At 40.3% G+C, this 144,179-nt stretch overlaps 5 protein-coding genes across 9 annotated transcripts; 3 read left to right on the top strand and 2 right to left on the bottom strand.

Moving 5' to 3' along the window:
* Positions 1 to 24,841: 24,841 nt before the first annotated feature.
* Positions 24,842 to 29,507, bottom strand: LOC131686717 (bifunctional methylenetetrahydrofolate dehydrogenase/cyclohydrolase, mitochondrial). Of its 4 annotated transcripts, none has more exons than XM_058970645.1 (6): positions 29,298 to 29,506; positions 27,988 to 28,117; positions 27,480 to 27,932; positions 25,863 to 26,037; positions 25,181 to 25,799; positions 24,842 to 25,125 (listed from the first exon to the last, which is right to left on the bottom strand). In XM_058970645.1, the coding sequence occupies exons 3-6, from the start codon at positions 27,866 to 27,868 to the stop codon at positions 25,010 to 25,012; spliced, it is 1,299 nt and encodes a 432-aa protein (XP_058826628.1). In that variant the 5' UTR covers positions 27,869 to 27,932; positions 27,988 to 28,117; positions 29,298 to 29,506; the 3' UTR covers positions 24,842 to 25,009. The 4 variants fall into 4 exon arrangements, with proteins under 4 accessions (XP_058826628.1, XP_058826627.1, XP_058826630.1 ...); XM_058970644.1 differs by having other exon boundaries at positions 27,999 to 28,117; XM_058970647.1 differs by lacking the exon at positions 29,298 to 29,506 and adding an exon at positions 29,038 to 29,228 and having other exon boundaries at positions 27,999 to 28,117.
* A 9,143-nt stretch (positions 29,508 to 38,650) lies between these two features.
* LOC131686718 (uncharacterized) lies at positions 38,651 to 47,182 on the top strand. Its single transcript, XM_058970649.1, has 3 exons — positions 38,651 to 39,098; positions 46,378 to 46,565; positions 46,774 to 47,182. The coding sequence occupies exons 1-3, from the start codon at positions 38,771 to 38,773 to the stop codon at positions 46,978 to 46,980; spliced, it is 723 nt and encodes a 240-aa protein (XP_058826632.1). The 5' UTR covers positions 38,651 to 38,770; the 3' UTR covers positions 46,981 to 47,182.
* Positions 47,183 to 49,639: 2,457 nt separating this feature from the next.
* On the top strand, positions 49,640 to 86,193 carry LOC131686715 (WW domain-containing adapter protein with coiled-coil homolog). Its single transcript, XM_058970642.1, has 11 exons — positions 49,640 to 50,231; positions 50,510 to 50,534; positions 72,387 to 72,495; positions 72,561 to 72,740; positions 72,804 to 73,260; positions 73,324 to 73,529; positions 73,587 to 74,304; positions 74,371 to 74,609; positions 74,848 to 75,023; positions 75,091 to 75,218; positions 84,940 to 86,193. The coding sequence occupies exons 1-11, from the start codon at positions 50,188 to 50,190 to the stop codon at positions 85,019 to 85,021; spliced, it is 2,364 nt and encodes a 787-aa protein (XP_058826625.1). The 5' UTR covers positions 49,640 to 50,187; the 3' UTR covers positions 85,022 to 86,193.
* Positions 86,194 to 87,388: 1,195 nt separating this feature from the next.
* Positions 87,389 to 88,009, bottom strand: LOC131686724 (putative ATP synthase subunit f, mitochondrial). Its single transcript, XM_058970655.1, has one exon. It carries the CDS (start codon positions 87,912 to 87,914, stop codon positions 87,591 to 87,593), a length of 324 nt encoding a protein of 107 aa, XP_058826638.1. The 5' UTR covers positions 87,915 to 88,009; the 3' UTR covers positions 87,389 to 87,590.
* A 6,375-nt stretch (positions 88,010 to 94,384) lies between these two features.
* On the top strand, positions 94,385 to 143,489 carry LOC131686714 (uncharacterized). Of its 2 annotated transcripts, XM_058970641.1 has the most exons (4): positions 94,385 to 94,558; positions 99,370 to 99,798; positions 99,884 to 102,884; positions 124,993 to 143,489. In XM_058970641.1, the coding sequence occupies exons 2-4, from the start codon at positions 99,796 to 99,798 to the stop codon at positions 133,983 to 133,985; spliced, it is 11,997 nt and encodes a 3,998-aa protein (XP_058826624.1). In that variant the 5' UTR covers positions 94,385 to 94,558; positions 99,370 to 99,795; the 3' UTR covers positions 133,986 to 143,489. The 2 variants fall into 2 exon arrangements, with proteins under 2 accessions (XP_058826624.1, XP_058826623.1); XM_058970640.1 differs by lacking the exon at positions 94,385 to 94,558 and having other exon boundaries at positions 99,283 to 99,798.
* The last annotated feature ends 690 nt before the right edge of the window (positions 143,490 to 144,179 follow it).

The raw sequence follows: 144,179 nt of genomic DNA, 5'->3' as shown, positions 1-144,179 counted from the left end.
CACATAGCAAATTGTGATTCAAACCGATACTCCGATGAAAGCAAAAAAGGTAAAAATTTCGCTAAAATGTCTCTCAAACAACTTAAATTTGCTGTTCTAGGTCACCGACGGCCAACCAAACTTTCGTTGACTACATTAACCACCATAGACGGTTCCGGAAGTGCCCGGGAAAAGCGGCCATCTTTCAAAATTTACGAACTCACATCAGTTTCCCGGAAATGGTTGGGCCAATTTTCACAAACTTAGTCCCAAATGATAGCTATAATATCCCCATAGATGTCTATAAAATTTCGTACGGATCGCTTATATGGTTCCGGAAATATAGACTAAACCGTCCGGTCACATATGAAATTCCCATATAAGCCGGAACTCAAATTTTTTTCAAAGGGGGGACCTCATGAAATTTCAGAAATCGAATTCGTATTTTTGATGCCAAACATCTTTAAAATGCATGAAACGTCGAGATTTTATGTTATCTCGAAAAATTTTTTTTTATAAAAATCGACTTTTTGGGACTTTGCCGATTTCGCACCTTTTTGCCTTTCTCAATAGAAAGGTATTGCAATTGCTCTGAAAACCGACTTTTTAACGGAGGCCCGGAGGGCCGAGTGACATATACCATTCGATTCAGTTCGTCGAGTTCGGCAAATGTCTGTGTGTGTGTGTGTATGTATGTGTGTATGTATGTATGTGTGTGTGTATGTGTGTGTGTATGTGACCAAAAATGTCACTCATTTTTCTCAGAGATGGCTGAACCGATTTTGACAAACTTATTCTCAAATGAAAGGTGCAACGTTCCCATAGGCTGCTATTGAATTTCTAATGGATCCGACTTCCGGTTCCGGAATTACAGGGAGATAAGTACGAACACGCAGAAAATGTCGATTTTAATAAATTCTGCAATGAATGTATAAAGGTGAAAAATTTTCCAAAATATGACCACAACTGCTTCGATTTGTAGTATTAGGTCACTAACATCCATTCAAAGTCTATTTGGCCACATTGGCCACCATCCTCGGTTCCGGAAGCCCCGGCGGAAGTATCTAAATTCAGAATAACAGTCACATCGGTTTCTCGGAGATGGCTAGACCGATTCGACTAAACTTGGCTTCAAATGAAAGGTATTGCGTCCCCGTAAATGGCTATTTAATTTCATCCCGATCCGACTTCCGGTTCCGGAGTTACAGGTTGTGGCGTGCGATCACATAGCAAATTGTGATTCAAACCGATACTCCGATGAAAGCAAAAAAGGTAAAAATTTCGCTAAAATGTCTCTCAAACAACTTAAATTTGCTGTTCTAGGTCACCGACGGCCAACCAAACTTTCGTTGACTACATTAACCACCATAGACGGTTCCGGAAGTGCCCGGGAAAAGCGGCCATCTTTCAAAATTTACGAACTCACATCAGTTTCCCTGAAATGGTTGGGCCGATTTTCACAAACTTAGTTCCAAATGATAGCTATAATATCCCCACAGATGTCTATAAAATTTCGTACGGATCGCTTATATGGGTCCGGAAATATAGACTAAATCGTCCGGTCACATATGAAATTCCCATATAAGCCAGAACTCAAAATTTTTTTTCAAAGGGGGGACCCCATGAAATTTCAGAAATCGAATTCGTATTTTTGATGCCAAACCTCTTTAAAATGCATGAAACGTCGAGATTTTATGTTATCTCGAAAAAAAAATTTTTTTTGTAAAAATCGACTTTTTGGGACTTTGCCGATTTCGCACCTTTTTGCCTTTCTCAATAGAAAGGTATTGCAATTGCTCTGAAAACCGACTTTTTAACGGAGGCCCGGAGGGCCGAGTGACATATACCATTCGATTCAGTTCGTCGAGTTCGGCAAATGTCTGTGTGTGTGTATGTATGTGTGTATGTATGTATGTGTGTGTGTATGTGTGTGTGTATGTGACCAAAAATGTCACTCATTTTTCTCAGAGATGGCTGAACCGATTTTGACAAACTTAGTCTCAAATGAAAGGTGCAACGTTCTCATAGGCTGCTATTGAATTTCTAATGGATCCGACTTCCGGTTCCGGAATTACAGGGTGATAAGTACGAACACGCAGAAAATGTCGATTTTAATAAATTCTGCAATGAATGTATAAAGGTGAAAAATTTTCCAAAATATGACCACAACTGCTTCGATTTGTAGTATTAGGTCACTAACATCCATTCAAAGTCTATTTGGCCACATTGGCCACCATCCTCGGTTCCGGAAGCCCCGGCGGAAGTATCTAAATTCAGAATAACAGTCACATCGGTTTCTCGGAGATGGCTAGACCGATTCGACTAAACTTGGCCTCAAATGAAAGGTATTGCGTTCCCGTAAATGGCTATTTAATTTCATCTCGATCCGACTTCCGGTTCCGGAGTTACAGGTTGTGGCGTGCGATCACATAGCAAATTGTGATTCAAACCGATACTCCGATGAAAGCAAAAAAGGTAAAAATTTCGCTAAAATGTCTCTCAAACAACTTAAATTTGCTGTTCTAGGTCACCGACGGCCAACCAAACTTTCGTTGACTACATTAACCACCATAGACGGTTCCGGAAGTGCCCGGGAAAAGCGGCCATCTTTCAAAATTTACGAACTCACATCAGTTTCCCGGAAATGGTTGGGCCAATTTTCACAAACTTAGTCCCAAATGATAGCTATAATATCCCCATAGATGTCTATAAAATTTCGTACGGATCGCTTATATGGTTCCGGAAATATAGACTAAACCGTCCGGTCACATATGAAATTCCCATATAAGCCGGAACTCAATTTTTTTTTCAAAGGGGGGACCTCATGAAATTTCAGAAATCGAATTCGTATTTTTGATGCCAAACATCTTTAAAATGCATGAAACGTCGAGATTTTATGTTATCTCGAAAAAAATTTTTTTTATAAAAATCGACTTTTTGGGACTGCCGATTTCGCACCTTTTTGCCTTTCTCAATAGAAAGGTATTGCAATTGCTCTGAAAACCGACTTTTTAACGGAGGCCCGGAGGGCCGAGTGACATATACCATTCGATTCACTTCGTCGAGTTCGACAAATGTCTGTGTGTGTGTATTTATGTGTGTGTGTATGTATGTGTGTGTGTATGTGCGTCTGTGTGTGTGTACGCGAACACAATCTCACTCACTTTTCTCAGAGATGGATGAACCGATTTTTACAAACTTAGTCCCAAATGAAAGGTGCAACGTTCCCATAGGCTGCTATTGAATTTCTAATGGATCCGACTTCCGGTTCCGGAATTACAGGGTGATGAGTACGATCACGCAGAAAACGTCGATTTTAAGAAATTCTGCAATGAATGTATAATGGTGAAAATTTTTCCAAAATGTGACCACAACTGCTTCGATTTGTAGTACTAGGTCATTAACAGCCATTCAAAGTCTCTTTGGTCACATTGGCCACCATCATCGGTTCCGGAAGCCCCGGCGGAAGTATCCAAATTCAGAGTAACAGTCACATCGGTTTCTCGGAGGTGGCTAGACCGAATCAACCAAACTTAGTCTCAAATGAAAGATGTTGCGTCCCCGTAAATGGCTATTAAATTTTATCCCCAACCGACTTCCGGTTCCGGAGTTACGGGTTGTGGCGTGCGATCACATAGCAAATTGTGATTCAAACCGATACCCCGATGGAAGCAAAAAAGGTAAAAATTTCGCTAAAATGTCTCTCAAATAACTTAACTTTGCAGTACTAGGTCACCGACGGCCAAACAAACTTTCGTTGACTACATTGACCACCATAGACGGTTCCGGAAGTGCCCGGGAAAAGCGGCCATCTTTCATAACTAGCAAACTCATATCAGTTTCTCGGAAATGGTTGGGCCGATTTTCACAAACTTAGTCCCAAATGATAGCTATATTATCCCCACAGATGTCTGTAAAATTTCGCACGGATCGCTTGTATGGTTCCGGAAATATAGACTGAACGGTCCGGTCACACATGAAATTCCCATATAAGCCGGAACTCAAAATTTTTTTTTTCAAAGGGGGGACCCCATGAAATTTCAGAAATCGAATTCGTATTTTTGATGCCAAACATCTTTAAAATGCATGAAACGTCGAGATTTTATGTTATCTCGAAAAATTTTTTTTATAAAAATCGACTTTTTGGGACTTTGCCGATTTCGCACCTTTTTTCAGTTCAATATTACCATGGCTGTTTTTTCTTTTTCAAAATTTTAGAACTCGAATAATGATTTATTGTCCTGTATATAGTTGTCATGTGATGTATATTAATAAAATGTAATATATGCATTTAAAAGTTTTTAATGAATATAAACAACGCACACATTCTCGTGATTCATGATTGAGAAAGGCACAATTGCACCGCTAGGTGGATTAAAATAGGTTTTTTTTTTTGGAAATCGACTTTTTGGGACTGCCGATTTTGCACCTTTTTGCCTTTCTCAATAGAAAGGTATTGCAATTGCTCTGAAAACCGACTTTTTAACGGAGGCCCGGAGGGCCGAGTGACATATACCATTCGATTCAGTTCGTCGAGTTCGGCAAATGTCTGTGTGTGTGTATGTATGTGTGTGTATGTATGTGTGTGTGTATGTGCGTCTGTGTGTGTGTACGCGAACACAATCTCACTCACTTTTCTCAGAGATGGATGAACCGATTTTTACAAACTTAGTCCCAAATGAAAGGTGCAACGTTCCCATAGGCTGCTATTGAATTTCTAATGGATCCGACTTCCGGTTCCGGAATTACAGGGTGATGAGTACGATCACGCAGAAAATGTCGATTTTAAGAAATTCTGCAATGAATGTATAATGGTGAAAATTTTTCCAAAATGTGACCACAACTGCTTCGATTTGTAGTACTAGGTCATTAACAGCCATTCAAAGTCTCTTTGGTCACATTGGCCACCATCATCGGTTCCGGAAGCCCCGGCGGAAGTATCCAAATTCAGACTAACAGTCACATCGGTTTCTCGGAGATGGCTAGACCGAATCAACCAAACTTAGTCTCAAATGAAAGATGTTGCGTCCCCGTAAATGGCTATTAAATTTTATCCCCAACCGACTTCCGGTTCCGGAGTTACGGGTTGTGGCGTGCGATCACATAGCAAATTGTGATTCAAACCGATACTCCGATGGAAGCAAAAAAGGTAAAAATTTCGCTAAAATGTCTCTCAAATAACTAAACTTTGCAGTTCTAGGTCACCGACGGCCAAACAAACTTTCGTTGACTACATTGACCACCATAGACGGTTCCGGAAGTGCCCGGGAAAAGCGGCCATCTTTCATAACTAGCAAACTCATATTAGTTTCACGAAAATGGTTGGGCCGATTTTCGCAAACTTAGTCCCAAATGATAGCTATATTATCCCACAGATGTCTGTAAAATTTCGCACGGATCGCTTGTATGGTTCCGGAATTATAGACTGAACGGTCCGGTCACACATGAAATTCCCATATAAGCCGGAACTCAAAAATTTTTTCAAAGGGGGGACCCCATGAAATTTCAGAAATCGAATTCGTATTTTTGATGCCAAACATCTTTAAAATGCATGAAACGTCGAGATTTTATGTTATCTCGATAAAATTTTTTTTATAAAAATCGACTTTTTGGGACTTTGTCGATTTCGCACCTTTTTTCAGTTCAATATTACCGTGGCTGTTTTTTCTTTTTCAAAATTTTAGAACTCGAATAATGATTTATTTTCCTGTATATAGTTGTCATGTGATGTATGATAATAAAATGTAATATATGCATTTAAAAGTTTTTAATGAGTATAAACAACGCACACATTCTCGTGATTCATGATTGAGAAAGGCACAATTGCACCGCTAGGTGGATTAAAATAGGTTTTTTTTTGTTACTTTTGGTACGCCGCATTTATGTTTTATACTCAAAAGAGTTAATTTCCATCTCATAAGGTGATTCAAAATGATTGTTGTATTAACGATTCAAATAAGATGATTTTGAATAACTTTGGAATGTTTAATTTATTTTTGACGTAAATTAATAAGTAATAACTTCACTAATCAGTAGTTTGGTTCATGCATAATTTTGTTTTCGTCATGGTTCGAATTTTTTGCCCATGTGGCTGCTTCAAACAGATTTTTTGGCTACAGGAATCGAATTACTGTTTTATGAAAAAGTATTTCGGAACTATAGATTTACTCGCATCCACTAGAAAAGTATTGAAATGATTATGGCTTAATATCACATCACATGTGATTTATTTAAACAGATTTTATTTTACTTGGGTTATTTTCGGATACTCAATCGAATTTATCTACAAAAGGTTGAGCAAACAATAATTTAAACAGAAACAGTTTGATCACAGATTATGTGTGTTATTATACAGATCTGTGGTTTGATTTAATGTTGATATAAATTCTTATGTTTATTCTTATATTTAAACATTTAAGCATAATTTATTTCAATCACCGTCCAATTCTGATGATGATTCGTTCGATATTGTCAGCTTCATGGAATAGATACTATCAACATCTAATGGCGTTTTTGCATAACCCCGAGACTGAGTCAGGCTCTTACCCTAAACGCTTTCAGTTCATATATTTTAACAGCAGTTGGGGTTAGAACCTGACTCAGTTTCGCTTTGAGCAAAAACGACATAAGTAACTACTCTTTCCACTCGGCTCCCCTCATTTGTGAACTGGTATAAGCTTCATGGATCATCCTCATAATTACTGAAATTAGATATCAACAATTATCACGCGTCGCCATTTGCGATTGTATACTATTCCCCCGAAAATCATTCCCCAGAAAGCCATTCCCCAGAATTCCACTCCCCAGAATATCATTCCCCAGAATGTACTATTCCCCAGAAAGTCATTTCCCAGAATGTACCATTCCCCAGAATTCCATACCCCAGAATGCACCATCTCCCAGAAAGTCATTCCCCAGAAAAGTAACTTTTTTTATAGATTTGATGTTTTCAAACGTACTACTCGTTCTCATTTCCATCGAACGACATTCTTCGATTCGGTCACATTTGAAATGATTTGCATTGTGTTGAAAACGGAAGTTAGGATGACATTATTTATTCCGAATTCAAATAAAGAATAGCTAACTTTCCCGAAAAATCATTCCACAGAAGCTAAAATACCGGAGTGTTTTCCCCAGAAAGAACTATTCTCCAGAAAACTATATCCAGAATGAACCAATGCTCATAAGCAAGGATAGGAAGAATCGCATCCTTTTACGCTCACTCAAGGCTCATGCGCACTCACCTACCTCCGATGCTTTATTCTGTTTTTCTTGTTTATGAGTGTGCATCTGTTGAGCGCCCGATCGGCCAAAGCCAAGTGAATATGGTATCTCACATGTTCGTATTTTTTCTCTCTTACGCTCAGCTTGGATCACTGCTATTTAGGTTCTTTCTGATACATGTTCGGAATTGTATCCGAACAATGATGATCGGATCCGTTCGGCAATGCGATTCTTCCTCAAAAATTTGGATCGCGATCTATGTTCGCCTAAATCGAAAATCGATTCAATTCCCACCGCATGCGAGCGGGAGCGGTGCTTGCGATTGTTTGCATTGACGCTGCCGCGGTGTTTTGTATCGATGGCGTGGTGTTGTGTCAGTCGAGTGCATGTGCGTGTTTGTAATTTGCTAAGCGAGCAGATTGTACCTTTGTATATCGTTCATATTCCACATAGGTATAAATGAATAGCGGACTTTACGCGTTCAATATTTTTGATGCACATCGTCAATCCAACTTTGTTATACCACAATGGATTATTAAACGCTTAAGAGCCGCTAATCATTAACAGACTTTGAAGTTTTGTTTTCAAGACAGTTTGATGTTTTGCATAATTTGTAGTATGATAGTACAGTAAGTTGACTTTGTGGCCAAGCCGGGGTGCGTGGAATCGGTTTCTTTCACTAGGCTGTTCACAGTGATGTCATGTGGATCTAATTCGGAATGATGAGCGGTCAAGAATGGATTTGGAACGTGATGTTCCGGGTACGACGATTTATCCGTCTGTTCTAAATATTGTTTTCCCGATGTTTTGATTGCTTATGCTTTTTTGTTATTTCTTCTATCAATCATCATATATACTAGTAAAGAATGTTTGATCTTGTTTGTGTTCCATATTAGCGGTCCTTACACGTTCAATTGTTTTGTCAATACTGAAGCGTATTGACAAGGTTTTTCAACGTGTAATGGAATGGAGGAAGTATTGACGATGTGTGTTTTTTATGTTTCTTGTAGGTTCAATGATAGTACAGTAAGATTCCGTTTTTGGCACTTTCCAATTTTTGCATGCTCCCTTTTCGGTACACTCAGATTTTGGCAACAAATAGGTTCCGTTTTTGGCAACATTATTGTTGTACATAATAGGTACAGTAAGATTCCGTTTTTGGCACGTTCCGTTTTTGGCGTGCTCCATTTTCGGCAACAAAAAAGTTCCGTTTTTGGCAACAAATGGGTTCTACTTTTGCCAACATTGTTTTTGTTCATAGTAAATCTTTAAAAAAATGATCAATACACACTTTGTTGTAATAATGGATATCACTTTTGACTTTATTTCCAAACATTGGAGTCATATTTACAAAATTATATGGAGGCGGGCATAGCGAATAAAATTAAATTTGCTGATTTTTTTGTATTATTTCATTCCATTTCACATATTATTATATAATTAATGTTCTTGTAATATTTATGAAGTCACAAATTGAAAATAAAAGCTTTTAAGGTATGGTTCCATTTTTGGCACGGTTCCAGTTTTGGCAACTGAAAAAAAATATTGTTGCCAAAAACGGTATCCTACTGTACTTTAAAAATGTGCAATAGATATTTTTTGTATCAATTGATATCACATTTTACTTTATTTCCAAACATGGGAGTCATATTACCCTCAAAGGTGCAAATAATTTTTTTTTTAATTTTGTGAAAATTGTTTCCTAGTTTCAATACATTACTGTGACAGTTTTGAGATGTTTTGCGTAATATTGTTTTAAAACAGCGTTATGCATTTAAGGGTTAACTATATTTTATGCTATACGTGTTATATTTATTGATTACAATGCATAGAAATGTATTATTTATGTATAATATAACTGGTAACAGTGAAACTAGTGTCTGACGGAATCAATTTTTATAGTAAGACCCAGAGTCTGTGCACTTTAGGAGTCAAATACAGAGGAATGCGCTACACTGAATAATAAGACTATTTCTGGATAAAATTTTCAAACGAACCTTTTGTTTGGACAGTTGAAAGTGATTTCTTCAACAAAAATGGTTTTCTTCAAACCTAAATATCTTCAGGCATTAGAATTCAATTTTCAATCTATCGAACTCGGTCACTAAAAACATGACGACAGTAACGCACCGGGTGGAGATATCCCAATTAGCTTCGACAACGTTAGTGATTTTTACACAAGTGGAACGCTAAAGATGGACGTCTGTTCTCTGTGGTATGTACTTCTCTTTCAGTAATAAGCTACTACTCAATGTTTACTTTCCGAAGCACAATAGAATTCCCCTAGAATCTTTGCAAAAATCCAGTTGCTTGGAAAAGATAGCCGAAGACTGTCCAAATTGATAGTATTTATAAGTTCTTCAGTTCTACGCAGTTCTGTGTCGTAAGTGCCCCAGTTATCGCAATGAACACCATTCTCAGCAGATAGCTAAGCTTTTACAGGATTGTCATCACTTCTTCCATCTGACACCACACAAGAACATTATTAAACATACAATTTTTTATATAAACTCAAAGATGTAATTCGGTTTGAGACTCCAAGTTTTCCTAACAGCTTTTCTGTGCTGTCTGAAGGCTTTTCACATTTTTTTGGGTCTGACCTCAATGAGAACAGTTTAGTTTAAATTCTTATATAATTCACACAATACTCACAATCATAGAATTGCGACCTGGATTAAAATTCGCATGTTCGTAAAATTAACCATGTAACATTTTTCAAATTTGAATCTTAGGAAAGTATCTTGATACCGTGAGATTTAACCAATTTTCTCTGAAAGTATTATATAACTGAATTATATAACTGAAAGTATTATATAGGGTATACTATTAATATGAGATTCAAACTCAACTGATCTTGTCCGATTCAGAAACTCCAATCGATTTGAAAATACTGTGATTTTAAACAATTTGAGGCGGATCGAAATGTTGTTGGCCAGTTATCAGGATTGGAAAAATCTATGGCTACGAAAGTTGCACACGTTTTCCATCCCCGGTTTTTGAATGATGTCTATAAACAAATTCATTCACACCGATCACTCGAAACCTTTTATGCAAAACTTTTTTTTGATTTGTTTGTATCAAGAAACAATAAAACCTCTGATTATCAAGAGTGATGCTTCTATCAGAGTGCTATGACCTGTCCAATTGTTCAATAGCCCATAGCACAGGAAAGATAGACACAGATTATTTACATTTATGTGTTTTTATCAGTTTTCAATAATGCAATATAACTAAAACATCTACAAATATCATTTTCACTGTTAACTGAAAATGTCCCTGGCAGTACTGCTCCAGCGGAATCCTTTCAGGCTAATATCAATAACTGCAATGCTATAGATAATACAACTGTAAGCGCATACATGAATGGTTATAGTCCTAGTTACTAGCTTTATCTATTTTTGTGAACAAATCTTTCCTGAAACAAACACCAATAGTTACTCCGCCAGAGCGGTGATCTTTGTTACTAAATATCACGCAATCCACATTCCAATTATTAGTTCCAAGAAACTTAATAAACTTAACAGCATTTCAGTGAAAATTTCGCTTGGTAAACTGTTTTTAAAATTTCGATTTAACTATTATATTTTATTATATTGTTATTAGTTGATTCATATGATTCCTTTTCCATCTGTTTATTCACACCTAATTTCATGCACACAAAAAGGTATGAATTTTATGCGCCGGACTCGTATGCCCTAGCACGAATGTGTTTTTGTTTGATCTCGAAACTGAGTCAGGTTTCAACCGAAACTGTTATCACTTAATTTATTTTGACATCAATTTGAGTTATAACCTGGGCCAGCTTCGTCTCAAGCCAAAACCACCTAAACGTAGATAATCATATGATTGAAGCAAAAGATATTATCATTATAGTTAAAAATAATAAAATTGATCAGCGACAATCGATATTTTGTCAATTTTATGCAAATGCATATCACCGGAAGTAGTGAGCTATATTCGCGCAATGATACGCTATAAAACGCACAACTTTCGAGATTATTTATTGGCATAGAAAAGAAGACAAATCCAAGTTTTCTCTCGAATGTAGCGCATGGAAGGAGCCGAACGCGCCTGAACATTGAAAATTAAACTAAATCCAAACAAATCTTAACCAATGTACATTACCACACATCTTGTCTACATCGCAAGTACGGCATTTGTACATACAATGGTAGAGTTCAACTCGAGCGATAACATGCGCATGATAAAATTAACACGCAGCAAGGAAATGACTGCGAGTTGAACCTACACAGCAGAAATTGCCACTCCGCACGGTGTCCAGGCGGACACTGACTCCTACCGATATTTTCAGGCCAGCCATATATTTCAATCGTTTAGTTTCAGGATTGCGCACGAAGATTTGGATCATTTTTCCGAACGAACATGTTCGCTGCCGAATATGTTCGATGGCACTCATTACCTCACTGCATCGGCAATGCGGAACGCGTTAAAAAATTTTGCGATTTCCGATTCTCTCTCTCTTCGTAATCGCATACGGTGTGATGCGGAACGATTTGTGTGGGTATGTATCTTTTTAACGAGAGTGTAAACCCCCGACGATGTATAAGGAAACAAATTCATTTACGCTCATGGCGGTGAGCGAGTTTTCCGCACCTTGCTCATAAGTTCATTCCACAGATATAACAATTTCCCATACATTTTTTTTGAAGTGAGAAATTTTGTTGATGAAAATCAAAACATTTTTTCATTATGTTGGCCATATTGCTCCCCTCGAAAAGTGTACTGGTAGCAGCATTAGACAATAGCAATATTTTTACTTTTCTTTTAATAATATAAACATACATATAGTACAAATCGCAAAATTCAGTACAGGTGTGTTTTTCAGTGCCATTTAACAACAACCATAGAAAGCGGTAGCCCCTGGGGGCAGATCACTCTAAGAATGTATAAGAAATTTGCTTCAAATTGAAAAAAATGCATTTAATTTCCATTTTTGCACTGCCTTGCAGAAAAGTTTGTTTAACAAACGTCCTACGCTGATCCACTTTGTTCGACGTTTTGTTAAATGTAGGGCTAGTTTTTCTGTATGGTTTTGACGTCTTACACGCAACACAAACAACATTGCACGCAACGCAAAAACATTGCACGCAACGCAAACTACATTATGAATTTCTATTTTGATGGAAATAAATGCATTTAATTTCGCTGATTTTTAAAAATGCATCACAAATGATCTGCCCCTAGGGTAGCCCCCTTCCTAGGATCCAAAAGAATGTAACAGTGTTATGTAAGTAAGGTTGTGAGGCGAAACGAAAACTTTGTACATTACCTAAGTCAAGGAACTGATGCATGATGCACGATGTTAAGCTGGTACGGATAAGCCGTCGAAAGCGGTGGCTCCTCGCAAAAATATCGTTGCGCCAATTCGGCCAAAACACTAGCTACACCTTTTATACACGGTTCTAACCAATCATTTACAAATTAGTCAACCCTCAGGCCCAGGAGCAATTGGTATATCCCCCGTATACTTGCGCATATGTCAGTGACGCCATAATCGCAGATGCGATAACAGTCCCAACTAATAATATATTCAATTCAAATGATCGCTAACATTGATGAATAATTGTTGTCGAGTATTATGTCTGTAACTCTGTGCTATAGGTACCATTTGGCGTAAGGTATGAAAATACTTTCGAATGTATTTAGTGCAACCTATTTGAGTAAACCGAGCAATCGGGTGAATTGTACATTTGCGTACGAAACATTCCCAATACAAAAGAAAGATAAATGCTCTAAAAACCCACGAAACCATTTGTCAAAATATGCATTCATTTCGATTTTAATATGGATTCAACCAACGCTCCAAAGAAGAAATCAACATCTATGTTTGAATAAACCGGGCAGACGAAAAGATCACAAGTTTGCGTGCAAGAGTTGCTTGGCGTACTAAATTCAAAGAACTGCTCATGTTTGAAAGAAGGAACCAAGTCCTATGTTCGAGTAAACCGGCTATACGAGAGGATAACAGGTTTGCTTGCGAGAGGCCGCCGCTTTCGACGGTACATTCTCAGCAGCTTAACACCGCATAAGTTTCTTTAATTAGCTATGCGTAAACCTTTGGCTTAACCACAAATAATAAATAAAAACCATAACTTTTCTGGGGAATGGGGCATTCTGGGGAATGACTTTCTGGGGAATGGGGCATTCTGGATAATGGTTTTCTAGGGATTGGTACATTCTGGGAAATGTCTTTCTGGGGAATGGTACATTCTGGGGAAAGGAATTCTGGGGAATGGCTTTCTGGGAAATGGCTTTCGGGGGAATGGTATACAACCATTTGCAGTTTTTCAAATTTTGATTGTTTATCGTAAGTTTCCGCAAAATTACCATAGGCTCATGTGAAAGAAAAAATTAAAATTAATTATCACGACAAACAGCTATTTACACAATTAATAAACAAACTAGTAACTCATTTATGGTAATTTTACGATGTAATTTAATCAAACGAATAATTTTGCTGAAGCAACCTATGCCATAAGAACAACTGTTTCTTCGAAAAACTAAAATAACCGGATGAAGTTCTTGTGAGAACTGGAATAACGCCCTTTTAAAAGTGTTTTGTCCTTAAAAGACAAAAGGATGATCCCGAATAGGAGTTCCTGTCTTACCTTTAAAACCTCTCCTGATTTCCCCCAGCTATGGCGGACCTGGCCTATGACGGCAGAAGACACCAGGAACTCGGCGGAATACTGGTTTTCGGAAGAAGAAACACTACTTAAATATTTTACTTCAAGTCGACTCAGCTACTCAGACTAGACTGACTGCTAGCTGCTGATATTTATTTCAGATCGCTATCGAGTATTGATAGCGTTATGTATCGTTATGCTTCTTCTCTAGACAAGTAATTCTTACACTGAAAGAAAAGCTTTCTACTGAAACTGTTATACATTACAGCTCTTCCCTTTTTAATAGGAGTTAGTACTCTAACTAATCTATCAATTCAAAATTTAAAGACAACTTCAGATCGGCATTTGCCGGAAAAAGTAATAATTCATTGGTCTATTCTACTGACCTTTCCTATTCAAAACTTAAATTCAAATTCTATTTATAAATGAAATCTTGATCGGCCTTCGCCCTCCTCTTACGTTTTGATCGCCTTGGATCGACAATCGCCATCCTCCTACGTTTCGATTGCCTTGGACTGACAATCGCCGACTCCCCTGCATCTCCTTTTCGCTTTCTACTTTTCAAGTCGATTTCCGGGAATCCCAAAAATGGCTCATCGTCGTTTTCTTGGTCCATATTTACAGTCGGGATGCCAATCGAAACCTTAACATTTGGTCGCACGAACCTATCCGTGTCGACCGTCCTGAGTTGCGTTCGATGTGCCATAAAGGTTGCGCTTCCAACTGCAACCTGAAATGTATTAAGAGAGTACTTTTTAATAAAATTTGCTTTCAACCAACGGAACTGATTTTGGGGGTTGTGGTTCTTATACCAAACCACATCTCCCGCTATCAGTTTATCCAAAGGATCGTTTTTAGTATCATTCCACATTGGATTGTTAGCTTTAGCATCATTCGGGACTGTTTGTGTTAGTAAGTTTTGCTTATAATGCTTCCTTGGATGTAAAAGGTCCAATAAAGTCTTTGGTAAGTATGAGAAAATCTTCTCCGATGGAAATTTACCATCCTCCGTCATGCAGTTATTCCTATAATTAATTAAAAATATATTTATGAGGTCTTCTAATTCCAATTTCGCAAACTCTGGCTCTAATAAAAACTTCTTTAAAACCTCCTTCACTGTCCTAACTAGTCTTTCCGCCTGCCCATTACTAGGGGGATTATAAGGTGGACTTTTCAAAACTTTTATTCCTTGTTTCTCAAGAAAATCAACAAAACTATATGAATTAAAAGGCGGACCACCATCCGATACCAGCACGTCTGGTAACCCAAAACGAGCAAAGAAGGTGGTCAACTTTCTTAATACCTTAGCACAATCCGTGCCCCTTTTCATCCATTCTACTTCCACCCACTTTGAGAAGCTATCCACAATCAATAAAAGGTATGAGATGAAAAATGAAAAAATCTATGTGTATTCTGCTGAAAGGCTTTATAGTAGGTGTCCATTTAGACTCGATCTTAGGTTTATGTACAATTGCCATACTGTTGCAAATGTCACAACTCGCCACATATTTTTCTATGTCTGAATTTATCCCGAACCAATACACCAGTCTTCTAGCTAGTTGCTTCATTTTTACCATACCTGCATGGTTGGTATGTAAGAGTTTCAAAGTTCCGCCTTGCAATTGCTGTGGTATTACTACCCTGTCTTGGTATAATAAACACTCGTCAACTATTTCCAAATCATGCTGATTAGAAAATACGTTTACAAATCGTTTACCTAGTTTTTCTGGCCAACCATTCCGCATGTACTTGATTATTTCCTGTAGGAACTCGTCATTTTTTGTCATATTAGCAATTGTTACCGCATCAATCGGAATTTCTTTCCCAAAATTTATGCTTCTTATCAAATTTTCATCCAATTCTGCAGGGACTGCTTCTTCCAATGGGAAACGCGAACAGAAATCCGCATTGCCCATTTTGGAAGAAGGCCTGTATTGAATTTCAAAATCATAAATTGACAATTCCAAAATAAATCTTTGTAACCTTGTGACATAAATCGAGTTTTTACCCGCCTTTCCAAAAATTCCCACTAATGGTTTGTGATCCGTAAAAACCGTAAACTTTTTCCCATACAGGAACTTATGAAATTTCTTTATTGTGCACACTAAAGCAAGGGCTTCTAAATGGAGAATAGGATAGTTTTTCTGTGCTGAATTCAAAGAAAAGGAAGTAAAACATATAGGCTTTTCTTCACCATCGATGTTGTGGGCCATAACTCCCCCCAGTCCATATCCTGATGCGTCTGTTACAATTATAATGGGCTTGAAAGGGTCAAAAAATTCTAAAATTCTTGCATTTATTAGCAAATTTTTGCTCTCCTGGAACGCTCTCTCACAGTTTTCATTCCAATCAAATTTAATATTAGTTTTCAACAAATTGTATAAATGGTATAAACTAGAAGACAATCTGGGTAAAAATTTATTATAGTAGTTGATCAAACCTAAAAATGATTTGAGTTCTGTCACATTTCGCGGTACATTTGCTTTCTGTATTGTCAATATTTTATCTGGGCAAGGCGATAACCCTTTGTCGCTAATAATATGTCCCAAATAAGGTAATTTCGTAACGAAAAATTTGCATTTCTCCCAGTTAACTTTTATATTTACAGAGGACAACCTCTCCAATACCAATTCCAGTTTTTTCTTGCATTCCTCAAGGTTCTTACCCGCAATCAAAACATCGTCTAAATAGCAGCAAACATTTTCAATTCCATTAAGAACTTGGTCCATTACTTGTTGAAATATTGAAGCGCTAGATGAAGCTCCCTGTGGTAATCTGTTGTATGTATATAAACCCTTTAATGTGTTTATAACCATAAATTTTCTAGATCTATTCGAAAGTGATAGTTGGGTGTAAGCCCCTTCTAGATCTAAAGAGCAAAACACTTTGCATCCCGCCAGACCAGCGAACAAATCCTGAACAGTCGGCAAAGGATACGTATTAGGGATAATCAATTTATTTACGGATACTTTGCAGTCAATTACCAGTCGTATTTCGTTATTTTTCTTCATTACTATAACCACCGGAGAAGCCCATTCACTCGTTTTCACCGGTGTTATAACTTTTTCTTTTTCCAACTTGCTCAAATATTCGGAGACTTTATCCCTCAATCTGTAGGGTACATCGTAAGCTTTTCGAAAAATAGGATTTTCGTCCTTCATAACTAGATCTGCTTCAAAACCTTTGATTGGCTTTGAGAAGTCTTTGATAAACACATTCCTAAATTTTTCTCTTAAGGCTGCAGCAATTTCGCTGCCATGACTGTCAATAACATTGTGAATTTTTTCGTTACCCGAAAAATATTGTCTCCAATCAGAGAAAAAAATATCCAACCAAGTTCGACCAAACAAAGGAATAAAATTGTTATCGCAATCCAAAACCAACAGTTTGAGTTTAGCCTGTTTACCCTTGAATTTCACACAGACATATGCCTCCCCTTCGATTTTCAGTTTATCCCCATTAACCACAATCAATGTTTTTAAACTTTTAGAAAGCGGATTATTAATGCTTGAATAATATTGGTTTTTGCTCATAACTGAAACAGAAGAGCCACTATCCATTTCCATTTGAATAATTCTTTGTTCGATTTCGACATTGACTATGCAAGGGTTATTTATGCTATTGATAGAAGAAAGTTGCATGCAAAAAATGTCACCTGTATCGCGATCTTCCTCATAGCTCTCCGAATTATCTGCTCGCATCCTGCTAAAAATCTCGCTCAAACCCGGGTCCTGGCTGGGTCCTGCTTGCTCCCCTTCATCCACAAATCTTACCGCACCGCGCTGAGTGTTCTTAAGCTTGAAGCATTTTCTCTTAATGTGCCCTTTGACACCACAAAAATCACAAATCATTTGCGAGTAATCGGGTCGCTTTCTGTCCTCTTTATCATGCCGCACCGCTGGATTGAATCGACTTTCCTTATTGTACGGATATTTATTTTTATAACTATATCCCAATCTACTCTTCACATTGCTTCTCGGAGCTTCGTACCGCTGTCCATTGGCAGGGTAATTGTACTTTCTTGCTGACTCGTAAACGTTTTGAAGTTTATTGAATTGAGACCCGTAACTGTTCGCAGTATTATGGGAAGCGATTCTATCCTGGTCATTCGGTACGTGTACCGCAAAGCTCTTGGCGTTCGTATCTGCCATCTCCCAGGTTGTCAAAAACCGTTCGGTTGCTTCGAGAGATGCCATATTTTCGTTTATTAATTTTTTACGCAATCCATTATCCCGTATACCCGAAATGATTCTATCTATAATAGCGGCCTCTTTGAAGCTACCAAAAGAGCAAAACTCAGCTTGTAGCTTCAAAGCTAATACGAAATCCTCCAAAGATTCATTCGTTTGCTGTGTTCTATTATTAAATTTCAAGCGTTGTATCAAATCAGATTCTGTTTTATCAAAACGAGCTCTCAATTTCGATATAATATCCGTAAAGGTTGTTGTATTTAAATTACCATTAGGATAGATTAACTTTAACTCAGTGTACACGGCTGGCCCAGACAAGGCAATGAAATGTGCCTTTTTGTCATTCTCCGGTACCTTATTCACGATAAAGAAATAATCTAAACGTTCCGCCCATTCCGTAAAAGAACATCCTTTACGGAAAGGTTCGATCGTTATGCTCATTTGAGCCATTGAAAATCAATAAATATAGTAAAGTAAAAATCAAACGAAAAAGGAAACTAATAAAAATTTCAAAAAAAAATTCAATAAAAATACAACGAAATAAGTGATTTGTAATTGTAAATAATATGCACTAAGTCAAAATTTAAGAAAATAATCACCGCTCACCTTTATTACTCCCTTTGCTTTATAATAGTACCATTAGCCAGTTAGCCGCAATGCTTTATCTGTAGAGCCCGTTCAATGTGCTTCTGGAACCAGTCTCGGAAAACTGTCTTTTTGTTCACCCCTTGGCGACTTCCTATTATTGCGCTGATTGTTGAACCTTTATTTTAAATAAAAGAAAAAAACACTCTTAATAAAATGGGATATCACAAATATCGCTTTGTCTATAAAACAAAAGAATTGAGAAAACCACGCTTCTGCACAAAATGGCTTTCTTTGTTTTATTTTATGAAAAAAAATTAAAATAACTTTTTTTTTTTGTTAATTTTTTTTCAAATCACTTTTCGATTTTTTTTTTTTTTAACCACCCTACTTACGACGTTTATCAATGCACTAGATTGTGCAATCACCGAGAAGTCTGTATAGAACACGCTTTATTTCTACACAAAAGAAATGAAACAAAAGAATGTCCCTCGTGGACAAAATTTGTAGTTTTAACGTTTTTTTCTTATTTGGCTATTAAGGCCATAGAATACTAACGCACTTCTTATCTTGTTTTTCTCGTCGCCACTGTTTTGTCCTTAAAAGACAAAAGGATGATCCCGAATAGGAGTTCCTGTCTTACCTTTAAAACCTCTCCTGATTTCCCCCAGCTATGGCGGACCTGGCCTATGACGGCAGAAGACACCAGGAACTCGGCGGAATACTGGTTTTCGGAAGAAGAAACACTACTTAAATATTTTACTTCAAGTCGACTCAGCTACTCAGACTAGACTGACTGCTAGCTGCTGATATTTATTTCAGATCGCTATCGAGTATTGATAGCGTTATGTATCGTTATGCTTCTTCTCTAGACAAGTAATTCTTACACTGAAAGAAAAGCTTTCTACTGAAACTGTTATACATTACAAAAAGCTGTGTAAAATTCGTTTTTCATCCAAATAGCCTAAAATCTTGCTAAATTGTCTCCGACACATAAGCCAACACAAGAAAAATTTTAATGCACATATCGCGCGACCTTCATATCTGAACTTAAGTCCGGGCTCGTCCCACTGTGGCTGTGGTACAGTGCCTTATTAAATGAGCAGACTGAACTAAAAAAACCTATTTTAATCCACCTAGCGGTGCAATTGTGCCTTTCTCAATCATGAATCACGAGAATGTGTGCGTTGTTTATATTCATTAAAAACTTTTAAATGCATATATTACATTTTATTAATATACATCACATGACAACTATATACAGGACAATAAATCATTATTCGAGTTCTAAAATTTTGAAAAAGAAAAAACAGCCATGGTAATATTGAACTGAAAAAAGGTGCGAAATCGGCAAAGTCCCAAAAAGTCGATTTTTATAAAAAAAATTTTTATCGAGATAACATAAAATCTCGACGTTTCATGCATTTTAAAGATGTTTGGCATCAAAAATACGAATTCGATTTCTGAAATTTCATGGGGTCCCCCCTTTGAAAAAAAAAATTTTGAGTTCCGGCTTATATGGGAATTTCATGTGTGACCGGACCGTTCAGTCTATATTTCCGGAACCATACAAGCGATCCGTGCGAAATTTTACAAACATCTGTGGGGATAATATAGCTATCATTTGGGACTAAGTTTGTGAAAATCGGCCCAACCATTTCCGAGAAACTGATATGAGTTTGCTAGTTATGAAAGATGGCCGCTTTTCCCGGGCACTTCCGGAACCGTCTATGGTGGTCAATGTAGTCAACGAAAGTTTGTTTGGCCGTCGGTGACCTAGAACTGCAAAGTTAAGTTATTTGAGAGACATTTTAGCGAAATTTTTACCTTTTTTGCTTCCATCGGGGTATCGGTTTGAATCACAATTTGCTATGTGATCGCACGCCACAACCCGTAACTCCGGAACCGGAAGTCGGTTGGGGATAAAATTTAATAGCCATTTACGGGGACGCAACATCTTTCATTTGAGACTAAGTTTGGTTGATTCGGTCTAGCCACCTCCGAGAAACCGATGTGACTGTTACTCTGAATTTGGATACTTCCGCCGGGGCTTCCGGAACCGATGATGGTGGCCAATGTGACCAAAGAGACTTTGAATGGCTGTTAATGACCTAGTACTACAAATCGAAGCAGTTGTGGTCACATTTTGGAAAAATTTTCACCATTATACATTCATTGCAGAATTTCTTAAAATCGACGTTTTCTGCGTGATCGTACTCATCACCCTGTAATTCCGGAACCGGAAGTCGGATCCATTAGAAATTCAATAGCAGCCTATGGGAACGTTGCACCTTTCATTTGGGACTAAGTTTGTAAAAATCGGTTCATCCATCTCTGAGAAAAGTGAGTGAGATTGTGTTCGCGTACACACACACAGACGCACATACACACACACATACATACACACACACATAAATACACACACACAGACATTTGCCGAACTCGACGAAGTGAATCGAATGGTATATGTCACTCGGCCCTCCGGGCCTCCGTTAAAAAGTCGGTTTTCAGAGCAATTGCAATACCTTTCTATTGAGAAAGGCAAAAAGGTGCGAATTCGGCAAAGTCCCAAAAAGTCGATTTTTATAAAAAAAATTTTTTTTTGAGATAACATAAAATCTCGACGTTTCATGCATTTTAAAGATGTTTGGCATCAAAAATACGAATTCGATTTCTGAAATTTCATGAGGTCCCCCCTTTGAAAAAAAAATTGAGTTCCGGCTTATATGGGAATTTCATATGTGACCGGACGGTTTAGTCTATATTTCCGGAACCATATAAGCGATCCGTACGAAATTTTATAGACATCTATGGGGATATTATAGCTATCATTTGGGACTAAGTTTGTGAAAATTGGCCCAACCATTTCCGGGAAACTGATGTGAGTTCGTAAATTTTGAAAGATGGCCGCTTTTCCCGGGCACTTCCGGAACCGTCTATGGTGGTTAATGTAGTCAACGAAAGTTTGGTTGGCCGTCGGTGACCTAGAACAGCAAATTTAAGTTGTTTGAGAGACATTTTAGCGAAATTTTTACCTTTTTTGCTTTCATCGGAGTATCGGTTTGAATCACAATTTGCTATGTGATCGCACGCCACAACCTGTAACTCCGGAACCGGAAGTCGGATCGGGATGAAATTAAATAGCCATTTACGGGAACGCAATACCTTTCATTTGAGGCCAAGTTTAGTCGAATCGGTCTAGCCATCTCCGAGAAACCGATGTGACTGTTATTCTGAATTTAGATACTTCCGCCGGGGCTTCCGGAACCGAGGATGGTGGCCAATGTGGCCAAATAGACTTTGAATGGATGTTAGTGACCTAATACTACAAATCGAAGCAGTTGTGGTCATATTTTGGAAAAATTTTCACCTTTATACATTCATTGCAGAATTTATTAAAATCGACATTTTCTGCGTGTTCGTACTTATCACCCTGTAATTCCGGAACCGGAAGTCGGATCCATTAGAAATTCAATAGCAGCCTATGAGAACGTTGCACCTTTCATTTGAGACTAAGTTTGTCAAAATCGGTTCAGCCATCTCTGAGAAAAATGAGTGACATTTTTGGTCACATACACACACACATACATACATACACACATACATACACACACACAGACATTTGCCGAACTCGACGAACTGAATCGAATGGTATATGTCACTCGGCCCTCCGGGCCTCCGTTAAAAAGTCGGTTTTCAGAGCAATTGCAATACCTTTCTATTGAGAAAGGCAAAAAGGTGCAAAATCGGCAAAGTCCCAAAAAGTCGATTTTTATAAAAAAAAAATTTTTCGAGATAACATAAAATCTCGACGTTTCATGCATTTTAAAGATGTTTGGCATCAAAAATACGAATTCGATTTCTGAAATTTCATGAGGTCCCCCCTTTGAAAAAAATTTTGAGTTCCGGCTTATATGGGAATTTCATATGTGACCGGACGGTTTAGTCTATATTTCCGGAACCATATAAGCGATCCGTACGAAATTTTATAGACATCTATGGGGATATTATAGCTATCATTTGGGACTAAGTTTGTGAAAATTGGCCCAACCATTTCCGGGAAACTGATGTGAGTTCGTAAATTTTGAAAGATGGCCGCTTTTCCCGGGCACTTCCGGAACCGTCTATGGTGGTTAATGTAGTCAACGAAAGTTTGGTTGGCCGTCGGTGACCTAGAACAGCAAATTTAAGTTGTTTGAGAGACATTTTAGCGAAATTTTTACCTTTTTTGCTTTCATCGGAGTATCGGTTTGAATCACAATTTGCTATGTGATCGCACGCCACAACCTGTAACTCCGGAACCGGAAGTCGGATCGGGATGAAATTAAATAGCCATTTACGGGAACGCAATACCTTTCATTTGAGGCCAAGTTTAGTCGAATCGGTCTAGCCATCTCCGAGAAACCGATGTGACTGTTATTCTGAATTTAGATACTTCCGCCGGGGCTTCCGGAACCGAGGATGGTGGCCAATGTGGCCAAATAGACTTTGAATGGATGTTAGTGACCTAATACTACAAATCGAAGCAGTTGTGGTCATATTTTGGAAAATTTTTCACCTTTATACATTCATTGCAGAATTTATTAAAATCGACATTTTCTGCGTGTTCGTACTTATCACCCTGTAATTCCGGAACCGGAAGTCGGATCCATTAGAAATTCAATAGCAGCCTATGAGAACGTTGCACCTTTCATTTGAGACTAAGTTTGTCAAAATCGGTTCAGCCATCTCTGAGAAAAATGAGTGACATTTTTGGTCACATACACACACACATACACACACACATACATACATACACACATACATACACACACACAGACATTTGCCGAACTCGACGAACTGAATCGAATGGTATATGTCACTCGGCCCTCCGGGCCTCCGTTAAAAAGTCGGTTTTCAGAGCAATTGCAATACCTTTCTATTGAGAAAGGCAAAAAGGTGCGAAATCGGCAAAGTCCCAAAAAGTCGATTTTTACAAAAAAAATTTTTTTTTCGAGATAACATAAAATCTCGACGTTTCATGCATTTTAAAGATGTTTGGCATCAAAAATACGAATTCGATTTCTGAAATTTCATGGGGTCCCCCCTTTGAAAAAAAATTTTGAGTTCTGGCTTATATGGGAATTTCATATGTGACCGGACGATTTAGTCTATATTTCCGGACCCATATAAGCGATCCGTACGAAATTTTATAGACATCTGTGGGGATATTATAGCTATCATTTGGAACTAAGTTTGTGAAAATCGGCCCAACCATTTCAGGGAAACTGATGTGAGTTCGTAAATTTTGAAAGATGGCCGCTTTTCCCGGGCACTTCCGGAACCGTCTATGGTGGTTAATGTAGTCAACGAAAGTTTGGTTGGCCGTCGGTGACCTAGAACAGCAAATTTAAGTTGTTTGAGAGACATTTTAGCGAAATTTTTACCTTTTTTGCTTTCATCGGAGTATCGGTTTGAATCACAATTTGCTATGTGATCGCACGCCACAACCTGTAACTCCGGAACCGGAAGTCGGATCGGGATGAAATTAAATAGCCATTTACGGGAACGCAATACCTTTCATTTGAGGCCAAGTTTAGTCGAATCGGTCTAGCCATCTCCGAGAAACCGATGTGACTGTTATTCTGAATTTAGATACTTCCGCCGGGGCTTCCGGAACCGAGGATGGTGGCCAATGTGGCCAAATAGACTTTGAATGGATGTTAGTGACCTAATACTACAAATCGAAGCAGTTGTGGTCATATTTTGGAAAATTTTTCACCTTTATACATTCATTGCAGAATTTATTAAAATCGACATTTTCTGCGTGTTCGTACTTATCACCCTGTAATTCCGGAACCGGAAGTCGGATCCATTAAAAATTCAATAGCAGCCTATGAGAACGTTGCACCTTTCATTTGAGACTAAGTTTGTCAAAATCGGTTCAGCCATCTCTGAGAAAAATGAGTGACATTTTTGGTCACATACACACACACATACACACACACATACATACATACACACATACATACACACACACAGACATTTGCCGAACTCGACGAACTGAATCGAATGGTATATGTCACTCGGCCCTCCGGGCCTCCGTTAAAAAGTCGGTTTTCAGAGCAATTGCAATACCTTTCTATTGAGAAAGGCAAAACCGTCTCATTTTTTTCTCGAAGCTATTCAAAAAGATAATCGGGAGTATAATAGATAAAATTAAAAAAAAATGAACTCTCCATTATGTCAAACAATTTATTGTACTTAGCACAATTGATTAAAAACACCGGTCTTATGTAATATTAGGAAAATCTTTTTCAAAATACTGTCTTATAAAATATACTTCATAAGATTCATAGCTTTTTGTATACATAATTTAAATAATCGTCAATATTAGTATTCACTTCATTTCTTGGCGAGATTTTTAGCTGCAATAAATGTGTTCTTCATGAGCATGGCGACGGTCATCGGACCGACACCACCAGGCACCGGTGTAATGTGGCCTGCCACCTTTCGAGCCTCTGTGAAAGATTATAGTAAATAAGCGCTATCCACCAACCGAAAATAGAAACCTACCATCATAATCCACATCTCCAACAAGTTTGTTCTTTCCAGTTACTGGATCAACTACACGAGTAATTCCCACGTCAATCACGGCAGCTCCCTCCTTTATCATATCCGCTGTAATCAATCCTGGCACTCCGGTGGCAGTGATTACGATGTCCGCGCTCTTACAGAACCGAGCCAACTCACTCGGAGGTGTGAACCTATGGCAAATTGTGACGGTAGCATCCATAGCGCAGGTATCATTTCGACCATCGGCATGCAGTAACATGGCAATCGGCATGCCAACGTTCTTCGATCTGCCCACAACCACGACATTTTTGCCGAATGTTTCAATTTGGCACCGTTTAATCAGCTCCTGAACGCCCAGTGGCGTACAAGGTATGAGGGTATTCATGTCCAAACAAAGTCGCCCAATGTTTCGCTCGTTGAAACCGTCCACATCTTTACCACAGGACACCGAATTACAAACCTTGCGTTCATTGATATGATCTGGAACCGGCAATTGCACCAAAATGCCATCCACCGCATCATCAAGGTTTAGCTCCTCGATACGTCGCAAGAGTTGCTCCTCCGTAATATCGGAACTGTAGCGTTCGGTTTTGCTGACGATTCCAACATCTGTTGCGGCCTGTGAGGGAGTAATGTGTGTTGTTTATATTGTCACCTCATGTTGCAGACAGTCTATACATACCTTCATTTTATTAGCTACATAGGTATTGCTGGCCGGATCATCTCCAATCAGGATAGCCGTCAGCTGTGGAGCCCGATGCCCCTGTTGTATCCATTTCACAATTTGCTCTCGCAGCTCACTTCGTATGTCGCTCGCGATTTGTTTACCGTCGATCAATTTGGCCATCTTGCTCAAGCTACACGTGAGTAGAAAGTAGTTGAAATCAAATCAAAAATGGTTTCCGGTTTCTTGCTAGAATCTCGCTAATTCCAATTTAGCACTGATTTAAAAAGCTACAACAAACGAAGCGAGATGAATATGGAAGTGTGTCATCGAGTAGTTTGATATGAAGTGCTTCGTTGGCAAGACTTTATTTAGCTACCTAGACAAAACAATACCCGTGCCTGTAGGTAAACAATCAGTAGAATCAGTAATAGTTCTTTTTTCTAGTGTGTGATTCCATCTGAACTGCGGCAAATGGGGGCAAATCAGTAGCAGTGATCATGATTGAAAAATGTTGCATACATATAGGTGTTCTAAACAACTTCAATTAGCATAGTTTTGTTATAATTTTAATAAAAATTATGATTCTCAATCATAATTCTTGATCTCGGAGTTATGTCCGCTTTATTTGTTTTTTACTTGAACGAGGATTGAAAATCTTCAGTTTTAGATTAGATTTCCGTAAGTAGTGTGGATATGCTTCGTCCATTTTCTATCGAATCTATACCGCCCATAATCGCAAAACTCTCGATTATAGGCAGTATTTATAAGTTTAGTGTAACTCAATTTTCCTGACCTAAACTTAAATTCAAAATTTAGGTAATCTGCGTTGGGGATAATTTCCAAATACCACGGCGAAAATTACAACGCATCACACAGTGTTTCCAAATAGGCTAAAACTGTGATCGTAATCAGTTTGAATACGAAAAGTGATTTTTTGATGCGCCAGCGGATTGCTTTTGGCATTCGCACAAGTTGTGCGATTGTTTGAAAATTAAAATTTTACTACTAGTTTGGATTTATCCTCCAAGTTGCCCCAAGTTTGTATTAGTTACCGACGTCACGGATTCTAAACACCAAATCTAACTTTATCTAATGACATTTTCGTTTTTGACTATGCATTACACCAGTGTAGTCGGTGCAGCACTCATTCAAAATTGGATGGAATTAATTTATCTCTTTTTGTGCACTACACCGGTGTAGCACCAGGACAAAAAGAAAATGCTATAAGTTAGGTGTTGTGCCCTGATGTCCAAATTCGCTCAATTCATTGGAATAAATCTTTGCATGAGTTCTTCATATTCCACCTTAGGGTTACTTGGCACCAAAAAACCAACATTACTTTTTTAATTAATTAACTCGACTGCGCATCATCTGCAAAATATGCATAATAAAAATAAGTGCGAGTAAAAGGCAAAACACTAATGTACCTTAATGCAAGTTAGTAAGCTATTCTATGAGTTATCCTATCTTTCTGTGTAACAATCATAGCGCACCTAATATTACGTGAACGTTGATTCTAATAATAATACACACAACTCACAGATCTAAAAGCTACACAAATCAATGCAATTTCTACGTTTAACGAGGCACACAAAAACACGTGCTGTACAATTATCCACTTTATCCTCTCACCTGTCTTTGGTGTCAGTACGGACAAATCTATCACATGCTAAAATGACTTCTCCTTTTTGGCTCGACTGGTTTTTGCTTGAATGCACCATTCTTACTCGTTTTAAAAGATCTCGAACCCCGCTTAGACTATGATAGTAACGCTTTTTCTCGTAACTGAACCTCTTCCAAGTGATGTCACTAATTACTGCAAGTGTTCCTAGATTCCGTTCACTGCTAAAGTTTTGAGTTAGATTACTTCTACTAGCTGGCTTTCCACCTTTCGTATTGGTTTCCTGGGTACAACTAATCTTCATACAGCGCGGATGCTTCAATTTAGTCTCCAGAGTAGCCCTGTACGCTTGCAACCTAGCGCTGGCGATGATTGTGGTAGTGGTGCCCATTGGCGTCATAGAAACCACTTTCACAGGGTCAATATTACCCAGATCTACTTCATCCTTTGCCTTATCTGAGTTCCTTGGTTGGGATAGGTAGTATAGAAAATAAACATGTTTTTATTGTTGCTTAGTACCTCTATCTTACAGCGCACTATTTTGCTCTCCCTCTCGCTGATAGGCTGTTGGGACCAAGCCTTCCTGTTTCGTCTGTATCAATTGAACTTGTTTTGTAATTCGACCTCAGGGAATGTTTTCAATCGTCAGCTGGAAAGGGTTAAAAAACAATACAAAAACTATAAATAACAGCGTGACGTTCTCGTTCAGCATATTCGTCTATGACGAAACATGTAGAACGAAAAATGTTATCACATTATTATATTTTGATTAAAACACGATGCATACACCTTACAGTTAGCTGTGGCACACACTTAATATATCAATCAAGGATAATGCATTTGGCATAGTACAATACAAAAATGAATAGTTTTAAATAGTAATACAGGTTTTGCATGAATGATTCCTTGTTGTCTCTACCTAAAACGACAAATATTATCTCAATAATCTGATTGATTTATACAAAACTGTAACACAACACTGCCTTAGCAACACTTGATAAGCATACATACTACCTATAATAACTAGTCAGTCCCGTGTAGATAAGGATTTCTGTAGGACATCCGACTGACTTGCGAGTGTGACCAGTATAGACAAATCAAAGAACAGAAACACGTGCTGCTCAGTGCTCTTCCCATACCCCGCTAACTGTAAGATTACTATAATCTCCATCAACGGAGCACTAGTACAAAACTTAGATTTGATTACATTTCTCCCAAAATTGTATATTTATTTATAGCGATCGACTGGTTGTATAACTGGAGAGTGAAATCTTGAAAAAAAATATTTTGTAAAGCTTTTGAAACCATGTGCGCCGCTCGTTCCTAGGTAATTCAAAGCAAATGAAAATATTGTACCTAGATTTGATGTATCAAAAATTTATTATGTATTTGTATTTGTATGTTTATTTGTGACGATAGCCTGTTAGCGTATTTGCCTTATATCAGGCCAAGGAAATAATTATTATTGTTTTCGATGTATCAGTAGATTAAAAATTCAAAAAATAATAAAAATTCGATAGTTTTTTTAGTCTTTACCGTCCAAACGCAATAGAATAAAAAAATATATACCTATCTGCAGTTAATTCAACGGTAAGTTACTTATTAGTTCTCGTCTTATTCAGATAAAAATCTTCCCAAAAGCACAGGAAAAACATTTTCCAAGGTATATCCTTCCGGTATTATGACTTATTATTGTTACTATATGACGTATCACGAGGCAGAGTCTGCATATCATTCTAATTCACATGGTTTTAAACCGGTTCATTGGACATACGTATTAGGATATTAAATATTTTTACGATTCCACATGCCTAATCATCATACCTTACCTATAAGGTCGATTGGCCAGGATCAGTTAATTGAACAAAAAGTTTTCCATAACCACAACAAACACACAGTTCCCTTGACTTGCCAACTGGTCGAACCACCACGAAATCGTGAAAATGTTAAATTACAATTCACTAACTGGTTACAATCCTACCAAAAACACGATATAATTCCAGAGATTTATCTTGACAGTAGCTACAGCTAGACAGCAGTGCGAATTTTGGTAGTTTGTGTGAAGGCAAAAAGATAAACAAGCTGAAGTTGATAACAAAAGATATTAAAACCGCTAGAGGACACAAGGCGCTTCTAGGCAGGTAGAAGCAAGATAGGGCAGGTGTCATTTGACGGGTTGCGATACTGTGAATTGGGTTATTAAGGGCCGATTTATTCACCCAGCTTAAACACACCAGTAAAGATTAAAAGTGAAGTGAGGGCGAATAAATCGGCCGTGAGGGCCAATTGCTCCAGCCCGCGGAAGTTTTAAACCAGGCTTAACTAGAGCACTCTAGTTAGAGTGTGGCCAAGAGGCCATGACGTATCCAAACGTACATGAAATTTGACGTATTTCTATTGTGTATTAGGCAATCCTTTAGACGTTTGTTTGGCAATTCAGCGGTGGGTTCTGTCAACAAGTCTACTCCTGCGAACAGAAAAACTCGTCCGACAAACAACTTTGTTAATCCGATTCGTTTGATGCTGGATCGAATCAACGATATTGTCGAACGTCGCACCCCTCGGAGTAACGTCAGAATAAGTAAACAAGAAATAATCAGCTGATCAGAAACGTCTCCTGGATTGCCTAATACATCAAATTCCATGTTCGTTTGGATACGTCATGGCCTCTTGGCCACACTCTACTAGAGTGCTCTAGCCCTGTCAGCGTGGTAAGCAGAAAGTTAGCAAAAGTTGAGCAAAGCGAAATTGATGCTGGCAGAGTTTCTGCGAGCATTTTGCGCGTTTTGTGCGAGTATTCTGGCAACGAATTCGCTCAAACGCAACAACCGTTTCTGACAGAAGCGGTTAAACCTTTTATCCAGAATCGAGCCAGAAATGTACGGCCAAGATCTCTGCACGCTTCCTGCCACATCTTTGTCAGATGTTTTGCTCGATTCGTGCTAAATTCTACCAGGTAGGAATTGCCAGGATCTTTGCACAGTTTATGTCTGAATTATGCCAGGGTTTAGCTCGGTTCCTGTCAAAATTTGCCAGAAAACGCGAGCGAAACCGAGTTCGCCCTAGCTCAACTAACCCGACAGAATACGCGCAGAAATCTGACAGGGCTGCCAAACCAAGACTTACAGAAATTTAGCAGAGCGGTCTCTGCCAGAAAATTTGGTCACGCACCAGTAAACCTCATTTAAAAGTTAAGCGAGGTTGAAGAAATCAACCTATGTATTGCGTTTTGAGCTTTTCCGATGTTATAGTTTTATAAAAAGCAGATCTTTTTTCCGCATTTTGATACATAAAATGATAGGTAAATCTTATTTTATGAAATTGACGGGAATATGAGAAGTGAAAAAAATATGCAAATGTCACCGCGAACCGACAATAGACTATTCTACGGCCCATGTACATGTACATGTCACATGACACAAACACTACATCACTAGCTGGTGGAAAATAATAAACAAAGACGGCAAAAGCAGGGTTTGTTTTGAACCAGGAAGCTGCAGAAGTGGTCGTGAGACCGGGTGACAAGAACTCAATAGCTTGCCATCGCCCCTTACAACAGTGGGTTTCAAAATAGTCCAATGAAGGGCATTCGTTGGACGCAGCCCCCTGCTAGGCAGCCATTTTGTCCTAGCCAACATCTCCCTTTGTTAAAATCAAAACAGCCCAATGCTATTGCACTGGCGACATGGGCCTAGAAGCGGCTAGGCCCAGCTGATGTTGACTACTGTCAAAGGCAGCATATCTGCATAGCTGATGACAGGAGTGACACCCCCCTGGTAACTCCACTAGCGAATGACGGACCTCAATAGTAGCATGTCCGTAATAACCTACGTACTTGGAACTATTGAGAACCATATCTACAGGTCCAAAGCCCTGGTAAAGGAAGATGGTTGTGATGATCTGGGCTGCGGTCACCACCTAAAGTAACAAAGGTCATAACCCCAAGTCCAAGGCGTGAAGCGACCTGTGTCGAGGGATGAGTGATCGAGGGGGTGAAAAAGATGCTCGATCGTTAACGGAGCCTGTGGGGTACCTGGGCAACCCCCACAGTAAGCGTCCCTTACCAAGTTACTGCGGAGCTCTGACGTGGCGGACTTTTCTTTCTCGCGCTACTCGTGGAATTAATGAGCGAAGTGAATAAAAATAAAAATAAACAAACGGAGGTGCCGAACCCCTATACCAAAGGTGGTTTGATGAGGTCTCCCCCAGCGGGGAGGGTAGTGGAGCGACGGGGGCTGCATCTGACAGCACCAGTGACCCCCAGCAGTGGTAGAAAATAGCCCAACCAACGCGCTGGACGGGCCACTAACCGCGATGCGTAAAGTGGTGGAGCAACTCTATTGTATAATCGAGTTCACAAACGCGAAGCAAAACATCAGCCAGGATCTGAAACAGAGCTTGCTGGTGCTCCGAAAAGATGTTCGAGTCGCAAGACAGAAACAGCAGGCTTACGCCAAGAAGGTAGAATGTCGAGAGAAGGCCGACAGAGCAACCCAGACAGTGGCCTCCAAGAGGGAGGGAAGAGAAAAGGCCGACATAGGTACCCAGACAGGGGCCTTCCCCTTCCCCTTCTATGGAGCAACCAAGTCGCTCGAAACGGCGGCTGAGTTCCCCTCGAAGGTCAGGGGCAAGACGACGTCGAACGCGAAGCGTCCTAGGAAGTCACCAGGCGAGGGTCCAAAAACTAACACCAAACGGCGTGTAACCGTCACGGTCAAACGCCGTTTGGTCGAGGTAAACCGGGGCGCAAATGACCCCGCCGGGCAGAAAGAAGGCACCAGCAACTCGGCGCAACCGGGACAGGGGGCGAAAACACCTGGAAGCTAGGTCACTAGGAGGAAGCCGACACCGACACCGGACGCACCTCGGCCCGCGAAGAAGACCAAGGACAGAGGCGAGGCCTTGTGGTTAAAGACCGACAAGGACAAATAGTCCTGCGGGCGGCCGAAAACCTGTCGGCCCTCGGGCAAGACGTGCGCAGCGTGAGACGCACCAATACAGGCGAAATGCTCTTGGTGCTGAAGCGAGGTGCACAATCTGGTGCGGTTTATAAGGCCTTGGCCCAAGAGGTCCTGGGTGAAGGCGCCCAGGTGAGGTCGTTAGGGGCGGAAATGACTCTCCAGTATAAGCAACTGGACGAGTTCACGACCGCAGACGATGTCGTCACTGCCGTCAAGGAATAATGTGGCGCAGCAATTGAGCGGGCCTCTGTGCGCTCGAGAGCGGGACCCTCCGGCACGTAAGTAGTTACCGTGATTCGTGATCTAACGCTAGATGTCGACCGCCAGATGGCACGGGAGTGCAATGATGATGTTTTTAATTTCATCTGTCAAAACACATTGGAAAGTAAATTCTGAATGTTATAAATTCAATCAATATTATAATTAAATGTTATTTATTCTAACGAAAAGTAATATTGATGAAGAAAATATGTTTCCTACCTCTGAAAAATATCCAGATGGTAAATTTCTTGTTACATCACTAAAAATTCCTTCATCCGGTTTCAATTTATACTAAAATGAAAATCAGATATTGAAATTTCGATAGAAACACGATGATGGGCAAAAATCACTGGATTAAAGAGTGCAGGTGTTGGCAGTAGAGGTTATCCACCGATAAATCCAATTTCTAGATAAACATTTTCCATATCTAAAACAACCAATCTAACCTCAACAATACAAAAATAATTCCGGATCTCAACAATTCGCAATAAAATATTGAGTTCAACTGAATGTTTTGATGTCAAACGAAAGAACCAGTGTTTTCTTGTCATCTGTAATCAAACTGTTGGTGAAACTATGTGATATTTATTTTAAAACAATTAAAATAGAACAACCATCCTATATCATCAATGCAAGAAAATATTTTCATCATCATTTGATTGGTACCAAAAATGAAATCTAGTTGGCGCATCGAGCGAAAAAGTTTCAAGTTTGAGAGCCAATAGGTAAACTGAAGATCGGCTGGTCAGTATGCTCAGTTAGCATACCCCAGCCACCTTCAGTGGATAGGTGCTATCGGTGCCTTGAGTCCGGCCATAAGTCGTATGAATGTAAGGGTACAGACAGGAGCAAACTATGTCGTCGCTGCGGCGAGCATGTTTCGACAACCTGTGTGAGAGTGCCAACGCGAATCCGTGGGGTGACGCCTACAGAATTGTGATGGCCAAGACCAAAGGGGGCTCTTCACCCCCAGAACGATCTCCGGATCGGTTGGCGACGATTATCGAAGCACTCTTCCCGTATCGAGCCATAAGCCCCTGGCCACCTGCACAACGAGACAATGCGGGCGCGGCCGAAATGGTGGCTCCGGTGACGAATGAAGAACTACTCGCAGTGGCTAATTCCCTAGCAATGAACAAAGCTCCAGGGCCGGATGGAGTTCCAAACAGCGCTCTCAAGGCAGCGATCATATCGAACCCGAACATGTTCAGGCTAGCTATGCAGAGATGCCTTGACGAGTGCCGTTTCCCCGATAGATGGAAAAGGCAGAAATTGATGTTGTTGCCGAAACCCGGGAAGCCGCCTGGCGACCCATTGGCGTACAGACCAATCTGTCTGATCGACACGACTGGCAAATTGCTTGAGAAGATCATCCTCAACAGGCTAACCCCGTACTCAGAAGGCACGGACGTCCTGTCAAGCAACCAGTTTGGCTTTCGGAAGGGTCCACGGTGGACGCTATCAGCTCTGTGATAAAGACTGCGGAGATAGCGATCTAACGAAAAAGGCGAGGCATTCGATACTGTGCATTAGTGACACTTGACGTGACCAACGCATTCAACAGCGTAAGCTGGGATGCCATCGCGCTCTCGTTACACCGGCTTAGCCTACCGGTGGGTCTGTACCGGATCCTGGAAAGCTACTTCCAGAACCGCGTACTGCTATACGAGACCGATGCCGGTCAGAAAAGGGTTCCTATTACCGCCGGAGTCCCGCAGGGCTCGATCTTAGGCCCGGTGCTATGGAACCTCATTATGCCGGGGTTCTGAGACTGAAGTTCCATCCTGGGGTCAAGATCATCGGCTTTGCCGACGACGTAACCTTGGAGGTCTATAGGGAGTCAATCCCTGAGGTAGAACTAACTGCAGAACACGCGATCAACACGGTGGAGGAATGGATGAGCGCGAGAGGCCTGGAGCTCGCTCAGCATAAGACGGAGGTAGTTATCGTCAACAACCGCAAGTCGGCACAACATGCAGGTATCCATGTGGGAGAAGTCGTGATCACCTCACAGCGGAGTCTGAAGTCTCTCGGAGTCATTATAGACGACAAGCTGACCTTCGGTAGCCATGTCAACTATACGTGCAAGAGAGCGTCGATTGCTGTTGTGGCACTATCGAGGATGATATTCAACAGCTCAAAGGTGTGCGCCAGTAGACGTAGGCTACTGGCAGGCTTTGCCGTATCTATCCTCAGGTATGGCGGCCCGTCATGGTCAAGAGCACAGAGGGTAACCAGTTACCTACAGAAACTGGAGAGCACCTACCGCGTGATGTGCCTCAGAGTGATATCTGCTTACAGCACGGTATCACACGATGCATCCTGCGTGATACCGAGCATGATGCCAGTCGGGCTGGTCATCCAGGAAGATGAGGAGTGCTTCGAGCTACGTGGAAATAGATAAGCCCGCGAGCGCACCAGGGTGGCCTCGGTCGCCAGATGGCAGCGAGAGTGGGATAACTCCTCGAAAGTTAGGTGGACCCACAGGGTGATACCTAACATATCGAGCTGGGTGTACGTGCAGCCCCTCGCAAATATAACCAGTACATCGGTTTTCGAGTAGGGGAAATCCTAACAACGACTGACTTACAAGAGTGGCGGTGGGTGCCCAGTAAAACCCCTGATACGCCTATCCATATGTCAATCGGTGGAGAAATGGAACGCAGTATCGACTGCAACCACCCAGATTGCCTGTAGGCTACAGGGAATTTGGCGCACCGAGCAACAGACGACGGGCGCGACTAACTAGTGATTGGTTAGTTGGAGCGAAATAGGCCGAGCGCAGAAAAGTGAATATATGGTCTGTTCATGCTGAGGCAGGTGTGGAGCAGCGACTGGCAACCACGTAAGGGGTAAACCCAGCCACCCCGAAGCAAGGCAGAAGAGCGAGTGTATAGGCGTATATGTGGACTGCCTCATGCCAAGATGGGTCGTAGCGTAGTATGTTGGGATTTAGCTATCGATGCCTCGTGGCGTGGCAGAGGAGCGAAAGGGTTAGTATCCAAGTCAGTCTCACACGGTATGTTAAAGGTGAGCGCAAAAGTCAGCCTCACATGGTATGAAAACGGTGAGCACCCAAGTAAGCCTCACATGGTATGTCAGAAGTGGGGCCTAAGAAAAATGTCCCACATGGGATGCCAGGGTAAGCGACAGGGGTGTAATGGAGTGGTATGATTGAGAGTGAATCAGGTGATAGGGTGAGCATCCAAGTCAGCCTCACATGGTATGTTAGAGGCGAGCACAAAAGTAAGCCTAGCAAGGAATGAAAAAGATGAGCACACAAGTCAGCCTCGCAAGGAAAGAAAAAGGTGAGCACAAAAGTAAGCCGTGAATCAAGGTGTGACAGAGAGAGCACCCAAGTAAGCCTCATACAGGACGCGTGAGCGAGAGTGAGTAAGTACATCAAGTACAGCCATGCCGCCAGAAGTAATACCGAGATGTAGTCCCTGGGGTTAACAATGGCGGCGCCCAATGGAGTTTAGTCGATATTAATGGCGGCATCACCATGAGACACCCCCCTGGTTGGACGCCGTCCAATCACCGACTTCCGAATCCGACACCGACATGACAGAGGCATTTAAAAAGTGTTGTTTTGTTTTGAAATGAAGCGATCGCGACTGTTAAACTACGACAGATTGATCCGCCATATTTGAATCAGGGCAGGCTTCTCGATAAGTACATAGATATTGCAGAAGATGTGTAATTCCCTCAGCTGGGTATGTAGTGGTAATAAGCATCAAAATAGTATTCAGAATTAGTTGAAAATGCATGTATCCTGTACTTTTTTTGCTTTTGAGGGACAGTTTTGTGAAATAGAGCATACATAAGATAATAAAAAGCTGGAAAAGCGATCTTCAACATAAATAAAAGAAAGTTTGTTCGTCCTAGCATACCTGGTACAACGTCGATACGCTTTGAATTTTGCGTACTGTTGTTTTTTCGACAAAGACTTCCACGCGAACCATTACACAGATGCCGCTAGTGTAACAAAGTGTTTTAATTTAAACAATTAGAACAACATCTGACGCATTTTTTGTTCCACGTGGCACGTCGGTTCGTCGGTGGTCCAATAACCATTCAACAGACATCCATCGTTGAACCCGTGTTAAACGATTTTGATACCATTTTTGGGTTTTTCAGTGGGCGCGCACGGAACCTTTCTTGGTGATATTATTATTTTTTTTTCGAATGAATACAGAATGTTTACAACCCCTAACCCACCAACTTTTCCAAAATGTAGTAATTAAAATGTTCATTTTTAAACAAATTTTCTGTAATAGACAAGTTTACGTTCAGCATATCCATAAAATAAATAAATAACAGCACAGAGAACAGACATCCATGATCGAACAAAAATATTTAAAAATCGTGTGTAAACATTTGAATGAACCCTTAAATGCATGAAACTCATTTTTCCTTGGTACTCATTTTTCTAGTTGGATACGATATTTACCTCTTGTTAAGGCTTTATATCACCTAATTCGGTATGTTGCCAAATGGCAACAGTATGCATTTACGTGTTAACATACGATAAACACTAGCGCCGCTACACCAACCTATCCCAACCATCCGTGTAATCTATTTCGGAACCGGTTCGAAATCCTGAATTGATTCAGTATGGAATCTTGCTCAAAGAAAACAACCGATTCCGACTCTATCGGTTGATGCATTTGAGCTGGAATTCATGCTGGAAGCCCGAACCGGTTCCGGACTAGTTTGACTGGGTAGAGGAATAATCGCTGTCAATTCTGTCGAACTCAGCCACAAAAAACATGACGACAGTAGCGCACCTAGTTTGGATATCCCAACTACCTTCGAAACCGTTAAAGATTTTACACAAGTTGAATGCTGAAGATGGACGTCTGTGCTCTGTGCAAATAGTGTCTATCTGCCTCTGCTAATTGCAAAAATCTATGTGTAAAATCAATAGGCATAACGTTTACATTTTTTTGAGTGTCGCAAATGTTGTCGATTTCGTGGCATACCCTGCGACTTTTTCGAATACATACGACGATGCTGATGAGTTTCCGAATTTTACATTTAGTATACATTTAGTTTTAAATCGCGTTTAAGAAAAAATGCACGAAAACAGCTCAAAGTGCAAGTTTTGTATAGTTCCAAATCGTTAAAATAAAATTTTATTTTTATATGTTGATAATTTTATATTCTCGTAGTACAATGCAAAATTTTGTCTTATGCGAACCTTTCCCTCACGTTGCATTATATATAAACACTAGTATAAGTAGCATTTCATTCACGGATATGAAAAAAAATTAAATGGCCTCCAATATTTTCGTCTGGCGAATCAAGAAGTAAGAACAACAACAATATTTCTAATTATTCAAACTCTACTCTGCTCTACTAACAAAATTACGTTGTGTCAATACGAACATATTTCATAAATGCCCAGCCATTGATCGTCCCTTATGAATTGTAAACCAAGTAGCTTCAAATATAAACACTAAGAAAATCGTATACATTAACCAGAGTCGTCAACCATATCGCAATTATTTGCAAGCTTTTCACACTCGTTGAACCAACATAATGCTCTAACTACGCCAGGTTTTCAGTTGCGTCTTGTAGGCATGATGTGCAATTACTTCACCTCTTCAGTGGATAACAATAGGCAAATTCATAAAAAAATATTTCGATTCTAAATACTCTATGAGCAAAGGTATCTGGTCGAGGTCACGGTTGAGGGTCAAATTTCGCTTGAAGTTCTCACTTTTCCTCGATTGCCTCATAACTGGAAAGATAATGCGCTAATGACCCAATAGTTTCCGAGTGCAATTTTCCACCTTGGTAGTCAGAGACAGGAAAATGTCACCCACATGCGCTTTGGATGAACGAACTAATATTATCACCAAAGTTGAAAGCGAATCATACAACAATAAGGGTTTGCCATTATGAGTATAAAAATAAGACTTTATTCCGGTACATCGTCAGTCTACGATCGCATCCGTTTCGGTGAGTGATTCAATAAGCGCGCTATCCGCTGAAATGAAAATTGGAAGACGTTGATCATTATTGTGTGCTCGGAGTGTCGCAAAGTGACCTGACAGAATTCAAAAGAAGTGGAAATGAAACAGTTTAACAACCCAATCACTCTGGCGATTGTGTTGACCAGTGTCTTAGGTCGCCATGTGAAGTGCATTGCTAATAGCAAATCCAGCTCAACGATCAGTACAAGCACCGAAGGATACCAACAGTTGAAGGATTTGAAAACAGACGGTACCAGCAGCTTCTGGAGTCCACACCCTGAATATTATCACGAAAGAGACAGATACAACCGGCCGGATCGGACGGATTTCGTCACATCATATGGAGGTTACGAGAACAAATATGGTGGTGGTATCGTTGGCACCGGTGGCACACAACTCTACGGGAATAAGGATCGGTTAGGATACAGTAAGAAATTTTTAGTGATTCTACGAAAATATGTTTGTTGATGATCGTAACAAAACTCTTGAACTCAAATGATTTGGAACAGTGCTAACTATAAACGGTATCCTCGACATGATTAAACAGAATTTTAGATCTTTTTGGTCGAGGTAGTGTTCGATATGACTCTATTGTAGTGAGGTGCGATTTCAATGGACTGATTGTCCAACTACTCCATGTCACTGCCCAAATAGAAATGTACAGTAACAAAACCATGATTTTCACTGTGACAGTACAGTAATTTTACAATAATTTACAGTAAGTTTTAGTGTTATGCTACAATACAAAAACAATAAACTTTAACTTTTTTACAGTAAATTTCAATGTAAAATAGACTTTTACAGTGAAAAGGGGGGGGGGGGGGGGGGGTGGTTATGTATCTTAACATTAAAAAAATCAATTTTTCTCCTACATTGTTTTCTCGAAAACAGTAAAATTTAATGTGAATGCACTGTATCAGTTTTTTGCTGAACGGTGAAATTTATTGTTACATGAAATTTTATTGTAAATCTACTGTGAGAACTTGGTATCGAACAATGTTGAAACAGTAATAACAATAATATTTATTGTTTTAGGATTGTTTGTAGGGTAAATGCTATTGTAAAATTCTATCCGGGTGTACTGCCGAGTTAAGAAAAGATGTGTATTGTGTTATATTTCTCCCAAAGAAGAAATAAACAATAAACCTATTTTGCTTCCTACGAATTCGACCATTTTTGAGCACGAAGGGCACACTACCTATAACTTAGTATGACATGGATTTCGTCTTATCAGAATCTAACACTGGCGTTAGATTCAAAATGGATGTGTTCCAAACATGGGTCAGCTTAGCTGACCAATGCGAAGTGCATCACGCTTAATTTCTTTCTGAGGAAAAAATTGGGTAAAATTCCATTTTACTTCCTGATGAAGAAATTGAGGTAAAAACTCCATTTTTTCGCGTGAAGGATACAATATTTATAACTTTGTAATGTATTGCGTTTCGACTTTGTCTCATCAGAATCTGGCACTGACTTAGCTCCACATTGATGCCAGACTCAGAACAGAAAGCAGAGATGCTGACGCCGTAACGTAATGCTCGAGAATTTTCTTTCTGTGGCATGATTATCTAATGCTTATAATGAATGCCGAAACAACTACAATGATCTCAAGCAGTACTGATCAGTACACTTTCTGGCAATTCCTACAAGCTGTAGAAAATGTAGAAAACGTTATTTCTGAATTAAAGTTGAAGAAAAGCTGTGAATCCTGCATAACGCATAATTTTCCAATCCTGCATTCGCATAATTTTCCAAAGATAGTGTGGTTCCATGAGGTGAAGAGTTAACAAATTACGTGTACACGAGTTGTTGAAAGTATCCTTGTGCCGTTATAACTCAATACAGTATGTGATAGAACGTATAACAATCAATTAAAGATCATTAGCGAAGATAGACATGCATCCAAACGCCCAAGATTGCTTTCATGAGATACTGTCGACGTGGTTTGCGAAACTGTAAGATTCAGTCTTTCCTAATCTCACAGATAAGAACGAATTTTGAGATATAATTTGAACCATTCAGTGAAAATAGGTAAGGCACCTAATCGTCTACTCTTTGTCAGCAAGAGCTAGTGATCAAATCTATCGAATGCCCCGTTTAAATCAGTGTATACTGGGTATACTGTGACTAGTTGTACTCCAGTTACCAAATTGCCAAACTCTTAATGCAATGAGGAGTCAGCCAAACAAAATGTCTAGTTTTCGTTCTACCAGGAACAGTGGCATAGCCACTTATTGACGCTGAATATTTTAATTAAATATTGCACAATAATAATTTTGGAAGTATATTGTCTGATCACTACCCAAGTAACCACGACGCTTCCAATGATGTAAAGTTAACCACTTAAATGTTAAATGAGTCGTTCGTGGAATGCGATAAAATACTTCATTGCTGAAATGCAACACCAATGCTATTATAAAAAGGAAAAGGGAGATTAAGCGACTGATGTAAGAGCTGTCAAAGAAAGCATCTATTTTACATTAGTAACGCTCTTATAAAGCATTTGTCAGCTAAAAGCATAGCTAGATACTGAAATAATGTTTGTTTCGTTTAGGCAGATCGATGTTGTATAGCACAATATAAAGCTGATATGATGTCAAAATGAAAAAATAGAAATAGAAAAATGGGTAAATGAGCGTTTTCCAAGAGTTTCTTAATGTTCGATCTACAGGAGGCACATAAACATCGCGCCAACATATCTATTACTTGATTTCTTTAAAAAAAAATTTGCGGGATTAGAACCATAGTCATCTGACATCAGCTTCATACGCGGTAGACCGTTAGCACTCCTATCTATGGAGGATACTTGCCGAAGGAATTACATTTCCTATATATGAATAACTCTTTACATTATACAGCCTTTGTTAATGAAAAAGAAAAGAAAACGACGCTACGATATATAAGGAAAGGTGCAAATATTTGTAATTTTTGATGTAATAGTATTTTTCGCGTAGCTCCCCGGTTGCGAAATACAGTAACATCAACAAACGAAACAAAGATCAGTTTTATAACAGTGTTCGTCGTGCAGATTTCGACACATGATCAGCATTTACACTTGTTAACGAAAGCGCAGCGGCTGCTAAAGTTTAATATAATATCCATGCATGTGATACACAATTGTATTTCTCAACCAATTGCGCAGAGTAAATAGTGAGCATTTGCTAATTGAACATTCCATTTGAAAAACGTTCGTCATTTCCTTTCACAAATAATCCGGATTCTCTATGGTATGTTTCTATCTGAATAAGAACGATACATACTCGTGTTGTTTAAGTCCCTAACCTAAAAATAGAATAGTTCGGATAGTGCTGCGATATCTTCGCACCTTTCGCCGAAAATTTTCCATTTGCAACACTGGTCTCCATTTTATTGCAGGTTGATTTTTTTAATAGAAAATTTTCTTTATAAACGTCAAATTATTTCAATGTTTCGTAGCTTTTAGTTCAAGTATTATATGCTATTCAAGTGCAGCGCAGTAGAGCATCAAAGCATTTGTAAATGCAATGCGACCAAACACTGAACCGTTGCTTTGAAGGTATGTATAATGTCTGTTATATTGCTTATAAGATGCAATGTCTTGAAACATTTGTGGTGTTGCATTATGGTACCTTTGTTTCAAGAATGTAGCTAAAGAGCAAATGAACATTATCGATGTTGAAAGAATGCCACAGACTAACAGATATACTATGAGGGAATTCCCTTAAAAACTATCGATCCGGCAATTTTCCCAGAATATTAGTTCCACATTTTATTCGCGGTCCCATTTACTGGTGGGTTACCCCTCAGGCTTGGGAACAACTTTTCACTAGTGGTCTATCCCCAATTGGTAAATCATCATGGGCTTTTTTGGAGTGATGCTCTGAAATATTGATTAGCGACAATGCTTCGTATGGAAAGCGCAGTTTCATGTTTATAAACATAAACTTGCTTGCCGAAAAATTGCATATAATTCGATAATTGCTAAAAATGTATTTTGTATAGGGACAAACCTCAAGATGATTAATAACGACAATAATATTTTTCAAAGTAGAAGGAAAATAATGAACAATGACGTTTTCCGTTTATTTTTAACAGCATCAGGTTTTATGGGCATTTTATTTTTTTGTGTTATCTATTATATAAATAGCCTCTGAGCAGGTTTCGAAACAATAAAAAATTCAAAATATTTCAAGTTAAAGGTGTATATTTGAGTGTTTAATTGAATTGTGTAATATATGTTTGTATATAAGGACTCATTCAGGAATTGTGAGCTTTTGTGAAGAAAAGTCAAATTAATGCTCCAAAAAATTTTTTGCTATCACGATTTTAAGATTTTTATGATCGTGACCCTAGTCGTGACCCTAGGGGCAGATCACTTGTGATGCATTTTTAAAAATCAGCTAAATTAAATGCATTTCTTTCCATCAAAATAGAAATTCGTAATGTATTTTGCGTTGCGTGCAATTTATTTTGCGTTGCGTGTAAGACGTCAAAACCCTACAAAAAATCAGCCCTACATTCAACAAAACGTCGAACAAAGTGAATCAGCGTAGGACCAAATACAAATAATTTGTATTTGGTAGGACCACAGATAACAGACGTTTAGGCTAGAACAAAATATCTTCAAAAACCTGTGTGAACTTTCAAATTGATAAACGTTGGAAATCCGTGTTTCACTATTGCCATCTGCGCAACTGTTTGCTACACGTGTTTGACAGTTGTACCACAGATAACAGACGTTTAGGCTCGATTTGAATCGTGTGTAAATACCCGCTACTGAAATTCAGAATAAATCAGACGTCTGAAACACGTTTGGCAAACGTTTGTAGACGGCGTAGTGATCGATACAATGCAGTTCGAGTACAACTGTCAAACACGTGTAGCAAACATTTGCGCAGATGGCAATAGTGAAACACGGATTTCCAACGTTTATCAATTTGAAAGTTTACACAGGTTTTTGAAGATATTTTGTTCTAGCCTAAACGTCTGTTATCTGTGGTTGTACTCTAACTGCATTGTATCGATCACTGCGCCGTCTACAAACGTTTGTCAAACGTGTTTCAGACGTCTGATTTATTCTGAATTTCAGTAGCGGGTATTTACACACGATTCAAATCGAGCCTAAACGTCTGTTATCTGTGGTAGGACGTTTGTTAAACCAAATTTTCTACGAGGGAGTGCAAAGTTGATGCAAAAATGGAAATTAAATGCATTTTTTCTTATTTGATGCAAATTTGTTATACATTTCTAGAGTGATCTGCCTCTAGTCGTGACCACATTATTTCGAAACTGTCAACAGCAAAGTTTTCGAAAATGCTATCACAAAAACTTTATTGAATGAAGCGGGCATAGCGTTGTTGGATAGTCGATTGTCTTGTACGCAACTTACCTGGGTTGGATTCCCAATCCCCGTACGTCAGGTTACAAATTTTTCCAATCTGAAAAAAAGTGGTGAAAGACCCAAAGGTTAAAGCCTCTATAATCAAAATGAAAAAAAAAACTGTTGGAGACATTTTATAATTTATTTTGTTGAAAACATAAATACTCCGTATATTTAGAATAACGAATTATATTAGCCTATATGTGGAAGAAAACCCTTAAAACAAGTTATTCTGATATTATTGTAATTGATAAATCTCATCTGCTGTGTATAAACAATATAATACATATTCTATTCAAGGTAGTCTCTGAAGCTTACAATAAAAACAGTTATTGAAAGGAACTGGCTTTAAGAAAAGACTTTAAATATCGTTTAATATCTCGATATACTGCATTTATGTAGCATTCGTATTTTCAACAAAGCTGTTTAAAATGACATCATCAACAACTTTGCTTAAGACACCAAGCACAGAGAACAGACATCCATGATCGAACAAAAATATTTAAAAAACGTGTGTAAACATTTGAATTATTATACGATAAACACTAGCGCCGCCACACCAACCTAACCTAACTATCCGTCAAATCCTGGGACGGGACATGCAGATAGGAAAAAAACGAGTGTCTAATTGATCCAGCTATGAAACGTCACTTTGAACCAGTGTGAGCCAGAATGAGAAAGCTTGTGAGCAATATGTGAACCAGAATGATAGCGTATGTGAGCAAAGTTAGAAACGAAGAATGAAAAAGGGAAAAGAAAACATCTGTCCGCATGTCCCGTCCCAGGTCAAATCCATTCCGGAAACGGTTCGAGATCCTGAATGAATTCAGTATGGAATCTTGCTCAAAGAAAACAACCGATTCCGACTCTATCGGGTGATGCATTTAAGCTGGAATTCATGCTGGAAGCCCGAACCGGTTCCAGACTAGTTTGACTGGGTAGAGGAATAACCGCTGTCAATTCTGTCGAACTCAGCCACAAAAAAACATGACGACAGTAGCGCACCTAGTTTGAATTTCCCAACTACCTTCGAAACCGTTAGATTTTATACAAGTTGAATGCGTCTGTTCTCTGTGCACCAAGTCTTACTATTTTTGAAGAGTTAATTCTCCATAATTATTTGTAGGAGATTATCAATATTATTACTTAACAAAAATAAAACTTTCCTTTTTGCGTGGAATACAGACTACAAATTTTTATAACGACAATACAGATTTTCAACAAAATCATCTGACTCTACCTGTCTCTGCGACGCCTTCCTTTTTTATCTCCGTTGCTGCATATTGTTGTACTTTTACTGTTTGTATTGGCGTTTGGTGTTCCAAAAAGCATCGTAATAAATACACTTTTTGATCGGTTTTTGAATAATTGACTACTTGTTCAAAATGCAATTTAATAATCTTCAGCATACCGTATAGAAGGTCAAAATCGGTTATAAACTACCGGAGTTATAGCAATATTAAGCAAAAAAAGGAAATTTTGACGTATTTTAAAGACTTTTTCTATGAAAAATTAAATAATACATAATAAAGTAGACAAAACACGAATATTTTTGAACTGGATGCTTTACGAAAGATTTTAGAATAAAACTATCCAATTTAATTATAAATCTAATAAATATTGGGCATATGTAGGAGCGATTTTAGTTCTGGGGTACAAATGTACCACACAATCCCATTTACGTATAGAAAAAGTCACGAAACCGTTGTAAGGTTAAGTTAACTTTTATTTCCAAACTAAATTAATCCAACTTTCGGCACTTCCAGGTTCTGGGTTTTGTTTGCCAATTCTTTGTTTTACTAGAATTTCACTTGCTAGTACACACATAATAATGGGGTTGTGTACAATGCATGACCCCGGTAACGCACGAAATACAGCAATTTTCACGAACAACCAACGCAATCCATGAGAAAGGCCGGGATAAGAAGTTGAGACCTCGTGTGGAGGAAAATAGTAGTCGCGAGATATTTTTTTATAAAACTGTAGCTCGATGAAACGCTAGATATTCTCGGGATAGATAAAAATCCTTGCGAAATACGCTACATTAGCTCAAATGGTCGGTGTTAAGTCAGACCGGACCAAGTCGCAAAACATTAAAAAATGAGTTAATGATAGCACTGGATAAAGAATTTCTTCGTTTACATTCTACTTTTACCAGATTTGAAATATGAAACAATAAACAAGAATTATGGTAAAAATTATTTTCCTATTATAATGTAAAGGATGCTGCGATTCAAACTTTAAACGCGTTTTTCTCGAATTCACTGTCACTTAGTCCGGTCTGACCCTGTCTGACCTAACACCGACCAAATATGCTTATTTGATAATTGCATCTCTATATTTTCAGATTCCTTTAGCACTGGTAGTGGCGGCTCGTATTACACTCCTGGTGGGGTGTTTGATCGGAAGCAACCGCCTTATGGCCCACCACAACCTGTAGATTTTCCTCCGTACGGCCATGATTACGAAAATAATTACGACTATAATCCTCATATCTATGGACAGAGTTTTGGCCACTCATATGGTGGTGGAAAGGTAAAATTGTAATGAAAAATCGATAATCTAGAACCATAATATTCGCTATTGTGGTAGGATTGCGACAAACATTAGACCGAAAAAATAATAAATAACATTTTGCCTATTTTTTCGATCTCTACCTAAAATATTTGTACAATAGTGCTACAATTTGTGCGTGCCAATGTTTCTAACTATAATATTAATTTATTATATTTTCAAAACAAAGGAACTTACTAAATCAGTCCTAATTCCACTGGCCGGAGCTGCTTTGCTCGGCATTGCAGCGGCACTAGTAGCGAATCCAGTGCTGTTACATTTGGGAGCAGCCGTAGGGAAACGACGGAAGCGCCGGGACGTCACAGCCAACGCACACGACATTGTGTATCGAGCATGGTTGATGAAACCGCCAACATCGAAGGAGCCAGCAACGTGAATAAATTATTTGACAAAGCAAAACTTAAATAAAAAATAAACGCGCTGGAACATAGATGAGTGGGTAAATGAACAAAATCTCGCAGCAACGAATAACCATTAATACCTCGTTTCAATGTAGGGATTAATTGTGTGTATTTATTTAGTGATAGTTTTTTTTAAGTACGAATATGTAATTTAAGTGATCCCCTTCGTAAATAAAAATCAAAGACGATTAAATATCAATAAATTACTTGTGATTTGAGGAATCTATAAGCTTAAAATGATTTTCTATAAAGCTAATAGGAATTTTAACTAAAATATGGCTTTTCTTATTTAAATCCTTTAAAAAAATATGTCTGCAACAGCACATGACCCACTGTCATAAACAGGAGTTGAGCTTAGGCAGTGTTACTTCGAATCGCTCAAGTCTACGGCAAAGACAAGATAAGACCATGGTAAAGAGGGACAAGCCTATCTTTGCCGCGAGTTATTCTCTATCTTTCTATTTTGCATTGGACATGTTCCTAAAAACCTTAAAAAAGGAAAAAGACAAAACAAGGAATATACGAGGGGAACGTCACTTCAGAATGATTGTTTTATTCCGTTCAGTTTTACATAAATTCGTACTTTTTCCGGTAATTTTAGAAAATTTTGACAATTTTCTAACAAATCGAGCATTGTTAAGAAAAATCGCAAAAATTACAAAAAATCTATCAAATCTCAAGCAAATTTTGCTCGAATTTCGACGATTTTGATGGAACTGGCAACTCTGTATACTCAATGTTTGAATCTTTCAATAATTCTGGCAACAAAATTTATGTTTTTGTTTTGATTTGGTCATGCAGTTATGCTGCTGGAAATGTTTTGTTTTGGTTTCATCGAGCACTGAAGCTGTCAAAACGTGAATTTCGAGCATTTCATTTTGTTTTTCATGACACATTTCAAACCATCTTCGGCCATTTGAAACTTTTTTTGGCAATGTTGAAAATTCGAATCAATTTCGAACTAACTAATGTAAATCTTTATCAATCCGTTCAGAAATATAAATTTTATGTTCATTTCATCAACAAATCGAGGAGTGTCGTTCCCCTAGGGAATATATGTAAATACCACCAACGGCTGGATATGCAGCTATCATCTGCCGATGGGCTTTGAGAGCAGACTTCAATAGGCTTCCCCATAGCTTTATTCACCACAAAGTCTGGCGGTGTCTACGCTAGCTAATGGGAAGCAAACAGTGATAATATCTCAAGTTTTGGTTTGACAGACCTGTCAGATTTCTGCGCGCATCCTGTCGGGTTAGTTGAGCTAGGGCGAACTTGGTTTCGCTCGCGTTTTCTGGCAAATTTTGACAGGAACCGAGCAAAACCCTGGCATAACTCGGAAATAAACTGTGCACATATCCTGGCAATTCCTACCTGATAGAACAGAGCACGAATCGAGCAAAACATCTGACAATGATGTGGCAGGAAGCGTGCAGAGATCTTGGCCGTACATTTCTGACTGGATTCTGGATAAAAGTGAGCAGCATCGGTTGGTTTAACCGCTTCTGTCAGAAACGGTTGTTGCATTTGAGCGAATTTGTTGCCAGAATTCTCGCACAAATCGCGCAAAATGCTCGCAGAAACTCTGCTCAACTTTTGCTAACTTTCTGTTTGCCACGCTGACCGGCCTGGACTCCGCACTTTCAAAGTGCGAGTGGTCAAACTGCACGCAGAAAAAAATCAGTAAGAATAATCAAATTGTGGTTTTAATTAATATTTTTCCCGTTTGATATACTGACAAACAAGATTAAGGCACAGAAAACAGACGTTTAGGCTAGAACAAAATATCTTCAAAAACCTGTGTAAACTTTCCAATTGATAAACGTTGAAAATCCGTGTTTCACTATTGCCATCTGCGCAACTGTTTGCTATACGTGTTTGACAGCTGCACTCTAACTGCATTGTATCGATCACTGCGCCATCTACAAACGTTTGCCAAACGTGTTTCAGAAGTATAGTTTAATCGGAATCTCAGTAGCGGGTATTTACACACGATTCAAATCGAGCCTAAACGTCTGTTATCTGTGATTAAGGTTTGATCACAGATAACAGACGTTTAGGCTCGATTTGAATCATGTGTAAATACCCGCTACTGTAATTCCGAATAAATGAGTCGTCTGAAACACGTTTGGCAAACGTTTGTAGATGTCGCAGTGATCGATACAATGCAGTTAGAGTGCAGCTGTCAAACATGTGTAGCAAACAGTTGCGCTGTTGTCAATAGTGAAACACGGATTTCCAACGTTTATCAATTTGAAAGTTTACACAGGTTTTTGAAGAAATTTTGTTCTAGCCTAAACGTCTGTTATCTGTGGTCAAACTTATGATTTTCATATGGGATACTTGTGGCGCAAAATCATAAGCGATTCTTATGGAATTCAATAGTCATTTAATCTCGCTGTAAGAATGATTTCTTGAATATAATTTTAGAAGGGATTAATAATGTTTCACTGTAAAATATCTCGGTTTGCTTGCGTCTGATTAAGACGTCTTCGAACTGTCAATTTTGACAGTACTGTCACGCAAAATTCGCCCCGTTATCAAAATTCAATAAAACAGCGAAATTGTGCTCTCTCTTTCACTCCTACATGATATACATCAAGTCCGTGCAGCAAACGAGAGAGCAAAATGATGAGCGAACAGCGAACCGAGCGAGTTTGGATGTTCATCGCGTATATTCACACATCGCAGTGATGGCGGCGTAGCAATAAGTGAAGAGTGTATTAACTAGAAAGAGTTTCCTGGACTTTACTGTGTGCTGAAAAGATCCGAAAACTTGGAGCGACCTGGCGGAACTAGGCTTTTTGGTTGGAAATTGGGTTTTTCCTACTCCCGAATCGATCAAAGCTCTAATATAGGAATCAACCTGAGTTCCACTATCTGGTTTAGAAAAGCTAGAAAATTTTCGTGATCGGCCCTTCCTCCGCTCCTTCGCTTTACACACACACAGTGAGGAGAAAATAAGACGACGAAAGGGGCTGCTGCAATTTTTGTTGAACCCATTTTTCTGCTTCCTGATTTTCATTCAACTTTTGATAAGTGTTGCGGAAAGTTGGCCTCCCGCAACACAAAAATTTCGCTTTTTCAAAAATATTTGGTTCCCGTGGCGAGGCCACCACACGGGAAATTATTAAACAGGCCTTAACAGAAAAGAAAACGGAACTTTCAAGTGTGTGCATTAAATGGTAATGCATGCCAGGAAACCGCAGCGTTTACTGAATGATGGGTAAATTAATATTCTTTCTTCATTGCTCGCTCCGGGAAAGATCTCCTGATTCGGTTTCAATTTGTTAGACCGTAATTCCGGGGATCTTTCTCCCGTGAAAACTCGATCGAAACACGAAGGCAGGTTTGACACGGAGCACAAAAAACGGGGCGAAAGCAAAATCGTTTGCCTTCATTTTCTTCTGTCATGGTGAAACTAGCCTTCGTCTGTTTTAGATCTGATCGAATTATGCGAGAGAAAAATAGTTAATTTTTGTGTTTTTTGTTCATTTTTTCCAGATACCACCAATCCCATCAATATCAGGTAATTATTACTGGTAAATGTTATGAAAACTTTATTTTTTAAAAAAGGACAAGGACCCGGGGTCGAATCAATCGATTTTTGACTGCAACTTGTTTTGCTTTTGCTATGAAAACGTATAACTATCGGTATGTAAAATGTCGACTTGAAAAGCAAGTATACTACAACTATTTGAAACCGGTATCCGATAGTGTAATGATGATTCCGAGATTGAAAATTGACAATCAGCTAGTTTTCGCCGACATTTTGCCTCCTCCCTTCTGACCCAACTTTCAATCTTTCTTCCACCCATCATACTCAACCTGTATATGCTTTCTTTCACCTACCGCACTAAATGGGTTTGATGGTTAACTGAACGTTGTGTATCTATGTTGGGTTTGGAGTAATTCGTTGCCATTAGCGTTTGTTTTGCTCAGCTACTTGTCTGATCGTGGTCACGCTTCATTGCTCTTGGAGTAGAACTACTCACGGAAGAAAACTACAGCTAAAAGTTTCCTAGATGAAAATATGTAATCTTATGTATTTATCACTATCCAAGTAACTTCCTTGAACCGATTCAAAGTCTGTACTAATAGATTATCGTACTCAATAAAATTACAAACATTTTGAGCGAATTCTTTCAATAGTAAAAACAAAATAACTTCCTTGTGCTTAGTTTGGGCAGTTTTACTACCAATAATGTTCCCTTGTTCTGACAAAAGGTTAGTTCAGCGGTATTTGTAGTTATAGCTTATAAATCACGATTACTTGCCACTTTAAAAGCCAAGTTAAGGAAAATAATCTAAAATTAAAGTGTACATTGCTACCCACTAAAATAATAAACAATAGTACACGGTGTTTCCTTTAGTCTAGTCAAACGATTCCAGAGTTAGTTTGAATGTATATAATGTTGGGATGATTTTGAGTGCGTCCTCGCAGGATACGCTGCAGGATCATATTGTGGGAGTGTCTTGCTCCATGCCTGGTGAAAGAAATAGCATTTTGATGACGGTACTTCCGGCGTTATCATGCAGCCGAATATCGCATTTACGACGGTAGTTGTTTGATCATTGTGAAAGGAAATCGAATCTAAGATTTGAAAAACCTATTCAATCTCTATTCTCTGTTGTGTTGTTGTAAGGATAATATGTAGACTATTTTCGCAATATGCGAACACAGGCAATACCACCAAATGAACTAGCTTGATCAGGACCTGAAGAGACAGTACTTTTAATTTTTTTTTCGAAACCTCTGTAAAATGTATATTCGCATCTTCGTTCTATGTATTTAGTGTCCTAGGTACATTAGTAATCCTAGAAGAATTTATTGCAGCAATCTGACTTGTTTGAGTGTAGCTGATAGTCCCAGATAGTATACAACGTCGCAGTAGGTGAATATAAGTACTACTACGGCTTATACCACCTTATGTCTTGTTTGCTGTGAACGTACTGCCGCAAAACGTCTGAATGCCCTAAGAGTGTTGTAGTTTTCTACACCACGTCGTTTGCTTGGCGAGTCTAGCTTAGATTGCAGTCAAGTTGTAGGCTGGGACAAATATGCTTATAACGGAAGTAAACTTGTCCTGCTGAAAATTATTACCAGTTTTTTCGGGTTGGGAAACAGGTACTGTGCTTTGGCCCACCGAACTATTGCTGCAAGATCTCTGTTTATGATGTGCACAAGTCTGTTCATCGCTGCGGTCGGTCCGGATAGATAGATTTAGAGATCATCGGCATAACGCTGCCAACTTCAAGTAAGTTTTCTGGCAGGCGGTTATGAGCGATCGAAAATAAAAGTCACAAGGACAGAATAAGCTTCGTAAAACCCGCTTCAAATATATTAAAATATAAAAAGCAGATATAAATTTCAAGTATAAAAATCGTACAGGGACTCTCCTTTGTATGAGTCGGATAAAAAAACCTCCAGTATAAAAACCAGACAAAACATTTCCGATTCTTACAAAGTAGTTTTTTTAGCCGACTTTCAATCTTGAATATCGCGGTATTCGGATGCTATTGCGTACAATTTATTTATTTTTAAGCTGATTTTATACTGGAGGTTCTTCAATCTTGTCGAGTTTTACGGGTGAGAACTTTTTACGTGATTCTTATGCTGAAGGATCTATGTCCGATTTTTACGCTTGAAGTATATTTCCGATTTTTATATTCTAATATGTTTGAAGCGGGTTTTACGAGGCATGTTCCATCTCTGCGATTTTTATTTTAGGTTGCTCAGTTATGTATACATACTGAAAAGTAATGCGCTGAGACAGAAGCCTTTTGGTGTGCCCCCTGGGATTCCGCGCTCAGCAGTCGTATTTCCAAGGTGAAAGGCCTTTGAACGTCCACTCAGAAAGGTAGGATTAAACTATATGCATCCGGAGAAAACAGAAACTCGCTATTAAGCTTATTTGCGAGTATCTTATGTTGAAAGCTAACGAGAAGTCCACGAGCACCATGACTGTACAGCGGTTGTCGAAGCTCCTGTAGATGTCGTGAACCATTTTCGTGAGGGCAGTGGTCGTGCTGTATTCTTTCCGATAACCGGACTGGCAGTGTGTAAGTTGTGGCGGATTCGCCCTACTAAGGTATTCGCTGATCCAGGAAAAAAAATGAAATGACCGGTGAAGAATTCGGAGACTTGGGAATCGACGTGACAACATCAGTATTGTGAAAATTAAACTCACCCTCTCGCCGTGTTGTTACTGGATTCGTTGGTGGTATAAGAGGAACCTCTAATAGGAGTTGGCGATGACCTTCTGCAAAAAACTGGTTGATTTCTTCAGGAATAGTAGCGTCAGTTGGAGAGGTTTTTTGAGTTGTTATATACCCATTCTCTTCTAAGGTTATACCAAAGCTTTTTGGCTGGCAGATTAGGGTCGAAATGCCTTTCGGAATAGCGCTTCCTGGCTGTAAAACTTAGTGAGTTCGCTCTCTCATGCCACTGTAAATCGCGACTTATGTTCTATTGCTTGTTTGATCTCTTGTGTGATCCAAATGAGCGTTGGTCGTGAACTATGATTGTCTTTTCAGGAACGTGTTGCATATTATATAGTGTGGCTCTCCCAATAACCTGGCTGATGTTTGTCTAGGAGAGCTAAATGAACTGCCCATAGCTAATAGGAACAGTAATTTTCAATCTGAAGTATTTAGTTTGCACCGGTTTTACTGTTTTATAACATTAAAGCGTATCGCTTTCTTCCGTCAGGAAACAGGTATGTTTACAGCGATATTTTCCGAACACGTCGTGTTTGATGGCGACCCATAGTTTCTCTGTGGGAAGTCCGCTGCAACCGTATGTCTGAGTTTTGAACCCTCGGTGGGTATCTTCTCCAACCCAGAGTCGAATAAGATTCTAATCCGGTATCTTAAGCGGTCCAATTGCTTTCAGCAGAGTATCGTGGAGTCTGAAGAAGTGGCACTGCTTTTCGTCTAAGATTAGCTTAACACCGTGGAAGTGTCGTTTGATCACACGGCCGTTTAAATGGCCTGCCCTATTTGAAGTTTACTGCCGCTAGTTATCATAATGTTGTTGCTTCCAAATTATTAGATGCAGCGTCAAAAAAGATCCCTTGCAGAATGCTCGTGGCGTTCAACTCCAGGAATCAATGTCGTAAATCGATGTGTAGGTTTATTGTAATGAGTCAAACAAATAACGCCGTTTTGTTGTGAGTAAACTCACTTTCTATAACAAATCGAGGAATTTGTGTTTCGACTTGGTCTCGCCAGTACCTGGCACAGACTGCGCCAGATGATAAATACTCAAATTAATCAACTAAATCTCTAGCCACAAGAATTGTTCTGCAAGTAAAGAAATTATGCTTCCTGTCAAGAAAAGGTGTTGTCAACACTTGGTTTCGGCTAGCGAATCTAAAACGAATTGCATTCTACTATTCACTGGCGCAAAGTCTATGGCAGTACTGATGAAACGAAATGGAAACAAATTTGTCGACTTAATGATAGGTATTGTGCCCTTCATGCACACAAGGCTTTTGAAGCCGCATGGTTTGTTTTTAGTTCAGCTTGTGTTCAGTATATACTATAGTTATCACAGCTGTTTTGAAAGTTCGCTGATAGTTTCGTTGACTTACACCACCCGTCATAAGTTTGGAATCGCTTCAATAAGTATTGCAACACCCATATTGAATATTGCAACACATAGAAAAGTTTAGCATCAACTAGGAAAGGGTAAACTCATGGGGCTGTCTTTCGAAATCCTGATCATCTACATGAGAGCACTCTTCAGGAAAATTGTTCTTTAAGTCAAGGGGATCTAGCAGGAAAACATTTTTGTTTAGAACTATGTCACTGCATGGCCCTCGGCATGATACTGTACCTTGATGTGGTCCGGGGGCTTTTCCACCAAAGCAGTATTACAGTGATTATATCACAGAAACTTGGGATACGAATATTTTCTTTTTAGTTAAGTTACATTGTGATCAATTTTAGTACTTAACTTGGCGACCTTTATTATCCACTGCCATAGTCAAATAATATACAATGTGGGTTTAGGGCCCAATTCTCTCTGCAAGCAAATTTCTTATTCTCTCATATACACTATCAATCTCTCATTCCAAACGTACAAACGTGGCCTACACGATAACACAAACCTGGTCACAAATACGAACGCCCGCATTCTCGCCAATATTCAAACATCCCGATTGATTAGGTGAACGTTGGAACCTAAGAACCTAAGCTCGCGTAATCATGAATCGGTTACGTCCGGAAGTCTCCGCCCTTGATCCTAGCAGCCCAAATTCATGCCTTTAGTTGGACCAATAGAAATAAAAACTAGATAAGACGCCCACGCGCGGTCATTGAAGAATACGCGAACATGCGAATGGCCACACGCTTACAAAAATAATGTGCCCACGCGAAGTTACATACTAGCACACGCGACAAAAACGTCCACATACAAACGCTCTAGTCCTTCGCGATCATCCACGCACGACCACACTCACGATCTCGTAAAAAGTATAACACCCCGGTGACTAAGTGAATGGTTTAGCATTTATAAATTAACAATCCCGGTCTCGAGAGTGAACCTCCAAATGCCCGTGTTCGCGCGATCATGAATCGGTTTCGTCCGGAATCCCCTATTCTAGGCCCTAGTAGCATAAGTCCAATGCCGTCAGGTGGACCAATCAAAAATATAATACTCATATTCACTAAACTACATAAAAATCGAATGTATACACACAAAGTCACATACACGTGACAAACAAATATAAAAATGCTTGAGCCCTTCACGACCATCCACGCAACCTATACTCGCGCTCTTCCAGACATTATAACATCTCGGTGATAATATGAACGTCTCAGCACTTGTAATCACTCAAATGTAGTCTTAAGCGTGCACCTACAGTCCCCCGCTCTCGCGCATTCATGAGTCGTTCACGTCCTGAAGTCTCTATCCTCGATTCCAGAAGCCTAGGTCATGCCTTAATTGAATCAATTAGCTCTACAGCTCCAGTAGGACAACTTTCGAAAAAAATCGGCACATTATTAATACTCAATATCAATACTAACTCTTCTTTTTATTTTATTTTTATTTATTTTCGGTCTCATGCGTTATATTCTTGTGATGACCTTTTCGAGCTCATACATCCAAGAAGAGCAACATTGCTGCCAACAATGATTATTCTCTGCCATCAGACGTCGCCAGGTTTTAGAACAATGGAGATGTATTCTCATACTCGATGGAATCAGATAAGTAGGAATGATCAACAAACTGCAAGTAGTACACGTTTCTTATTTTAACAAATACAATAATATTCGTATTAAAATATTATTTACAGGCTCCACATATATCTCAACACAAACAAATACACAAATGCTTGACAGGTGACTGGGCCAAGTGCATTCACTCGTAGGATCTATCATTTCGAGGATCGCCTCGATTTCACGAAACCAGTGCACAAGTAAACTGACATAAGCTAGTCTCATGTGGTGAATGCATGTAACCTGGAAACCCCAGACACGACAGGACGAGACGGACAGATTGGACTCGACGAGGCCTAGTTCAGAGTTTTTGGGCATTCTGCAATGCACGGTTAGTGACCTAAAAAAGAAACATTCGGCATGTTATTTTTCCTTTTATTACTGTACCTTGAGTTGGGTTCATACTGATACTCACTAGCACAGTCAATTGCATATTCTCCCATATACACTCACATCCAAAACGCGCAAACGCCCCTAACTTTCGCGATAACACAAACCTGGTCAAAACGCGAACTTACATTACAATTTCAATCATTCACACACACCTACGCTTGCAATTTCGCCATCATTAATACACCCCCTTACTTAGGTGAACTTTTCAGCACCTATAACTTTACAACCGCGGTCGCAAGCATTAACCCACCTCTCGCGCGATCATAGACCGGTTACGTTCGGAATTCTCTACTCTCGACTCATGCCTTCAGTTGGACCAATCAAAAATGATGCTCATATTCGCCAGACAACACGTTCCTCTACCATACACTAAAAATTAATTATCATATTCACGGTCCGCGCGCGATCGTTCAAGAATACACGTGAATATGCGAATGGCCACACGAATTTAAAATCGAATTTATGCACGCAAAGTTAGAGACACGCTAGCATTCAAATGCTCGAGCCTTTGGCGATCACACTATTACACAATTAGTAAACGCCCCCGCTAACCCAGACAGATATGCACTCCTGGACTCGAACGCTAAAAACCACACCTTCCACGCATACACCACCAAGGACAGAACATTAGATTCATACATACAAAGCAACAAATAATAATTACAGGTATTCGTCTGGCAACCGGGGGAAGTACATCTCAAACGCAGAACTTATCATTTCAATGATGGCCTTGGATCTGCGTTGCCTGTGTTCAAGGCACCATAGCTTTGTCCGTCAGGTCAAGGATGTATGAAACCCGCTAGCCACCACCCTCGGCCCTAGCTGCCCATAAAAGGATAAAAAAAAAAAAGAACTATGTCACTGCATGGCGCTGGGAGAAGGGGTGGGGTTGCTTCTTTAATCTTCTGGCCATCACATCACATGATTTGGTATTCTTAGTATGTATAACAAACATAAAGATGTGATACAAGGTGCTAAAACGCACAAAAATCCTGTCAATCCTATTTTTCATTGGATTGTCTGCTCCAAAGATATTACCAAGGGCCGTTCATAAATGATGTCGCGTATTGACAGTTGGGGAAAAGCCATGAATTAACGAGAGAAAAACTAAAAAATTGAGACGTACTAGTGGAGCGGGGTTAATAAAACCAACAACAATTGTTAGACTTTTTTCTGCGAGACATTGTTTATGAATGGACCCCAAACAAACAATATTCCATAATGATTATCACGTAACAGCGATGACAGAGCAGTGGGATCAAGGCCAAGTTCCCCCTGGTTCGTGCAAAAATGAGAAGCAACATCAATTTCGGCACAGAGAACAGAGTCTATCCATCTCAAGCGTAAAAGTTGAGTAAAAGGCACATCCAAAGGTAATCGAGAAGTTAACATCAAAGGTGGTTCTTCATGCCGTTTAGTGTGAGAGTGTTCCTGAATTGATATCCAAGAGATCCTTTTAATTATGGGATACGCCAGTATGGTTGTCGTAATGGTCTAACAAATATTTATTCAAACGACAAAACAAGCATTTTAAACTTGTTTGTTCGAATCTGGATGTCTGTTCTCTATGACTTAGTTCTAACTATTAAAATCTTGAACTGTTTTTGATTTTCCAACAAAATAATCATTAGTACACACTAGAACAGGAATAATAACTGGCTGGCAGAATACATAGTTACAGGGAAATTAGTATTCGTGGACATTACGAATATCAGCGCTCTCTCATTTAGTTAAGGTTGAACAGAGAAGGGGCAAAAATCGAAGACGAAAAAAGCAGTTGGATCTTCATAAAAATTAATCAGCAGTACTGTAACAAGATTCTACATAAGCCGATTGATTTTTGTGAAGATCTAACAAACGGCGTGGAGGAAAACTGCTTTTTTAGTTTTCAATTTTTGCCCATTCTCTGTGAAACCTTAATAGTCGATTGATCCGCTTCAGACCTAGGGGACCAAAGAGGAGATCAGGAGCAAGACAGAAGCGGAATCAATGCAAAAATTGCATCACTGACGATTAAACACGCGTTGTTAGGAGCTTGATACACTGGACTGAACAAAACAGAGAACTTGACGTTACACACTTCGAGACAAACAGGCGCAAAATTTAGTCCTCCTCCTAAGGACTGGTGTTTATTTGCCAGACAGATGCTAATTCGTCTAATTTTGCGTCTCGCAGGACGGACCGAGATTCCCTAAGCTATAAGCTGCAGTTCTATCAGCCCACACGAAAAAAGAATCGAACGCATATATTAAGAAGAACCACAAAGTATTCAAAATCATCTGTTAAAAACTGTAAATTGTGATATTTTTTGTTGTGATCATCCTATACAGAAATTTCTTCGTTGTCTATTTCTTTTAGACAAGATACTTCTTGATTTTTGTAACTTAATCTCTCTGGATACTCGATAGCCAATATATGGAACTACAACATAGAGTATTACATGTTGACAAAAATATGCTTCTACTATGTTATATTTGAGTATGGCCTTAACTTGTCCGTCTCACCCTCAGTTCCCCTACCAAATACACGGATAGTGTCGACGACTTGTCCAGCTCAGCTTCCGGAAAGACAGGTCTACAGTGGTCCTTACACGTGAAGAATGCTTTCAACGGTGTCAGGCCATTTTGCATAAAGCCTTTTGACATAAGCCCGTTTGTCATGCATTCGTTTGGCATAAAGTCAACTGGCATAATGGTCATTTGGCTCAATGGCCATGTGCTATAACGGGCGTTTGGCATAATAGTCATTTGGCATAAGAATCATTTGGCATAATCACAAGAAGGAAAGCGGATTAGTTACATTAGACTGTGGCAAATATATTTTTATTTATAGCGTTGGAAGCGACGATACATTGCAAGCAAACCTGTAATTCACTCATTTGCCCGGAATACTGAAACATTGGGGCTATAGCTAACTTAAGTTCGCACGGTTGGAAAGCGATGAGGCGTAGACACATTAGGCGGTGGCAAATATTTTTTAAATTTATTTGTAGTGTTTGAAGCTGAAGTACTTCGCAAGCAAACCTGTGATCCAACATGATTTTCTTGATTTTGTAATTAATATTCCGTCTAAAGTAGTGCAGTTTCAGTGCAGTGATTATGTCAAATAACCATTATGTCAAATAACCATTATGCCAAACGGCCATTATGCCAAATGACCGTTATGCCAAATGAGTTTATGCCAAATGACTTGTGCCTAATGACCTTATGCCAAATGTACAATCGCTTTCAACAGTTAAGAAAGAAATGTTCATGCGTGAAACGCCATTAACGGATACATTGCGAAAACTATGTCTCTGCCGCGATCATCCCGTGGAGTAGCCCACATCCATAGCCTGGGACTAGTTCGAGTAGTTCGCATCGATGCACCGGAAGCGGGTGGTTAAGGCTTTAGTATACCGGACATCACACTGTACCCACAATTGCTGTAATTACCGAGCAATCACCCTGCTGAACGCCGCCTACAAGGTACTCTCCCAAATACTATGCCGTCGACTATCACCAATTGCAAGAGAGTTCGTGGGGCAGTACCAGGCGGGTTTCATGAGCGAACGATCTACCACGGACCAGGTGTTCGCTCTTCGTCAAGTACTGTAGAAATGCCGCGAGTACAATGTGACCACACATCATTTGTTCATCGACTTCAAAGCCGCATACGACACTATCGATCGAGATCAGCTATGGCAGATTATGCACGAGTACGGATTCGCGGACAAACTGACGCGATTAGTGAAGGCGACGATGGATCGGGTGATGTGCGTAGTACGTGTCTCAGGGACGCTCTCGAGTCCCTTCGAATCACGCAGAGGGTTACGGCAAGGTGATGGTCTCTCGTGTCTGTTATTCAACATCGCGCTGGAAGGTGTAATAAGAAGAGCAGGGATGGACACGAGTGGTACGATTTTCACAAAGTCCGTTCAGCTACTTGGCTTCGCCGATGACGTTGATATTATTGCACGAAACTTTGAGAAGATGGAGGAAGCCTACATCAGACTGAAAAGAGAAGCCAAGCGCGTCGGACTTGCCATCAACACGTCGAAGACAAAGTACATGATAGGAAGAGGTTCACGAGAAGAAAATGAGAACCGCCCGCTTCGAGTTTGCATCGGTGGCGACGAAATCGAGGTGGTTGAAGAGTTCGTGTACTTGGGCTCACTGGTGACCGCCGACAATGATACCAGCAGAGAGATTCGTAGACGCATCGTGGCAGGAAATCGTGCTTACTTTGGCCTCCGCAAGACACTTCGGTCGAACAGAGTTCGCCGTCGTACGAAGTTGACCATCTATAAGACGCTGATTAGACCGGTAGTTCTCTACGGACACGAGACCTGGACCATGCTCGTGGAGGACCAACGCGTACCATCTACGGTGGCGCGCAGCGAGCACGATGGATCGACCAGGTGGAAGACGATTTGCGGACCCTTCGCAGACTGCGTGGCTGGCGACGCGCGGCCATGGACCGAGTGGAATGGAGGAATCTTTTGTATACGGCACAGGCCACTTCGGCCTTAATCTGTTAATAAATAAATAAACTGTACCCACAATTGCCGGACCAATTTTATCAACCTACCGCGAAGTACCAGCGGTGGGCCTTTGGGCGCCACAACGGGCATTGGTATAGGAAGAAATTCCCCGGCTGAAAAACTATCAGTTGGAAATGGGTTGATTCACCCCCGGTACAAAACTTAGTAATCGCAACAAATGGCTTGCGTAAACGGGTAATGAATGGATAACAGAAATAGGAAGTAACGGATTCATCGAAAGGGGAACTAAATGGCTACAGGGTTGGCATTTGAATCTTTCAAAACATTACTATAAAAACACACTAACACGCAGACATTTTCAAATCTCGACAAACTGAGTCGAAAGGTATTTGACACTTGGCACTCTGGGTCTCAGTTCAAACATCGAGTTTCAGAGTGTTTCTTTATATGACAAAGGCATAAATGCACTGACGATTTCTGTATGTTTCATAAATGCTTGCGACTATTAGATGAAGTTTTTAGTTATCTGATTGTTACATACTCCGCAACTAGAAGGAGAAAAATACAAAGGTTTTGGAGAAGTGCACGGAACAAAGCCAAATAATTATCATGTTAATACCAAGCAACTAATCTGCAAGTTTTGAAGCACAAGTGAACATCCAAAGCCGCCGTTTCCACCCGAGGTTAAAAAAATTATAGCATGCGCAGAATGTACGTTACTTAGGCCGCTGTATATGAAATATACAATAGAAAGATTTGTTTCAGCAGAAATTGATAAATACATGGACGACAACCTTACATTTGTAGATCGCCTTTCGAACCGTGCCAGCATGTTTTCCAAAATGTCAAATTAAAACGACCTGCTTCTTTGCTTTATTATCTTGCAAGGTAATCTTTGTTTTGGTGTTTATGCTTTGCAAATAATTTCGATTACACCTAAAAAGAATACTTTAAAATTCGAATCAAGCTCCTAGCAATCTTTCCAACTGCTTAAGCTTTAATGGAACTTGGAAGTTACGCTATTGGACATAATGCATTGCTCGGAAAATTACTTAAAACGAGGAGCTTAAGCAGCTCTCTCTTGAACGAACCATCAAAAGATTGGTGGGTTGCATGTTTTGCATGAATTATTATCGTTACAGTTGAAACCTGAAAAATCCAACCAGCGATGATCGTTTTTCTCTTGTTTAGTGTTGATTCATGATGTCGGAAGAAGTGCGCTGTACCCTCCCCTAGGTTGAGGGGTTTGACGGTATTGCAAACATCATCAAGCATATTGCATACATAAGAGCTACAGAACCTCTGACAGACAATTGCTTTAAGATAGTTATTGCATTACGCCCCGATAGTGGCGCATCGAGGAGACCAAGAGGACTTATGGGTCTTTTTTATGTTATATGTTATTTGATACTCTGCGCCAACCCATACTAACGCTCAACCACTAGAGCCTGTGCGCGCTGACGTGGGCGGCTGGCGGGTCAACGTGGATTGACTTTTACTGTGGGCTGTGTTTGATGGCATTTTTCCACAGCTCAATGGTAGTATTGGTGGAGGGGCTCACAGTGAGGGTCGACTTCGTCATCGTGCACGGGCTGATTAAATTAATTTAATAATTAAAATAGTTTAATAAATACATTAGTAGGAATCTATTAATTGTCGTGTTGTAGTAGTTGTAGTTTTAAATACTAGTGTACAATTGTTATGTGCTAGTCGTATGTATCTGTGTATGTGTTCGTCTGAGTATTTGTGACAGTTATGTCAGGCAATGGATGCAGAACTGGCGTATATGATAGAATAGTGGCTAATACTTCCGGTGTTCGATTTGTGCATTTAATTCTATTCATTCAGGACGGATTGGATAAATTAGGGTACAATGAACTTACCGACGCACGTGAATCATCCATACCCGGCCAGCATAGCACGATGAAAGTCTAACAGTATGCAATTGTCGTTAATGGTAAGTATACAACATTTGCTGCATTTAGATTTAGTTTGATTGCATGTTACATGTGTTTTTCTATTCTACTTCGCTAGTCTGTTTCTTTTGTACATCTATTAGTTTGCTTTTCCTTTACTGATGTATTCAAAAATAGTATCGGTCAATTTATACAATTTATTATCTTTGCATCTTTTTTTCTTTATTCGGCATGTTATGGTTCCTTTTATAAGTTCATCTATACTATACGCCATCTATACTCATATAGGTACAAACGCTCGTGGCATTCGCGATAACATAAACCTGGTCACGAACGCGACCATAAAATTGCAATAATTCATCAGAATAAAAACATCCCGGTAGTTAGCTAAACGTAGCACCACTCCCAAATGCGATCTCAAACATTAACCCACCACTCGCGCGATCATGAAACGGCCACGTCCGGATGTCTTACCTCGGTTCTAACAGTCTGAACTAATGTCTTCAGTTGAACCAATAAAAAAAGTAACGCTCATATTCACTAAACAACACACATGACCTGGAACTCTAGTGATATTGGGAAATGGATTCTTATGCTATCTGTACTATACACTAAAAATTAAGCATCAGATTCACGGTCCGCGCGTGATCATTCAAGAATACACGCTACATGATCATAAAATCGAAATTTTACACGCGAAGTCACATAAACGTGACAAACACGTTTATATACAAATGCTTGAGCCCTTCGCGACCATTCACGGCACCTACACCCGCGATCTCGTAAACGCGGTGATACAAACGTCCGTTTTCGCGCGATCACGTCAGGAAAACAATAACTGATGTCCTAATAACTTAGGTCCATACATTCAGTAGGACTAATCAAAAAATAAGGCTCATATCCACTAGACCACACGTTCTACGGCATGACTGGGCACTCTAGTGATATGGAAGAACCCACTTTCTTCTAGAATCTGAACCGTACACGAAAAAATAAGTATCAGATTCACGGTTCGCGCGCGATCATTCTAGAACACACGCGAATATGCGAAAGGCACACGGTTATCAAATAGAATTTATACACGCTAAGTTACATACACGTTAGCACACGCGACATACAAACGCACACGCGATCGCGAAGTCCCTGCGCCCGCACATACCTGAAGCGTACTATGAGTATCACAATCATATGGCAACTCTCGAAAAAATGTGTAAATTTGTATGTATATATGAATTCACACTATCAACCAGATGCCATGTTAACAACTTGGTACAAATCAACTTAAACATTCTAGAAGAGTTCACATCTACAGTCCCATTAAAAAAATGTTCATTAAAGAAATCTTCGTATCTACTAACTCTTTCATGTACGAGCAGAATAATTCATGAAATCGTGGACACAGAAAGAGCTTACTAACAGAACGGAAAAAGGACTAACAAAGAGGAAAAAAAAATTAAAATCTGAAATCTAAAGAGGAGATAGCCTGATTTCCAACGGCAAAGGAATATGAAATAGTAATAGGCGGTAAATACCAGCCTCAAGGTAAATTATGGAAACGCAAAAGTTAAAAATGCATTACAACCAGTGTTCCGACTGGAGGAACGTTAGTGGAACGTGGAGGGCTGAGTCACTACAAAGAAATTCTCTGGATTCTTCGCGGACTTCAGCTGGGGTTCTTTTTCCTTCCGGGTGGACTGTATGGTTGAGAGCAATCGCAATGGCCACTTGAGGACCGTTCCGGCGATGCTCAAACGAATGACGCTGACTGGTGGCGTATAAAAACTAAATGAAAAACCTTGTTTCGATGACACTAATTTTACTCCTTTATTAGGTTGCTGCTGCTTCGTGGTTGAAATTGAACTGAAACTGTTGCTGCTTTGCAGCGCAAATTTATATGCTAGAAGGAAGGATAAGTCACATCATTAATAATACATCAACATTAATACAGCTACGCTGATACACGAACAGTGCAGTGCGACACCGCTCAATTATCGTTGCGCAAAGGGGAAACAGTATATGCTGTGACGGATGGAACATACTCCCGCCGGTTGGAACTACGTGACAACAGATTCGTCGTCGGATGGAGATGCGATGGAGTTGTCTTCGATGGGAAGAACGGAAAGCTTGTTGACCGGACGGCGGAAAGTAGAACCATCGACAAAAATATCCACTACTCGAACTAGGCCTTCAGCATCAGGGTGTACAGCGGTGATATGTCCCAGCTTCCAGTTTAAAGGTGGCTGTGTCTTGTCGTGGAGAAGAACAACCATTCCGGGGCGTAGATTCGGCATCATTCTTAGATTCTTTTTGCGTGGCTGCAACGTGTTAAGATAATCCCGTCTCCAAGCACGCCAAAAGTGCTCACGCATGAGCTGCAAATGCTGCCATCGACTCAAACGGTTGGCTTTGATGTCTTCCAGAGACGGCTCGGCTGGTGTGATGAGCGGACGACCTATCAGGTAATGTGCTGGTGTAATCACTTGTGGATCAGCTGGATCGGTGGAGATGCTGAATAGAGGGCGAGAATTCAGCACGGCTTCTATTTCCGTGAGAATAGTTGCCAATTCTTCAAACGTTAACCGCGCATTACCGACGACTCGCTTCAGGTGAGTTTTTGCCGACTTCACTGCCGTTTCCCACAGTCCGCCAAATTCAGGGGCGTCAGGAGGGATGAAATGCCACTCGATTTCACGTGCTGCGCAAAACTGTTGAAGTTGATCGAGCATCTGTTGATCTCGAAAAAGATGATACAGCTGGTTCAACTCGTGGTTCGCTCCCTTAAAGTTGGTTGCATTATCGGAATGCAACTGCTGTACCAATCCTCTACGACTGATGAAGCGTCTGAGTGATGCTAGGAACGCATCCGTCGTCAGATCAGAAACCGCTTCGAGGTGTACGGCCTTGGTGGTCATGCAAACATACACTGCTACATACGCCTTGACGAGTTTGGGACGATAGGTTCCTTGCTTTACCAACAAAGGACCAGCGTAGTCCACACCAGTCACTGCGAATGGTGGAGATGGTACGATTCGTGATTGCGGAAGATTCCCCATCAGCTGCGTTGTGGCTCCCGGTCTCACACGAAAGCATTTTACGCATTTGCGAGTAATCTGCCTCACAGTAGAACGAGCCTTGAGCGGCCAGTACCGCTGTCGAATTGCGTTGATGAGCGCTGATTGGCCCGGATGAAGCAGCTCGATGTGCATCGTCCTGATTAGCATCGTCGTGATGGGATCCTTGTCGGGCAATATGATTGGATGCTTTGATGCATATGGCAACTTGGAGTGAATGAGTCGGCCTCCGACTCGGAGCAAGCCATCTCGGATGAATGGACGAAGATTTTCGATTCGCTTGCAATTTTTATTGGACTGAAGGCGTTCAAATTCGTGTGCCAATTGAACGTGCTGGGAAATCTTGATGAGCACCTCCGTCGAGCGCTGCAATTCTCGGATGGTCAAATAAGGAGTGAGAATACGATCGAGGAAATGCTTCTGCTGGCAATTGTTGACGAACCTCAAAACATATGCCATGATGCGTTGTACCTTGCGACAGTTGCTGAATTTAGTTACAAACGGAAAGAGTTCGACCTTCACAGCTGGCGTAGCGATGACCAATTTCATCTCTGGAAGCAGCTGATCAGGAACTTCTTCTGGATCTTCTAATTCGTAGTAGGTTGATCTAAGTAACACGGGGCCGTTCCACCATAGTTCGTTGTTGAGTAATTGTTCCGGTAACTGACCTCGCGATACCACGTCAGCTGGATTGCTTCCCGAACGAACGTAACACCACTTGAAGTTTCCGGTGGTTCTCTGGATCTCTGCCACGCGATTTCGCACAAAAACTTGCAGACGATCGGCAGGCTTCTTCAGCCAGGCCAGGACGATTGTGCTATCGGACCAGAGAACAATTTCTCGGAACGTCATCTGTATGGCTTGTAGTACCTTTTCCAGCAGGCGAGTTAGCAGTAGAGCAGCACACAATTCCTTCTTCGGGATGGTTACTTCATGCAGTGGTGCAACCTTTGATTTGCTGCTGAGTAGTTTCAATTGTGCCGAACCATCGGCGGAAATACTGCGCACGTAAATGCAGGCACCATACGCAACGGCAGAAGCATCAGCAAACCCATGAAGTTCGTAGGCCACGGCATTCGGAAAAGTTACACATCGTGGCACCTGAATAAAATTTAGATGAGGCAGAGATTCTTGCAACAGTCGCCATTGTTGTTGGAATTGTTCATTCAGGATGTCATCCCATCCTGCGTTGGTCTTCCATAGCTGCTGCATCAGAATCTTGGCGACCACGATCACCGGTGAGAACAATCCCAATGGATCAAAAAACCTTGCAATCTCGGAGTATATGATCCGTTTGGTCGCTGGTTGAGCCGGCGTTGACAATTGTTGATTTTGATGAGCGATGAGAAGCTGATCGTTATTCGGATCCCACAGTAAGCCAAGAACCCTTATTGCTTCGTTGGCACCATATTCCTGCAAGGTGAACTGCTTTTCACGTTCTTCGACTGGAATACACTGCATAAACTCATCCGAGTTGGAGCACCATTTGTGCACGGGAAAACAACCTCGGGCGAGCATCTGCTTTAATTGGCGATGGCATTCAATGGCTTCCTCGATGGTATCCGCACCAGATAACACGTCGTCGATATAACAATCCTCTTTTACGATACGAGCACCAATGGGAAAGTCTGCTGACTCATCTTCAGCGAGCTGGAGCAAACATCGGGTGGCTTGATATGGAGCGGATGCTGTGCCGTACGTGACAGTATCCAATTCTAAAACACGTAGCGGTTGAGTTGGCTGCTCTCTCCAAAATATTCTCTGGTAGCACGTGTCTTCCGGGGCCACAAGTATTTGCCGATACATTTTTGTTATGTCCGCCGAAAAGACAACAGCATGCTTCCGGAAACTCAGCATGATGGAAAACAGATCCCTCTGAACAATGGGACCAACCTTGAGTACTTCGTTGAGCGATAGCTTTGGTGACGATGACTTGGCGCTTGCGTCGAACACCACACGACACTTGGTGCTGGAGCTATGTGGTCGAAGAACGGCGTGGTGTGGCATATAGTACATTGCCCGATTGGATTGATCATTGGACTCCTTCACTTCGTGACAATGTCCAAGAGCCTCGTACTCGCGAATGAAATCAACATACTGGGATCGAAGTTCGGCGTCACGCTGCAGCCGTTTTTCAAGCATCAGGAATCGCTTCAAAGCTAAGGCACGACAATCATCAATCTGGTTAACATTTTCCTTCAGAGGTAGGCTAACGACAAATCGTCCATTTGGATTGCGATTGTGAGTGGAAAGGAAATGTGTTTCACATGACTGCACTTCTACAGACAGCGGCGTAACATCGGGAACTTCTTCAACACTCCAGAACTGGTGCATCAACTTTTCCACACGGGCAATGGATGCGACATTGGATTGTTGAATGGCTACGTTGGATACGATGGCATCGTTTATCACTCCGGCGACCACCCATCCAAGGCGAGTGTCTCGTAATTGTGGCAAGTTGTCGGCGAGAGTAAGACAACCTGGCTTCAGCAAGTCGAAGAACAGCTCAGCTCCGACTAGCATGTCGATCTTCTCAGGCTTATGGAACTCAGGATCGGCCAAATGAATCCCTTGGGGGATGTTCCATTCGGTGACGTCAATCTTGACAGATGGAATTGTGCCCGTCACCTTTGGTGTAACCAAACATTCGATGTTGGCATGGAAATCTTCATAACGGGAACAGAATTTTACGAAAACCTTGTCTCGAGCAAGCGTTTTCAAGGCGTTTATGCCGGTAATTGCAACATTGGCTCGTTTCTTCGGGAACCCAAGGATGTCTGCCATTTTCTCGGACACGAAATTTACCTGAGAACCGCTGTCGAGCAACACACGGCACTCATGTGGCTGATTATGTCGATCAATGGCGTGTACTATTGCAGTTAGTAGCAGCACTATCTTTGATGACTGCCCATAGTTGCATGAACAGGCTGTCGAAACTGGTGGATCTTCTTTGGAATTCAAAACAGGAACTGGAGTCGCAACGTTAGCCGATTCTGGTACCTGCTGGGTGGGTACCTTCGTACGTCCATCCTGGCTGCACCCTTCGGCACTATCATCGTGGAGTATAGTGTGATGACGCTTCTGACACTTTCTGCAGCTGTTGTTGGATGGACATCTGTTCGATCGATGGCCTTTGCGCAGGCAGTTGAAACATGCACCCGCTGCTCGAATCTTCTCACTCTTCTGGGATGCATTCAAGTTCTTCAACGTGGCACACTGGTAGTTGAAATGCGCACCACCACAAAGCTCACACATTTCTGCCTGATTCGTGTTGACCGTCGTAGTAGCGTAACTCTTCTGGATTGGTGCCTTCGGTACTACTGTGACGAACTTCGATTTGGGGACTGGCGTCGGTGCAACTGGTGTAGAAGTCTCGCAGTTTTCCAAAATTTGGCATCTGGTTTTCAGGAAAGCGATGGTCGACTCATACTTAGGCAATTCACCTCGTTTAAGAGTTGATTCCCAAGCCTTGCGCGTCGCTTTGTCCAGTGCATTCGTAATGGTGTAAACAACCATGTGCTCCGAAATGCCGATGAGCTGCTGATTCAAATACCGGAGGCTTTCTACGTGACGTGTAGACTCATCTAAAAGGGCTCGCAAATCCTTATACGACTCACCTGACATCCTTTTGAGTTGGAGCAATCCTCTTATGTGTGACTCGACGATAACACGTTGATTTTCGTATCGCTCTGTCAGCACAGCCCATGCTTGCTGATAGTTACCAGCGCTGATGATGTTTTCATCCAAAACTCCAGCCGCCGCACCCACAAGAGCCTTGTCCAGGTGGTACAATTTTATTGCATCGGTGTCTGCTGAGTTGGCCATTAGGTCCTGGAAAACCGCTTTGAATTTTGGCCAATTTGCATACATCCCATCGAAGGTAGGAATCGGTGCTTTCAATGGTTGCTGTTGAATTACAACTTGCGGTGCGGTGGGTGGCAGAATAGCATCATTTTTCATCTGGATTATTATTCCTTCAATTGCCGTGGAGAGGTAATCATGCAGATCTTCAAAAGCGTCGCAGGCTCTTTCCTGTTCTGCCACTTTTTCATCCGGAACGAGCGCCATTATGCGGTTTTGGATGCTGTTAAACTCGGCATAAGCATTGGCAAGTTTGCTGCTCATAACGTTAAGCTGGGCCAATTCGAAATGCCGGACGTCTCGGAAAGTCGAATGTAACCGCACCAATTTGCGGTGTACCTGGCTTCGCTGTCGGAAAAGTCCGGTCAGTTCCTTCGTGGTGGCGGCATCAGCTGCTATTTCCGAATCCTGAAAACCACGAAAAGATTCACTTTCACTTCGTGTGGGTGATGGTAACGGTGGAATCACATTTTCATCTTCAGGATTCACTAAAGGTATGGGCGGTGAGTGTCCGACTGGCATTGTTCTTAAAACACGTGCGGCTAACAAATTTGAACATGCACGGACACGTTTTGGCTTCCTTCTCACACGCGCAACGACTATTGAACAGGATTAAACACGTACGCGCGTTGCTTGTTTTCCTTCTTGCGCGAGCGACGCTCTGGTCGCGATCGAACAGGATTGAACACGTTCTGCGTTGGCTCACACCGAACGAATGAAATGCAGCAACACAGGTGGAAAAAATTTAATCCTTACGATTTCGTTTGGCGTCGAAGCGGCTACTTGATGGCTCGATCCGGCGGCTTGATCTTCATCCGGTTCGAAGGACCATAGTTGTTCCGAATGGAGGAACGTTAGTGGAACGTGGAGGGCTGAGTCACTACAAAGAAATTCTCTGGATTCTTCGCGGACTTCAGCTGGGGTTCTTTTTCCTTCCGGGTGGACTGTATGGTTGAGAGCAATCGCAATGGCCACTTGAGGACCGTTCCGGCGATGCTCAAACGAATGACGCTGACTGGTGGCGTATAAAAACTAAATGAAAAACCTTGTTTCGATGACACTAATTTTACTCCTTTATTAGGTTGCTGCTGCTTCGTGGTTGAAATTGAACTGAAACTGTTGCTGCTTTGCAGCGCAAATTTATATGCTAGAAGGAAGGATAAGTCACATCATTAATAATACATCAACATTAATACAGCTACGCTGATACACGAACAGTGCAGTGCGACACCGCTCAATTATCGTTGCGCAAAGGGGAAACAGTATATGCTGTGACGGATGGAACAACCAGTAATAATAATAATGATGCAAAATGATACCAAATAATTATTTTCATATTAAAAAAGGTTTTTAAATGGCGCCCATGCACTAATTCGTCCTAGTTAAAATTTGGGTTGAGGGGGGGGGGGGGGGGGCACGCATTTTTGGCCTAGGCCCGGAAATGCCGATCAGACCGGTTCTACACCAAAAATGTACTATAAGGAAACTATAAGGATTCATGATGTCGGAACTACCTCCGACGTGATTCCATTGTTTAGAACCAGAGAAAATATGATTGTCGCTGGTTGGATTTTTCAGTTTTCAACTGCAACCAAAATACTTCGTTAAGACAAACAGCTTAACCTCGCCATCTAAAATCGCCCTGCAGAAGCGTCTACGAGAACCATCGAAGTAAAATGTTATTTCTTTCTTCAAAAAATGAAATAGGAATAAATTTCGATGATTAAGTTAAATCTGTTGAAAAAGTGCTCAGCTGAGTCAGGCGAGTACCAAAATCGGGTCGGTAATCCAGAATAAAATTCTTTTATCCGTTTTTCTTAAGCTAGTGTACTCCGCATAATCACAAATCAATCCCATGTTCTAAGGGAATTCCTATCTGCATGGGACTGACTAGCAATTATAGGTAGTATACTGAAACATAACAGAACTAGCCTGGTTAAATATTCTCAATATATGATAAGGGCCCCTAATACAGGTCCACGCACCAGCAATTGGGACATTAAGCTATCTGCTGTTTTATTATTTTTTCGGATGCAGCTGACGTTGGAGATACGAATTCGAGCTTAACCTTTTTGTACACAAAATAGCAAGAAATTTCTTTAATAAAGTTGAATTATCACGACCACACCTTCCATTGAACTACATTGATCCCTATCCTTTTGCAGGGATAACTGTCAAAAATGCCAACCCACGTTGCTAAATTCACTGTCAAAGAAGAACGATAGTGTCAAACGAGGATATGTTTACATCTTTTTAGAAAATCAATTATAAATCATTCTGAAATTTTAGAGGTTGAACATATATTGTTATATTTAGAAATATGAGCTCTATCGGTTTATGAAATAAAAAGAGAATTTTATTCTTATGTAATGCCCCACATTTTCCACGAAAACTTGTGTCACAATACTTCATTGTATTTCATTTATTTCCAGAACTCAAAATACAGCTCCTCCAAAAGGGATTACGAACGAGAGGCTAGCCGAACGGGCGGCTATGGGCGCGATCGGGATAATTCTCCGGCAGGAGGCTCGATGAATAATGGTATATAACAATATCTTATTCTAATGGATTATCATTTTAAGCATTATTTTGTTAAACTTCTGAAGGCAACTACAAATCTATTTCACCTGACCTTGACTCACCGAGGGACCGCGATCGAGAACGGGATCGCGACCGGGATCGGGACAGGGATCGGGATCGAGGGGGCGGTGAACGGTATCAGTACGGAATGAGCAAATTGCGAGACAAAGATCGTGATCGGGACTATAAAAAGGATAAATATTCAGGTAATATCGATAACTTTTCAACAATATTTTTCTAGAACTGATTTCTTTAAATTCTACAAACAGATTCGCTTCGATCGCCAAAAGACAAGCGAAGTCGCAGCGATCGTGAATCAGATCACCGGTCGAACCACGACCGACGCTTGAAGCTATCCGTTTCCGAGAAACGTGGCGGTTCCAGCTCAAACTCGGATGATCGCGATCGGGACCGGGAGCGTGAACGAAGCGAGCGAGAGCGCGAAAGGGAACGTGATCGGGATCGTTTACGAGACCGTGACCGTGACCGGAGTGGTATAGGCGGAGGTGGTGCAAGTAGTGGTGGTGGTAGTGGGGGTGGGGCTAGTGGTAGCAGCGTAGGTGTTAGTGGTACAGGCGGAGCTAACAGTGGAGTGGGCGGAGATCGAGTTAATCGCATTGGCGACTGGAGTGAACATGTAAGCTCGTCTGGCAAAAAGTATTACTACAATTGCAAAACCGAGGTATCTCAGTGGGAAAAGCCTAGGGAATGGATCGAAAAGGAAAGGTAAGCGATTATAAGAAATAATTTTCAATCTCAAGTGTAACAATTGTATATTTTTGTCAAAAGTCGTATGATATCGAAGGAACCGCATCGCGAGTATAGAGATAAAGATCGAGACAGGGAACGAGAGCGAAACGATCGGGATCGTGAAGATCGGTATTCGTCTTCTGCTAGCAGTCGGTCAGCGGTGTATGGCAAGCATTCCAGCAGTAAAAGTAGCACATCCCGGGCACGATGGCCAGCACATGAGTCGCATAGAAGGAGACATGATGGTAAATATAATCAAAATTCACTCATCTAGTCGCCAGCAAGCTTTTTACTTTTCACAGATAATCAAGATATGGACATCAGCCCCGGTGATTCAACGCCGACGTCAGAAGCTAACTATTCGCACTCTAGTACCCCAACAAACCAGCAAGCTCATGGGGCCAATAATAGCGCTGCAGCCAGTGGCGATGGAAATGCTGGAGCTGGTCTTATGGCAAACCAGTTGCCCCGTTTACTGTCGAACCCTTTGGCCACACAGAGTGGAATCGCTATGCCTGTCCACTCTCAGCATCAGCCACAATCACAATCTTCATCTGCCTATCCGACACCGGTGTCCACTTCTTCTCCATCCGTACTCCAGCAGCAACACCATCAACACCAACAACAACAACAACAACAGCAGCAGCAGCAACAACATATACTGGGTTCTAGCGGTGACATGATGCTTAGTTCGAATACTCCCGGTCCACCAGGATCGCAGCATCACCACCATCTTCAACAGAATCAACAACATCCGCAACAACAACAACAGTTAGGTCATTCTCCACATTCATCCAATGCACCTGGCACTGCGTCGAACGTGTCGTCATCGTTAGCTGGACTGCCAAAAATTTTGTCGCAGATCACCGGCAACAAGACGATAGAGCACAATGAGTTAAACCCACAGAAGGCCCTGCAGACCATCAACAATGCCCTAATGATGCAGTCCAGGCAACAGAATCCGAACGGAACTGCAGTTGGATCGTCAGTCGACGGCAGCATCGGATCAAATAGTTTACGGTAGGCTTTAAACCATAAATGTTTCTTTTAAGGTTATTTTAATCCTTCGGTTGTCAAATTCCATAGGGAACACGCACTGAATTCACCTTTGTATAATGTTTCCAATCTGTCGCATCCTTCGACCCCGATGTCATCGGGTTGCAGCGGGATGCTGAACCACAGCAACCATCAGTCCAATAATTTAAATTCTTCAAACTCCGCGGCGAATCTGAGTGGTGGTAGCAACAGCAGTCAACTACTCAGTGGAGATGGTCCCCCGACGCCTACGCAGGAGATGGACCTAGTACTACCAGATCATCGAAAGAGTAAGTAAAAATTACTCCATTCTCCAATCTAAAGACCAGAATATTGATTTTGCAATTTCTTTAATGCTAATCTGTTTTATACGCGGAAGCTTCAAGATCATTTTAATAAACTGCCTCTAAACTTCTACTTTGTGGCTGATTGAGTTTATATCCTTTGCGAATAGCGTTAGTGAAATTAAAAAAATCTCATTCTAATGATACTTACCTGCTTAAACTATATCAATATATTCTCGATCAGTGGAAGGCACGAGCGCGACCACGACAAGTACCGTCAGCAGTCTGCAGGGTGTGATGACCTCGTCCCAAAGTGGTCGATCTCAGGGACCGAATCTGACACCCAGTTTAGCAAAGTACTTCCGCGCCGATCTGATATCCCACGTGACGGGATGGCCGTCGGAGATACTCGAAAAAACGGTACCAGCAAAACGGTTACACCTTTTTCCTTCGTTAGTAATTGAACGTTTACTCTCTTCACCTCCAGATTCAGAAGCTGTCGGAAGAAGCTCACATTGTGGGTGATCTACAGTGCAGCAAAGTATCGGCAGATTTAAAATGTGCTAGGAGTTTAGTTAGAATAAAGGAAATCATTGCAACACTGCAAGAACAGAAGTAAGTATATTTTTTAATCGCCCGACTCGTAACACATACCTTTTTATAGTACCGATTTCAAAAGTGGAAGGTCTTTTGTATAAAGACTCCGTGTTAAATGCTCATAACAAGGCCTAGTTCGTGAATCACAATATATTGGCTGAAATGGCGCATCAATAGCAGGTATTTTAAACTCAATCATCTGCCAGAAAACCTGAAGCTCTTTATCATACTAGATGGGATATTTTAGCATGTCACTAATGTGGTTTTTGCTTCAGGTGACACTGATTCAGGTTGTCAAAATGATATTGGAACCTAACACAGAAATTGGCAAGGCAGGTTCGGGACTATTGAATTCAATCTCTGCACCTACTCTGACCAATTTGTCAACCCATTAATGTCGAGTAAAACCGAAATATCCGGGCAGCGACACGAGGTAAATAGTATCGAGAATACTAAGCTATTCGATTTATTTAGGGTTAGTCTGGGTCGTGAGTTGTTCGAGCTTGGCTATTATAGCAGATGTTTATATCTTTGTCGGAAATTTTCAGCGTATAAGAAAGACATCGATGATAGGACAGTGGGTATAGGGCCAAGTTTCCTCCGGGGCATGCTAAACTGATTGGCTACTGAACAAACCATATTTTGATTTATTCAGTTTTGATATGATCATTGTCCATTAAAGCTTAAGGGTCCATGCATAAATGACGTAGCATTTTGGGGGATATGGAGAGTATATCAAATTTTACGATTCGCGGAATAACATGTTCGCAAAAATACGAAAATATTTTGCATGCGGATTTAACTTGCTACATTAGCTAGCTAATGTTGCTAACTAGTAGACTTAGTTTGGAAGCTGAATTAAATTTTCACTTCGGATTCAACCAACCAAAATTTAGTAATTTAGATGAACGTATGCTTCTTAGAATCATTGGCAGCTGCAGGATTGTGAACTGAGATAACATCTCTTCATGCTCCCCTTGCCATATAAAACTCAAAACAAAACTATCAATACTATATTTGTCATGAAATGGGCTTATTGCGCACGCAATTTTCTGTTATAATGAAAATGTTGATAAAACTCGTCAAACATTTTGAAAGGACCTGTATTCAAAATAATTGAAAAACATGTAATTTTTTTCTCATCCCCCGGCCGCTTTGCCTGGGACGCGGTGAAGGGGGTTGGTAAATGCCACGTTATTTACGAGGGGGAGGTTAGAATTTTGTGACCAAATGCTACGAGGGGGAGAGAGGAGTCAAAAATCGCCGAAAAAAAGCTACGTCATTTTTGTACGGCCCCTAAGTGGGTCAATGGAGAACAATGAGTCTAGTTTTGTAAGGTATGCAAACTAGGCTCGATGGAACTATTCAAGACTGTTTTGGATATCACATACATTTGGAGCAGCATCAGATGTTGCTTCAAGATGTTCTCAACCCCTATTCGCCAGTTTTAACGCCGCCACCCACGTTACGGCTTGGTAAGGTCAAACTGGTGTCGAAGGGGGGGTCATTTAAGGTTGTCTAAAGTATTCTTGATGGCAACATCATTAGCGTTTTTAATTAGAATCGGCAGACAGCCTCAGTTGGTTATAGGATAAGGGAATATGTTGAAAGTGATAAATAATGTCTTTTTCGCTTCACTGCCTCTAGAAGCATAACTGTCCCATGTGCTATGGGAACCCCTATACACATGGGACAATTATGCTTCTAGCGGCAGTTCAGATAGTTGATATTCGAGCCAACAAAACTTCTTGGGCGTCTCATATGCGAGTTCCGACGGAAATTGAGGATTCGATGATAGATCTCTTCTATTGGGTGGGGAACATGTGGATCCTGCTAGTTGTCGACTCCTTTGTCCTTATGAGGCTAGTTCAGGAAAGGAGTGCAGGACTGGCGAATAGTGAATAAATATTTCTTATGTCCTTTATGGGCAGAGATTCTTTTTGTGAAACCCTAAACTCGTCTAGATACTCAGCATAATGATAATAGAAAAAAATGAGGATTTGCCTGGTCCATAATGTAATAAATTGACTATTGACTAGAACAGGGATACTCGAATTCTGTTATAAAATAGGGACAATTCATTAATTACGTAACGCAAAAATTGCCCAAAATTGACTCCCCCCTCCCCCTATGTAACAAATTGTCACAAATTTTTCCATCCCCCCCTCCCCTGTTACGTAACAAATTCCAAGAAAAAATTTTTTTTCTTCGATGAAAACATGTTACGTAACGATCTAGTTAACACCCCCTCCCCCCTATGTCACAACTTGTCGTACCCCCCCCCCCTAAAAGCGTTACGTAATTTATGAATGGTCCCATAGAGATGAAACAGCACAGTTGTACGAAGAAGTATTCATGAGTAAGGACTAATACTGCTAGTATGTTTACCGTATCAATTAATAGTCGATTGATTCACTTCGGACCTAGGACAAAAAAGAGATTAGGAAGAGACAAGAGGATTCAATGCAAAATTTACCAATATGACGTAGACCCCAAGGCGATGGTAGGATGATGTTCAATAAAATTAGACAGACTAGATGACACGACGTTACGCGCTATCAAATTGTGCCAAATAGAAGGTATGTATGTATGTAAGTATGAATGTGAGTTCGTATGTTTTCCTGTATGTATGGATATGTATAGTAGCAATGTATCCCAGAGCAACATGGAAGGACCACCTAGGATCCATCAAAACGCTCATGGGAAGCTGGGTGCGCGGTCATAGGTGTGACCATAAAGCACTGCACATACTGTCGAGTGCACCGGTAGATGTACAGTTAATGCACATAGGTTGCAGAAATAGGTTTTTGAGACATCCCGATTGGGCACTGATAAATAACAATAATAACAACAATCACCGTTAAAGCTTAAGAGTCCCATATTGAAAACAGTAACCTCAGATAAACGCTGTTCAAGATTTATATTTTTATTGAGCCCTATGGATGGGATAACCATGTTTTGGTATATTTCTTTATATTTCCTTAACAAATCTGGTGATCTTATCTGTGCATTGTGATTCATGGGTAATTGAGAATACAATCTAACAGAAAACTCATAAAAAACCAAATGGAATACTTTAATGCCATTACCGTTCGATCGCAACATACGCATCACTCTACTCATTAGGTTCTGTAAAACATCTAGCTGCAGCTTCTTCTGTACGGAAACACTTTTCCTTCGTGTCTTCTTCCTTAGATTTGATCTTTTTGGAATGCTTCCGTAGCGCCTGCTTCATAATTGCCTAGTATTTTTCGATGAACCTTAGTTCCGGTGCGTTGGGAGGGTTTATGGCCTTGGGTATTAAAGCGATCCCGTTGGCTTCGTGCCACTCCAGGGCATCATTTGTAGAGTTCCACAAAGCTAGATCCGACCAGAAGATCTTAGGGCCCTCGTGTTGCTTCAACAGAGGAAGCAGACGCTTCTTTGGACGCTCCTTGAGGTAGATCTCCCCGTTTACCGTCCCGGTAGTCACGAACGGCACACTGCATTGGTCACATGAGCAGATCACCTGCCAAATCATGTTTTTAGTGGCAAACTTTGAAAGTTTCTGCTTCCTTACTTCCTCCGACACATCAAATTTGTGCGGAAGCAGGCGGAAGTCCTCCTTGGCGTAAGTCTCATCATCCCCATGATGAGAAAATGTGGTTTCGTCTGCATCTGCGTGTATAGTTTCCGGACCCATGACTTCCCCGCTTGTCGCAATGAGAGTGTTGAGGATTTTCCAGGTGCTTGCGCAAAATCAATTCGCGACGTTGCTTTTCGGGTGACGCCATTTTTTCCAATTTTCGAAAAACTAACGGTGATAAAAATACAGTGTGAACAATGCACTCTAAACTCCTTCTTCCCAAATTTTCAAGGAAAAATATTCAATAGATTATTTCCTACAGGGTTTATCATTGCACCAATGGGAGTGTTAACCTAGTATTTCTTTGTGAGATAAGACCACTGTCGATATTTGTCCCAGTTTTCTGCACTTCTGCTAGAAAGTGCAAAATGGTGCAGTTCCAGTGCACTCCACTACACCAATGTCAATCAATCGAAAATCCCATAAGCAACATAATCGACAATAATATGATTACCGCATATAAGCCAAATTCCAGAAAACCATTTTTTGCAGAAAACAGTTCACAGCAGTTATCAAAGAGAAAACTTTTCTCTTTCATTTACTACCAACACCTGTGACTGAAGAGTACCGATTTGTCTCAAAGTGAATTTTGACAAACGCCCTAATCGAATGTTTGTCGAAAGTTGTAATGGAAATTTATTGTTGTAATTAGTGCTAATAATAGGGTAATTTGGGGACAGATGCCGTACATTTTTAAAAATCGATCCTGCATCAAAGTAAACCATTCAATAATTGATGAAATCATTTTTACCAATTGCAACAAGTTTCTAAAATACTGTGAAATAGTTTTTGTAATGAAAAAAAAATCAAATTTTCATGAACATTTTACAAAAAAAAGGTCATTGCGGGAGAGATTCCGCATGTGCGGGTGAGACGCCGCACCGTGGTCACAAACTGAAAAATGGTGAACAAAATATTTTTTGGCTCTCATTGATGTTTTTGTGATTCAGTGTCTTCAGCTGAGTTTCATGAAGTTTGATTGCACCTATAAATCGGTTAGCACCTTCACTTTTCTTAAGGGGCTACTACCATTTCCAGAATCATTTTTTCATTCAATATTTTAAAAATATTTTTCTTTCTCAACCTTGTGTAACGGTTAAGTTGGAGTAACTTAATTCAGGGCACTATTTATCTATATGCTTGTACGATATACATATCTATGTGTTAGTAGCAGTTCGTTAAAAGCACTGTTTGGCTGTTTCTCCCAATGAATTTAAACAACTTAGGTTTGTTCTTGAAAGTTTCTTTTTGAAAAAGCATCAATTCGTTCAAATTTTCGCTTTTATCTCAATATTGACATCACTACAAATCAATGCGTTCACGAAAATTAGTGCCTGAAACTTTAAAGAATAAACCGAAGTCATTGATACTTAGATACATGTCGCCCATTTAAGTATATAGATAAATAGACTCATAATCCTATATGTCACTGTGTTAGGTTCGTTAGTTTGTGGATGTACCTTATTAAGAACCTATACCTGACAAATGATCATTTAATGACATTCCGAGGTGAAAAAATATATTTTAGCTATGCATCCTCTTCCATTGAGTGCGGCATCTCACCCCCAATTTTGATGCGGCATCTCTCCCAATTGTAGGGGAGAGATGCCGCACGACGCCAATTTCCTCTAAAATTATGGATGATCGTGCTCATGATCAGAATGCCTTCTAAAAGATCCCACCTATTCAACCGATACATGATTTACCAAAAAAATCGAACAATTTAAAAAAACGAAATTTTAATGTGGTGCTGAACAATTTTCGGCACTCCGTGATGCAATTGAACGCACAAAAACATTAATAAAATTTTCGTGAGTAATTAAAAAGGATTATTTTACATCTCTAGAGTTATAATTCTTCGAAAGACAAACTCACAATATCATATTACCGTATAAAAGTGACCCCATATACGAGATATAGAGAGTGCGGCATCTCTCCTGACGCGGCATCTCTCCCGAAATTACCCTACCATTACGTTACAAAACGTTCCCCCGAAGGCAAAAAAGTTTGTCTGTCAGATAATCCAAAGAAACATGTGAAACAACGTAATATTTGTTTTCATTTTAAGCGTTGCGATACCCACATCAAATATTTTCATTTTCAAAACTGTTTTAAGCGGTGATTTTGTGTTTCCTATAATCTTTGATATTTTATTGAAGATATCACTTCATGTGACTCACTTTAGAAAACCTTGGGATATAATGGGTTAACGGTCATGCGAATTCGGGCGCGCGATCAGTGCCATGACCATATAGAACACTGCACATGTACATGTGCAATAGAGTGGGACATGGTTACACGAAAAAAATAAAATTTGGCTCCGAGTAACTTTTTGGGTCCCATTTAGCTCCCAGAACAACCCTGCAAATTTTTAGCTCGATCGGTGAAACTATTTTTTTGCGCCCACGGTTTAAAGGGGAGCACGTCGTTTGGCATAAGTTCGTTTGGCATAAGTTCATTTGGCATAATGTTCATTTGGCATAACCGTAGGTGACACATACGGTCGTTTGGCATAATGTTCATTTGGCATAATGGTCGTTTGGCATAATGGTCATTTGGCTTAATGGTCGTTTGGCATAATTTGAAATATACATTGAAATCTCTGTTATATTAGGCGTTGACGAAAATTAGTGCCACTTTAGAAAACCTTGGGATATAATGGGTTAACGGTCATGCGAATTCGGGCGCGCGATCAGTGCCATGACCATATAGAACACTGCACATGTACATGTGCAATAGAGTGGGACATGGTTACACGAAAAAAATAAAATTTGGCTCCGAGTAACTTTTTGGGTCCCATTTAGCTCCCAGAACAACCCTGCAAATTTTTAGCTCGATCGGTGAAACTATTTTTTTGCGCCCACGGTTTAAAGGGGAGCACGTCGTTTGGCATAAGTTCGTTTGGCATAAGTTCATTTGGCATAATGTTCATTTGGCATAACCGTAGGTGACACATACGGTCGTTTGGCATAATGTTCATTTGGCATAATGGTCGTTTGGCATAATGGTCATTTGGCATAATGGTCGTTTGGCATAATTTGAAATATACATTGAAATCTCTGTTATATTAGGCGTTGACGATGCCTAATGTGGCTACGCCACATCGCTTTACACGTGGTGCTGTCCGACATCGCTCCGCTCCGTCGGACTTAAACTAGCTGATAGCCCCTATGTTTAAGTAATCCGGGCAAAGGAGTGGATCACAGATTTGCTTGCAAGGGGCTGACGTTCCGACGGGGGTATACAGATTCAAAGAACTGCTCATGTTTGAAAGAAGGAGTCAACTCCTAAGTTTAAGTAATCCGGACAAACGAGTGGATCACAGATTCGCTTGCAAGGGGCTGCCGTTCCGACGGGGGTATACAGATTCAAAGAACTGCTCATGTTTGAAAGAAGGAGTCAACTCCTAAGTTTAAGTAATCCGGGCAAACGAGTGGATCACAGATTCGTTTGCAAGGGGCTGCCGTTCCGACGGGGGTATACAGATATATATATATATATATATATATATATATATATATATATATATATATATATATATATATATATATATATATATATATATATATATATATATATATATATATATATATATATATATATATATATATATATATATATATATATATATATATATATATATATATATATATATATATATATATATATATATATATATATATATATATATATATATATATATATATATATATATATATATATATATATATATATATATATATATATATATATATATATATATATATATATATATATATATATATATATATATATATATATATATATATATATATATATATATATATATATATATATATATATATATATATATATATATATATATATATATATATATATATATATATATTGCAGTTCTTTGAATCTGTATACCCCCGTCGGAACGGCAGCCCCTTGCAAGCGAATCTGTGATCCACTCGTTTGCTCGGATTACTTAAACTTAGAAGTTGACTCCTTCTTTCAAACATGAGCAGTTCTTTGAATCTGTATACCCCCGTCGGAACGGCAGCCCCTTGCAAGCGAATCTGTGATCCACTCGTTTGCCCGGATTACTTAAACTTAGGAGTTGACTCCTTCTTTCAAACATGAGCAGTTCTTTGAATCTGTATACCCCCGTCGGAACGGCAGCCCCTTGCAAGCAAATCTGTGATCCACTCGTTTGCCCGGATTACTTAAACATAGGGGCTATCAGCTAGTTTAAGTCCGACGGAGCGGAGCGATATCGGACAGCACCACGCTTAAAGCGATGTGGCGTAGCCACATTAGGCATCGTCAACGCCTAATATAACAGAGATTTCAATGTATATTTCAAATTATGCCAAACGACCATTATGCCAAATGACCATTATGCCAAATGAACATTATGCCAAACGACCGTATGTGTCACCTACGGTTATGCCAAATGAACATTATGCCAAATGAACTTATGCCAAACGACGTGCTCCCGGTTTAAAGTTTACATGGGATTTCGCATGGGAAAATTGTCTTTTGCAAACTAATTCTTCCAAGAGTCGCCCGTTATCTCCTAAAAATAAGTAGATGTCTGTTTTTTATAGGAAATTTGTCAAGGAAACAAAGTCTAGAAGACTGCAAAACGATCTGATGCTTGTGGGAAAAGTTATTAAGCAAAAACCGATTGCCCTGAAGATTGATGAAAATTTCACTTTCCTTAGCATCACTGCTTCTGACGGTCTATTTGCATACAAAAATTTTAACTTTCTCTTATTATGTACAATAGAAGCCTTAGTTTATCCCTAAAACCTTGCGAAGTGGCCAAATAGGATTTAGTTTCTTTTTGCGTATAATTGGACAACCAACAGCAGTGGTGCTAGAAAAAAATATTTTATCAATCGTCAGAGCATCAATCGGTTTCTGCTTAATAACTATTTTCTCAAGCGTCAGATCGTTTCGTGGTTTTCGAGACTTTGTTACTTTATAAAATTTTCTACAAAAAAATTAAAATAAAATTAACGATGAGCTGGGTCAAATGAAAATTCAACGTTACGTTTCAAAACACTCCAGTGCAAACAAGGCAAATGTTCCTTATTAGGGGTCATGCATAAATGACGTAGCATTTTAGGGGGTAGGGGGGGTACACCAAATTTGTGACGAAGTGTGACGAGGGGGAGGGTAGGGTCAGAAGTTGTGCGACGTAGCATTAAGTTTAATTTTTTTGGCGGGCATCAAAACCCATTAATTAGAGAAAACAATTTAATGTTCCTCCATTCCTAAGTTGATTTTCACGCGGTTTTTCATTTTGTAAATTTTACTGTTCGCGGAATGGCAGGCTCGCAAAGAAAAGGATAGATTTTTCATGCGGATTTAAATTTCCACATTAGTTAGCTAATATTTCTAACTAGTAGACTTATTTTGGTAGCTGAATTAAATTTTCTTTCGGATTCAATCAAAGAAAATTTAGTAATTTAGTTGAGCTTATGCTTCCTAAAATCGTTTGCAGCAGCTATGTGAACTTTTCTTCATGCTTTATGACATGTAAAATTCTAAACAAAACTATCCACACTATATTTGTCATGAAATGGGCTTCTTTTGTAGGTAATTTGCTGTTATAATGAAAATGTTGATAAAAGTCGTCAAACATTTTGTAAGGACATATATTTAAAAGAATTGAAAAACATATGTAATTTTTTCATCTCCCGGTCACGTTGCGGGGGGGGGGGGGGGTTTAGAGATATGCTACGTCATTTACAAGGGGGAGGTTAGAATTTTGTGACCAAATGCTACGAGGGGGGAGGGAGGGGTCGAAAATCGCCAGAAAAAAGCTACGTCATTTGTGTACGGACCCTTAGCTTCTTTCTCTAGGTAGCAAACTGGAGTCAACAGTAGCAAGGTTTCTGCTGAGGTTGCTTCGGAGAAACTGGGAGCAAAAATTGAGTACTGGAACATCGACTTACTCAACCTGCAAAGCAGTCGACAATTCTAATCTTGTTGTTCTGCATCTACTATTTTATCCAATATAGTATCCAGTACCTATATTACCTTATCATATTATCAACAGTGTAGAGCAGCGGTTTTCTGTTCTGACTCATTTAATATATTTCTTTTTCTTACTTTCAGAATAATGTATCTACGGCAACAAATTCGTAGATTAGAGGAGCTAAAATCGCAAAACTCTTTTATGTCGTCTGATGATCTATAGCGCTATTAAATAAAAAGTTAAATTTATACAAAAAACAAAAAAAACTACAAAAAAATAAACAAAGTCATCCTTTCTTTTCAAAGGAAGATCGGGGCGGAATAAAGTAACACTACCTAACTGAAGTGCATGTCTTACACTGCTGTATTATGGACAAGTCGTCAAACAAAATTAAACACATCAATGTATAAAGTTTCTGGAAACCACCCTGTTCTAAAATGCGAGAATCAAGCTGAATCATATACACTAAAAATACAAACAAATACCTATATAGAGGGAAAAAATCTTTCACACCAGTATGGTCGCAAAACCGTCGGGAGTAGGAGGGCAGTCGGAAGACAGCAGAACTGGCACGAATCATCAAAGATATGATTTTTAAACTGTTACTATTATTACATATATTTATGCGAAAATAATGGAAAAAGTTTTTTAGTTTTGTGAAATGCAATTATTCAGATTGTTCGTTTTCATGTTTTCTGAAAAAAGAAACCATCTGCACACAGATAGACTAATTCCCCCATCTCTTCTACATTGAGGATCCTTTCTTTCGGGCCCAAAACGGATTTAAGACACTCTTCCGCGAACTGTTTAGAGGATTAAAATGAGAAGATGCAACAAATAAGTTGAAAACTGATACGTTAGAATCACTTTCTAGAGAAAACGAAACAAAATGCTGAAAAGTAGTCTAATATTCATGTATATTTCATTAAACTATAAGTTATCACTAAGGCAGAGTAAAGCGTAAATTCAATAAATTAATAAACAGTTTTCGAACTAAATGAAATGAAGTAGAATTTCAGACTAAAAGAAAACAAAACTGACACACGTTCGACCCGTCGTTGCAGCAGAAACTCAGCCCTCTACTTTTTTTTGGAAACGAAGCTAACTTTTTAAATAACATAAACAGTAAATGCATACAGACAAATGATATCGGAAAATTAATATAGTAAAACATTACAATCCAACAAAGTAAGCACTAAAATTAAACAATAGTTTCCTGTACTGAAAAGGCAACAGCCACTCTGCGAACAACATCAACAAGGTGAGTGCAGGAAAGCGAGCCAATCTGGATCATCTCGTCAACAACAAGCGAAAAAGTGGAGAATAAGTCATAGGGAAGAATAGTGAAGTTTAGAAATATCAAATAATACAACAAAATATATTTAAATCAAAAATTGTATTTTATTGAAACTTTTGCGACACTAGTGGACGAACAGATTATCTTACTCTTTCGACTATCAAATAATGCCTTTTTTACTTTGATTATAGAGGTTTTAACCTTATGGTCATTCGCCTCTTTTCGGGTTTGAAAAATCTATGGAAGAATTTCTATCCTGCGGGGTTGGGAATCGAACCCAGGTAAGCTGCGTACAAAGCAATCGATTTACCAATTACGCTGTGCCCGCCCCCATACAAAAAATAATGTTGGTATGTATTAAATACTACATTTTTGCCTAGTTCAGGTTTGATATGATCATAGAATCTAACCCCTGTGATGTAACATATGCGGGGGAAATACGCATTGTTTGGCTTGAGTAGGATGATGGCTGATGTTCATCAGTGTTTTGATGTTCTCAACCAATCGGTGATCTATGATTAAAATAGCGCAGCGGGGCTTTGCCTTTCGACTAGCATAGTCAATTTTCATTTGTTCGGATATTTTGTGTTGAGGGATGTTCCATTCTGCCAATCACTTTGACTCTTGGAAGCGAAGAATCACTTTCTCAGGTCGGTACCGGTCAAATTGAGATGATTGTTTATTTATTTATTTCACATGAATAATTTTGCTAAGGAAATAGGGTAGACGAACCCTTATTCATCTCATTAGTCAGGTAGCATCCTTTACATTACAAACGTAAAAACAAAAGTAAACGACGCTATTGCAGATCTCAAAATTAAGTTGAAAACCTAACCTGAGGTACAGTGTAAACTAACAGATTTTCGTAGGCAATAAAACTACAAATTACAAAATAATTTCGCGTTTCTAAATTGGACATATCGGTTTGCTTGCAAAATCTTTCGTGTTCATCTATTCCAAAAGAGCAGCCTATTATGACTACAAGCACGGGGGGTTGAGCAGAGATGCCAGGTACTTTTTTCAAATGTCTGCAATAATAATTTTAAAAGTCTGGGAAGAACAAAAAATGTCAGGAAAGCTAGTGTATCCAAAAGCCTTTATATTCAAAAATCTGTAAATATCTGCAACCAAACTAAAAAATCTGCAAATATCTGCAACCATACTGAAAAATCTGCAAATATCTGCGTCATCGAAAAAATCTGCTGCTTAAATTAAAAGTCTGCGAATTTGCAGACTTGTCTGCAAATCTGGCATCTCTGGGGTTGAGGGATAACATTGACAGTAAAACGAGATTTTCAGTGCCTCTACACGTTTATTTTTTCAATTACATAATTCGTTTTTCTGAATAAAACTACTGAGAACCTACCAATTCGATTGTTTCCCAGTAATTAATGCCTACACATTTCTTCGGAAACAGTACTTATTCCTCCGGCAGAACTGTCTAGTGCCTGATATTACATAACTGTTTCCTGTTCCGAGCTCCCGTTCCATCCTTTAGTGGTACTTGTAGTTCCTGTGGTGCTTCAGTTTACCATAGTTAATGGTGTAGAAAAACACCATCCCACCAACAATCACCTGGAAGAACGGAGCGATTCCCATCCGCTTTGGCTGCCAGTACTTGTGTTGCCATCTCCAGAACGAACGGCTTATGGCACCAGCCATGGCTCGCGGATTTTTATCCCGACGGCCGAACCAAGCGCCTAACTCGTTCAACTTAACTTGTCCGATAGGAGTGTCCGGTTTTCCGTAGTAACGGGCCGGATCGTAGGGTCCATGTACCTTCGGATTGTACTCCGCAGGATAGTCACCGAAAGCCATCGCGAATAACTACTTTTGTTCGTTCGATCCGAGAATGAGTGCTCCGCAGGCAATTTTCGTGGTCAGACTGCGCTGCTACACCAGCAAGAATGGAGAATAAAAATAATGGACGTCAGAAACATAGACATGAGTCGTGAGAAAAACGAAAAGTTTTAACTTGAAATGTTTCCTACCACACTAGGACACTGAACCAAACTGATATACTTTTTTCACTAAAGCGGACACAAGCAAAAATATACAGGCCACCGAAAAACTACCTAAAATCAGTGGTGCAAATTTTCATTTCTCGACAAACATATGATTACGGCCTAAAAGCCAACTGTCAAAATCCACTTTGAATGGAAATTCCGGACAAACCGTTACACGCCAATCACAGATGTTGATAATAAACGAAAGAGAAAAGTTTTCTCTTTCATAAACTGTTGTGAACTGTGTTCGACTAGTAAAAATTTGTCTGGAATTTCCATTCAAAGTGGATTTTGACAGTTGGCTTTTAGGCCGTAATCAATGTTTGTCGAGATTTTAAAATGCCAACTTTCAGTTCAATCAAGCCGAACCAGGATTCAAATTCAAAGCCTCCCTGAATCATTCACTTTCAAGTTGGCGGTACATTCATAACTAAACCGTACGTCTTCATTTCACATTGATGCTTTTTCATTCACTAACCAAGGTTATCATCTGCACTGTAGAGGCCTGTTTAGGTTAAATGTTGACATGTTTTGCATTTTTAAGCTTACATGGACAGTAAGAAGTATGTTCAGAGTAGTATTGGTTGAAAACATAGTCAATACCCCAGTAGAAAGATATTCATAGGATCAATGAAATTGAAAATGAATGAAAAATTATTGAGCAACTCGGTTGTTTGAATGAATGATGCAAACGAACAACTGTTAATTTAACATAGTTGGGTATGATTTGAGATTTGTTCCAACACGCAGAAAAATTAGCATATTTAAACCAAAAATATGTGTTATTGAGTTCAATCAATTATTGTCTATCACTTTAACCAACAAAATTATTAATTTCACAATATTTCTTATTAGAAAAACAATGTATTTTTGCTTTCAATAAAAACATTTTTAATTTCAATAATTTTCTTTGATTTTCAATAAAAAAAAATATTAGAAAGCAAAACGATAAACTTTTTATTGAAACAATAAATAAATTTTATTGAATTCAATAAATAAATTTATTGTCTCCCGACCAATAATTTTATTTATTGAATTTAATCCATATTTTTATTGAACCTACAAATCTTTTTTCTGCGCGAACTTGAAATTCAAACCAACCAGTTGAAAATTTGCAGCTCTGCGTAAAATTCAGTACTTTTGACTCAATCTTGTTATATCGTGCAGGAACTAGGGGAATCATCTCAAAAACTCAACGTAGAGGTTAGGTATTTTTAACATAGAATATGTATGCAAAGTTTAAAAGAAATTGGTTAAGTACTTTTGGAATGGCAGGTAACACCGCAAATCATGTTTTTTTCCGTGGACGTTCTACAAAAAGCTTCGTCACCGAGCCGTTTGTCGTTATTTTTGCATAGAAAAATTACAGCATGTTGTTGAAATGATACACTATAATGTACGTAAGTTTTGATCAATTCGCTTCACGCAAAGCTCTAAAAAAATCGCAAAAAAGTGTTTTTTTACGCTTTTACGTTTTTTTACATTTTAGTTTTTAGCGTGAAGTCTGCTATTTCACAAAAGTTTACACGTATTTAACAGGCAAATCATTCGATTCTGTTTATAGCCAACCCACTAATCGATCCTAGGGGCAGATCACCTTTAATACATTTTTACAAATCAGCGAAATTAAATGCATTTATTTCCATCAAAATTCATAAATTCAAAATAAATTCATAATGTATGTGTATGTATGTCAAAACCCTCAAAAAAACTAGCCCTACATTCTACAAAACGTCGAACAAAGTGGATCAGCGTAGGACGTTTTTTGAACAAACATTTCTGCGAGGGAGTGCAAAGTTAATGCAAAAATAGAAATTGAATGCATTTTTCTAATTTGATGCATTTTTTTATATATTCCAAGAGTGATCTGCCGTTAGGTTCAATGCCAATCCAAATACAAAAAAAAAGAAATAAAAAAAAAATAAAGATTTTCGTGTATGAATTTGCGCATTCGATTCGTCGGCGCGATCGACTGACTACATTTAAATGCTAGAACTGAGTTGTGTAAGCTTTACAAGGGCGAATGGGACACCTAATAGCGCTGAAACGAGAGCTCTGACCATATGTATTACACACATTAGAAACTTTTCGGCTAATTTTGTATCGGTACAGTCAGTCTGCTTTTAGAATCCGCTGGTTCTGCCTCTTTTTTACTGCTTCAGTAAAAGCTTCTTGAAAAAAATATTTCGGTGAAATAAGCCCATGATGGTATTATATCCCAGAGAACTCCCACACTGAACATGTTTCCAGAATTGAATTTTTGAGCAAGTCACCGAACGAAATAAACCCGAAGTACAAGTGGCGGTAGCGAAAATAATTGTACTTTGTTTTTGAAAATAATATGAACTCAGTTCCAACGGTCAACTTGAATGGATTAAATTCATTGATTCCAGATCCAAATTTAATTGGTTCAACAGTTGTTTCATTATAACAGTATTTTAATAGTTTTCCTTGACCCCCAAACTGCGTCAGATAGTTAGCTCAACCACTGTCACTTCATACGTTTTGGCAGCAGCCGGGGTTAAAACCTGACTACCCAAATAACCACATGCATTATATTGAAGCATTATTTTAACATCGTTAATGTTCATTTGCTCTAAAACTACTTTCTTAAAACAGTGCTGCCATAACACAACATCCCAAATGTTTCAAGACATTGCCTCTTATGAGCAATGTAACAGGCATTATACATACCTTTAGAGCAACGGTTTAGTGTTTGATCGCATTGCATTTACAAATGCTTTGACGCTCTACTGCGCTACACTTGAAAAGCATATAATGCTTGAACTAAAAGTTATGAAACATTAAAATAATTTGACGTTTATGAAGAAAATGTTCTAATCAAAAAATATCAACCTGAAACAACATGGAGAGTAGTGTGGCAAACGGGCAATTTTCTACGAATGGGGCAAAAATATCGGAGCACTGCACCGCCTATAGCTTTTGACCAATCCTATCTCCGTTGAGGAATACATGAAATTAAACAACGCGAGTATGCATTCCTATAATTTGCAACTCAGATGAAGCATATCATAGAGAAACCACTAAATGCTCATAATTTCATCTGCACAATTTGATGTCAATATTAAGTATGTTTCGGAATCTCTACTATAAAACTGATCTCTGCTTCGTGCTACTCAAAAAATGACAAATGTTTGCACCTATCCTTCTATACCGACGTGTCATTGCATTAACAAAGGCTATATAATGTAAAACGTTATTCATATATTGCAAATATCATTCCGTCGGCAACTATCCTCCACAGATAAGAGTGCTAACGGCCTACCTCGTATGAAGCTGATGTCAGATGATCATGGTTCGGATCCCATAAAATTAATTTAAAAATCTGAAGGAATTGGAATTTTGTGGTGATGTTAATGTTGTATCTGACTAATAATAAGAAGTGGAAAATGGAAAAACGTTCATTTTTCCATTTTATTTTCATTTTGGCATTATATCAGCTTTTCGTTGTGTTATATAACATCGATCTGTCAAAACGAAACAAACATTATTGCAGCATCTAGTAATGCTTTTAACAGACTAAAGCTTTATAAGAGCGTTACTAATGTAAAATAAATGCTTTCTTTGACAGCTCTTACATCAGTCGCTTAATCGCCCTTTTCCACTTTATGAAAGCATTGGTGTTGCATTTACAGCAATGAAGCATTTTATCGCATTCTGCGAACGACTCATTTAAGACTGTTAACTTTACATCATTTGAAGCGTCGTGGTTACTTGGGTAGGTTTCACTTCAAGGTAAAACGACATAAGACCAAAAGTTGAGCAACTGGAATAATAACTAGGGCAGTCCGGTGTTTTGTGATGAAAAATAGACGTTTGACTACCAGTATCGGAGTTGATTATGCTTTCTCGTCGATCGATGATTTGCTACCGAAAAACAATACGGTAATTTTGAAACACTCGCACAGGAGTAGCAGTGGGCTCTTGGTGGATCTGCCGAAAGCAGTATGCGCCGTGGTAGTGGTTTTTGGTTTGCAGCCAAACTCACATTTAAAAAATGCCTCACCAGGAAACCAAATTTATTAACCTGGCCAATTCTTTACTAACAAAAACAAACTGAAAAAAGTCAATATCAAAAGGCACACTTTGATCAGCTAGCGATGCCAGCATCGTTTTTCTGCCGACTTTCACATGTCAAGATGAATTGGGTAGTTTATTCCGCCTCCTTGGTGAACCAAGAAATGATGACCCTTTTGTATGGGACCTTGGCGTATTTAATTTGTATTTGGCCAATCTACCATCATATTATATTTCACTTAATCCTTTTAATTTTCGGTGTAATATCAGACCTGAAAAGATTTTTTTGTGCGAGGTATACTGCCGCTAGAAGCATAATTGTCCCATGTGTATAGGGATTCCCATAGCACATGGGACAGTAATGCTTCTAGCGGCAGTATACAAGAAGAAATAATATGCGCAATGCGGTTCTCAGGCGATACGATCCTCAAAAACGCCGATCCGCCAAGTTAGTTTTAGAAACGACAGCTAATAACATTAGGTTTGTTCCAGTACCAAGATAAACTGGAAGTACTCCGGAGAAAATCGTTCCTGTACTCTCGTCTTCTCTTTTTTCTTCTTCTGATAGCAAACCGGAGTAAAAAGGAGCAAGTATTTTTTCATACTATGTTGCGTTTCGGCTTCGCCTCTTCAGAAACCGACATTAACTTATTGTCGGAATAGATTAGCGCCGGCTTGACGCAAATCCCTTAAAACTAAAACACACTTTGTGTTTCAATCGAACAACTGATCAAACGTGATACCCCGTTCGAGCAGAAGTTCTGTTTATGCCGATGAGACACAGTGAAGCCGGAACTTGTCTTGGCTTAGCAGACCTATGCAAAAGCACTATGCTATATTTCACCCTAAGGAGGAAAATTTGGTAAAAACCAAAATTTCTCACTAGGGTGAAAATTTGTTGGTAAAAACCAGTCTTTGTACAGGAGGGCACAAATCCTTATTTCATACTATGTTGCGTTTCGGCTTCGCCTCATCAGATACCGACACTAACTTATTGTCGGAATAGATTAGCGCCGGCTTTGTATTTTTTGCTTCTGTTACTCTGGAGTGACTTCCGTGTACTGGAACAAACCTATTGTTTATTGATCATTGTATGAAATGCCTTAACCTCACAAATTTGACAAGTTCTGGTCCTTTTGTTTACAGTTTGGACTTAACAAATTAAAATTCTATTAAAATAAGCTTAGTGCTAATAATGAATTACCAAGAAATTTTACCGCAAAACTACTTACCGATTCAGGGAACACTAAAAGTAATTGATAAACAAATAATTAGTTCACTTATTAGTTCTTTCATATACATTTTCGCACAGTAGGGAATAGCACAATTTAATTGAAAGGTGCTCTAGAGAACATTTGAAGACTTTTTTTCAATAGGTCCAATCTGCAAAAGAGCCTCTCTTTGTTTACTTTCTCTTCCGCGAATTACTCGGTCACCTTTCTGATTTCCCTTCAACTGTATGCATAATAAGCTAGTAAAAACCTTGGTCTTTTGAAACATTCTAATAAATATTTAAAAGCTTTATGGTTTCGCAGTAATAATCGAAAGAGAAAGCGAAAAAAGAGGGCTCTCATTTGCAGATTGGCCTAATGAAGAAGTCTTCATTTCTCGACAAACATATGATTACGCCCTAAAAGCCAACTGTAAAATCCTCTTTTAATGGAAATTCCGGACAAACCGTTACTAGTTGAACACAGTTTACAACAGTTTATGAAAGAGAAAACTTTTCTCTTTCGTTTACTACCAACATCTGTAATTGGCATGTAACGGTTTGTCCGGAATTTCCATTCAAAGTGGATTATGACAGTTAGCTTTTAGGCCGCAATCATATGTTTGTCGAGATTTATACTTCTAAAACATTATTCCCAATATATTTCAAATGCTGCATTTTGAGAATACGAATAATCTCTAAGTTCAAAATGTAATCAACAGGACCACCACCTGTCATATTTAATGCATGACGTCAATGTGCAGTGACCAATAATGAATTTGACCAATCCTTTTCCAATTTTCTTAATGTTTACGTTTCTTAGATAGGCCCTTTTCAAATTTTTCGCTGGGTTTTTGAAATATTTCATCGGTCATGACAGTTCCATTTGTTCCATCGATTCAGTCATGCGTTGTGTTTTGATTAAATTTTTGGGATAGTTTTCACAGGTGGAAGTTTAAAGCAAGCAATTATTAAACTTACATACAAAGTAGAACTCTTTAGCGCACGAAATACAAATTGTGGCAGATATATCATTAACAACCAGAACCAGAAGAGTTTCCAATCTTCATTTGACCACTTTGACAACTTTAAAACCGGTCATGAATTGCAGGTAGAAGTACCCAGTTATGGCTAGTGTGATTGTGAAAAGCGGCGTATTTAGTGATTACAATTGTGAATGAAAGTTTCAATTACTAGTGTTGAAAATGGTAATTTAAACTTGTTCCGCGATTTTTCCATGGTAGTCACATACCCCCTCTTGTGCAGAAAAGGGTTGGGAATCACTCAGTGACTGCTGTCAACACGCACTCAATCGTCAATCATCATATCATCGCATTTACCTTCGAAGTCACGAAGGGTAAAGACACCTACAATGGTATAAAGAATTATAAAACGGCGGTGTATGTATTTTGGATGTTAGGCGAAACAATAAGTCAATAATTCTTGACTAGTACCGATAAAAAACCAAACATAATTTTATGTGCACCACACATATGATAAGCATGTCTACAGCATGCAAACATAAATTATAGAATTCGCGCACTTTGGTGTGGAATCTGCTAGGAAACGAGTTTCTCTGTGGTAAACTATTATAATTTTGATGCATTATAATTTTAAGTGGTTATTGCTGCTACGGGACAATTATGCATAGAGCGGCAGTTTATGTGACAGATATTCTTTAAGGGCTGCTACGAATTGCAAACAAGGTGTTGAAAATCAACAGATTCAATATAGCGAACGTCATCATCGTATGATAAGGCTAGCTGTCCAAAATTACTGAGGGGACATTCCGTTATTTACCAAGTACATCGCAACAGTAAACGGATGACAAACTTGCAACAAGAATCAACGCAAAGTAGTTTTAATTTGTAATTTTATTAGTGTGAACGAGAACCTGGTAGTGAAGACTGTTTTTCAGGTCAAGGAAAAAACATTTAATTTTTAACAAATTTAAAGCATTCTAATATACAACATTTAGAAAAAAAACATTTCAAATTCATGCATTTGTGCCTTCTCAGCAATAGAGATGGTCGGGTTTCAATTTTTTCGAACCCGAACCCGACCCGAACCCGAGAGCTTAAAAATTTAAAAACCCGAACCCGACCCGAGACCGATATTATAAAATTTGAAAAACCCGCACCCGACCCGAGCCCGAAAATTTTAAAATTAGAAAACCCGGACCCGACCCGTACCCGAGAATTAAAATTTTGTAAAACCCGAACCCGACCCGACCCCGAGAATTTTAAGATTTGAAAACCCGAACCCGATCCGAACCCGAAAATTTTTAATTTGAGAAACCCGATCCGTACCCAACTTGCTAATATGGAGAATCCACCAAAGATCTCGAAGATTTTTAATTTTAGGCACCCTAGGCTCATCTTAGAATAGTAGAACCATTCGAATCTGAAGTAGCACCATATGCGTTGAGTTATATCTGCCCATGGCAAAACGAATCACTGGCGAGTAGAATCCGCATTTTCATTTGCTATTATTGAACGTCGAATTTGTAATGTTATGAGAAACTTATAAATCGTCGATATATTAACCGGAATGTAGAATAAATCGGTCGCTAACTCATGGGGAAACAAAAAACTGAATGTTAACAGTTTCAGACAACCTTGCCCGTCGTACTTAACCAAAATTTTTAATTTTGTATCAAAAGCGAATTCTATGCATTTCTTTTCTAAGAAATGTAAAACCATTCCTGCAAGGCAGTTTTGTATAATTTATCACATGTATTAAATTAGCTATGGTAATTGGCCACAGCAGTGCCACCAAATTTGTGATTTCAATATATGGGAATTGTAAAATCGTCGCCGGGCTACAACGCCCTTTTTAGTCAATGGTTACAGTTTATTTTAACTGCAAGCAATCTTTATCATAAATCAATTTGATTATTATAAAACTTCCATTAAAGCAAGTACAACCTATTTGTTGCATTTGACCAACTTAACAGTGCCCGCTTAAAGTTTGTTTGGGGTACAAATGCACCCCACAAAACCATTTACGTTAATGTTTTGTCATGTTTACATAATTCCGAAGACATTCTTATATCTTTTTTTAAAAGAATAACATCGATACATAGTAAGCGAAAAACTTGTGTAAAATTGTATGTTTTAGAATAGAACTATCCAATTTAATTATAAATTTAATAAAAATTAGACATATTAGAGCGATTTTAGTTCTGGGGTACGAATAAATCCCACAAAACCGTTTACTTAGATAAAAAGTCACGAAACCGTTGTAGGGTTAATGGACAATTAATATTCAATATGTAGCAAAAAATATTACCGTTAAGTGCACTCGCAACGAGTGTACCCCATCAGGCATAAATACGTTAGGCATACGGACGTTTGGCATACGTACGTTAGGCATAATGGACGTCAGGCATAATGGACGATTGGCATAATGGACGTTAAGCATAAGTTGAAGTATCCTTTAAAGAAATAACTTTTTGGTGATAACAGCCTCGGGTGGTAAGAGCGCAAATGTTTTAAATTTTTTGATGTTGTAGAATTACTCTGGAAGCTGATAAAACTCGATCAACATTTTATTCTATTGTAAATACCTCAATAACTCAAATAAAAGATGTAGAACAAATTACACATCTCTAAAATAGGCTGAAACTCTTGTTTAAAATCGTTCTATTTTATATTAAGGTATGAATAGGTATGAATTGATTGTTTGTTCCTCCTCGTGGTATAAGGAATCGTCCGCCTTTGTGGATTCCTAGACATCGTACAGCTTATGGCCAGAATAATCCGGTGAACAGATGTTGTAGCAAATTCAACGAAACTGCTCTAATTTACGACCTGCATACCACTAAATTTAGTTATAAGTTAGCAATTGAAAATTTTTAATATTGACGTAAACAATTGTATTAATAATTAACTGTACGGTATATGCCGAAGACGAAACAAATGAAAATAACGCACATCAACCCCTTCATGTCCATGTTGTTTGTAAACAAAAACTTAATGTCTGTTCATTATTTTTCTTTTTTTAAATCTTTGGACGCAACTGTATTGGTAATACATCTAAGAGGCTTGAAATGAGCTTATACCTAAACTGTTCCCTTAAATGAAGGGACATTTTCTTCATCTCGTCCACAGAAAAAATAGAAAAAAAAACTACACTTGCAAGGACTAAATATCTCGCATGGTATTTTTCATTTTGGAGTCTCTCGCTAAAGTTATGCGAAGGTATGGTATAGCAAAGCGTTTTTTTTCTAATCTGAAAAAACGTATATTATGCCAATCGTCCATTGTGCCTAACGTCCATTATGCCTAACGTATGTATGCCTAACGTCGCGCACCCACTCGCAACACCCACTGCTAGATTTCTCGCGACTGTCAAAACGACCAATCAGGAGCGCATCAATAGATTGTTTTTTATTGTTTCTACTTCCCGTAGATTTCTACTCGCTTTGCTTTAGACACTATTTGCTGTACGCTTTAGCTGAGTTTTACGCGTTTACTCTGACCGCGGCCTACGTATCGGTTTTAAAGTACCTGTCAAAATTAATATTTTAAAACAGACAGTTGAACCAATAGTTTCCGATAAATTCCTGTTGACTTGATTTATTACTAATTATCATTAAAAATAAATCGCAAAGAGATTTTAGATATGAGACACGTATTGTTAAATGCTCTCTCATGAATGTTCCTTTAAAACATAAAATAATTCAGTCAAGAATGAAAAAATACTATATTTGAGCACCAGAAAATACGACGAATTCTAGTGATTTAAAGGTGCTACCATTTGGTACGGTTATATGTGTCTTCCATTCGTATCACGAAGTATAAAAAGAGATTGGGTTTTATGTATAGACAGCGTCAAGAAAAGGTTGGGTCGTTTTGTTCAAAACCCGAACCCGACCCGACCCCGACAATTCCTTATTTGAAAAACCCGAACCCGACCCGAGCCCGACAGTTCAAAATTTTAAAAACCCGGACCCGACCCGAGCCCGAGAATTTCAAATTTGAAAACCCGGAACCCGACCCGAACCCGAGAAGCATAAATTTATAAAACCCGAACCCGACCCGAAACTTGTCGGGTTCGGGTCGGGTCCGGGTTTCGGGTCTAAAAACCCGAACCCGACCATCTCTACTCAGCAAACCGTTTTGGTGAGTAGAGCATTGCAAAAACTCATCAACCACCCCCCCCCCCCCCCCCCCACCATCAATGTGACAAAATATATCGAAGAAAACTCAGTTGCCAAATTTCCCTTGGGGGCCCGAAATTTTTCACATTGGTGCTATGGAAAAATATATATTAAATACTATAACTTTTGAAGTAGCACTCGGAAAATTACAGTTTATAACTTATTTTTAAAATTTGTTAGACAAACCTATGCTGATCCACTTTGACGTTTTGTTGAATGTAGGGTTTTGACGTATTACACACATTGCACGCAATGCAAAATACATTATGAATTTCTATTTTGGTGGAAAGAAATGCATTTAATTTCGCTGATTTTTAAAAATGCATCACAAGTGATCAGCCTATAGGTTCAAAATGATGTAAAATTCGGCATCTGATCTTAGTTTGATATTCGTCACTATAAGAAGAGGGGAAGAACCTTGAAATTTCTAACATGTAGGGCTAGTTGTTTTGTATGGTTTTGACGAATTAATTAATTTAGAATATTTATATGGTTCGGTAATCTTACTTTGACAAAATTATCCCAAATCGTCCAAAGTTCTAACATCGCGTCCACTGACCGAAAAAACATCGCCCACGTCCGAGAGCTAGCAGCATTTTTTATTTTGACAGTCTCGAAGTGAGAGTGGTTGTGTATTTGTATCGTTTTTTTATGGGAGAGCGAGCAAACGAGTTTGTTTTGCGGCTGAGCAAGAGAACGGCGAGATTTTTTTTTGTTGGGTGTTGAAAACGCACACGCACACATGTTTGCAAAAAGCAAGATGGCCACCGTTGTTCGTTCTTCCTCGTCGTCGACCGTCGTAACAAAAATTGAAATTTAGTGCAAAAATCAGGACAGTTTTCTGTGCTTTTTCAGCGCTATTTTGCGGTTGAAGCGCAGTGCGAGTGCTTGTGATAGAAGATTCTGCCCCGGGGGCAGGCAATTGGACCTAAATTGCTCCCGAATGTGTGAAAAACTGTGTCGCTCGTTCTGTGAGAAGTAGCACGAAAGGAAAAGTGAAACTCAGCGCAGTGTCTTCCTGCTGGTATCGATTTGTGTTTGTTTTAATTTTTCGTTCCCATTGGAAAAAGTTTTGGCTGCCCAAATAGTGCGTTGATATATAGTTTTATTGAATTACGGTGCTCCGGAGAAAAATTGTGCAGTGAACAGACGGTAGCCCAAAGAGCTCCAACGACGGCGGAAGCAATGAGTTAAACTTGATGGGTGTCCCCCATTTCGCCACCAGCAGCCTGAGAGCAGTGGAGCTACAAGAAGCACCAGCAGAGCGCACACACGGAGAAAATGGTAAATTTTTATTTTGTTTTTGTCGCGATCGATTTTCCGTATGTTTGCTGATTCCATCTCATTTCGGTATATTTTCATGTTTTAGACGAAACTGGTTCAACAGCCATCGTCGAGTGCTACTGATCAGCCACTTCCAGTTTCGGAACCTAGTGACGATCGCGAGCAATCTCCACAGGCAAGTTCTACACCCGCTAAATCCCTAACAACACCAACCGGAAAGCGACCTCAGCATCTGCAACCGACGCCTCCACTTAGTAGGAGGACCTCAACACGTTTGACCTCAATCCGAAATGATAGTCTGTCATCAGCTTCTTCCACTTCGTCGTCGTCATCTCTTTCCTCGGTGGGGGATTGGGAAACGACTGAAACTAAACCAGCACCTAACGAAGATGTCTTTAAAGTGCCATCAACTACCCCCGGAGGTGTGTCAGTATTTGGAGAAGAACCGACAGAATCAGGTGTTATCTGTCGTTTGCCATTGGATCGATTACAAGCAATTTTGGGTGCGCTGAATATTCTGAAAAATCCTTCGGATGGTGAGCCAGGAACAAGTTGCTCTAGTCCAAGTCCTATTTACAAATTGCTTTGTCTGTACTGCGATCGAACGTTTACTAGCCAGACGTTAATGGCCAAACACACGGACCGAGTACATCGAATAACGAAGGAGCGACGAAGTAGTAGCAGAGTAATACCAGCGACCAATGATGGGGCGTATCCCAATTGTAGCTATTGCAACAAGGGCAAAGTGGCAACAACATCCGAGGATCTTCCGCAACTGTTCAAACATTTGGTCGATCGGCATTCCGATCGATATTTTGCTTGCGAACCTTGCGGTGTACGATTTCCTAGTGATGAATCCCGCGATTCTCATCTGGAAACACTTCATCCGTCAAACGACAACCCGGATTCAAGTCGCAATCGGCCCAAATCGAAAGCTGCCCTTAAAAGTTTCAACGTCAAGTCGAAAAGTTGCGAAATTGTAACCACCCCGCTTACCATTCAGGTCGACTTCGACACGGAAGCGATGAAGAATCTCACTATTGAAAATATTGATGCAGTAGATTCTCTGTCCGCTGCCCTAGGGTTGGTAGGCTCAACCACCTCAAACACTACTCGCCTTCGAAGTTCAGGACGAGCATCTGCTGCACGATCGATGACTTTAGCTGGAGGATCAAAATCAAAATTAGCTAAAAAGTCTGACAAAATGATGATGCGTTCCTCCGAACCGATGCTTTCGAGATTAGGCATAGCACAGCATAGAACTTCACAGCAGGGACGAAAAACGATCAACACAAAAACCCGCCGGAAAACGGCGACTGCCGATAGCGCCAGTTGTTCGTCTTCTCTCTCTGCAGCTTCCTCTTCTCAACCGGACAATCACTACAACAAAATTACTAAATTGAAAACCATTCGTTCCACCCTGAACAATCCAAGCGGCAGCTCCGAGAGCGACTTTGTTGTTTCGCGTGGAAAGAATGATATTGTCAGCACCTTTGACGAAGATTTTTACGAAAAAGTCAATGCAAATGTTCGCCAAAACTTAAGCTGTCACCTAGATGGTAAAATAGAAGCCACTACCCCGAACGCACCATCACCAATCAGTCCTGTTGCGTCAGTTCCGGCAATACGTTCTACCGTTGTCAAAAGTCCCCTCCAATCGGAAAGTAAAATTCACGAAGCCACCAATTTACCGGCGCTGACTGTCTTTCCCACTTTGCTTACCGTTGAACAGTACGGTACGGATTTAATGCCCGTGACCAAAATTAAGAAACCGATCACAAAAAACTCCTGGAAGTGGAAATGGGATTTTGTCAAAAAGTACAAGTACGTTAGCGAGAACGGAAAAATTGTAAAGAAAATAAAACAACCAACTTTGGGATTGCGGGATCTGTCCAAGCTGGACATGTGGACGCAGCTAACAATGCGTACTAAGCACGAGCTGATCCGTAATCGTCGAAGTCTCTACCAACCGGGAAGCTCTATTGCCGAAGTGGGTGATAGTCTTCGACAAGAGCAACGCAAACAGGTCTACGAACTAAACCAGATTTTGGACACACGTGTTCTACCACAAATCACACTCGAACAACACGATCAAAGTATTATCAAGTTAGAAGCTGAATCAGTGGATGATGCGAACCTGGCGGTATCTCAACTGGCAGATGCCCAGCGACTGTCCAACACTTTGGACGAAGACTTCATCGAAAGTCTGCAGTTGTTGAAATTACCGAACACAAGCGGTCGACTACAGGTCATACTCAGCGGCGAGTGGGCCCGACCACGATGTTACATATGCTATTGTTGCGGTGACAAGTTTGGTTCCCTCAAACAGGTAGAAGAACATAAGACTTTCCGTCATCCGTACGTGTACTCCACCTACTATGAGATAGTCGGACGGGAACTTATTGAAAAACAACTGTTCAAACATTTCTTCATCCCTCTGTCCGCTCTTACTATGCACCGAATCCACTACGCTCGTCTATCAAACTACCCGTCGAGTAGCTTTGACCGTCGAACGCCACCAACCCGTCAACCGTCTTCTGAATCTGCTGCCACCATCACTGAGATTAAAAGCGAAGATTCCTCCTCGAACGAAGCTACCTCGTTTTCGACGGCCACCTCGTCCTCGTCGCTTCTTTCACTGTCAGGTCAAACTGCAACCAGTATTGTATCGTCCTGTTCGTCCCGATCTACTCTGGACATGCTACTTACGGCTGGTCAAGATTTTACCACCTCATTTACCACTTATCCATCCGAACCAGGACCGGTGCAGTGTTCAAAATGTCAAAAGGAATGTGTCAATATCCTTGTACTGTACGCACATATCCTTAACTGTACCAACGACTACATCTGGCTACAGGCGAAGAAACGAATGAAATATCGACGGGCCAATAGGCGCCGGAAAGGATGTACCAAGGCGGCGCTGGCTGCGCGAAAGGCTGCTCAGTCGTCCACTGCTCATGCTGCGGTCGAGAAATCGGAAACGGCTAGTAATCACTCCGGAGTCGATGCAGACAGTAGTAGCAGCACTAGTGGCTCGGAATCCAAGAAAAAGATAAAATCACCGCCCAGACCGAGGGAGAAAGACAGTAAGTACTAAGTTGTATACATGTTTAACTAGATATATTTTTGATTGATTTCATACCAATGGGAGCAAAATCCAACATTTATATGAAACCTATGAGTCTTAATGGGAGCGTCTGATGTAAAGTGCTCAAACCGAAAGTAATTTTGTTTTACAATTTTGAAGGCAAGGCAGAAATGGGCCTCTTGTGTAATATTAATGCCGATTTCGGTTTTAGATCAGAGTCGCCCTAGGTTCGCTCTAATATTTACAAAATCCATACAAAAGTGACAGCTCAGAGCGAACCAAGAGCGACTCGGTTCTAAAAACAAAATCAGCATAAGACTTATTTATTATATTTCAACATGCACGAAAAAAAATGAGCGTTACAAGAGTAGGCGTCCAATCGATTCCACGTGTTGATAAAATTGTCTGAAACAGGAAATTCAATAAGATTTTTAGTACCCAACCTTGTAGTTACTCGATGAACCAAAAACGGGTCCGCACACTTGGTTGTAGAGGTTTCCAGCCTCTAATCGCAGGGGTTATAGGAAGGTCGATATTTCGTATAATTATTGGCGCTCTGATGCTATCAAGATGTTCTCTATATCATCTGCTTGGGAGGTATGCCATGATGTTCTGGTTGGACGGCTATCGATATCGTGATAGTCATTCTCACAAACGCAATGATTATTCTTAGTAAGTCCTATACGACGGAGATGCGCATCAAACGTGTAATGGTTGGACATGAGCCTTGACATTGTACAAATAATGTCTCGGTTCACATCCAAACCCGTAAACCAAGCATTCGTGGATAACTTCGTGATAATGGAATGTAACTACCGTTCCAGTTGCCCATTGCTCCATGAAGTTTGCCAACAACCGAGCGTCCTTGGCTAAAGAGTCCGCATTCACATTGCCCACGATAGAGCAGTCTAACGGGACCCAAGCCAAGATAATCTGATAAGATTTTTCAGATAAAGCAATCAGATGCTCCCGTATTTTCCCCAGCAATCAGATGCTCCCGTATTTCCTCCAGGAAATACGGTGAGTGCTTTCCAGGCTTCACCGCACGGAGGGCCTCTGTTAACGCACATTCAAGTGTCTGTTGAGGTGTCGGATTTATCTATGGAACACTGTTTCGGTCGCGATGGAGTAAAACTCGCGGGTACGATGAACTACTATTGGTATATATTAATCACTTTCCGGACAAAATGGCGGACTGGCAATAACGAACAAATACCTTACTTAACGAATGATGAACACACAGTATTGACTAACTAACGTATAAAGTACAAACATAAGAGCGTGCCTGAACTGCTGTGAGCTAGGCTATTGTACCCTTTGATGATTGCAGATTGGTTCAACCGGAAACTCTTTTCTGACCGGAAACACATACTGACGACGATATATGACTGACAGAAAGGCAAATTATCCTCACTACCACTACGCTGAATTAATCTGATCTAAAGGGCATTCCGATGGCACTTATGTTGTGGGTACAGTAAAACCCTATTACTATTTGAGGCAGAGGGCACAAAAAGGCAGATTGTGGGGAAGCCACCAAATGTGCCAACTGTGGAGGTAACCACCAAGCAAATACACCAGAGTGTCCTGAAAGGGAAAGAAGACGACGAATCCTCGAAGTGATGAGAAACCGACAGGTGACGTACAAAGTAGCAGAAGCTGGATACCTGAAGCTGTCTAACCGATTTGCTGGACTGGAAGAAGCTACAGATTTGGAAAGCGCAGAGATTGGAGCATCAAAGCATGAAACGAACAGGAAAGGTAGAACACGACTCAGAAACGATAGAGCTCACTTACAAGCAGACCCAAATTTGTCGCACCTAAAATAGTCGACACAGCACCATAGATTGGAGCAGGGGAACCCTACGTGTGGATGTCCGGGCAATCCGTGCAGAGCCACGGACTTCGAACGCTTCATCGACAAGCTGCGCAAAGATTTTATCTCCGAAATAAGAAATCAAAACTGGATCCTTCCACTGAAACTCCTGTAAATAAAAATTGGGGAGAAGGTCACTGAAACGAAAACGGAAATAGAGAGAGATCAGCTCATTCTTGAGATAGCGAACAACATCCAGGAGATCATCAACAGAAATACAGGGCATCAAGGGTCCCCAATCAGAACAGCCGGAAACAGCAGCAGTGACGTGTAAAACTAAAAGTACTACAAAACAACATACAGAGTATCAGACCTATGGAGACAAGAGAAGAGCTGCATCACTTCCTTGGAGAGAACGATGTCCACATAGCCATCCTTCAAGAGATGTGGCTTAAGAAAAACGAAAACTTTCGACTGCCACGGTATCAACTGGAAAGCCAAAGAAGAAATGAAGGCTGGGGAGGAGTTGGGATCCTCATTCACGAAAGTCTTCAATACAAAACAATCAACATTCCCAACATGCTCCCGGTGGAAGTCGTAGCAATCCGAATTCAAAAAGGGTTTGATCCAATCACCCTGGTGTCGGTGTATGTGCCCCCTAATAACGAGCGACACAAGGAATGTCTCGCCAAAATAAACTATCTATTTGAGGCCCTTCAAGATCTCGAGGGCGAAGTCCTTATCGGAGGAGATTGGAATGGACACCACAAAAACTGGGACCCCAAAATAAGACCTTTCCCTAAAGGAAACCTCATAAACAGCCTGATCGAGTCGTCTAATTTAGTACTGATGAACGACGGTACCACGACATGTCTGAACACATCGGTACGAGAAAGCTCAACACCAGATCTCACTCTAGCGACACCAGGGATTGCATGGAAAACCACATGGAAGGTAATGAATCAGGAATTTGGAAGCGCCCATTTGTGCATTATGGCGGAAATAGGGAGTACAATCCCTATTTACCCAAGGAAGACGACCAAAGTAAATCAGGAGAAGGCAATCCAGTTGCTGAATGAGACCGACATAGAGTGTTTCCATAACCCGGAAGAAATACAGAACAATTTCGAAAAATGTATACAGCAAGCGTCGTACGTCGTTAAAAACAAAAAAGCCAACTACTTGAAGAAGTGGTGGTCAAACGACATCGAAGAGGCGTATAAAATCAAACAGGAACGGTTCGCTACCTACAACAGAAACAAATCACTATGAAGCCAGCTGGAGTGCCAGAAAGCGAGGGCAATTCAGAAGCGAAGGATAAGGAAAGCAAAAAGGGAACACTGCAAAAAAATGTTGGAAGAAGTAGACGAATCCACGCCGCCAAGACAATTATGGAACATAATTAAAGGTTTGGACGTAGCACTCACTAAGCTGGTTACCTGGAAACCAGAAATTACGATAGAAGAAGGAAAAGGAAATACTCAAACACTATTACGAGGGGAAGTACACACCGTCGATCAGACCGAACACGGAAACGAGGGAAGAACTGAAACGGTATGAGGACCCTATTACAGCGAATGAAGTACTAAACATCCTAAGAAGCAGGAAAAAACATTCAGCACCGGGAGAAGACGGCCTGTCGTATGAGATATTAAAAGGTCTCAACTTCAAATTCCAACTGAAGATCTGTGAGATGCTGAATGAGGTGTTTATGACAGAAGACATTTCTGAAAGATGGAGGGATACTGATGTTAGACCCATTCAGAAACCTAAAGGAGATCCTTCAGACCCGTCTTCGAAGAGACCCATATCCCTGATGAACATAACATCAAGCTAATAAACGGGGTCATAAAAGACAGGTTAAATGAGATCATAGAAGTCAAAAACCTCTTACCCAGACTCTCGTTCGGATTCCGTAAGAACTGCTCAGCATCAACTTGCATAAACTACTTGATCAACAAAATACAAGAAGCGAAAATGGAGAAAAAACAAGTCATAGGCGTTTACCTGGACCTATCGAGAGCATTCGATAGCGTAGCACTGAACGCTCTGATGAGCACCCTAGTTTCCGTTGGAATCCCAATCAAACTCATTTCGTGGCTACACACGTATCTGAGCAGAAGGAGAATGATACTGCAGACGAGCAGTGCAAGCATCTCAACGGAGATAAGCGAAGGACTGCCGCAAGGATGCCCCTGCTCGCCACGCTCTTTAATCTCTATACAATCCCCCTGCACGAAATAGAAGACGACGGCTGTGAGCTGGTACAATTTGCAGACAATGGCCACGGGGAAAACTTGGAGGAAACTTCAGGGAAAATCAACACGCTCTTGGAGAAACTAGTGGCTGCACTAAAAAGGCTGAAACTAGAGCTCAACGTCAGCAAATGCGCAGCGGTCGTCTTTGGCAATAAAAAGTACGAGCATCTAAAGATCAAAATAGGACATGAGGAAGTGCAGATAAACAATACCCATGGGTACCTTGGCTTCACACTTGATCGAACCCTCACATACAGAAAACACATTGAGGAGGTCAAAAGAAAATGAAGCACAAAGATTAACATCATAAAGCTGCTCGGCAGAAAAAACAGCAATGCAAGCCCTGACACCCTTGTAAAAGTTGGCAACGCACTGATCAGAAGTAAAACCGAATATGGGGCCCAAGTCTACGGGGCTGCAGCTACAACCAACCTACAGAAGATACAAACACTTCACAACGCCTACCTCCGATGCGCAATGCGGTTCCTGAAAACGACACCAATACACGTTATCTAGGCAGAAACAGGTCAGCTGCCACTCAAAGCTCAAAGACAGGATTGAACTACTCTCGCTCAGGGAAATTCTGAAATCCAGCTTTCATCGTAATCAACTCCAACCGTTCATCGAGAAAGCGATCAACGCTGGAACAGACAACGGCTCATTTCTGACCCGAACGGCTGTTAAACACAATGATGTCGTCTGCCAATTACAGCCCAAGGATCACCAGCTGGAAAAAGAACTCAGCGTCGCAAATGCAAAGCTAAAAAACAAAATAAATATTAAACTCTTCGAAGGTCAAAAGTCCAAAACAGATCACGATCGGAAATTCTGGGAAAAAAAGTTTCTCGAGATAAAGAAGGAAAAATTTGAAGGTTACAGCATCATCTACACCGACGGATCGAAGTCAGTCCAAGGAACAGCAGCAGCAACTTACGATGCAACGGACCACGAAGTAGAGAGCTTTAAAATAAACGAAAACTTCTCGATCACTAATACGGAACTACTTGGTATCCTAAACGCAGTAAAAATGATAATGAGAAAAAGGTACGAAAAAGCGGTGATAATGACTGACTCTGCGGGGGCGTGCCAAACGTTACTCAACAATGCATTACTGAAGGAAAACTACCTAGCCTGGACCATCTGGAAAACGTTAAAAGCAGCCGATGCGCGAGATATTCGAATCCAGTGGATTCCTAGCCATTGCAGTATTATAGGAAATGAACGTGCGGATCTGGAAGCAGTAAAGGCAGGAAGAGGAGAACAAAACGAGTTCAATTCACTTACCCTGGGAGACGCGATAAAACTAGCGGAAAAAGAAGTATGGAGCGTCTGGACCACGGAATACCAAAACATCTCAGGAGAAAAAGGCACAACTCACTTCTTATACATGAACAAGCCTGGAAAAAAGATTTGGTGTCACAATCTTGATCTTAACACAGACGAAAAGAGAATACTGAATAGGATTCGTTCAGGACATACACTCACCAAGGAACGGTTATACCGATGGCATTGGGAGATAGACGACCTCTGCGAAATCTGTGAAGTTCAAGAGAATTTGCAGCACCTACTATACGAATGTCCAAAACACAACGTTCAAAGAGTTGAATTTCACGTCCTAGAATACTTCAAACCACTCAAAAACATCCTACAAGAAAACGTAGAAACAGATCTAAAACAACTAACAAACTTTGTTAGAAAAACAAAAATACAAATTTGAGCAAAACGATCAATTTGAAAACCAAAACAGACAACAGTAAAGTCCGTCCTGCACACAAAGTGGGTACGCGAACCGACTTTCATCAATCAAAATAACCTGCGTCGAGAAGGATCATATAAACGGTCTTAGACGCCAAACGACACAGCAAACAAAAAAAACCCTATTACTGTGTTGATAATGGATTGGATATAGGCGCAAACAGCCTCAATAGAGCTGAGACTAAGTAATGGTCTGCGGATAAGGTGCCAATGATCCCAATTGCGCTTAAAAGCATAATGAATGGCAGCTAATTCCGCGACGTAAATTGAAGTAGGATCACTAAGTTCGAATCAGCCAGCAACATTTTCGTTGACGATACAGAAGTCTGTGAATCCGTCGAGAATTGATCCGTCAGTGTAGAACATTTTGCCGCAGTCGACTATAGTAGCATAGTACTCATCATGGGTGGCTGATACAATGAAATCTTTTTATACAATAGTATAGTTCACTGCACACTGCCATCGCCAAATGGAAGGAAATATTAGTTGAATACCTACTTAAGAAGATGCGGGAACCCACGTAATCTTCATAGGCATTACGGGTGTTGGAATTGGTTAGTAGGAGATGAAAATGGGATTGGGTTTGGAGTGATTTATATAATATTCTATTAAATGGATAATAAAAATCAATTATAAATTAGATTGGTCTCACCAAATTCACTTGGCTGGTCTGTAACAGGTGCAGGCTTCAGGAACCACTGTTATGCTACAGTTTCCGAGCATTGCGCTTAGATGGGATATCGCAACAATAAAAAATCTCAGATGAAGTTGAAGAAGGCATCGATGATGATCCGGGTGGCTGGTCTGATTGCAGACCACTAACAGACCAATACCGAACCTGACGTTTCACTAAGCTGAGTATATTATTATGGAGTCAGCTGAACACAACAGATTCGAATGTGCAAGAATATAGCACAGTTCTCAAAATTCCTCAGCGCGAGAAAAAGCCGAGAATTGCAGCGCGAAGATTTTTTTTGCGAAAAAGCGTGACAGATTAAGATCCGCCTTAGGTCAAAGCCTTCTTCTCAGTATAGGAGGGCACTTATCTGTTTACTTGATATTCGACTGGATACACGATTCGCCCCACAGATCACTTTTTTGCACGCACGAAGGACTTGCAAAACGCATCCACGGGACAACATGTCACGTCTTCCGGATCATCCGCGTTAAAATTAAATTTCTAGATATTGTTAATCGGGAAGACAAATGTTGCACAATCTTTTCCCAGCACAAATGAAACAAATACACCAGAATAAATGAGAAAATTGAAAAAAATGCGCTTAGGTTTTGTTGTTCAAAAAATTGACGGGAACGAAAAAAATATCCGTTGCCTACCAGAACATTTTGCCGCAGTCGACTTGATTGCATTTATTATAAAAAATATTGAGGATCACTTGTGAGCGAATGTGATCCATAGTTCCACAAATCTCTTACTTCATGGATGTGTCGAAGAAAACCGCTGTCTACTGGTTCTGATGGTTCAAGTTTTCGATTTTTAATGGATCTAAACAACGTTAAAATTCTCGTGTTCATGATTGAGAAAGGCACAGTTGCACCGCTAGGTGGATTAAAACAGGTTTTTTCATGTGTGCATGATTAGATTTTCTTTCTTTTTATCATGTTATTTCATGTTAGTTATATTTATTTCGTTTTTATCACAAACTGACAAATCTTTCTTATTTAATATATGTCGTAATTTATTAATTAATCTTATAAAACCCCAAAACTACATCGATCTTGGATACCAATTCGCCACCATCATTTCGAAAAAAACTTTCATTAGTTTTGAGCAGTGATTCTCAACCAGGAGCTTGAGGGTTCTTATGGGAATCAGGAGTCAGAATATATTGGCTTAAATGGTACGTTCTCTGTATGTAGCCGAGGATTTGTGCCTTGTCGTGTTTTCTCATCAGTAGTAGAATTGGAAAGGGGGGAAAAATAACAGAACGAAAACGAACAGCTGGTAAATTAAACTAAGAAGTAGTTCAAATCGCCTGCGAGTAAGCCTAAAGCTCTTTAACATGAATCTTTAGTATTTCTGTGAGTTTCAGTTGTCCAAACACAGTGTCGTCTATATAAAGACGATCGAAAACTCAAAATCGCCCTACTGGGCAGTTCCGTAGTCGGATTCGCAAAGATCACATGTAAATGACTCAATGCGCTGAATAGTTGCCATGTGATAATTAAGTTTGCAGTGGCCGGTTAAGGCCCTGGTTAGCTTGCCGCACTGTAGTTTCGAAAAAAATCGGAGATTTTTCGACATCACTATATTATGTGTAATGATATTTTTTTTTCCATACGTTTATTTGACACGGCATTTGCAAAAGCTTTTTACGCCAGTTTCTTTTTTTACATAGCACGTTACAAAAATCCTTAAGACTAATTTTAACTATACTAGTAATTTGTCTAAAACTAACACTGAAATCACTTTATTGTTTGCTTTTTTCCTTACATTGTTATATTTCATAATAATCTAGTATTTTTTGTATTTATTTACTTTTTTCTGTTATTGTCTAAATTTAAAAACTGAATATTCTAGGACACTTTAATTGGTGAATGATTAGCCTTGGATGAGAGTATGAGGAGATGAATTTAATTAAATTTTGACAGACGCTGTTTTTAGAAAATGATAGATAAGTTCCATGTATAGAGGATCGCGATACGCCAGGATGTCTCTAACAGGAACATGGATTGGTCTTCCTCGGACTTGTAAAGAATTTACTAATTGTGATCTGGCTTCACGATATTCAGTGCAGGACCAGACAACATGCTCAATGTCATGGTAACCCTCTCCACAAGCACAATGATTACCCTCAGCGAACTCAATACGACGGAGATGCGCATCTAAAGTATAATGATTGGACATGAGTCTTGACATCACACGGATGAAGTCCCGACTTACATCCAATCCTTTGAACCATGCCTTCGTTGATACTTTAGGGATAATTGAGTGTAGCCATCGTCCCATATCTCCATTGTCCCAAGATGTTTGCCAACTAGCAAGTGTCCTCTGTCGAGAAGCGCTATAAAATTCATTGTAAGCGATGGGTCTTTCATATATTTCACCATCTAGTGCACCAATCTTGGCTAAATTATCAGCTTTCTCATTTCCCGCAATAGAGCAATGGGCGGGGAGCCACACTAGGGTAAATTTATAACATTTTCTTGTTAGGTTACTCAGAGATTCTCGTATCTTCCCCAAAAAGAATGGATCTTGATTATCAATCCTCTTTGAGCGTAGAGCTGCAATTGTGCTGAGACTATCAGTGAGGATAAAGTAATGGTTCGGGGGTAAAGTATTAATTATTTGCAAACTATAGTGAACTGCTGCTAGTTCCGCTATATAAACAGAGGCGGGTTCTGCAAGTTTGAGAGAAATTGAAAAATTATTGTTGAAAATACCGAAACCAGTGGCCTCACTGATTCGTGACCCATCAGTGTAAAACATTTTAAGGCAGTCTATGTGTTGATATTTACTTGTGAATATTTTAGGTATCTCCCGCGAACGTAGATGATCCGGAATTCCACGAATCTCTGCTTGCATGGACGTGTCGAAGAATAAAGTGGATTCAGGAGTATCTAGTATATTGACGTATGTGGGAACATACCTAGCAGGCGTTATTTCTTGTGACATGTGATTGAAATACACTGTCATGAATCTGGTTTGGGGTTGGAGCTCAACAAGTCTTTCAAAATTTTCAATTACCAGTGGGTTCATAACCTCACATCGAATAAGTAAACGAGAGGAGAGATCCCAGAATCGGTCTTTTAAAGGAAGAACTCCCGCTAGTACTTCAAGACTCATCGTATGGGTCGACTGCATGCAACCTAGGGCAATTCGTAAACAACGATACTGTATCCGTTCCAGTTTAATAATGTGAGTGTTCGCAGCTGAACGGAAACAGAAGCACCCATATTCCATTACTGAAAGTATTGTTGTTTGATACAATCTTATCATGTCACTTGGATGAGAACCCCACCATGATCCAGTTATTGTTCGCAGAAAATTTATCCTTTGTTGGCATTTCGTTATTACATATCTAATGTGGCCTCCCCATGTGCCTTTAGAATCGAACCAAATTCCAAGGTATTTAAAAGTCAGGACTTGGGCTATCGTTCTACCAACCAACTGGAGCTGAAGCTGAGCCGGATCACGCTTCCTTGAGAAAACGACCAACTCTGTTTTCTCCGTAGAGAAATCGATGCCCAGTTTTAAAGCCCAAATTGATAAATTATCCAAGCTATCTTGCAATGGTTGTTGTAAATTTATAGCTTTTGGTCCTGTGGCAGAAACCACCCCATCATCTGCAAGTTGTCTTAGAGTGCATGGGCTGACAATACAATTATCAATACCATTCACGTAAAAATTATAGAGAAGGGGGCTTAGACAAGAGCCTTGTGGGAGGCCCATGTAACTTATTCTGAGTGTCGCCAAATCGCCATATGAAAAATGCATGTGCTTTTCTGACAATAAATTGTATAGATAATTATTTAATATCGGTGAAAGACCACATTGATGTAGCTTCTCCGAGAGAACATCAATGGAGACTGAGTCGAATGCTCCTTTTATGTCTAAGAACACAGACGCCATTTGTTCTTTTTTTGCGTAAGCGAGTTGGATTTCTGACGAAAGTAGCACCAGGCAATCATTCGTTCCCTTTCCTCTCCGAAAACCAAACTGGGTATCTGAGAGCAAGCCGTTCGCCTCAACCCAATTGTCGAGACGTCGTAGGATAATTTTTTCCAACAATTTCCTGATGCAGGATAGCATTGCAATCGGTCGATACGAGTTATGATCGGAGGCTGGTTTTCCCGGTTTTGGAATGGCGATAACTCTCACTTGTCTCCAGTCACGCGGGACAATATTCTGCTCAAGAAACTTGTTGAATAAATTCAACAAGCGTCTTTTTGCTAGGTCAGGCAGATTCTTCACCAAGTTGAATTTAATTCTGTCTAGTCCCGGAGCATTATTGTTGCATGAGAGGAGTGCAATTGAAAATTCCATCATTGTCAAAGGCGAATCTATGAAATCGTTACTTGTGGGAGCATCGCGAATGATTTTCTGCGCAGGAGCAGAATCTGGACAAATTTTCTTGGCAAAATTAAATATCCAACGATTCGAAAAATCTTCGCTTTCATTAGTCACGTTACGATTCCTCATTCTTCTGGCTGTGTTCCAAAGAGTACTCATTGATGTTTCTCTTGACAAGCCATCAACGAAGCGTCTCCAATAACTAGACTTTTTGGCACGACGGAGACTGTCAAATTTGTTTTGCAAAATGAAATAATTTTCAAAGTTCTCACGTATACCCCCTTTCTGTTTCATAATTTCTTTGTAGGCAACTTGTTTAGCTTCATATGCATCAGAGCACTCTTTGTCCCACCAAGGATTAGGGGGCCGTCTATTTATTGTCATTCCAGGATTGCATTTCGTTTGGGCTTGTTCTGCTGCTTCAATAATTAAACCCGCTAGGAATTCATATTCTTCGGTAGGGGGTAGCTCTTCTGTCGAAGCAAGAGAAGTGGAAATTAATGTTTCGTATGTTTTCCAATCAATATTTCGTGTTAAGTCATAAGGAACATTGATTGAATTCGTAAGGCCTAATTCACTGTTAATTCAAACAACGATTGGCAAATGATCGCTACCGTGAGGATCTGGTACAACCTTCCACGTGCAATCTAACTGAAGTGATGTCGAGCACAGAGATAGATCTAATGCACTTGGACGTGCAGGAGGTCTGGGGATGCGTGTTGTTTCGCCAGTATTTAAAACTGTCATATTGAATTCGTCACAAACATTGTATATCAAAGAGGATCGATTATCATTGTAGAGGGAACCCCACAATACTCCGTGCGAGTTGAAGTCTCCCAGTATCAGACGCGGAGCAGCCATGGATTCCACTACCTCGAAAATTTGACGTTGTCCAATTTGAACTTTGGGAGGTATATATAGAAGCGATAGACATGTCTTTGCCTTTAATATTCGTTTGGACTGCTACAGCCTCAATGCCAGCAATCATGGGGATGGTAATTCTATAGAAAGGATAGCACTTTTTAATTCCTAGAAGCACTCCTCCATATGGGGTGTCTCGGTCTAGGCGAATAATGTTGAAATCATTTAAGTTGAAATTAATGTTTGAGGTAAGCCATGTTTCACATAGAGCAAAAGCATCGCATTTTAAATTATGCAGTAAAATTTTTAAAGAATCAATTTTTGGTATGATACTTCTGCAATTCCACTGTAAAACAGTGATGGAGTCTTTCACCTTAGGAGTTGAATTAACCATTGAAGGATATAATTGCTGCAAGGATGGGCCATTGAGCAATCAGCTGCTCTAAAAATGTTCTAATTGTTGGGAGGAACGCTGAAAGTATACTCTTTAGTGGTTCAGAAATATTGAATGCTTTAAAAATCCAATCAACAATTTCAGAAAATTTCAATAATCCTACCCCCGGCTGAGGCTCAGAGGAAGTCGAAATTTTATTATTTCCAGTAATGGTGTTCTGTTTGGATTGTACGTTCCCAAAACCGGGTGGAATTGATTTCGGTTTTGAATCGGAATTTTTAGGTTTTGGGCGCAGTTTATCTATTGGTGGAGAAATTTTAAGGCCCTTGCTTGGCAGCTTGGGAAAAGAAGACTGTTTTCTTTTTCTGGAATTTCCGGGTAAAACAAATGATGTACCTTCGCACGCTCCGTCGGAGTCAGACTGTTTCGAAAATAGAGATGTGTAAGTGTTTTCGAAGAAGATGGGTTTAGGGGTAGCATTTTTCAACATTTCTGCATAGGAGCGCTTAGACCTCTCCTTCAAGGATCGTTTAATTTTATCCTCGCGCAATTTATAAATGGGGCATGCAGGGAGCTCATGCGAGTTTTCTCCGCACATTAAACATTTTTCTGAATTTTCATTGCATGTATCCTCTTGATGAGAACCCCCACATTTGCCACACCGTGCCTTATTGGAACAGTAAGTGGCTGTGTGGCCAAGCTGTTTACAATTAAGGCAATTCATTACACGAGGGATAAAAAGGCGAACAGGGAGACGAATCTTATCGATAATGACATAGTTGGGCAGCGCAGACCCAGCGAAAGTCACTCGAAACGAGTCAGACAGTCGATAAACTTTTTTATCTCCTTCGTGTGATACTGAATGCAATTGCTTGCATTCAAGTATCTTTACGTCTTTAAACGACCAACCCCATGCTTAATTATGTCATCAACAGTCAAACTCGATTCTGTGATGACCCCATCAATTTCAATTTCCTTTGAAGGAATATACGCTCTATACTCACGCGTAAAAAGCTCGCAAGAAGCAATTGCATTGGCTTGTTTGAGACTACCAACGACAATGCGTATTTTATCTTTATTAACTTTAACGATCTCTTTTACATCCGAGAATCGCGAAGTCAAATCTTTCGAAATTTGAATGATATTTAGCGCCTTTACTTTACGCCTAATAAATACAATCCATGGTCCCGTTGACGACTCTGGGTAAATTTTAATTCTACTCGGGTTTACATTTTCAACAGGCTTAGGGGGAGGGTTTGTTACTCGTTCTCCCATCTCTTCATCCATTTTACCTAGCAAGAAAAACTATCACAAAAAGGAATGAAAAATATACCTGTTATACCGGTAGAACACACCTCATGTGTTACGTTGTAAACTCGGTGCCCGTTGTTTGACAATGTGACACTTGCTGTCCTACTTCGTCGCGTTGCTTCTTCAGTAGAGAAATAGGCCTACCTGCAACACTTCAAAACTCTCTCCGGTTAAGCTGCTCGTCGGTATCACCACCACCAGCGCGCTCTCTCCGTTTCCACCACCGCGGTAGACAAATGTGGCTACCTGTGGCTTGCTGCGAAAATCCCACTGTCGATGCGGCACTTTTCGGTGCCACTTCGTCGCTGTTGTGCTATCTTATGACAAGCGCCATTTAGCACATTTCGAGAAAAACGATTTTTAAAGTTTGAGATTGAATATTTCGAAACTTATAAATGGTATAAACAATCCAAAGAAGACAATTGACGCTTCTATTTATTCTGAATTAATCTCTCAAATATTACGAAGATCGGTTCACTATGTTGCACTATGAGCAAATCCCTAAATACAGTGATTTGAAGCAAAAAACTCACAATTTCTCATCTTGTTTCTCGCTATATCCAAGTAACCAAGTAGAATTTCAAAATTCTGAAAACGCCACTTTGTAGAGATTTTTCAAACAAGTAATGTGGCATATCTAACTCAGTTTACCCCAAAATGGCGTTTGTCATAAGATAGCACAACAGCGACGACTTGTTTTCCTTATTCATCGTACCACTTCTGCGGTAGACAAATAGAGCAAATGGGTCTACCTGTGACGCTTCCCCTCTCGTCGATTAGAATTGCTCGACGACACCAATACAAAATATTTTTCTGTGTGTACAGACACGATCACTGTCGATTTCTGCCACCGTGGTAGGCAAATTCGTCTACCCGCGGTTTGCTGTCAAAACACCACTTGTCGAGGATGCCGTTGACCACGCCTCCGACGTATCAACTGTCGACTCACACTTAACAAACTGGTCTCTCTCTCTCCCACAAAAACGCATACAGCGTCTCGCACTCCGTCACTCTCTCCAGAACAAAACCTTCCACCTGGAGGCACAACCGTCTCGGCCGGTTGCAAAAACTGTTGATGTGTAATGATATTTAGAAGCGTTTCAAAGACAGCAGTCGGAGTTGTGGTGGAATCACCAGTGAACACCATGACTGGACCGTCATCACCTCTTCCCTCTGCCACCACACAAGGCTCCCGTATGCCAGTATTGGACGTACAATTGTCATGTGAATCCGATAGATATATTTAGCTTTGATAACCCAGGTCTTTCCTAAAGTTCATCTGCACTGCCTGAAGGCCATGCATTACGAATGATTACGAATAATATCAACAGGGTTCTAGTTATGCTGCATGAAATAAAAATTCATTTAAAAATGTTGAAACATGAATTGCAATATATTGTTGCATCCAAAGCTCTGCGTTTTATTTTTATTTAGATTCAACTATAAATCTCTGTATGTTTAGAATCATCGCGCTGTTTTTTTATCGGTGAAATAATCCTTGTGGTTAGTTATAGAAGCTTTTGTCAGCAATCCGTTTACAAAGTTTATATTTTGAAATCCTGTGAAAACTTTTAACATAGTGTTTTCTTGAATTGAATTGGAAAAAGGAGCGAATTCTTTCTACCTAAAAGTAATAGAAACACGATTTGGTCGGGTACGAGGATAGCAAAGGGGATCTGTGTAGTTCTGAAACATTTCAAAGTACGTTTGTATCCCGGATGGTATGTTTAAAGTCCTAACACAATATGTTTGATAACTGAGGTTAAATATATCAAGGTAGAAAAGATAAGTAAAACACTTAGTTGCCTCCGCGCTTGATCACGGCTCAAGTTCGAATGAATCTTTATTCTTACCATCTCTTCTCTGAGAGTCCTATCTAATTTTACCGACTACACTCTAAATTAGATGTTACATGAATGTTACAATTCTTCCCTTTTTGGAAAATTCATAGTGAATTATTTTAGGTTAACAATTTGAATACAAGATCACTTGCAATTTCAATAATTTCAATTTATTCTTATCTTCGACATCGTTTTTAATTAACGACTTTTCTTCGACAGCTAATTTCATTTAGCAGCATCTTTGGTCGCAATAGTCTTGGATCTCGTTAGAATTGGACTACGCCTATGCAGATACTTCTTTATCGGAGGATGTTCTTGATCATCGAGCGAATCTTGGAATCCTGCGAAGTCATCTTCTACTGAGATACTTCTTTGTTTCTTCCTGAGTGGTGTAGTGTTCATGCTGACCATCACTTTCGCTTGTTGTCTGGGCTTATGGATCATTTTCAGCTGGTGCCGATGTGCAGTTAGCTTGTGTCCACTCAATAAAATCTGGAAAATATTTTTAGATAATCTTTTAATAAATTTAGCCTCTAACCATTTAGGTAAGTCTTTTTTATCATAGTTTTTATAGAACAGCTTATCCCCTGCCACCAGCTTGTCGAAATCATCCGGAAGAGGGATTGTTCCAACGTCAATATCTACTGGTTTATTAAAAGGCTTCACTGAATTTTCTTTATAACTTTTTCGTGGGTTAATTAAATCCAGTAACATTTTAGGTTTAAAGGAAAACACGTTTTCTGAAGGAAACTTTCCTTCCGTGTCAAGACAACTATTTCTGTAGTTGATTAAAAATAGATTCAATCGGTCTTCTATATCTAGAGACCTAGTCTTCTCATCGAAAAGAAATTTCTTTAAAATATCCTTAGCCACCCTCACCATCCTTTCCGCCTGGCCGTTGCTGGCTGGGTTGTAAGGCGGACTTTTTAAAACTTTGATACCTTGATGTTCTAAAAAATTGACAAGCTCGTTAGAATTGAAAGGTGGTCCTCCATCCGTAACCACTACATCTGGTAGCCCAAATCTTGCGAATAGAGAAATGAACTTCCTTATAACGGATTTTGCATTTGTACCATAGCGCATGATTTCTATTTCAAGCCACTTTGAGTGGCTATCAACTATCAGTAAAAACATTTTCTTCTCTAAATAAAAAAAATCTGCGTGAATTCTACTGAAGGGGCGCCTAGTAGGCATCCACGTCTCAGTAGATTTTGTCTTCGGTACAACTGCCATTTTTACGCATGATTCACAACATTTTACTAAATCTTCAATATCTGCGTTAAGTCCAGGCTAGCATATAAACCTTCTAGCTAATTGTTTCATCTTGACTATACCACTGTGGTTATTGTGTAACAGCTTAAGGAGACCATCTTTCAATTTCTCTGGTATCACTACTCTGTCCTCTATCATAAGAATGCCATCTACAATTTCCAATTTTTCTCTCAGAGCAAAATAATTTCTGAACTGCTTCGGTACATTTTTCAGCCATCCTGTTGTCACAAATTTTACAATTTCTACTAATAACTTGTCGGTTTTGATTTCTTGCGAAATCAAGGCGAAGTCAATTGGAAATTCATTTGAAAAATTCAAACTATTTATGATTTCTTGATCTACTCCTCTAGGAATTTTTTGATCCAGTGGAAAACGGCTACAGAAATCTGCATTTCCCATTTTAGAACCAGGTCTATATTCTATGTCAAAGTTGTAAATAGAGAGCTCCATGATATACCTTTGCAATCTGGTCACATAAACCGATTGCTTGCCCTCTTTTCCAAAAATTCCTATGAGAGGCTTGTGATCAGTATACACTGTAAATTTTTGACCGAATAGAAACTTGTGGAACTTTTTGATCACGCAAACAAGTGCCAAAGCTTCAAGATGCAGAATTGGGTACTTTTTCTGAGCATTGTTTAAAGAAAATGAAGTGAAGCAGATTGGTTTTTCAACTCCATCTGTTAATTGTGCCAATACGCCCCCTAACCCATACGAAGACGCATTTGTAATGACTACTAATGATTTAATTGGGTCATAATAATCAAGTATATTTGCATTTAATAAACATTTTTTACTCTGTTGAAATGATTCTTCACATTCCTTTGTCCAAATAAATTGTTTATCTTTTTTTAAAAGATTGTAAAGACATCTCAATTTTGTAGACATATTTGGAACGAATTTATTGTAATAATTGTTCAGCCCTAGGTAAGCTTTAAGTTCTGTCTCATTTTGTGGTGTTTTGGCTTCTTCAATTGTTGAAAGTTTTTCAGGAGAGGGTAACAACCCATCCTTTGTAATCAAGTGACCTAAGTATGGTAAGGAATCTACGAAAAATTTACACTTTTTATAATTAACACGCACATTTGCATTGGCAAGTCTTTCCAGAACTAGAACCAATTTGTCATAACATTCTTGAAAGGTTTTTCCTGCTATGAGGACGTCATCAAGGTAACAACAGACACCGTCAAGTCCCTTCAGGACCTGGTCCATGACCTGTTGGAATAGAGCCGCGCTAGACGATGCTCCTTGGGGTAAACGGTTGAACGTATAAAGACCTTTTACCGTATTGATTACAACAAATTTCTTAGTACGACTAGAAAGCTCAAGCTGTGTATATGCTCCAGTTAAATCCAATGAACAAAATACTTTACACCCAGCAAGGGACGCAAAAATATCCTGTGCAAGTGGCAGAGGATAAGTGTCTGGGATTATGACTTTATTTAAGGAAACTTTGCAGTCTATTACCATGCGTATCTCCCCATCTTTCTTTAAAATGGCAATCACTGGAGATGCCCATTCGCTAGCTTTAGTAGGCGATATTACTCCCTATGCCTCAAACATATCTAGATGAGCCAAAATTTTTTCCTTCAGCTTGTATGGAACCTGGTACGCACGTTTGAATATCGGTTGATCTGATTTAAGAGTCAAATCAGCTTTAAATCCTACAATGGGCTCAGAAAAATCCTTACTGAATACTTTAATGAATTTTTGTTGAATATTACCCAAGGCACTAAATTTGTCAGTTTCTAGGTGGTTGATGGTTGCCGCATTCAAAAATTGTACCTTCCACTATGGATAAAATGTCTTCAACCAATCTCGTCCTAAGAGTGGTATGAAATCCTTGTCGCTTTTCAAGGTAATCATTTTCTCTAAACTCTTTATTTTATTTAGTCTAACCTCTACGTGTACCTGTCCAGAGACCGTGAGTCTTGATCCGTTAACTACTACCAATTGCTTATTGCACTTTGTAATGGCATATGAGCGGTACAGTTTCCTATAAAGTAGTTTACTTATCACTGTCACTGCAGATCCAGTATCGATTTCCATGACGAGCTTCTGGTCTTGAACTTGTGCTTCTACTAAGCATGGTTCGCTAACGTTGTTCACTCCTTCAATTTTCATGCAATTTATATCTGAGTCATCACTAGCATCATCGATGCGAATCCGATTAAATTTGTCAAACGGCATTGCTTCTGCTGAGTCTTCTTGCTTAACAAATTTAACTGTATTTTTATTTAAAAACCAACAATTTTTCTTTATATGGCCTACCCGTTTGCAATGATTACAAACTGCATTACTGTGTCCATTCCAGTCACGACCTCGCCCGTTACGATATAACGCCTTACTTCTGTCCCGACTTCTTGAATGATCTCTACTTCTGCTCCTAGAACGGAATCTGTCACGTTGATTCGATCGACTGTCCCTATAATCATTTTGTTGTTGACCTAACCGGTGTTTCACAGATAAAACCGCCCCGGCGTCATTTGGATCCTCAATTTCCTTAGTTCTTTCTCCTGCCTCTTCGTGAGTAATAATCATTTTCTCTACCGCATCAACCGTTATCTCATCTTCTATAAGAATTTTTCGCAGTAATTTCTTATCTCGAAGACCAAAAATAAATCTGTCTCTCACTGCCTCGTCTTTGAACTTACTAAAGTTACAGCTTTCTGCTAACAACTTTACCGCCAGAACAACATTTTCAGCACTTTCCGCATGCCCTTGATATTTATTATAAAATTTGTATCTATGTATGAGAGCGGGCTCAGTTTTGTCGAAGCGACCCTTAAGTTTTGTAATCATTTCGTCGTAATTTAATTCGTTAACATCTTTCTTAGGAAATAGCAATTTAATCTCATCAAAAACATCATCACCGCTTAATGAGATAAACCACTGTTTCTTCTCTTCCGATTTGACTTTATTTAACTTACACATTATCTCAAATCGTTCCACATAATTAGCAAACGATTTACCCATATGGTAGTGGTCAATTGTACCTATCATACCCGGAACAGACATTGCAAACTGACCGGTATGCCCCGAAGTACTCTTCAAACAACAAATGAGAAAATTAAACAGTTCGTTACTCACGGTCGGTGTAGCTCACTCACTATGCAGTCGTTTAGATGCAACTTATCACCGTCGACGGTCGCTCTCCCCGCCGTATTCACTCTCCAGCAATCGTATATACTTCTTCTGCTATTCTCGCTACTCTGAACTATCGCCGACGCTCGCACTGGAGGTATCTACGACACTCCGTTCTATCGTCAATTCGCAGTAGTTTATCGCGTATGTTCCAGTTGATGAAAAATAATCATGCACTTCGTTTCGATTTGCTTTCTGAGTGCTCTGCTCACCAATCACTTCTCAAGATGCTCACTTGTTACTGATGTGGTGCTCACAGAATCTCACTCATGAGCTACTCTCCTCTCGCGTTGACTTAGCGATTTAACCTATACACACAATGCGCTGACGAACAAAGGCTGCCGTCGAAGAATTGATGATGGCAAAGCTCACTCTAGAAATTTTTGTTTGAGCTGGGAACTGCTGTGGATTCGATCCGTTTCTCGTCGCCACTTTAAAGTCCTAACACAATATGTTTGATAACTGAGGTTGAATATATCAAGGTAAAAAAGATAAGTAAAACACTTAGTTGTCTCCGCGCTTGATCACGGCTCAAGTTCGAATGAATCTTTATTCTTACCATCTCTTCTCTGAGAGTCCTATCTAATTTTACCGACTACACTCTAAATTAGATGTTACATGAATGTTACAGTATGATCAAGGCATCGGATGTGGTTGAGGCCAACAAACTCTATGCTGTACAGTACGAAATATGCACGTTCGAAAAGGTTTCAGAGCTGGATTGTAAATCAAAACAATATCACCGAAATGCCGCCCCGAAAGCTGTATGATCAGTTGGTGACCAAACCAAATAGATGCATCCTTATGGACGATAAAACGTGCGTCAAATTGGATTTCGAGCAGCTTCCAGGACAGACGTTTTATGTTATCAGGGGTTGCTGAGATGTTCCCAAGAGTTCTAAACTTCGTTGGTTGATCAGGCAGGAAATCTGCAGTTGTGGCCGCAAAACTTCGATTTTCATTGCATCCACCCAGAGTTTGAAGTTGGCGCTAGTTTTCCGAAAAGTATTGTTTCTTCCGTAGCAGGCATATATTTCATGTCTGTTTATGCAAAGGTTATTTTCAAACTCTGCAACCAACCATAAAGTCTAGATTCTAAGGATAGGCAAAGATAATAATAATATATTTTGCGAAAATAACTGAAATAAATCATTAATCGTTATCTGTTGATGTCGCTCATCATCCAGCGCACACTTTCTTTAGTCACGATCTTGGCCCGCTGACTCCACCAATTCGTCAACCGACCATTGCCCCTGAAAATAGTGCTCTTCATCTTCAGTTGTCGCTTCATTGTCACCAAATATTTTGCTATTGAACGGGGCTGGGGACAATTTGATGGATTCCGCTCTTTTTGAGTGAACTGCACTGTCGCATCATTGTCCTTGCTATAATGGAAAGTCTACCTAAAACGTAAAGGACCATTGTGAAACTTAATACTTTTTTTACTTCCGATTTCATAGTGTTAGCTGTCACTAAACACTGTTTTTGTCACAAGAACTAATTCCTTGCCAAATCATATATTTTTTCGCGAATTTATCCGGATTTTTTTATTAATCAATCCGGATTTTTTTATCCGGATTTTTTTTATTAATCATAGCAACCCTGTTTGAATCGCTCCATCGTTATACAAGTGTAAACTAGGCTAACCACCCACCGCTCCCGTATGACAGATGCAGCTATTCAAACAGGGTTGCTATGATTAATAATAAAATCCACTTGTTTTGAAGTCATGCTGTTTTTTTAGTTAATAACTTTTCTCAGCGAATTTTCACACACTTACAATGTTCCACAAATGTGTTCAGTAGGAGAATACCTAGTACAAATATATAGTGTTCTCATGAATTGATTGATGAGGTGATTTTTTAGGAATTTATTTTCAATTTTAACCGATTTTCCATACTAATTTCCATACAAACTTTGAAATTTTTGGAGGACCTGTAGACATAACCGATCGGTACCAAAATTTGCGCAATTACTAAGGGCCATAAAAGGAGTCAGAAGAGCCTGGTAGCGCTAAAAGTCAAAAATTGAACCAGTCTAATGTTTATATTACTAGGTAAAAGAAATTTAAAAATAATGCTATTGTTTAATGCTGCTTGCGGTGCACTCTGCAAGGGAAGCAATATCAAGATTTTTCACAATTTAAAGCAATATGGGTGCTTGCCCCATCTTAACAAAAAAATGCTGGGAAATGGTTATATCTGGGGAATGAACTCTGGAATATTATTTCCTAGGAATTCGTGCTTTTGAGGGAATGGTTTCTTTCTAAGGAAAAAAAACTTCGGCGTTTTAGTTTCTCGAGAATGGTGTTCATGTCGTAGAGCCATTGTATAACCGTTATGCCAAATGTCCATTATATTGAAAAAAAACCAGACCCGCTAACCTACCTGCTCAACTCATCTTCCTTTTTGCTTATTTTTAGGTGACATAGTCAAGCGGTTGACAGCCAACCTGCCAGCGAAACGCATCTCACGTCAGATTTTCCAGATGACAAAACAGATTCGTAAGCGACCCCAAATGACCATAGTCAAGGGTAAGAAACAGGTTGTCTCCACTTTGGCTCCTTCCAAAGCCGGTGTACCTCGTGGTGCCTGTTCGGCTACGATTACCAAGCTGCGTAGTGGCAAGATTTCCGTCATCCCTAATGTCATAAAAAAATCAACAACAAAAAGTACATTATCAACAAAACCTCCCACTCCGAAACCTAAACAATCGGAGCGAACACCAGAAGCAGTTCAACCGGAAGTTGATGCATCCGAGCAAGATCATGGGGAGGACACCAAAGAGACGAAAGTAGAGGAAAGCAAAAATGAAAATATAGACATTTCATCAGCAACAGGTAGTAGGAAAATGGTTTCTCGAGCGCGGAATATTCCGGTGCGTGCGAAACATTTTGTTACCCGTCGGAACGTGCAGTGGAAAGGTAAAAATAAGATATTACCGTTCCGTAAAGGCACATCCGGAAATAGACGAATACTGCGCAGTGGTGTTAAGGTCGTACCTGTGGGAGCAAAGAAGAAAACAAAGATCGTATCACCAGTGAAAAAAGAAGTGGAGAAAGAAGCGGTAGAAGTCAAGGTGAAAGCTACTCCGAAAAAGAATGGTACCAAACGAAAGGGAAGTAAAAGCCCAGATGAAGTTCAGAGCTATAGCGAAGACAATCCATCAGCTGTTGTGGAGGAAAAACTGTCGAACGCGAACGATGAGCTGCAGAAGAAAGATGACGAAAAAAGCTCAGAGTTGAGTGAACCAGCAGGCGACGAGAAGAATGTTAATCCAATTATTGAGCCTTGTGTTGAAGAAGTGCCTAAAGAAACTGTCGAGAGTCAGAATAGCGAACTAATATTATCTGAAGAAAAGGTGGAGCAACATACTAATGAAACGCCGGTTAAAGAAAACGAATTGCCGAAGGAGTCAACAACAATGGAATTAAAAGCTGTACCAGAAGAAACGCCGAATCAACCGATAATACACGAAGCAACTGAACCATTAACCCCAATTAAGTCCCCAACACAAGGGTCAGTACCTCCTTCGGTACCATCGACACCCTCAAGTTCTAATGCGCAACATGCGAGCAAACGAAAGCCTAAAAAACTTAACGATTGCATTGCTATGCTCACAGGAAAATTGTCCGAGAAACTTGGTGTTGACTTTTTCAATCAAGTGACGGCCAAAACCTCTGCACCTAAAAAGTCTCCACCAACAATTGAAACACGGTCTTCAAAGCAATTGTTGTTTCCCACTCCCGATGCAATACCGCCACAAACGCTCGCCGTCTTACCTTTGCAGATACCTCCTCCTCAATTAGCGCCACTTCCATTGGTGATGAACACACGACATTCACCGGCTCCCCCAAAACCAGTAATGCTCTCGCCAGTACCACCAATCATTACGCCGATGGAAGATATCTCCGACGAACCACTAAATCTATCAAAAAATAGTCCAATCGGAAGAAGCATTCCGCCTCGCTCAAGAGATATGTATAACCATCAACCAGGGACTCAACATTTGACACCACCGCCTCGATCACCTACAACACCATTGTCTTCACCGCATCATTTGCACCCGCCATCATCACATCATAAGTCACCTCATGCACAGCAACCACAACATCATCACCAGCCGCAACAGCACCACTTGCCACAGTTACATCAACAGCCTCAGGGACCACCAACACCGACCAGAAATCTTCCTTCGATTAAGCTTCCACCTGGACTTATCATCGAACGAGTCGAATACAAGTCCCGGCCTGTTATCTCTAAAGAGGCCCCATCTGTTACCATCGTTGCACGCCGACAACCACCTCCATCGATGGAAAATCGATCAATGCCATCATCGCCCGCCGAGTCTCCAACAATGCTATCGCCGGTTCGAAAGCATCACAGTCAGCCACAGCAACATTATGGAGATCCGCGAAAAAGCACGCCTCCCACGCAACAACAACTACCATCTCCAAAGCAGCTACAGCCTCCACTGCAGCTGCCCTATCAACAGCCTTCCATTGCATCAACGTTGCGGCAGGAGAGACCTCTCGAGAATCGCATTTCAGTTACTATCACCGAGGCAAAGAACAGTGAGCAGCGCCATCAGAGTTTAATCGCCAAACAACCCCCAGTAACACTAAACATACCTGAACGTCCACCTATTATCGATCGGGCACCGGCTGCAATAAATCCAACCACTCTGATTATTCCTACTGTGTCCGCACCTGCAATACCCGTTCAATCTTCCAGTAGCAGCATTAGCAGTAGCAAGCGCAATCGGCGCAAGAGTATGTACGTAACACAATCCTCAATCAATGAAACGACATCACCAGCTCCGGTTCCTTCGATCGCACCGCCTGCTCCGTTCCTGCCAGGACTATCGCCACTGTCATTTCTTCCACATTCTCTGCTAGCCGGCCCACCACTCGGGTTGGACTTGCAGCGTCTAGCAGCAGTCGGGCTACCACCTCATTTGAAACCTCCAACCATTCCTCCATTGACCATACCGACTCCGTCGACACCCTCGGCAGCCACGGCAGCTGCAGCTGCTTTACTCGAGAAAATACTACTGCCGAACCGGGATATGATTGTACAACAGTTAGAGAATGCCGCTGCACAGTCTCGAGCTTTGCGTATATCTCCCGAGGCGAAGAAAGTATCAGAAGACGTGGCCCCAGTCAGTGTCCAAGTGCAAACTACGCCTGACTCGAAAGAAGTTATACCTATCCCAGGACAACCTACGCTAGAAAAGAAAGCTCGTTCCCGGGCCAGAACATCCCGAGCCAAATTACAGAGTGTTATTGTTTCCCATGCGGAATCGAATGTCATTTCTGTGTTAGACAATGCTGAAGTGCCCGAAAAAGACTGTCAACCAGTGATCACGGAGATGCCCAAGGCTGTTGATCTACCAACTGAAAAGGCTCCAGAGAATACTGAGCCTGATAGACCAGAGACACCTGCAAAACCGATAGAACCCTCAATAGTAACAGTCGATCCGAAGGTCTTGGAATCCGATCAGATTGAAGATCCGAAAACTTCTGAAACTCCTACCGGAAGTCGCAGCAGTACAAGCGCAAAAACTATCCGCAAACGGCGGAAAAATGAGCTCGCTTCCATCCTATCCGATCAATTACTTGAGAGCTTTAAAGAAGTCGATCAATCTGCTTTACAGGATCTCAAAATGATGCACGATATGTCTTGTGAGAAACCGGATGTGAAATTCTCCCTGGAACAAATTCCTCAACTAGCGAAGCGTAAAATTAATCCACGCAATCCAGAACTTCTAGCTAGAAATTCTCCTACCGTTGGTAGTGGAAAGAAAACGCCAGCTAGAAAGAGTGGTGGTAAGGACGTACAGCGAGAACAAACTACCGACGAAGTGAAAGAAAAGGACCAAACCGATGAGCAGATTGAGGAAACAAATGTTCCGAAATGCGAAAGTAACACGGACGGTGAAAAGGTTGATATTGGGGTGACAGTGGAAGAGCAAAAGTGCAGTGAAAATATTTCTTCAAATCAGGAAACAGTAAAAGATATTGCATATAGCGATGAAAATGTTGCAGTTTCGGTGAACTTACCTGTGAAAACGACAACGAAGAAAAATGCTAAAAAACCAGCTGAAATCATCTCAGTCCCAGAACAAAAACCAACTAAATTTGCTGAAAAAGTTGATGCTCCAGAACCTGCAAAGCAGCCGCCGAAACGACGAACGCGAAAATTATCCATCGATATCGATCGGATGGCGGGACTCGAACGAAAAGGTCGACAAAAGCAACAATACCTGAACCAACTGGCAAACCTCGATTTAGCAGAAAAGTCAACAGCGCCCAAAAAGACAAAAACTACTAAAAAGAGTGAACCTAAAAAATCCGACGAGGAAAAGTCGTGCAATGAAAACGGCCAATCGCAACAAACGGAGAAGGCAGAAGAAATGACGAAAAAGGAACAACCACCAATTGAGGATGGCAAAACAAAGAAAAAATCTACAGCCAAAGCACGTTCTAAAACTCCATTTCCTTTTCCTAATCAGAAACATACAGAAAAAACCGATCTGGATCGATTGAAAGATTCGTTAAACATTGAAACACCCACGAAAAAGTCGGCCAGTAGGAAGAAGGTAGTAACACCCGTTGAACCAGCAAAAAAGATTGATGAGAATCTTTTAACACAACGAAAGAAACCCGCAACAACCGTGCAACTCCCGGAAAAGCTTGAAATTACCCTTCCGTCAATACCCTCCGAGCAACCGACAAAAGTTGAAACACCCACTGAGCCTCCGAAAAAGCCCGATGAAAGTGAACGACTATCGCTATCTCTACCACAACCACCACCATCATCAGAAAAGATGTCCACAAAACGGAAGAGTGCTAAGGTGAACGACGCTGATGAATGCATGACAGATGACAGTGGTCCTTCTCCGGTTAAAAGAATGAAAGACGATAATAGGATCCAACTGCTAGAAGAAACTGCGAAATCTCACTCTCCTAAACGATCAAAGACTCCTACTGAGGTGGAGTTGAAACAGAGAACTCCATCGCCAGCAGTTGCTCCTCAGAAACCAAAACCGAAGACACCAACGGTACCAAAACGCATCATGGCACGTAGGTCGTCCGTGTTTGTTGATAAGAACCTAGCACAATACATGAAACAAAAGGATGCCGAGCAGGAACTGCTGGCAAACAGTAGCTTCAAGGATGACCTGATTCTAACATCCCGAAGAGGAACTCGTAGTCAAGGCGGAGTAGATTTCAACTTGGTAGCGAGCTTCGCTGAAACGGCGATGAAACCCAGAGATCCTAGACGAAAATCGGCTGCTGCAGTTGCCGCAGCAGCTGCATCGGCAAAGCGTGCCGAGGAGAAGCTTCGAGAAGAGAAGGAGCGATTGCAACGAGACGAAGAGATAAAGCAGGTTGAATTGTTCAACAAATCTACGGCTGTGGCTCCTCAATTGCGTAGAATTAGCACACGTCGGGCTTCTGTGTTTGTTGCTTTACCATCAGAAAAGGAGCAACCAAAACAGCCAGAAGAGAACCTAGCTGAAATTGGCAAAGCTACTAAACGACAGTATAGGCGGCGGGCATCCGTGTATCAATCAACGTCCTTCCTGGATGAAGAAGAACAGCAGAAGAAAGCCGAATTAAAGTCAAATACGACACGATCTAAGACACCTGGACCAAGTGATATGTGGGATCAAGAGTTGAAATCTGTTGGCCGTAGGCGTAACCAAAGTTCTGTGTTCAATGGCACTCCAGAACCTACAATTGAATCACTGTTGGAGCCATTATCAATACCAACGGGGACTGGAACAAAACGTCGAACGAAAAATAGTCAACTGGCAGAAAATCTGTCAAAACTGTTTAATATTGAGGAAGAGATACAGCTGATTGATCGAAGCCGGCGGAAACCACGTAAGAGTAATACTCCGGTGACATTCGAAGCTTCCTTTGCTAGCTCCACCCCGATCAAGGCTCAGGGTACTACTGAAACGAAGAAGATTGACGAGTTGGTCAAAGTAGTCGAGACTGAAGTGGCTAAGGTTAGCATTGCTCCTAAACCCCGCGAGTCGCTGTCCTTCTCGAATGATGACGAGGATGATTCGCCCAAGCTGAATAAACTCGTCCAGGACATAATTAATAAATCCGAATCAGAATCGGATTCAGAAGACGACAATATGTCATTAGCCTGCTTTGTTCGCCGCGAGGAAAGCTTCCTGAGGCCAACTGGGCAGCATTCAACTATCCAGGAAACCATGGACGCGACAGGTGGAGATGAGAGCAACAGTGCAATGGATGACGATATAAGTGTAACGACGGAGACTACTAGCTTTGGTGGTAGTATCAAAAAACGCAAACGACGAAAGTCTATCTGCGTGACGAAATCGCGACGAGCGAAGGTTCCCGTTGATAACAGTAAACCAGTAATTACGTTTAATTGTGATTTGTGTCGAAAGGTGTTCAAAAAGCAAGATGCCTATAATAAACACCGGATGACACTGTCACATATCGCGAAGCTCTCCGAGCAGGAATATCTGGAGGCACAGCAAAAGGAACAAGAAGCAGTTACTGCTGAGAAGCAACCGAGTCCTATTGCTTCAACGGAAATTTCAGCAATTGCCACTTCCCCACCTAACACCATGAAAAATCTAAGTCAAGAAGAGAAGCTTTTCTATGAGTGCTGTTCGATGCTGAAGGAATCCAATGCCGACAACGAAAATCTCAATCTGACAGTATCGTTAAAATCCGATGAAATGACAAATCCTGGCATTGCTAGTGATCAGATTGCACCACCTGAAGTAAGCGTCACCTATCCGAACCCGTTCGCATCACTGCCGCAGCAGAATAAAACTACTGACAATAGTTGCTTCAACATGGGTGATAGCTTTCCGTCCTTCCCTGATGTTAGTGAAAGCGAAAACTACATTCAAACGATCAATCAGAGAAACTTGGACGATCCGTTCGCGAAGCTCACAGCAGCTGGACATGTACAACAATTGTGTACTTCAGATAACGAAGGGAACCTATCGCCACATAATTCAACCAAGTCAAGCAGCTCGCAGGCGTCTGTGTTTTCGCAAAAAACGTTCAAAACCAAGGGGGCTCTGAAAGGGTACGACAATTTTAAAGTTTCTATACCTATGAGTGGCATTCAGATCGCAAAGGAATCAAAGCTAGATACTTTGGCGGATGTGGCTCTCTGTGGGGACATACCAAAAGAGTTTCAACTCAAGGATAGCGAAGAAGAAAAGGATAGTTCCCCGAAGGTGGAATCCCCGCCGAAGGACGATGATTCTCCCAAGAATGGTCTACAGACGGGTGGAAGACGAGTACCAGCTAAAAAGGAACAATTTGCGAACAAGTTAGGTTTTCGAGCAAAGAAAAAGGCAATCTCTACTCCGAGTACTCCTAGTAGAGCTACTCCGAAAAGAACAACACAGAAAAAATCTAACAACAGTGCAGGCACTCCTACTCTCGGCCGGAGTAGACCAGATCCTGATGATATATATGCATTCCAGGATTCTCCACCCGAGGAAATGATACTTCCTCCGTCATACACATCGAACAAGAAATTAACTACTGGCTCAACAGTGGTTGGAAACAAAAGCACTGCGGATCAGTCTCTCACTACCGATCAGGGCGAGGAAAGTCAGCTATCCAGTTTAAGTTTCTCCGATCGGGATGATTTCATATACGGTACTAACACACTGAGCGAGGAGGATGAAGATGACAAGAGTAGCAGCTACAGTAGTTCACAGACGACACCTAAGAAACCCGTCAAGGCGGACGTACAGAAAAAGAGCCTCATTATGGGACGAATTTTCAAAAAATCCAAAGATAAGCCCAAGGAGGACTCAGGTGCCAAAAAAGTATCACCCGCAGAAGTTGAGGATGCTGTCAAACCAGTGGCGAAAGATTTTGATAAATTATTTGACACACTGAAAAAGTTAGAAGAAGTGGAGAAGAAGACTGAACCAGAGAGCAGCGCACCAACGGAAAATGAACCTGGTAATGAGAATGTCGATTCCAAGTTACTGGAAGAGTACGAAGATGAAAAGGGTAATAGGAAACTACGAAGAAGAAGTACACAAAAGAAATTAACAGAAACATGGGATTCGGATGAGTATGAGGACTTCAACTTGGGTGATATCGTTGGTTTGATAGAGAAAAAAGACGAACAGGAAGCTAGCGAAGACCGACCAAAGCCAATGGAATCAAAAGCGAAAGGGTCTATCGAAAATGTGAAAAAATCTGAAGAATCACCACTGAAAGCTATCAATCAGCCTGCCAAGGAGCAAGCCACGGCAAAAGTAAAAACCGTTGCAGACAAAAAACCCATCGTTACGGACGAAACGATTCGACAGGTTATGGAAAGTGTCATCATGGAAGTGTCGATGAGCAAAAATCACCGAACAAGGGATAACAAACGCCGCAGTAAAGGGAAACCAGCAGCCAAGGGTTCAGCAGAAGAAAACGAACCTGAGAAACCCGTCAACAAAGTTAGTAGTTCAGATGCTGACAACGAATTAGATGAACATATCCTGGAGTCGAGTGTGGTCATTTCCTCGAGAACCATCACCACCAAATTTAAGCAGAAACTGAACTCCGCTCAGGCCGGAAAACAGAAACAGCAGCAATCGAAGCAAAAGCAAAACAAAACTGTCGCCATAGATGAGCCTAATAACGAAACCGTCGATAATACCGCCAACAATAACAACACCCAAAGCCAAAAGACGAAAACCACCAACAAACCGAAAGAACCGCGAAAGGATCCAGCGGAATCGGCGACAAAGAGTGCAACCACTGCCACCAACAGTAGTGCCAAGTTGAAACAACGAAAAGGTCCACCAAAAAAGATGAAAAATGTCGCGTACGATCCGGACAGTGACTTCGAGGATAACATCAAATGTAAGAAGGTGAAAAAGAAACTGCTTGAAAATGACATTGAGGCAAACCTGAAAATCGAACAGTTGAACGCAACACTTAGCGACAGCATTTTGATGCCGGCACCCCGTCGGAAACGAAATGCGGCTGAAACTCTCTACTTTTGGTCGTCGTCTAGCGAGGAGGATGACCTGGAGTCAGACTACGTGGGAGTGTCCGCTCCAACGAAGGGCAAAAAACAGAAAAAGAAAGTTGCCGCCAAACCGAAACCGAAACAGGCAGCGGAAGGGCGACAGCAGCAGCAGCAGAAATCAAAGCAAAAACAGCAGCAACAACAAACGACGCAGCAACAGCAGCCGAAACAGACGGTTGGTGCAACAGTTGAAGCCGGTACCGGCGATGACACCAGTAGTAGCAGTGAACACATGCAGCAGCAGCACGGTTGGATAGTGGGAGATTCGCACAAAAAGCTAGTTACGCTTCTCGCTCATGCCAAGGGCAAACAGCAGGACAACCGGACGGTGAAAGCAGCGAGCAATCGACGGAAGACGTAAGTAGTTGCTTTTTGTTAGATGATATTGTATATAATGTATGTTTGCGATTAATCGAGAAGGAATTGTAACAAACAGTGGCACTGATTGAAGGTTTATTGGACTGCCTATTATAGTGTATATTAAAATATATGTCTGGTTTAGAAAGTTGCTATAAAATTTCCTAATTAATTTTTTGTGACTGAATTGAGCCATATGCTTTCTATGAAAGAGGTTCAGTATCAGGTTCGTTATGAAGGATGCTACATTGTTTTGCATGTTCACAACTGGACAGATAGTTACATAAACGTCATAAACTGCAAAACAGCAAGAATAGACCAAGGGACTTTGAAGCGCCCTGCAACAAATCGTGAGTTCTGGGGGACGTGTAGTATAGTTGGTATACAGCCAACCATAACATTTCTAGAAGATTTCAAATACTTCTGAAAGGTACATTATTTTCGAGAGCACGCTAATAGAAATATTTTTTGAGAGCAGAAAATAACGATTTAGTTCTAGGTTGACAATTGATATACTAGAACATGCTGGGCATAACGGATACAGCTGCCTCTCTACGCGTAATTGTCCCATGAGTATAGGAAATCCCATTGCACATGAAACTGTTATACGTATGGCGGTTGCACAGTAGAGTATACTCAGGGAAAGATAGACATTTTTCTTATGCGAATATAAAGCAGAATGAAATCAAATTGCATAACAAGAAATAGTGTTATTATCCGTATCCTATGTTGTTTACTTTGGTCAAGATTGAAATTCTGGAAATGAATTCTACCGTATTATTTTGCCTTATCCGACCGAGATTTATTTTGCTTTTTTTAATGTACCTATAATTGAATAATATACACTATAATAAGCCGCTAATGAAGTTTTCACCCAGTGTTCCATTGTATTGCATAAAGTACGACAAGTAGGCAAAACGACCTGTCGAAAAACTAAACGACACAACAAATTGTGTGGCCAGAAGATAGAGGAACACACCAAGACTGTAAGCGAAATGTAGCCGATGGAGCAAGAGCCAGAAAATTGTTTAGACTAAATTTACGGAGCATGTGTATAAATTTGTGATAAGGTGGAGAAAAAAAGCTTCAACATAATATTGAAAGAAAAATATCTCACTCTACGATATAAATTAATCACTATACTAAGAAAGAGAAAAATCAACTGGTAGCAAAAATTTAGTATACTTTCCGTTTAGTTAATCGATGCTGGTTTGGATGATTGTCGTGTAACTGCACCTAACCAAACGTTGGCAATGGTATTAAACGCTCTTTTTATTCGATAATAACTACTGATTGTGTATAAGTTATCATTATCCCTGTAGGTAGCGGAGAGAATGTTCATTCCGTTTATAAAATGGGTAAACTGTGAAACTATGCTCCAGCTGCAAGTTTACCGTCGTAATGTTGTTTCCACAGGAGATGAATCATTCAATCGTACTGAAAGTAAATAGATATAGTTTTATATAGCAAAAAAACAACAAAAAACTGAAAAAATTAAACTAATGTTGTATCCTACCCAGCAAAATAGGACATTGAAATGAACTCGAGAAACATGCTGGTTTCTGACTAAATTTGATGAAACAAAATAAAAATTATAATCTAGTTCATGTATAGTTATATAAGGGGTAGCTAAAGCTATGGACATAGCAACTGAACATTATGAAGGTTAGAGCGAATTTATTTTTGTCCTTCCAAACCACGTTCAAATTACGTTAACAATCGAACGACTGTGCAAAATTAGTTGAATTAAGTTAGAGAGATAGAAAGAGCTTTTTTTTTTTCCCCTATTTTTCCCCCTATGTTTTAAGCAAACAGTCAACTCTAGTGTATAGGGATTTATGTACGATAATCGCTTTACGGTTGCCGGGATCTGAAAAATAAATAGATTGTAGGATTTTATCCCGTCCTAAACATTTCACACCTGTCTACCTATTACCACCTATTACGTTTTTGCGTTTATTTAAGTTACCTTTTCAGCATATGTAATACCAATAGAACATAACCGCGCGTAATAGTTTTTCATTGAAAAAGAACGAATCTATTTCATCACATTTTAAGTCGATAGAGATTGCATGTTGTTTTTCGTTTGCGCCAGGACTATATTATCAATCGCTTAAAAACATATAAACAAAATTCGTTCCTTGTTGGGGTGCCCCCCTTCCCTTCACCGCTCCCTCAATTTAGCACAGAAACTAGTGGTTATGTGCATCCTCAGCAAAAGTCGGTCAATGACCCAAACAAAACTTGTGGTTGGGTGCTGGACATATAACTCGCCGATGGGGTTGGTGCGTGCCGCCCGTCAATATTGTCAGTCAATATCTCGTATGCTTGTTTCGTTTTATGAATCCTAGCCAGGGTAGATTTTCTCGAAACTTTCTGAATTTGTAAATGTTGGAGCGAACCTACTCCTCCGGAATCCAAAAGCGAAATCAGCATTAATTTCTGAATACCCTTCCCGTTGAATCTAAAACCTAGTTTTCATATTTCTTCAATTATTATTTGTTTGCAATAATATGTAAAATATAAAAGATGCTAACATAATTTAGCTTATAACAACATCTTACAAGCATCTTTTACTTGGGAAACTTCTGAAGATAGGCTCATAATGTTTAGTATTTGCATGAGGGCTGTTTCCAATTTATTCGTTCGGCACAAATCAATGCAGAAGACGCATCATTTGTTATACAAGCGCTAATTGTTAGCGATAATCTGTTACGAAGTGTTTGGATTCTACGTAATTTTTAGTGCGCTTGATAATATTTAGTTGTCTTTTCAGGAATATGCAGCGCAACCTAACAACTGTGGTTTTTTCCTTATAAATCCTCTTCAGGTTGGACAGAGAATGCGCAAAATTCGCAAACGAAAAAAGCAGTTTTTTCCACACCGTATGTCAGATCTACATAAAAACCAATCGTATGTAGAATGTTGTTACAGTACTGCTGATTGATTTTTATGAAAATCTGACATACGGTGTGGAAAAAACTGCTTTTTTCGTTTGCGAATTTTACCCTTTCTCTGTCCAACCTTCACCTGTGCAATCGTCACTGTTGTCTTGCCATTGGAGGTTGCTTCTTTTCGCATTCTGCGCTGTACTAGTATTACAAGTTACGTTATAATTTTCAGATGTCGATTAAAAATATGCCAGCACTGAATGTTTTCCGTGTAGATTTAGATGGTGCCATTTGTGGCTAATTGGAAGACCTTTCCACCCATCCCACACACAGAACTGAAAGGATTGATGCTCGCATTGCGTCCCAAGATGCGCTCAACAACAACACTCCCTCCCAATGGCTTTGTAGCTTGATATAGCAGCATTCTCAATTATTATGCTAATGGTCCGAGTAACATGAGCGGATTTCAAGCCTCTTCTAAAGGAGACGGCCACAATATGTTCTTGGTAGGACTATCCTTGAATTCTCTGAACGGTAAGCCTTGCAGCCATGTATCAGGGTTAAGAGCTGTAGCGCGTTACCTTGGGCGACCTCCAACTTTGAAGGATATGAAGCTCAAAGTGCTAACGTCAGTGCCTTTTTCACAATCTGGGGTAACTTTTATCGCTGTAGTTTAGTCCTTCTTTGGGCATTATTTCGACAGTCTTGCTAGGAAATATACAACCAGAGCAATGGTGTAGGAAGTGTTGTTACGGTTCAACAATGTAGCTATTATCGACTAGCTTTCGATCGCCAACAAGAATATTGAATGAGGGCCATCCTCCCGACGATGTTTCTGAGGTGGTCGAGAGAAGTCTTGTACGTTTCATTGGAAACGAGCCATTCAATCATTTTGAGGCGACGAATTGAATTGGCGCAGCTGAAAAATGTCGAAACATATGTATTACCCAAGTTCAATGTGTGCTAATTATTTACTCCAATTGAATTTGTCAATAAAACTGACTGAAAACTGTGCTTCTAAAGTTTCATGTTTTCGTATGTTTTATTTACAATAAGGTTTTTACGCAAAATTTCACCAACTTTTATTAAAGTGTCATTCATCCCATAAGAAATACATTGCGACGAATCGTGCGCCAAATAGCGCTACGAATCTTGCTGCGACGAAAAATAATCGTCGGAAAAGCACGGACAATATGTCTCAGCATTTTGGAATGCCATCCATGATGATGATAATGAGGGTACTGGCATTTTTAAGATTGTATACTATTCCCCCGATAATCATTCCCCAGAAAGCCTTTCCTCACAATTCCACCCCCCAGAATACTATTCCCCAAAAAGTCATTTCCTAGAATGTACCATTCCCCAGAATTTTTGTGACTTGGATGCTCACCCTATCACCTGATTCACTCTCCATCATACCACTCTATTACACCCCTGTCGCTCCCCCTGGCATCCCATGTGGGACACTTTTCTTAGGCCCCACTACTGACATACCATGTGAGGCTTACTTGGGTGCTCACCGTTTTCATATCTTGTGAAGCTGACTTTTGTGCTCACCTCTAACATAACATGTGAGGCTGACTTTTGTGCTCACCCCAAGGGATGAGTCGCTTAGAACAATGTGCCATACATACTGTATCACCTACTATAACACGATATAAGATTACGATTCACAGTAATACATGATCATTTCACTCGTTACCATAATGTGTGGCACAATGAGGCACACTTTTGACAACTCAAAAACTGTCAACAAAGTAGTTGAATAATCATAGCAACCATTGCTTTTGTTTTACTGAACACCATGGCACAGCGTGACACATCGTCGCACATTGTGGCACAAACTACTACGCTGTTTGTTTGTGAGCACAATTCGATTTGTGATAAGCGACTCACCCCTTGGCTCACCCTGACACACCATACATACCGTGTGAGGCTGACTTGGATGCTCACTCTTCGCTCCTCTGCCACGCCATGAGGCTTCGATAGCTAAGTCCCAACATACTACGCTACGACCCTCCCATCTTGGCATGAGGCAGTCCACATATACGCCTATAGACTCGCTCTTCTGCCTTGCTTCGGGGTGGCTGGGTTTACCCCTTACACGGTTGCCAGTCGCTGCGCCAAACCTGCCTCAGCATGAACAGACCATTCACTCACTTTTCTGCGCTCGGCGTTTTTCACTGCAACTAACCAATCACTAGTTAGTCGTGCCCGTCATCTGTTGCTTGGTGCGCCAGATTCCCTGTAGCCTGCAGGCAATCGGGGTGGTTGCAGTCGAGACTGCGTTCCACTTCTCCACCGCTTGACACATCCGCTGAATAAGGGTATCAGGGGTTGTGTCCCAGTCGCAGACGTCAAGCATTGCGCTTCTTTCGACGTCGAAACGAGGACATACGAACAGTACGTGTTCGGCAGTTTCGTCGACACCTGGGCAGTCAGGGCAGACGGGGACCTCCGCGTGCCCGAACCTGTGGAGGTACTGTCGGAAGCAGCCATGGCCTGACAGGAATTGTGTCAGATGGATGTGAACTTCCCCATGGGGTCTGCCTACCCAGCTCGATATGTTAGATATCAGCCGGTGGGTCCACCTACCTTTCGAGCAGTTATCCCACTGACGCTGCCATCTGGGGACCGAAGCCTCCCTGGTGCGCTCGCGGGCTCCGCTATTTCCACGTAGCTCGAAGCACTCCTCATCTTCCCGGATGACCAGCCCGACTGGCATCCTGCTCACTATCACGCAGGATGCATCATGTGATACTGTGCGGTAAGCAGATATCACTCTGAGGCACATCAAGCGGTAGGTGCTCTCCAGTTTCTGTAGGTAACTGGTTACCCTCAGTGCTCTTGACCATGACGGACCGCCATACCTGAGGATAGATACGGTAACGCCTGCCAGTAGCCTACGCCTACTGGCGCACACCTTTGAGCTGTTGGACAGCATCCTCGATAATGCCGCAACAGCAGTCGACGCTATCTTGCATGTATAGTCGACATGGCTGCCGAAGGTCAGCTTGTCGTCTATGATGACTCCGAGAGACTTCAGACTCCGCTGTGAGGTGATCACGACTTCTTCCACATGGATAACTGTATCACAGACTAACAGACATAACACTACAAGGGAATTCCCTCGAAAAACATCGATTCGACAATTTTCCCAGAACACTAGCTCCACCTTTTATTCACAGTCCCAAACACTCATTTACTGGTGGGTTACCCCTCAGGTTTGGGAACAATTTTTCACTAGTGGTCTATCCCCCATATGCTTGTTCATATGTCAGTGGCGCCATAATTTCAAATGTGGCCACAGTCCCAACTACAAATATATTTAAAATGACCGTTGAAGCGGGCGAAGCTTTGTTTTTGAGTGTTATGTCTGTTAGTCTGTGACTGTATGTTGTGCCGACTTGCGGTTGTTGACGATAACTACCTCCGTCTTATGCTGATGAGTCCAAGCTTTGCTGAACCGTCCGCGAATATACTGCGCAAGTAGATGTATGCGCCGTAGGCTACGGCTGAGGCATACACGAAACCATGTATCTCGTATCCAATGGCATCTGAATACGTAATACAACTGTGTCATCTTGATAAGGTTCGACTACGGCAATGCTTATTGCAAAGTTAACCACGCTTACTGAAATTGCTACTCCACGATGTCATCCCATCCCGTGTTTGTCTTCCAAAGTTGCTATATCAGAAGCTTTGCCACGATGATAAACGGAACGAACAAACTGTGTGGATCGAAAAATTTCATTCAATGCGATTTCAGAGTAGATTGTTCGTTTTGTTATCCTTTCAATTTGTGTCAATACTGGTCGATGCTGATGGGCGGGGTAGGATCCCTTAATGGCCTCATTAGCTCCATATTCTTGAAGTCAGGTGCTTTTCATGGTCCTCGAACGGTATGTGTTCTATAAACTCGACGGAATTTGAACCCTATTTGTGTACGGGAAAACAATCTCTGGCAAGCAATTGCTTTAAGGGGGGCGTATGGTGTAAAGTGTTCAAACCAAAAGTTATTTTTTTACCATTTTGAAGGTAAAACAACAATGGATCTTTTATGTAATGTTAAGATTTATTTATTCATTGTGCACGAAAAAAATATTTTCAGTCACGCAGGGCCACACACACGAGTGTTCCAAGAGTAGATGTTCACGTCGTTTTCACGCCGAGGAGCGCCGCGGCGACCACAATAACTCTTGATAAAATTGTCTGATACAGGAAATTCAATAAGATTTGTAAAGCTTCGACTTGTAGTTACTCGATGAACCAACAAAAATGGAAAAAGTACGAGTTTTGGAAAATGGTTTCATGAAAACCAAAAAATCTTGAAAATATTTTACTGTAAAATTCGCTCTTTTTTCTTCAAAATAATAGGGAAAAAATTATTAATTTTCTGTGGTTCATCGACAGGCTACACATATTGTGCATTCTCATAAAAAATCAAGCCAATTCGTTGATTAGTTTTTGAGTTATCGTGTTCGCCAATTTGAAAAAAGCGGTTTCTAGAAAAACGCTATTAAAGGGTGTCCCACATCAAATTGCACCACAGAAAAAACGCTGTAGAAAATGAACCAATCATTGGGTATTTTCTCTTGAAAATTTGGATAGAAGTAGTTTAGAGTGTATTGTTTACACTATATTTTTATCGTTGCAAGTTTTTCGAAAATTGTTGCCGATAGATTGAAATCTGCGTATGTTACAGCAAATACGAGAGCAATTAATGGTGGTTTATAACAAAAGCAGTTCGATTGGGCCACCGAAATTGCGGAATACTATTCTAGAGGTTCAATACTAAGAATTAAGCGGATGAAAGGAAGTCGATTCTTTTTGCCCACTACACAAGACGCTCCCCTTAACTGATAGTGATATTCGATTGCTTCTTCGACAGTGTCAGACAAGATGTCGTCCATATAACAGTCCTCCTTAAGAATGCAATCGGCTATCATGTGGTTCTTCTTCGGCAAGCTGATTCAGGCATTGAGTGACTTGATACGGGGTGGATGCGGTTCCATACGTTATAGTATTCAATTCCAAAACTCGAAGTGAATGCGTTTGCTGTTCCTTCCAGAAAATTCGTCGGTAACAAGTCTTCTCAGGAGCCATGCGTATTTGGCGATACATTTTACTTATATCTGTCGAAAACATACGGTCCTATTCTGCACGGTGTGTGACGTGAGACGACTAAACTCACCTCACTTTACGTGACTTTTTTCACCCGATTCTGAGAGTCGACTCGGGTGGTTAAATGGGCGTCTCACGTCACCCTTCAGATTTGGGTGAGAAAAGTCACGTAGAGTGAGGTGAGATTGGTCATCTCACGTCACACGCCGCGCAGAATAGGGCCGATAATATCACGCTGCCGGAAACACAACATGATGGAAAATAGGTCTTGTTGCACAATAGGGCCTACTTTAAGGACATCGTTTAATGAAATTGCGGATGACATAGACTTCGCACTAGTATCGAAAACTACGCGGCACTTGGTACTGGAACTGGAGGGACGAATAACAGCATGGTGTGGCACAAAATACTTCGTTGGATTGACTGGATCGACTGCCTTCACTTCGTTACAATGACCAAGTGCTTCGTATTCTCAAATAAATTCGACGTACGGCAATCGAAACTCAGAGCAAGGAAGCAACCACTTTTCCAACATCAAGAATCGCTTGAAAGCTAATGCGCGGCCATCATCCAACTGGCTAAAGGTATCCTTAAATGGAAGTCTTCGATAAATGTAATTTTTTGTCAACAACTGAGCGAGATCAGAGTGGAGTTAACAGAAAATTTGCTTCACATGACTGCTCTTCGGTTGACAACGTTGTAGCATCGGAAACTTCTTCGATCTTCCAGAACTGAAGCATCATCTCCTGTACTTTGTCTATTGATCCTAGGTTTGCATGTTGCATGGCAGGTCACGTTGAGCTCGTAGACTACTCATCCTAGGTAGGTCTCTCTTAGCGATAATTAAATGCCCAGGCTTTAGCAGGTCGAAAAATAGTTCAGCTCCGACCAACAAATCCATTTTGCTGGCTCATGGAACGCAGGATCGGCAAGTTCAATATTACTGGGAATATTTTATTTTTTACGTCGAGTATGATGGCCGGTTACTTTTGGTGTAACTAGGCACTCTATGTTAGCGTAGCGAAACTTAACAAATGCCTTATCCACTGAGAACTGACATACAAGTAAAGTTTTCAACTTGTGTAAGAAATAAAACTGTCGCTTTGAAATGACAACAGCAAGTAGCAACTTGCCACTGGTCGGCGCTTCAATCGCCCAGCAATCGCTATACGGGACTAGTGTGCAAACTTGGATACAATGGTGATTAACGCATGCAAACCTATATGCGATGGTGATTTTCAACGTATTTTCATTCAAATGTTTACACAGGTTTTTCGGGAAAGTTTGCACTAGTTTATATGTCTGTTCTCTGTGCCTTATCATAGGCCATCGTTTTGATAACAATTATTCCGACAATAGGGATCTTTAATTTGGAAAAATTGTGTCAGTCTTTCATATGCATTGATAGCGGGTTTCGTTACGAGTACACTCGTATCATTCTTAAACCTTAATTATTCTTTTCTGATTTTTAAATAAAAAAAAAACAAATTAAATTCAACCAACAAACTGACAGTTGTCCTACTAAATGACGTATCTGAAAATATCTCGTTCGCCTCATTGTTAACCGGGACAGCACCCCACACAGCATGATCTGGTACTTTTGCAATTCGCTAGCAGCCTGCCATCCCAAGTTTCATCTGCAAACTATGGTAGATCTGATAAGGCAACCTATAGAGTCGTGCAAGTCGCATGGGTTTGGATGTGTTGTTGTCCTAAAAGGAAACAAACTAAAAAATGTTTTTTTTTCAATGGTTTTGGACCTAAAAATTGGAAAAGGACTGAGATATTAACTCACGGTACTAATCTGCATCAGAATATGCCTTAACCCGCACACCCCTAAAGATCCCTATTGGAACCAAGAATTTCGCCATTCTTTCGATCGCGAAGATGACTTGTGATTCACGGTTCAGTAGCACAAATGGCATTCATGTGGTTAATTATGTCCTAATAAACGTGTTATTGCCCTGCTTTAAAGGCGACAGAGCAGTTATATTTATGTTTTATTATTCTTATCTCCTTGAAAGCGAGTCGTCTTGCGATTTGATGTTATCTGAACTACTTTAAAAATACGGGGCACCCCAACGCTTATAAGTGTATAACACGACAATAAATCAATAGTAGCATTTCTCGAAAAGGCATCCGCGACTTTATTGTTACGTGTTCGTCAATTTCGAAAATCTATC

Source organism: Topomyia yanbarensis, chromosome 3 (assembly GCF_030247195.1).
Source record: "Topomyia yanbarensis strain Yona2022 chromosome 3, ASM3024719v1, whole genome shotgun sequence".
NCBI classification, from domain to species: domain Eukaryota; kingdom Metazoa; phylum Arthropoda; class Insecta; order Diptera; family Culicidae; genus Topomyia; species Topomyia yanbarensis.
Note: the sequence above shows the minus strand (reverse complement) of the source record. Positions and strands in the feature narration are given on the sequence as shown.

Excerpts from the sequence above, each read along its gene's own strand:
- LOC131686718 (XM_058970649.1), top strand. The coding sequence starts at position 38,771 with ATGAAACAGTTTAACAACCCAATCACTCTGGCGATTGTGTTGACCAGT. Across the intron at positions 39,099-46,377 it reads TAAGGATCGGTTAGGATACA|ATTCCTTTAGCACTGGTAGT; the intron begins GTAAGAAATTTT and ends CTATATTTTCAG. Across the intron at positions 46,566-46,773 it reads ACTCATATGGTGGTGGAAAG|GAACTTACTAAATCAGTCCT; the intron begins GTAAAATTGTAA and ends TTCAAAACAAAG.
- LOC131686717 (XM_058970645.1), bottom strand. The coding sequence starts at position 27,868 with ATGACGCCAATGGGCACCACTACCACAATCATCGCCAGCGCTAGGTTG. Across the intron at positions 25,800-25,862 it reads ATGTAGCTAATAAAATGAAG|GCCGCAACAGATGTTGGAAT; the intron begins GTATGTATAGAC and ends ACTCCCTCACAG. Across the intron at positions 25,126-25,180 it reads TGGAGATGTGGATTATGATG|AGGCTCGAAAGGTGGCAGGC; the intron begins GTAGGTTTCTAT and ends AATCTTTCACAG.
- LOC131686714 (XM_058970641.1), top strand. Across the intron at positions 102,885-124,992 it reads CAGACCGAGGGAGAAAGACA|GTGACATAGTCAAGCGGTTG; the intron begins GTAAGTACTAAG and ends GCTTATTTTTAG.
- LOC131686724 (XM_058970655.1), bottom strand. The coding sequence starts at position 87,914 with ATGGCTTTCGGTGACTATCCTGCGGAGTACAATCCGAAGGTACATGGA.
- LOC131686715 (XM_058970642.1), top strand. The coding sequence starts at position 50,188 with ATGGTAATGCATGCCAGGAAACCGCAGCGTTTACTGAATGATGG. Across the intron at positions 73,530-73,586 it reads GCATAGAAGGAGACATGATG|ATAATCAAGATATGGACATC; the intron begins GTAAATATAATC and ends TACTTTTCACAG. Across the intron at positions 74,610-74,847 it reads ACTACCAGATCATCGAAAGA|TGGAAGGCACGAGCGCGACC; the intron begins GTAAGTAAAAAT and ends ATTCTCGATCAG.